The sequence below is a fragment of the Cupressus sempervirens genome, chromosome 9 (assembly GCF_028749045.1).
Source record: "Cupressus sempervirens isolate cs-2001-9-10 chromosome 9, ASM2874904v1, whole genome shotgun sequence".
Classification (NCBI taxonomy): Eukaryota; Viridiplantae; Streptophyta; class Pinopsida; order Cupressales; family Cupressaceae; genus Cupressus; species Cupressus sempervirens.
The window spans coordinates 526,847,408-526,991,586 of NC_143126.1; positions in this window are offsets into that span (position 1 = coordinate 526,847,408).

The window sequence follows — 144,179 nt, forward strand, 5'->3', positions numbered from 1 at the left end:
AATGCCAAAGAGGGGGTTGTTGGAGAAAATTGATTAATTGTGTATTATCTTTGATGTTATAGAAATGTCATATCATTATCAGTCAGTATATACCAAGCTCACTCAAGAAATGAAGATAGTTTTATGTGTCTACCAAGTGTTCCTGTGTTTGCCTAGTTCAGAAAGTAGTGTCTACCGAGTTCACTTAGGTGTAAAAGGAAAAGATGCAGAAAGTGAGTGTTAACTAAGCTCACTCGGTTAATGAAGTAAAGTTGCATGGAACCAATGCTAACCAAGATTACTCAGCTACCAAAGGATTTTTGCAAGTTTATAGTGTTAACCAAGCTTCTATTGGTTAACGAAGGAAATCATTTATGAGTTAGTTTCTACTGAGTTAGGTCAGCTAACAAAAGATTTTCTTATTTTGACATAATAAGATTAATTGATTTATCTATTGATTCCAGCCAACTAAGGTGATGAATATTAATTATTCTAAGTTGTATTTGAGCTAACTTGACAAAGTGGAAGATATAAGTATAAGATCAAGTTGTGATTTCAAAGTGTGTGAGAAAGTATGAAGATATTATTGAAGATTTAATGATGGGAAGAGAAAGCAAATTTGAAGGATAAGCAGAATATCCTTCTGGAGTAGCAAAGCTATATTTGATCAAATTTGTAATCAAAAAATTAGTTGCATTCAAATTAGGTCATCTCATTGTTACTCTCTAACCATTATAGTAGTGATCTAAATCTCTTCACAGAGTTGGCTTAATAGCTATTTCCAAATCCTCTAACAAGGTGGCAGTTCTATTGAATTGTCTCAAGACCTCTAACAAGGCCACTCCTAACAGGGTGATTAAATCCTCTAACAAGGTCACACCTAACAATGTATTTTGTAACCTTTAACAGGGTTGGCTCCTAATAGGGCTCACTTTAGAAGAGTGAAAATAGTAACTAGTTGCAATTGATGGTTTTTCCCAAGTTGGGTTTCCACGTTAAATCCTAGTGTCAAATGTGTTTGTGCTATTTTGTTTTATGTGTTTACAACTAAGTTAAAGTAGTGGTAATCATATATAACATCTAAAGTTTATATGTTAAGCATTTACCAAGAATAATTAGTTCTTACCAAGTTACAACATTTCATGTGTGTTTGTTGAGCATAGCAGTATTCAATTCTCTAAGTTTTATTTTACTAACATCTAAGGGATCTAGGATATAATTTTCTAGTAAGTGATTCACCCCTCCCCTCTTAGTTACTCCCCTTATATTTCCAACACTATTTTACTAGGCAATTCTGATTCCAATAACCACTACTTGACCTAAGTGTCCAATGAAAAAAAACCATAATCTATATTAATTACACTAATATAATTCCTAAGTATTGACTCAAACTAGTTACATTAAACCTATTAGTTAAGTTTAATTTAATTATAAGTCTTCACAATTTAATTTAATTAAAATTACCTTTTAGCTAATGTACAAGGGAATTAAATGTATTTGATTTAATAAGATATATCCTCATTTTAGTTTATTGAATTTAATTATTCAATTAATTAAGATTATGCATTTATGAGGTCATATTCAATTTTATTAAATTAAATATACTCTCCAAATTCTCTCTTCAGTTTAGAAATGGAAACTCTAAGTGAACTGAAATTGGAAATGGAATTAATATAATTAAATCTCCATGCCACTCAAAATTGAATCAATTAACTCTCCATGACACTCAGAATTGAATCAGTTAACCCTCCATGACAATGAAAATTGAATTAGCTGACTCCATCTGCATAAGGAAGTTTCTACTCTAACTGAATCTCATTTCCAATCTCAACCATCCATCTAAATTGATCTTAACCATTGATTGATTTTGGAATTCTATTTAAGAAGCCTTAAATTCCTCATTAAGGAGGTTGAATTGATTTTGCATTGAACTTATGCTAAAATACTCATTTTCTCATACATTCATAGCTTGTCATCTTTCTTGCATTACAATATCATTCTTGTTTTAAAATGCATCCATTTAGAATAATATGCTCTTTTTATTCTTAGCTTAATATATGTATCTCATATAGATTAATTTTCATATCTCATTTATATTAATCTTCCATTCTCACATAGGTTAAATCCTTCATTCTAGATGTTTGGTTGCTAGCTTCTCATTCTAAGAGCAATAGTATAATCAATCTAGTTAGAAGGCAACAGATCGAACTATTGGACATCTCGAAGGAACAATCCCATGTTTATTCTGGGATGATCTCTTAGATAATGATCATGTTGAAGTGTGTGTGAAGATTGAGGCTCACATTTCCTACATACATTTTTGGCGCCCACCATGGGGCTGAGAAATCAAGTTTTTGGCCTCACTTGTTCCTTTTTTCTACATATTTTGATATTTTTTCACTATCATCTATACAGTACTCCAGTCTCTCACGCAAAAAATATCATTCTTTCATGAAGAAACTGAGATTTTTCTCCCTTTACTTCACTTCCTCACATGAAAATGTATATAATTGTGTGGTTTCTTGCACAATACACACCATTTTCTTGTGTGGGCTTGTGTAGGATTTTTCACATAATTCAACATCAATAATTACAAAGTGTAATTTTTTAGATTCATTTTTTATCATCATGATGATTTAACTAATGGTTATTTTTGAAGCATTTTTCACTTTCAGTTTCTAATTTTCAACAACTTAAAAGTAGTTTGCAGGACTCTTGTCAAAGAAACCTTATTACCAACTCTTGAAACATTATTGACCATTTGATTGTAAGATGTTTTTTAGAGACACACATTTCAAAGAATTAGTTCAAACCCACTAAAATGTTGTGTTTTCTTTACTACTTTCTTACACATAGTTTAATAAGGCTTGTGAACTTCATAAGGTTCTTGACAAAGGAATAAGGAGTATGCTCTTTACTACTTGGAAGTGATGCCCAAGAGTAAATTAGAAACCTAGAAACCTTTGAAAGATGGAACTCAAGGGAGGCAAGAAAGTTAGTGGTTCTCTTGTATGAGTCTTTTCTATGAAGTGATGATGACTTCCTTTTAGGAAATCAAAATCTTGAGAAAGGACAAGTTAGGATTGATAAGCTAACTCGGTGATGAATATGTTTTGTGTGTTTGGGTAAGGTGACAAGGTAGAGAAGTATGCTCTTTCCCCTTGAGGGAAATCAAAAATTTGGACACTTAGATATGAACCACCAGTCTAAGTCAACCTTTACAGGGTCTTTTGGAGTGATCCAACCTCTAGGAATGATCAAAGTGAGCACACTCCTTTCGCTGGAGATTCCAAATCACTATAATCAATAAGCTTTGTTTAGCCAAAGACTCCAAAGTAATGTTAATTTCCTTTTCTTCATTCTTTTATCATGTATCAAGAAGAGGCTCTATCTATTGCACTGGTTGGTACCAACCCCAGTCTTGCTATTCAAGTGTGGGAACTTTCATATATTGGTGTGGGCTATTAGCCTCAACTTTTTTCATGAAGCCATTAGGGGTTAATGTGAATGGAAGCCAAGTAAAAACCTCTTAGTTAGTTGCTACTTGGTTCACCTCTGAAAGGGGCATAATCTTTGTGCAAGGAGGGGGAAGAATCTCTCCTATATATACTCACCATAGGCATGTACTTGGACATTGGAAGGTGGTATACATGCTTGATCCCTTTCACAAGGGTGTTCATTCAACATATATGTTATTCAGTTCTTGGAGTATGCCAAAATCATGAGCACCTTCTAGTGGGGTGACATGGTTGTGTGAGGTGAATGCATGCACATAAGTTGTGAGACAAAGGTTTTTCTTCCTCTACTATTTTTTGTTATAGGGATAAAGTGTGTCTTTTTCAGGTCTTTAAACTTGTCCAAATCTATCAAAAAAATAAAAGGTCAAGACTCCCTCGTCCCTCTGAGTTACTTTGCCCTCAATTTGATTATTTGCGACTATTGCTTGCTTCCTATGTTTGAGAACAATTGTCTATTTGGAAACCAAAATGATGTCAAAAAATTAAAAACTATGTTGATATATGTCTAAAAATTGTAAACACAATCAAACTTTTGTTCAGAACTATCAAAAGCATTGAAATTCTCTTGAAATTTAGTCAAAAACTGTTGGTCTAGTCCTTTCCTCATGCCTAGTTCTACAAATTTTTGCATGAGAAAACTCCCTGTCATCACTTCTGCAAATGGCTTTGTGCAAGTCCTTGCATGACTCTCTAAGAATCTCTGCATGAGATTTTTCCAAACACTGTTTGCTAATGCCAAAACTCTATCTTTTTGTCAAACTATCCAATCCTTGCACAGCTTTGTGTGAGTCCTCATGCGAGAAAACATGTTCAAATTTTTTGTTCTGAATCTCTTTCTATTTCATTGTACTTTCTTGTGCGATTCCCTATGAATCCTTACATGGGATCTTGTCCTAAAACTATCAAACTATTTATGTTAGAGTTATTTGCACTCCAAGTTTGATTTGTGTCTAAAAGATTTTATCACTTCTTTGTCTGCAAATAGTGACTTCTAGCTTAAATTGACAACTTGTGAACTATGTATGAGCTAGTCTCCTCACTCTGCTATCTTATTTTGTCCTTTTGTGTTTGTCATACTTTCTGTCATGATAGTCATAACTCTTGGCTACTATTTTAGCCATTACTTAGATGACTTGTACCTAAGTGTACAACACTCTTATCTCACTTTGAGGCTACATTCTAGTGAGGTCCTTGTCTAAGATTTTTCTTTTTGTCATTGTCTATGACTATGGCAATAAGGAGTGAACACGTGTTTCATCCTCATAGACTTAGATGAGGTAGAGCTAGGGGTTGTAATCATGGTAGAGGCCACTTCTCATCTTATACATAGTCTATATCCAATACATCTAGTGAGGAGTCTTCATGATCTCCTTCACTAGTTAGATCCCCTCGTGTTCAAAGAACATTTTGCATAAACTTACAACAAACTAAGAACCTCTTGTATCAAGAGGATCCTGAAACTAGAAAAAGTCATACATCTCCAAACAACATAGCTTAATTCTTACTTAGATGACCTTTTCAACCAACACACACTAAAACTTATCACATTCCTAAAATGGTTGATCAAGACCCAGAAAATAAAGAATATAGTGGAGAACAAGATCACCACAGGAATGAAAGACACAAGGAGTCTTTTACTGATGAGAATGATCAAAATAGAGAGATACTTCTTGAAGATGTCAAATCGTGCTATAAGGATAAAAACTTCCAAAAAGTCATGGAAATATTTCTTAACTAAGAGAAAGAGAAATACTTTCTCAAACTTGCTCAAGAGGGAGCCAAGCTACCTCATCACTTTAATGTCAAAACAATTATTACACCTAAAGAAGAAACTGAGACATCTAAGTTCCAAAAACAATTGAAGATCATGCAAGAATATTTAGCCCAAATGATGTGTGATAAGGACAAACCTACAAAAAAATACACCTTAGACACTCTTTGTCTATTTCCTTTTGATAAGAGTATAGGCATTCCTCCTTTTTCAAGAGGAGTTGAGTTACCTAAGTATGATAAGTATTTCATAACTTTTGATCCCCAAGATCATTTGTGAGAATTCGGTGCCTTGTCTATCAAATTTATGCATAATCAAACATATCTCATGAATCTATTTCCACAAAATAGTTTTCATGGTTGCCTACTGGTAACAAAACATTTGATGAGATTGCTAACCTATTTGTCCAATAGTACTCCCACAACATACAACACCTAGTTAAATTACGAGACTTGTGTAACCTTAAATAGAAATTTGGGGAACCTTTCCTCACATTCCTTCAAAGATGGAGACAAATTTAATCAAATATTCATGAAAGATCCCCAAAATGAAAAAACTTGACATCTTCACTGATAATCTTTTACCTGAATTGGGTATAAATTTCAACTTCAAGGTACCCACACCTTCAAAGACATGGTCACACAAGATATCTAAATAGAAGAATTCATGGTCAAAAAGGGTGAAATAACCCTTCAAAAGGAGACTAAACAAGGATCAACTTCTAGCAAAGATAAGACCAAGTATGTGAACAAGAACCGAGAGGTTGTGCATGATGGAGTCATTGACAACATTACTCCTAAACCTACTAAGGAAAATTTCAATCTTACAGACAATCTCAAAGCATCTTAAAACATTGATAAACCTCCTACTAACAACAAGACATTTGGAAACAAAATAAAGAATTCATCTTGGGTTACATGGCAAAAATGAGAATATACACCTCTAGATGAACCTTTAGATGTGGTCTATGATACCTTGCTACGAAACAAGCTCATTACTCCACTGGATAATTCTCGTCCTTATGATCCACAACCATGATTGCCATGGTGGAATGAAATTTCATTTTTTGAATACCACCAAAACAAAGGTCATAAAACTAGAAATTGCATTAACCTGCATCACAAAGTTCAAGACTTAATTGACAATGGTGACATTGTTGTGGATGGACATAACCAGAACTCAGATCACGAGGCTTTCAAGGAACCATTCCCATCTTATGAAAATGAGAAAACTCAAAATAGAAATATCATATCAAGGTCAACTATACATACTCTAATGATGATGATGTAATCAACATGGTTGAACCTATAAATTTTCAATATTGTGACATTATTACCATTAAGGGAAAACAAGATAACACAAAACCTAATACACCTTTTATCTTAAGGGGCCCTACGTCCAATACATTTGACAATGAACCATCACAATCTTATGCCAATGTTGTTATGCATTCTCATGCCAAGTTAGTACTCAAAAGCCTTGTGCCTTTTTCTCCTAATCTAGAACAACACAAAGACAAACCTCTTGTTGGTCCATCTGGCAAAGAAACAAAATTTACAACAATGTTTGTGGCTACTAGCTACAGTATCCTTGATCTATTGCAATGAAAAAATACTCAAATGACAATCTTTGAATTTCTCAAAATCTCACCTTCTCATAGGAAAATTCTTGACAAAGCCCTCACTGAGGAAAATGTACCTCAAGATCTTGATCTTGATAGGTTCCAATCTATGGTAGGTCATCTAACCTCATCTTACTATATGTCCTTCTCTAACGAGGACAAAAATTCACTAAGTCATCTGCATAACCAACCACTACACACTAAAGTCATGATACACTATAAATGTGTCCATCATGTGCTCATTGACAATGGATTTAGTTTAAACATTGTCACTACTACTCTGCTTAGATAGTTGGGCTATTTTGAAGAGTCCATTGATCCTTGTCGCAAGATAACTATCAAGGCATATGACAAATTCGAGTGTAAATCTTTAGTTCTTATTGTGTTTCCTTTCTAAGTTGGTCCTATAGAAAGGGATGTCACTTGTCAAGTCCTCGACATTCTATTAGCATACAACATCCTAGTGGGAAGACCATGGATACATGAAATGTGATTTGTGCCCTCAACTTACCATCAATGTGTAAAGTTACCTACCTATTGGCAAGTTCCATATCTACAAATACTAGCTATACTTGTAACATGATAAAATCTACTAATTTGTACTTTCCAATAGGGAATCTATAGACCATCATGATAATAGGCTTAAACAAATTGAGCAGTCACTCAAGCTGAAAGAAACTGGAATGGGTGAATATCACATAGAACCACTTCTATCTTCGACATATTTTCCTGAATCTCCCCATCATTATGGGAGAGCATTTGAAATGAAGAGGCATTTTGTGATGACACGTAAAAAAAAATACAATGGTATCTTTGTTAAAGCTATTGTGCCTCTTGAGGAGGAAGATGAAAATAGAGCCATTGCTACATGGATATACAAAGAAGAAAATTCAGTTCACCTCATAGAATAGTCTCATGAAATTACTTCTGAAAAGTATGGTCTAGGTCTAAAACTCATGAAATGCTTTGGCTACAAGGGGAATGATCTAATTGGATACAACAAAAATGGTCTAGTTGATCCTATCAAAGTGATAGCTAGAAGGTCTAAAGATACATCTAGTCTAGGCTTCAAGAAGATTCCCTTCCATCTAGGGATTAACAAATTTATACCAAAACTTGAGAGTTCATCTAAACATGAGTCACAAGTTGAGTTATATAACCATGAGGATGAGGTTGATGATGAGGATCCTTATCTTTATCCAATTCTTGATGATCTTGCTAAATTATTTGTAGAACCAAAACAATTTTTACCATGTGTCAGTACTATAGATGGTGATAGTGATTCTTCTGATAACACTACTGATTCTCTCCATATCCAACAAGAACAAGGAGAGTCCAATTATGCTTTAGCCATTGAGTACCTTTGTAAAAATCTAGATGATGAAGTAGAAATCATCCCTATCATTGTTGGGGAATTCTACAATCTATCCCCATCTAGCACATATTCTCAAGAGTATGAATTTGACTCTCTCTCTCTTAGATGCAACTATAGACAAAGATATAGATCAAGTTCATTTCTATGAAAAGTAGCTCAAAGTAGGTGAATCATCTAGGGTTAGGTTGAATGAGTCTCATTAAACTAGTGCCATTGATTCTTTGATTAATAATGTTAGCACTCAAAGGCATTCGAACAAACTTGTGGATGAAGCCACTCTAGGTCTCGAATTTCTTATCCAAGCATTTGATGATTATACTATGAATGCAATCGAACCTGCCACATCTCTTTGACTCACCTATCTTGAGCTTATAGACTAGAATTCCAATTCATCTAATGAATTCCCTACATTCTAGAATGACTATGCCCTTTCTTGCTACTTAAACATTGTTGAACCCGTAACGTCTTCTACTAGCAAACAAAGTGTCAACATGACTGAAGCTGACATCAAATATCTCAGTCACACAATGAAAAAGAAAAGAAATAGAAGGTCTGATGGTGAAAAACACATTGTGGTTGTATCAAAACCAAAAATAGTAAAAATAAAAGACATATCCAAAGGTGAAAACCTCTTTGAGGCACCTATAGATGAGATATTTGATGCACGTCTTAGTCATTTTTAGGAAAGATCATCAATATTGATAGAATCAACATAGTTAATCAATTTGGGAAAAAAGGAACATCCTCACATGATACATCTAGAATAGTCACTATCTCCATAAGAAAAAGGGGAACTCATTGCCTTCTTCTAAGAGAAATAGATAAATTTTGTTTGGACATACTCAAGCATGCCAAGCTTGGATCTTGATCTCATAATGCACCATCTATCTATTGTCCCAAGAGTTAAACTAGTCAAACAAAAAATTAGAAAAATGCATCCTCATGTTGCATTACTAGTCAATGCTAAATTGGAAAAGCTATTGAAAGTTGGTTTCATCCATGCTTTTGATTACACTGAATGGAAATCAAACATTGTTCTAGTCTCCGAGCATGACAAATCTATTAGAGTCTAAACAAATTTCCAAGATCTAAACTTAGCATGTCCCAAGGATGTCTTTCCACTCCCTAAAATTGATATGACAATAGGATATGAAATGTACTCACACATGGAAAAAATTTCTGGTTATAATCAGATCAAAATTTCACCAAAAGATTAGGAAAAAACTGCTCTAACTTGTGCCTGGGGAACCTTATATTGGAACATAATTCCATTTGGTCTAAAAAATGTTGGCACAACATATCAAAGGGTAGTTACTAAAATTTTCCATGATATGATGCATAAAACCATAGAGGACTATGTTGATGATAACTTGGTTAAGAGTACAAAACACAATGCTCACCCTCGAGATTTGGGACCCATCCTAGATTGTATGGAGAAATTCATTCTAAGATTTAACCCCAAGAAATGTGCATTTGGTGTAATGTTTAGGAAACTACTTATCTCCATAAAAGGAGTTGAGGTTGATCTAGAGAAAGTTTAACAATCATGGACATGCCTCCACCCCATAATATCAATTAGATGAGAGGCTTACAAGGAGGACTTCAATTCTTTTGTAGATTCATCTCACAGCTTACGAATAGATCACAATCTTTTACCAAGAGTCAACATAAAGGTGTGAAATGTAATTGGATCCAAGGTTGCTATTATAGTCTAACATAGATAAATCAATACCTTTTTGATCCACTAATCTTGATGCCTCTTATCTATGGGAAGCCTCTTATTCTATACATCTCAACAATAGAGTCATCCCTTGGTATTTTTCTAGCTTAAGAAGACAATGATAACAAGGAAAGAGCTATTTACTATTTGAGTGTCATATTGATTTCTTATGAAATGAATTATAGCATCATTGAGAAGGCTTTCTTCGTAGTAATCTTTTCTTCCCAAAAGTTGAGACACTACATGCTCGCTCATACTACATGATTGGTTGCTAAAATTGATCCACTAAAATACTTACATAGCAAGGTAGTTCTAATAGGAAGGCTAGCTAAGTGGGTCATGATCTTAAGCAAGTTTGATATTCAATATGTTGAAAGAAAGGATATCAAAGGACAAGTGATCATTGATTAATTAGTAGAAGCACTAATGCAAATTTTTCTTCCACTAAACATTGACTTCCCTAATGAATCAATTCTAATTCTCACACACTAAACTTGGGTGATGTTCTTTGACAATTCCTTCACATAGCATGGATTCGATGTTGGGCTCTTATTCATAACACCATAGAGGTATTCACTGTCTAAGGCATACAAGATTTTGTTTCCTTATACAATCAAAATTGCAGAATACAAAGCCCTAATTAATGGCATGAAGATTGCAATTGAATAGAGAATGGATGACTTAAATATCTTTGGTGATTCACATCTCATAATCAACCAGGTCCATGATTTGTATCAGATCAAAGATGATAAATTTATCCCTTATAAATGCATGGTGGATGACATGAAGAAATACTTTTCTCATATCACTTTCCAAAAAGTTCCTTGAACGGACAACAAAGCGGTCAATGCAATGGCTACTCTTGCTTCCATTTTATAGATGCTAAAGAATGATCTTCAACATGAGTTCTTGGTGGAAAGGTTACTCTACCCCTCCTATAATTCCCCCAAATCTTGGATGATCTATTCTATTGTATGAAATGACTCATCCTAGTACCACCATATATACTCTTATCTACATGACCAAACCATCCTGAACAATCTAACCCAGAATTAAGAATGTCACCTTATCTACAATGCTTCATAGTATGTTATTATTGTTCATGACTTGTTTAGGAGAGGTCTTGATGGAACACTCCTTAGGTTTCTAGAACTTGATGAGTCCAAAGGTATATTAATCGATGTACATGAGGGCATTTATGGATCTAACTCTAACAACTTGACACTAGCTCATAAACTTATTAGAGCTAGTTACTATTGGCCAAATATGGAGAAAGAGCCAATCAAATATGCCAAGTCCTACAAAAAAATCTAGCTCAATGGAAATTTGATTCATGCTCTAGCTAGGGAGATAATTCCATCTATCACACTATCTCCATTACAATAATGGGCCTTTGATCTTGTGGGTCAGCTTCACCTGTCTTCTTCAAATGGACACAAGTTCATTATTACAGCTATAGACTGCCTCATTAAGTAGATAGATGAAATCCCTCTCTCAATAGAAAATGGAAAAATTGTATCTTTTTTCATCATGAATTACATCATATATTCCTCCATCATCATTGACAATGGAGGACAATTTTTAAAAAAAGATCTCAAGGAGTTGTGCAAAAAGTTTAGAATCACACAACATTGGTCTTCTATTTATTACCTCTAGGGTAATGGTCAAGTGGAAGCATCCAACAAGTTGATCCTTAAGATCTTGCATCACACAATTAACAAATTTGGAAGGGACTAGCACCTTCAGATTAATCCAGCTTTATGGGCTTATAGAACAAGTATCAAAACTCCAAAGGGTACAACACCCTTTGCTCTAGTATATGAAGCAGATGTTGTACTTCCCATTGAGGTTGAGATTCCTACTTTGAGAATCTCCATGAAGTGGCTCATTAATAATGGTGACTATAAAATATCTCAGCTTCAAGAGGTGGAATTTTTAGATGAATGTTGACAAGTGGCATGTAGTCATCTTCAAGCTTATCAGTAGCATACATTTAGAAGCTAAAATAAGAAAGTTAAACCATGTGACTTCCAACTGGGTGATCTCATTCTAAGGGAAAACCCTAAGAATTATCAAAAATGGGTACAAAAAGAGAAGTTCAAACCCATCTAGGTTGGTCCATACATAGTTACTGTAGTGTTTGAATCTGGTGCTTACCAACTTTCTATAGCTGAGGGAGAGGCGCTCAAGGAGCCCATCAACACTCTCCATCAGAAGCAATTTCATAGCTGATTTGATTCCAAAAGCTCTCTATACATAGTTAAAAGTCCTATAAAAAATAATTATCTTGGTCAAAACCTAGCAATAGTAACCTTGGTAATACCTACTATCACTAGTGTCACTTTTGATATTCCTCTCAAAAAAGATCTCTTTCACGACAATCACTAGTTGTTCTAACTATGTCTACCTATTATCGCTAGTGTCACTTTTGAGATTCCTCTCAGGGAAGATCTCTTTCATGATAGTCACCAATTTTTCTAACTACGTCTTCCTACTATTGGTAGTGTCAACTTTGTAATTCCTCTTACAAAAAATCTCTCATAACAATCACCAGTTGTTCTAACTACATCTGTGTCACTTTTGAGATTCCTCTTACAAAAATCTCTTGTGATAATCACCAATTGTTCTAACTACATTTTTCCTATTTTTGCTCATGTCACTTTTGAGATTCCTCTTATAGAAAATCTCTCGTGTCAATCACTAGTTGTTCTAACTATGTCTTCCTACTATCACTTGTGTCACTTTTGAGATTCCTCTTACAGAAAATCTCTCATGTCAATCACTAGTTGTTCTAACTATGTTTGCCTACTATTTCTCATGTCACTTTTGAGATTCCTCTCATGGAAGATCTCTCTCGCGTCAACCACCATTTGTCCTAACTATGTACTGAAGATTCCTCTTTGACTTCAGTCACCAGTTGTTCTAACTACATCTATCTGTTATTATGACCCTACTAAAGAGATTTCTTTCATATATGTTCTAAACATTAGCACTTGATATCAATCCTATAACACAAAAAAAATGAACTCAAAATGATAAAATTTTTTGGGATATGTTGAGCTTTTCTTTTCTTGTTTTTCTTTTGTTTTATCATTTCCCTTTGAGTAACTCAATGATGTCTCTTTTGACTAGAGAAGCAAGGACTAGGGGCATGATCTTTTCTTTGATTTTTGTTTTTTGGTTTAGTTCCAATGATCTAAAGCATTGATGTAGGAGCATTTTGCATGGGAAAAAATAAAATTTTAAAAATGGAGAAGAGAGAAAGTGATGAAAATAGAAAGAAAACTAATAATAAAAGGATAAAAGAGAAATTCCTATTTTTAAGGTGTATAGGTGGTGTAAATAGAAAAATAAATTAAAATGGTTGTCATTTCATTTATCGAGGTGTGTAGAAGTTTGTGAAAATTTTATTAAATCATGCATTTAATATTTGTTGGGCCACATGGTGGTGCTTAGTTGTATTTGGATGGGAATTGAATATTTGTTGAAGGTAGTTGCATTTACCTTTTATCCCACATTGGTTGTGTTTGTAACATCTTGGGTGGTAAGTGTCTATTTAAGCAAGGCATATGAGCATTTCTAATTAAGCTTCAAGGTGTGAAAGCTTCAAGATGTGATCTCTTCTTAGTAGAAACTCGGAGAGGAGGAAGAAATGGAGTGAGTTTTCTTGAGTCTGTGGACAAAACATCGAATGTGAGGTAGTTTATAGCAGGATTGTGGTGAAGTTGTGAGTGTGTGAATAGAGTGTCGAATGTGAGGCAGTTTACACTTGAATCTTGGATATAGTTGGAGAAGAGCTAGTGGCTATGGTTTAGAAACAAGGAGGTTGCTTGGTGGCTTGCAAGTACAAGTTGACATCTTGGAGGTTTCTACCAAAGTGTGGATCTAGACTAGCTTGGGTTTAGATTGGATCTTGAGGGATCTTGCAGAACTATTATTGTAATTGCTTTATATTTGTTCATAACTAAGAAGGCCTTACAACCTAACATATTGCATGTAACCATTATTTTATGAATAAAGAGTTGTAATTTGGTATCAAATCTTTGATTGTTATTGTGTTTTCACTGTGTGGTTATTTACTGGGGGCTAGGACATCTCCTTTGGTGATTCTCCTACCTTTCATTTTGTCAGATGGTATTAGAGTGAAGGTTGTTCCTGAGAGTGTAGATAGATTGTCAAAGTTGAGGCAGTTTGCACTAGGACCTTAGGAGGACATGCAGATTGATTGATAGATGTAAAGATGGAAGGTTGATCTTGTTGAGGCATGATCGTAGAGAGTTTGTAGATTACAAATCTGTGGTCTTCGACTTGTGAAGTAGTTCCTAATTTTTCATGTGAGGTGGCAGGTTACAATCTAACTTGCAAACAATTTGAAGTTGTCACAAGGAGTGTGGGAAGGATTTTTTGCAAATGGTTTACAAAGATCTTGGGAGATGGCTCTAAGAGGATTGAACCCTAAGATGATTGCAAATCTCCATGATATAGTGGAAAGGAGGATTAATGAGACAATAGCTTGGGTGGATGCTACTTTTTCTAGAAGAGTTGAGAAATAGAATAAGGAAGTTCTATGCTATTGGAGCTAGAGTCTACCGATCTGAAAGAGAGTTGTTTCGCTAGTTAAGAGACTTGTTCAAGAAACAAGATGGCATAACAAGGTCGAGGTGGAAGAGGTTGGTTTTGTTGATCAATTTGTGGAGTCTAATATAGAACCTATAGAGAAATTGGAGGTTGTTGCTAAAGATATTCCTAACCTTGTTTATGTTGGGATGGAGGTTGGTTTTCATGATTAGTTGGTTGAGCCTAACATGAAGATTGTGGAGCACTCAATCATGGATGAGTCAGTTGCTTGGTGACTTGTATGTTGTAGAGCATATTTTTGTGAGCAATAAGACTACTAGTGTTGTCATTTTGGAATGTGTTGATGGAGATCTACATGTTGCTACTAATGTGGGGTTTGTTTCCGTTGGTGTGGATTCACTAGTTGTTGATGCAGATGAGGTTTTTTTGATGAAGTATTATGTTCATTTTTTTCTTGGGAGTGAGCATGATGATTGGATGGTTGAGATTCTATTTTTTGACAAAGTGATGTACATGTGGATAATTTTCATGTTGGTTTTCTTGTCCCTATTGGAGTGGAAGCCTTTGGTTAACATGAAGATGGTTGTAGATCTTTCTTTTGGCATCAAAGTGTAGGACACACTTTTCTTTTCTACCTGGGGAGTCTGATGCAAGAGCATCTTGCATGGGAAAATTTATTAATAAAAAAAATTGGAAGAGAGAGAAAGTGATGAAATAGAAAGAAAAATAATTTAAAAAGGAGAAAAGAGAAATTTCTATTTTTGAGGTGCATAGGCAGTGTAAATAGAAAAATAAATAAATAAGGTTTTCATTCCATTTATTGAGGTGTGTAGAAGTTTGTGGACATTTTATTAAATCACACATTTAATATTTGTTGGGCCAAATGGTGGTGCTTAGTTCAATTTGGGTGGGAATTAAATATTTGTTGAAGGTAGTTGCATCTACCTTTTATCCCACATTGGTTGTGTTTGTAACATCTTGAGTGGTAAGTGCCTATTTAAGCAAGGCATATGAGCATTTCTAATTAAGCTTCAAGGTGTGAACTCTTCTTAGTAGAAGTTTGGAGAGAAGGAGGAAGTAGAGGAGCAAGTTTTCCTGAGTCTATGGAAAGAGTGCCAAATGTGAGGCAATTTACAGTAGGATTGTGGTGAAGTTATGAGTGTGCGAACAAAGCACTGAATGTGAGGTAGTTTACACTTGAATCTTGGATATAGTTGGAGAAGAGCTACTGGCTGTGGTTTAGAAACAAGGAGGTTTCTTGGTAGCTTGCAAGCACAAGTTGAGATCTTGGATGTTTCTACTCGAGTGTGGATCTAGACTAGCTTGGGTTTGGATTAGATCTTGAGGGATCTTGCAGAATTGTTATTGTAATTGCTTTGTATTTTTCCATAACCAAGAAGACCTTACAGCCCGACACATTGCATGTAACCATTATTCTATGAATGAAGAGTTGTAATTTGGTATTAGATCTTGCATTGTTATTGTTTTTTCGTTGTGTGGTTATTTTCTAGGGGTTAGGACATCTCCTTTGGAGATTCTCCTGCCTTGCATTGCATCAAGCATCCATATAAAAGGGGTGTCCACTATAAGAGCCTCTATCTCATATTGGATGGCCATGTGTACCTCGACTCCTTTTATATGGATAACTTAGTGAGGTTGGTTCTTTTCCTTGCTTGTTTGAGCGAACTCTTTATGCTACTGTAACTATGGATACTCATCCTACTAAGTGAACATATTGGTCACTATGAGTATACTTAGCACACTTTTGTGTTAGGTTATGAATGCAAGGGTCATTGTGGACAAAATACTTACTAATTACTTAGCATAAGAAGGATCTCTCATATGTTTGGTGTGTCTGTATGCAAGAAACATTATGGTCATCCTAGCATTTATGCTCTGATACTTATATTAGCTTGCTACATTAAAAGGGATAAATATTCTAGTCATTCTAGCTTCTTGTGCCTTGAATACTTATATTTAATCTTGAAAAAACTAGAACATATGTCATATTCATATTCCCATGATTGCAATGTTAGTGGAAATTGTACAGCATTTGAGATTTTAGCTAAACACTCAGTGATGATAATTTTCAAAGCTTGCTAACCAGACTTAGGATTGTATCTAACATAGGGCTACATTGCACAAGCACATGGTTTGATCACTAATTTACTTGCATCCTTTGTGATGAGGGATTTTTGGTTTCTTCAAAGTATCACCTTTTTTTCATGATTGCACAAGTCTTTGGTTTTTTGGTTTGGCCTCTCAATCTTCAAGGGATACCTATCACCATTAGAAGAATGGAACATTGCATGAGATGTTAGTTCATTCACATTTTGCATTTCATACATAATTTCATGATTCATCTCATCTATACTACATTCATACATCATATCACATCTATACTTATACTCAGCATAAACATCTCATGTACAATAAACTATAAAGAGAGAAAGATGACACATGTGAAGATGCTCAAATCAAAAATCTCATATGTGTGTGTGTGTGTGTGTGTGCGCACACAATCCATTGTATACATTGCTACAAAATTACATGCTAGTCGAGTATTGTCTATCTCAAAATGATACAAAATGGTTGTGGCACACCAATCGATACATAGCCAGAGCAAAATTAGAAGAAAGTAAGCTAACTCTCTCCTTCCTCCTCACCTCCAGCTAGTAGAGGAGGAGGAGGCATATCTGGTCTTGCTAGAGGCCATGCACCTCTTGACTCTTGAGCATACTAGGAAAGTTGGGGCACTTGCTCTACCTCATCAGGCACTACTACAACATATGTTGCATAATAGTATGTCACTCTCACTAACTATAGCCAAATCTCATCCTATTGCTTCTTTGATCTATGAGCCTCTTGCTCTAACTTCTCTCATAATCTGTAGATCTCTCAATCCCACTCTACTATCTATGTGTCTCACACTACAAGCTATATATGTAGCACTCCTAGCTGTCATTGTGCTATCCTCACACATTCTCAAGATCTCCTCAAGGCCTTCTAGGTCTGTGCCAAGATATCTCTACCTGTTGGATCTATAGTAGGCTGATCCTACATCTCCTCATTGCCTAGCCCCTATTCAGCCTACTTGGCTAGTTGCTTTACCTCTATGTGTAGCCTCTGGGTGTCTCCTCTAATTACTCCTAGTGGTCCCATCTCACCTCAAGGATGCTTATGTCCTATCCCATTTCCATCAGCATATGGATCTAATACCATTTGCAGAGGAGGAATTAGAATGTCCTCTGCCTAGCTCTCTCTTGCTATGGCTGATGTAGTGGTGGTTGGGGTGCCTACATTGGCTATATGGGTAAAAACATCCCCACTGGGTCTATAAATAAAGGGAAGGGATGACTCAAAAAGTGTGCCTAGTATGCTAGATTCATCCCCCCATTAGCTATAGCTAGCATATATTCCCACTGTGTCACCACTATGGACTGCACATCAATCATCAGATGACCCTAGTCTAATCTCACTAACCACCCATGATCCATATTTGTAGCGAGTCATGCATATGAGTAGTACTCCTGGGAAATGTCCTGTGGCTGACCATACTATCACTAGAATTGTGTCAATGGGAATCTCTCTATAACCTACATAGAGTGACCAATCAGTGGTTGAGAAGTAAACATATATTCTAGCTCTATGGGTGTTTCATCCCACACCTCTGTCTCCCTCCATGGTCTCCACACCACTGCTACCGGGTCATCTAACTGACCTCTCCACTGCTCAATTTTTCTCAAAGCTTCTTGGGTCAACTGGCCTCAATATCTACATATATATGGCTCCATAAGTTGTCTCTCATTTGAAAAAATGGGTCTCATCATGGGAAAATGCTCCCATGCCCACACTTGAAGAATATAGACACTAACAACAATGCTCCTCCTCTCATGATATATGATCTTTTCCATCTCATGAAACATATGAGTGAGCATGCACTGACCCCATCCATATCACTCAAGTACTTCTAGCAACAACTACAACATCCATCCCCATCCACACTCTAAACCATGCTGACCTTTGTCATGCATAAGAAAGTAGCTAATTAATATGCCCAATACTGATGGAAAACTATGAGTGGGTCCGTATGTATGTAATAGCTCATCCCATGTAAAGGCTCTACCCATGATGAGGTCCTCCTCGAATATGGCCCTCAGTGCCTCTATACCTATCTGTGGTACTATGTCATATACAAGTTGTGACCCATAGAATGGTATGCAAAGAATCTTGTAAATGTTCTCTAGAGTGATATTCATCTCTTCCTATGGTAGATGGAAGGTGTTCGTCTCCAAATAGAAATGGTCAACCAATGTAGTCAAAAGGCCATGATTCACCAACAATGTGGGAATCTGACAAAGATATGACAATCCAAGAGCATCAATATGTCAACATCATCTAACTATCATAACAAGGCTCCATAAGGTAGGTAATGCGATCTAAATCCAATATTAAGAAAGCTAACTTGCATGTATGAAATCAACAAGCAAATGATCAGCCCTAGATAGGAAAAAATGATAAATGAAAAAGAAAAATATCAAATAGAAAATTAATTTTCAAACATTAAAATTTATAATTTACACCAGATCTTTGTGTGAGAATTCATGTTCTCGTGCAAGCTTGCACATATTCACATGAGGAAACACTTTCTCACAAAAGAAAGGAAAAAGAAACTAGAAAAATAAGAAGTTAGTTTAGGGTTTCTCATGCAAGAGATGGGTATCTTTTGTTCAAAGAAACCCACAAAACCTGGTGAAGAAGTACTGGCTTGGTACTTCTTCACACAAAAAGAGATTGTAGCCATGTGAGGAACAACATCCTCATGTGAGAACTGACACAACAAATTGAAAAATACCCTAAAAACATGCTAAAATTACTCAAAACATGAAAAAATTCAATGCAAAGCAAGATTATCAATGACTCACTAGAGGCCCATAGTCTGTCGGTAGGCTATGTCACCCAAAGCACTTGAATCAATACATACGCATGGGGACTACCATCTTTCTCCTCAGAGCCCTCTTCTTCACAACCGAAAAAGGCACAAATGAATTGAAAATGACCCTTTGGGCCCTTATATAGGTTTTGACCTAATTTTTCAAAGTGCTCCGATTGGCGTGAAAATCACCTTCTTAGCTAATTTGTCTACTCTGAAACCATTTTTAGGATTGAATTCAAAATCTAACACACTTAAATAGCTCAAAATCACATTTTGAAATTTTGGAATCGACGCGATCGAATGCTTGTGTAGTCCATTTTTTTGATATTTTGTGAATCTTGGAATCTTTTCAAATCATAATTTCTTCAAATTTACCAAAATTTCTCGAAAAAATCAACTTTGATCAAATTTGGTCAACTTTGGTCGAACTTGGTCTTTTGGACATCACAATCACTTTGAATTGACTCCAAGTTTTCTTCGGATCCTTTTGATATATTTTATCATCTTCCAAACCTTGGATTTCTTCATTATCTCTCAATATATTTCTCTACATAATTATTCTAGTGTGTCATCTTTTGATTTCACTCCCAAAGGGGGCAAGATGATTGCATCATTGAATCTTTTCAAAACTAGCTTCAACTCAATCTGAATCTTACGTCCTAATCACTCGAGGCATCTTGTTCCCCTCTATCTGGCATCAATGTCATCTATCTCATCTTTTGATTATCTAATCGATCTTATAAAAATTCTTGTCAGAGTTCAATAGATAGGTATTAGGATAGTTTAACCCTAACTCCTAAGGTTCAAGCCTTGTTCTAGGGATGATTCTATGACTCATGATAAGTCTTGTTGTCTCTTTCATGGACCACTATTTAGGTGTTCTATCTTGAGTTTGGGAGATTAAGCTCCCTTCTAGAGATAATTCATAATTCTTGTTGAGCTTTAAGCTTCATTATGGAGATAATCCTAACTCTTGCTGAGAATTAAGCTTTGTTATGGAGATGATTCTAAATTCTTGTTTTCAATCACTATTTAATGGATAGGTATTGAGATAGTCTAACCCTAACTCCTGAGGATCAAGCCTCATTCTGGGGATAATTCTATGAATCATGATTAATCTTGTCATATTCTAATAGATAGGTATTGGGACAGTCTAACCCTGACTCTTGAGAATTGAGTCTCATTCTGGGAATAATTCTATGAAGTTTGACAATCTTTGTTCTATCAATTCTTGATATCTAGTGTTGGAATTTAAAAGTAGGAAATTTTACTTTTGAGAGAGGGGGGGGGTGAATCAAAAGTAACTAACTTTAACCTTTTCAAAATTTTTTAGCTAAAAACATTCAAATGCATCTGATTCATCTAGTAAACATGAAAGTAAAGACATGCATGGAAACATATAACACAAGAATTTGGTAACCTAGAAACCCTCCAAAATGAGAAGGTAAAACTAGGGTGGGGTTGACACCCACAAAGTATCACTACAACAATATGTAACTATTTAATGTTCCAAAGTTTGACCACTTCCAATGGTCTGCCCTATGAAAGGCCTATCCTATTAAAGACTTTACACCCTATTAAAAGTGACCTAGTTAGAGGATTTACAAACACTCACTTGGAATGTTACCTTGTTAAAGGATTTAGAAACTTGTTTAAAGGCTTACAACATGGCTATTAAACCAACCTATCATCATAGGATTTTTATTCCTAATACAATTTCTAGAGAGTATTAGAAAGTCTTGACCTAATGACCTGCAATCCTTAATTGTTGATTCCAAATCCTCATTTTGCTCTGCCTATTCTGATCCTTGCTTTATCTGATATGTTTCTTCCTAAAGTTTTGATACTCTGTTCTTGATCAACTAAATTTTTCAATGTTTTTCTATTCTTTCTAAGTCTTTAGACCCCTCTGTACTTCACTATAATTCACCCATACACTTCTCACATCCGCACATACAATGGGGTTTTTTCCTCATTTTAAAGGCTTTGAAGACTTAGGGTTAGTTATGAATCTACGATCAATATTCATTCTCCTTTTCTCACTCAATTCTTTCACTTTTCCTATTGGTTTCATGCCTTCTCCATTTTTCTTATTGGTTGTATGTTGATTACATAGGTAATGCAAAAGATTTGATCTTATCTTCAAGATCCTTTGAGATTCATCCTATGTCTGCTCAAAAATGGTTTACATCTGAGTTTTTGAAGATACAAACTCATATGTTGATTCTATGTTACTCGGCACTTACTAGTTATTGATGCTCGACACATATAGGAATTCTTTCTCACATGACTCCTATAGAAATTTTGTTTCACTCGACATCTATACTTTGCTTGGAACCTATAGTGACTTGGAATCTATAGTGACTTGGCATCACTTATCACTCAGCACTTGAACTTCGCTCGGCACCTATTGAATTCTCTAGCTTGGCACACACTGTAGCTCAGCTTTTGTATTATACTTGACATCATCTTGAGAATTGGTAAGTGTGTTGAAACTCAAATGTCAAAACCAATCTAAGACGAACAATCTCCCCCTTTGACATAAGTGGCAAAAACACTTAACTAAACATTATGAATCTGATCTCTATGAGTATACTACAAAATCTATTTGGCATATGTATAAAACTTCAAAAACTTATTCAAAATTCTATATACCTCAAAAATTTGTAACTCCCCCTAAGCTGATGTGTCAATTTTGTAACCAAAATTCCATTCCTGCAACCAAAGACTCTTGTACTGATTTGTCTCATGTTGATGTGTCTGATACTCATTGCCTTTGTTTTTATGTACCCTATTTATGATCTATTTGTACTTTGTTTTTTGCTCTATATCAGCTCCCCCTTTCACACATCTTCTTGCAGTTTTTGCATCCTTTTGGCTTTATTCCCTTATTACTTCCTTCAAAGAATGTATTATCTCCCCACTCTTATTGTATCTCTAAAAATTTAATTTCTCCCCCATAATGCTTATCTCCCTCTTTTTATAGTTATGTCAAAGGGCCCCGAGAATGAATAGAATATTTAGCCAAAAAAGTTTTATTTACCTCCATTATCATCTTTAGAGAAGCATCCCAATTGTATAAGGCATTTTTCAATGATTTGTGTTGGATGGTTGTCTCTGCTACAAAATGTACAAGGCCTTCTAAGGTAGGAAGATTGGGGTCTTTCTTTAGAACATTTTTTACATAGGCCATTTCCTTATGTAGAACTTCTAAATGTGGGCTAATAGCAGATTGAATTTGGATCAATTTGGCCTTGACATTGGCCTCTTCTATTTTCAATATAGCTAACTCCTTTTGTGTATGAAGTGTTGTTACAAAATGCTTCTCACTTTGAGTTGGATTTTTAGGTAGTTGTGTGCTATAAATCTTAAGATTTTTTTCAAAGCTTAGTATCCTTTGGCTAGTTTCTTGTGTGAAAAATGATTAGTCACACAATTTGGAGTACAATGAGAATATGTTCTCAAGTACTGTTTTCACTTTTGCAACTTTCTTAGCCAATTCAACTTGTCAAAGTGATATTTCACTAGATATTTATCATTAACTTTCATTTGAAACTTCTTTTCAGACCACTCTAATAATTTAACATTTGTATTAAGGTCTTCATTTTGTACCTAGTCCACTATGTTGGACAATTGCTCCATGATGGGCTTGGTTTCATTAGGTACAAGCAAGTTGAATGCATCAAGGAATATGTCTTTGATTTCAACAAGTGCTTGCTTCTGTCTATACTCATTTCTGAGTATCTCCTACTTCTTTCTTCTCTCTAGTACCTCTTGCACTTCATTTATCTATGCTAAGTTCATTGTCTTGGAGTCATAACTAGGTATGACTATTTCCTCATCAAGTGTAGGGTCTCCATAGTGAAGTACCCTTGCTACCTTGGTGGAGATCAAGCTTGGTGCTACGATCTACAGTGGTACTGCATCAATGCTTGGCTATTTGTTCAGAGTCCCCATAGTAGGCAAGTTTACTAGTGTCTATATTGCCTCTTGCTCTCTCTCCTTATGGTTTTTTTCCTCTTCCTTCTCTTCTTCTCTACTGCCTTGATCAATAATCATGATTTGAGGGGTGCACCTTGGCTTTGTGCTATAGGAACACCTTGTCCTGTTTGTTCCTTTGTTGGCTCCTTAGCAGTTGTATCTTGTACTTCTTGCTCTTTTGGTTGATCTATTGTAGCTAAGGGAGGTTGTGAGAGTGGTTCTTGTGTGTTCACCTTCTTCCTAGTGATCTCTTCTACAACATTTTTTAATTCTTCCACACTCACCAAAATAGGTCTTGTGCACAATTTTGATTGCAATGTGGTATGCTGAAGGATCTTTTTGAGATCCTCTATAGTTAATGGGTTAATGTTCTGACCTAAAGTGTCAAGAACATCCTTTATGATTACTATTTCTACAAGTGTTGTATGAGGACTTGGTGGTGGTGATTAGGTGTCTTGGACACTCTGTTCTAGCTACTACTCTTCAGTTGTTGCCTCTTCACCTTGTGTCTTCTCCACTATTTCCTCTTCTTTTTCTTTCTCTCCTTTCTCATATTTCTCATTTTCCTCTTCTTCTTCATCATTTCTTCCCTCAAAGGGATCTTCCTGCCCTTCCTTGATAGTTGTTAATCCTTAAATCAATTTCCACATTTGTGTAGACTTTTGCACAACATCTTCAATTTGATTTTGCAAAATTTTGAAGGCTATGTATTTAGGTTCAAATTTCCTCCCATGTTTCTTGTTAGCCTTTCTTATTTGACCTTTAGTTAGGGAAATCATTACATGAGCCAATGCAAACTCCCATATTTCCTTCTCCATTTTAAGGCAGTAATGTCACTTATTCTCTACAATGGAGCTTAGCTCCTTAGGCATTGAATTGTCTAGTTCAAGTGGGGTGGTCTTGAACTTAGCCATCATAGTATAGATGGACTCTTCCACTATGTTTTTTTGTTCCCTTGACAACTTATTAAAATCAATGGTCTTCAAACTAGTTAAATCTACATTGTCTCTAATGTTATTACAAACATTTTCTAATTTAGACTTGGTAGAATGCCTTACCAATATGAATTGATCATTACCAAACTCTTTCTTTTCTTCATCTAATTTAGGAGGTGCAACATACTTTCTTCTTTTCTTTTTCTCTACAGGCCCTCCTTTCTCTATGACCTTTTTCTTCCCCTATTCTTTTGCCACTTGAGTTGTTGCATGGGTGTCTACCCTTGTAGTTGGCTTGGTTGGGTTGGGCTTTGTTGCTTTCTTCTTCCCCTTGGGTTGTGCAACTGGTTGTTTTTGTGCCTTTCTTTTCTTTGGCTCTGGCTTTGGTGCTTCTTTCTCAACACCTTCCTCCTCTGTTGCATCCTCCCCCATACCTTGGGTTAAAGAAACTATTTCCTATCCTTGTTCCTCTTCATCATCCTTGGCTTATTCATCTTCTTCTTCTCCTTCTACAATGCCCTCACCAAAGTTGGCCTTTAACTTCTTTACAAGTTTATCCTTCTTCTTTAGTGTGGAGGTAGTCTTTAACTCCATATCTGCCTTTGATCTAACCACATCATAGGTTCCAAAATGTGGTGCACTTTTTTCTACTTCCTCAACTAGTAGTGCAATTATAGCTACTAATGCCTCATCTATATTTATTTCATAGCCAAGAGGTCTTAACCATCTAACTCTTTGTATGGCAGCTTGTATATAGGTGTAGTCAATATCTACAAGAAAGTATACATCATTTACATGTTTCTCTACTAAGGAAACCGGTATTCTTATCCTTTGCTTCATGGTTTTCATGAAGTCTTCAAATAGCTAGTCATTAGGGTCCTAAAATTAGCTCCCATCTATTCTATGTATTCATTAACTTGAGCTATGATTGACCTATTTTCTTTCCAGACTACTTTACCAAAGGAAGGAAACTCATTCTGCACCTAAAAGAATATGCAAATAAAAATAGCACCAAACTTGCATTGAGCTCCCTTGGTTCTTCTTATAATTGCTAAATTCTAATTAATTTGTTGTAGTTTCAATTTTGCAAGATCATAAGTATGATCCTTTTTCACCAATTTGTAATGTAAAGCACACTATTAAGTCTATTGGATTGGTAGAACTTATTTGTAATGGCTCTAATAGAAAAATCAACAAGAGGGTATTGAATGGTATCTATTGTCATTCCTCTCTTGTTCCATTTGGCACTAGTGTTCTTCTCAATTGCCTCCTTAGAATCACTCCTAAGGGTCTTTGGCCGATCTAGGGTTGGGTACCCTATTACTCTATGTACAACTCTTTTTGTAATTTTCACTAGACCATCCTCCAACCATAAGCTTCCATCATGTATTATGTTAAGCACTATCCTTATCCATTTAGTTTTAAAAACTGTAGGGAATTCTAGGGCTCGTGTCAAACCCTTCTTCTCAACAATCTGATACTCTTCCTTCAACACTCCATTTTTACACAATCTCTCATAGGCTTCCCTCATTTCCATGTCTCCTATGGCTCCAATTTTGCAATTGTAACATCTTCTAACATACTGAACCATAACTACCTTAGGGGCTATGATATATAGGACTCTGACTAGGTCATTTTTATATGCTACCTCTGGAATTGGCTGAAAATCTAGTTTATTTCACTTCATTGGACACTAGCTAGACCTCAAATAGTTCTTTCTCCTATCTTTTCCTAGAGCTAGAAGCCATTTGTATGGTTTAGGGTTTGAACACAAAGAAAATGAGAAACTGTGCAACTCAACACAAATGTAAATACCTCAAATTTGATGAAATCATGTTGAGTCACTGTTGAAATTGGCTTAAGCATTGTATTCTCTACTTTGAAGTCATTCTACACTCCTTTTCATCTTTTCTTTTCATTTGCAATGAAGAAAAATGATTCAAAAAGTGATAATATACCCTATTTTCATTGCATTTAATGCTTAGTGCATTTACAGTTGTCCACTCAACTTCTTAAGGATTTATGCATTCCTTGGCTTCCATTGGCTTTTCATCACTTGGCATCCATAGGAGTATCCTTCACTTGGCTTCGACTCAGCATCCATTACCAACTCAGCTACTACTAATCATTTGGCTTCTACTATTTTTGACAATCAACTCAGCTTGTACTAGAATTTTACTCAACATCTTAGGGCAACTCGACAACACTTATAAAATCTTGAAATTTTAACTTTTGCATCTTTATTCATGATGATCTCTTCCTTTTAGTACTTTCTTATTTAGGAACTGATGTATGATAAAGCTTTGTAAATTAGTCCCACATGCCTTCCTTTTGCTTAGTTTGATGAAGTATGACCACTTGACCTATTAGGTGAAGTGATCACTTCATTTGTTGTGTTACTTCCATCTTTCTTCTTCCATGCCGTATTCATTTCTCCTCTAATGTGTTCAACATCTACCTTCTCTTTACCTTTGTTGTTCTTTGAGTTGGGTGCCTTTGACCTTGTTAGGCAATTCCTGCTGATATGACTAGTCTTCAAGCAGCTGAAACATGTGGTTTGACTCAACCATCTACTGTAGTTTGCACTGAAATGTGTCCTTGTGCAATTTTTAGGAATGTGTCCATATTCCTAATAGTAATGATAGTTATACCTAGTATTTTAGTCCCAATTGTAGTGATGTCTATGGTTATTTTCCCTTGTTAGCTGATTAGGTGTCCACATAGGCATTGATCTACACTCAAAAGCTCTATGTCCATACTTCTTGCAATTGTAGCAGTGACCTTCAAATCTTGGTGTTCTAGTTGTCTTAGTCCTGCAGTTATAGTCCTATAGTTATGTGCTTGATGTCCTTGCTTGTTGCACTTATGACAGTGACTCACATTCTTAGGTTTGGCATGCTGATGGGCATTCTTGCTCCTACATAAATTAGAGGTATGTCCTTTTTTACCATAGAAATGACAAGTAGGTTTAGTGTTCTTACCTTTGTTACTCCTTTCTTTTGCAGTCTTGGATGACTCTCATTGTTTAGTGTTGGTGTATCCTAGTCCTGAAGTATCATTGCTAGCCCTTGGTGATTTCAATAACTGCTCAAAGTACTTGATGGCCTTATTAGGTTTGTTGGACTCTCTAAAATTTTCTTCTCTCTTTTTATGTCATTTTGCATCTTCAGTGTAGAGATCTCAATGTCCTTGACATTCAGTTCATGATGTGCATTCATCATCTAACTTAGGGTGTCTAGCTGCATGTTTGAAATTCTTACAAGCTCAATTGACTTTTCTTCTAGTCTATTGGCAAGATTTCTTTTGTCTTCTTCTAGCATGGCCTTATCTTCAATGGCTCTTTTCTTCTATTCAATTACCTCACAAAGCATCATGGCTTGTGATTTCTTGTTCAAGCTTGAGTGTTCTGATTTCTTCTACTTGAGCTCTATTCTTCTCCATTAGGTCTACTATTGCTGCATCAAACTCTTTGGAATCTCCATTTTTAAATAGTTTTGAGGTGTCAATCTCCTTGTATTATGTATCATTCTCAACTATGGAAATCTTTCTTCTTCTCTTTAAGGATTTGCTCAGTTCTCTAGCTTCTTCCAAAGCATGTAAAGAAAGTTGTATATCAATTGCCTAATTCTCTATGATCTTCCCAAGTTTGTGTAGACTTCCATTTTTAGATATTTTCTCCAATTTGTAAGGCTCCTTCTTGTGAGAACTAGGCTCTGATAAAAATTGTTGGAATTTACAAGTGGGAAGATTTACTTCTGGGGGGGGTTGTTAATCAAAAGTAACTAACTTTAACCTTTCAAAACCTTTTAACTAAAAACATTTACATGCATCTAATTCATCTAGTAAACATGAAAGTAAAGACATGCATGGAAATAGATAACACAAGAATTTGGTAACCCTGAAACCCTCTAAAATGAGAAGGTAAAACTGGAGTGGGGTTGACACCCATAAAGTATCACTACAATAATATGTAACTATTTAAGGTTACAAAGTTTGACCACTTCCAATGGTCTACCCTATGAAAGGCCTATCTTGTTAAAGACTTTACACCCTATTAAAAGTGACCTGGTTAGAGGATTTACAAACACTTACTTGGAATGTTACCCTGTTAAAGGATTTAGCACCTTGTTTAAAGGCTTACAACATGGCTATTAAACCAACCTATAATCATAGGATTTTCATTCCTAATACAATTGCTAGAGAGAATTAGAAAGTCTTGACCTGATGACTTGCAATCCTTAATTGTTGATTCTAGATCCTCGTTCTACTCTATCTGTTCTAATCCTTGCTTGACATGATATATTTCTTCCCAAAGTTTTGATACTTTGTTCTTGATCAATTAAATTTTGCAATATTTTTCTATTCTTTCTAAGTCTTTACACCCCTCTATACTTCACTATAATTCACCCATACACTTCTCACATCCGCACATACAATGGGGTTTTGTCCTCCTTTTAAAAGCTTTGAAGACTTAGGGTTAGGTATGAATCTATGATCAATATTCATTCTCCTTTTTAGGCTCATTTCTTTCACTTTTCCTATTGGTTGCATGCCTTCTCCATTTTTCTTATTGGTTGCATGATGATTACATAGGTAATGCAAAAGATTTGATCTTATCTTCAAGATCCTTCAAGATTCATCCTGTCTGCTCAAAAATGATTTACATCTAAGTTTGTGAAGATACAAACTCATATGTTGATTCTATGTTACTCGACACTTACTTTTTTTTGATGCTCGACACATATAGGAATTCTATCTCACTCAGCTCCTATAGAAAAAAAACTTTGATCGACATCTATGCTTTTCTCAGCACCTATAGTGACTCAACATCTATAGTGACTCGACATCACTTATCACTCGGCACTTGAACTTCACTCGACACCTAAAGTTCACTCATCACCTATTGAATTCTCTAGCTCATCGCACACTATAGCTCAAATCCTGTATTATACTCGACATCATCTTGAGAATTGGTTAAGTGTGTTGACACTCAAATGTCAAAACCAATCTGAGACCAACATCTAGGTGTTCTATCTGGATCCCCTAAGGTTAAGCTTCATTCTGGAGATAACCTTAAAAGCTTATTGATCTTGGTATCTAGGTGTTCTATCTGGATCCCCTAAGGTTAAGCTTTGTTCTAGAGATAACCTTAAAAAGCTTATTAATTGGTCTTTGTAACGTCAATTTTAGAATCAATCTCATTTCTTGAGATATGCTTCATACTTCTAATTTCTTTGAATCGAACGTGTTGCTTACACATTCATTCAAAGAGGGGAAAATTTAATACCCCAAAATTGTCACATTTCCATGCTAAATCAATTATGCTCTATTTGATCAATCCTCAGTCCTATTTTACTAGGCAATTCTGATTCTGATAATCACTACTTGATCTAAGTGTCAAATGTGGAAAAACCCTAATTAGTATTAATTACACTTCTTATTTAATTCCTAAGTATTGACTCAAATTAGCTACATTAAACATATTAATTGAGTTTAATTTATTTATAAGTCTTCATACTTTAATTAAATTAAAATTACCTTTTAGCTAATGTACAAGGGAATTAAATGTATTTGATTTAATAAGATATATCCTCATTTTAATTTATTGAATTTAATTATTCAATTAATTAAGATTATGCATTTATGAGGTCATATTCAATTTTATTAAATTAAATATACTCTCCAAATTCTCTCTTTATTTCAAGAATGGAAACTCTGAGTGAACTGGAATTGGAAATGAAATTAATTTAGTTAACTCTCCATGATACTCAGAATTGAATCAGTTAACTCTCTGTGACACTCAAAATTGAATCTGATAACTCCATCTGCACAAGGAAGTTTCCACTCTAATTGAATCTCATTTCCAATCTCAGCTGCCCATCTAAATTGGTCTTAACCATTGATCAATTTTGGAATTCTATTTAAGAAGCCTTCAATTCCTAATTAAGGAGGTTGAATTCATTTGGCATTGAACTAATGTTGAAATGCTCATTTTCTCATACATCCATAGCTTGTCATCTTTCTTGCATTACAATATCATTCTACCTTTAAAATGCATCCATTTAGAATAATATGCTCTTTTAATTCTTAGCTTAATATATGTATCTCATATAGATTAATTTGCATATCTTATTTAGATTAATCTTGCATTCTCATATAGGTTAAATCCTTCATTCTAGATGTTTGGTTGCTATTTTCTCATTCTAAGAGCAATAGCATAACCAATCTAGTTAAAAGGAAACCGGTCGAACTATTGGACATCTTAGATGAACAATCCCATATTTATTCTAGGATGATATATCAGATAATGATCATGTTGAAGTGTGTGTGAAGATCGAGGCCCAAATTTCCCACATACAAGTGGTAGATTTGAGTGGTTTGTGACTCTTGTGCATGTGGATTCCCCAGAAATTAGAGCTATGTTGTCCATTGGTTTAGTATGTCTTCTAATGTGTTGTGTTAACTCTTGTAAAGTAGTTGGAATTGATGTGTCTTAGTATGGATGAGTTGCTTGTGTGACCCCTTGGACAAAGTCACTGATTGGTGTCCTTTGTTTGGCCTTGAGTGCCTCTTGTAGTTTAGTGTGGAGCCTGATCAGTCCCCAAGTGGGAGATTGTTAGATTGTGGTGACCGATCAAGAAAGTACTGTACATAAATTTTTGGGCCGTGGCCGACATGGTAGCCGACATATTATGGCCGACATGTTAAATCCCTAAAGTGGTTTAATACTTGTATAAAAGGGTTTAGGGTTAGGTATTTTATTATTTTGTGATGTGAAATTGGTTCTTGCGGTGGTATTGAGTTGTAAGGGATTACAGATTGCAATCAGGTTGTAATCACTGGATTGTAATAAGATCGGACTTGCTGTTTGGTGGACGTAGCCCAGGGATTGGGTGAACCACATTAAATCTTGGTGCCTTGTGTTCATTTCTATGTGATCTATTATTTTCTGTTATTGGTTATATTTGCATGTAGTTTTTATTTATGTCTGTGGTTTAACCTAACAAGTGGTATTAGAGCCTAGTTGTCTTTCAGTTATCCTCTGCAAGAAATTCTCACAGTTAAGTGGGAGCGATTGCAGATGAGGGTAAGCTGAGGGTTGACAGGATTAATGGGCAGAACTTCTAGTTATGGAAGATGCAAATGGAAGACTATCTATATCAGAAGGATTTATGGAAGCCGTTGGAAGGAAAAGCCAAGAATCAGGGAACTATGTCAAAGGCTAAATGGGATCTTTTGGACAGAAAGGCACTCAGAAGCATTCGGTTATGCTTGGCACCATCGGTGGCATTTTAATATTACAAAAGCAAAGACGACAAAAGATTTGATGAAAACCCTAGCGACATTGTATGAAAAGCCCTTCGCTTCAAACAAGGTATTTGTCATGAAACATTTACTTAATATGAAAATGGCAGAAGGTGGATCTGTTGCAGATCATTTAAATGAGTTTAATACTATTACTATTTAGTTATCTTATGTGGGTATCAATTTTGATGAAGAAATTAGGGCTCTCTTGATTTTGTGTTCTTTGCCTGAAAGCTAGAATGGCTTGGTAATGGCGGTGAGTAATTCTGTTCCTGGATCTAGTACCCTAAAATATGATGATGTGATGGGTGTTGTTTTGAGTGAGGAAACTCATAGGAAATTCTCAGGTGGATCTACATCAGGAAGTGCTTTGAATGCACAAAGCAGGGGCAGAACGACTGAAAGAGGAAGTAACTCTGGAAATCGTGGGAAATCAAGAGGAAAGTCAAAGGGGAGGAGGTCTCAATTGAGAGGACCAAATGATTGTTGGTACTATGGGAAACCAGGGCACAAAAAGAAAGATTATTGGAATCAAAAGAAAAATGAAGGAGATAAATCAGATGGAGACAAGGAGGCAAATGTGGTAAGTAACAAATCTGAAGAGGATGTTTTGCTTCTATCTTTAGAAAGTGTTGATGATTCATGGGTTTTAGATTCTGGTGCTTCATTTCATGCTACACCTCATAGAGGTTATTTCATTGATTATGTCCAAGGGGATTTTGGGCTTGTTTATTTGGGGGATAATGAACCCTGTCAAATTTTTGGAAAGGGAAAAATTAAGATTAAGTTGCAGAATGGGAATCATTGGCTACTACATGAGGTAAGACATATTCCAAAACTAAGTAGGAATTTAATTTTAGCAAGGCAACTCAATGATGAGGGTTGTATAGTTACTTTTAATGATAAAAATTGGAAGGTTTCAAAAGGTTCTCTTATAGTAGCAAAAGGTGTGAAAGTAGGCACCTTATATCTTTGTACAGGTCATATTGTTCCTTCTACTTTGATTATTTCAGAGAAAAATGAATGCTCAGGAACAATTGCTGCAGTTGAGCAGGGAGAACAAATAGTTGTTGTAGATTCTGATACAATGCTATGGCACAATAGACTTGGGCACATGAGTGAGAAAGGTATGAAAGTACTTCATTCAAAGAAAGTTTTACCAGGTCTAAAATGTGTGAATATGGATTTCTATGAAAGTTGTGTGTATGGAAAACAAAAGAGAGTGAGTTTTGTAAAGACTGGGAAGGAAAACAAAAAGGAGAAATTAGAGCTTGTGCATATAGATGTATGGGGACCAGCTCAGGTATCTTCCCTTGGTGGCTCTCATTATTATGTTACATTTATTGATGATGCAGCTAGAAAATTATGGGTTTATTTCCTTAGACAAAAATCTGATGTATTTCAAACTTTTAAGAAATGGAAATGCTTGGTTGAAAATGAGACTGGTAAGAAATTAAAATGTCTCAGATCTGATAATGGTGGTGAGTATTGCAGTCATGAATTTGAAGATTATTACTCCACTAATGGTATTTTGTTCAACTTGTGGGGAAGTCAATGATGTTTTCATTTATTTTTGAACCCCAATTTCATGCTTGGTGTGCTTAGTTTATATTCTTGGATCACAGGCTTCTAGGAGTAAGCCTAGTCTTTGGGGGGGATGTTGTAGTGCCTCTCCCATTTGATTCTTATAAGTCATCTAGAAGGATTCAATTTTGGTTCTCATTCTCTATTAGTGATCTCATTAGGATCAGTGAGTGGTCTACACCCTGGGGGTGATTTGATTATGATATTGTATTAGTAGGTTGATTATGCTTATGCCCAGTTTATGAGATTTTGATGTATTAGACACTTTTGTTATAGTTTGTGCAAGTGGGGACCTAGATTTATATGGTATCATGATGTTATGTGAGTACCCTTAAGATGTGAACAATGACTACATTGTGTATTATTTGGTCTACTATAGCTAACTTGGCTCCTGCAACAATGTTTATTCATGTGTTTGACCATGTCAACTTATATGCGTTTGGTGTCATTTATGTTGAGTAATTATTATTACTTACATTATTAAATGATTAAATTAATTAGAAAATGAGTTATCCACATTGGATTTATGGATCATGGTGCTATGAATATTTATCTAGTCTCTTTCAGTAAATTTATACAAATAGATTAATTAATGATTATTTAAATGGTATTAATTAAATGCTTTAAATTATATTATTTACATACTTTTTGCTTCAGCTATGATATATTGTGCATCTACACTTGATTGTGTTTGTTTATTATGGAAGATTTATATCCTCAATAGTGCCACATGGAGTTAGTGATCAGACCTTACATGTTGAGCCAATATCCTCCTTGTATGGGTGATGTATATTAATTATTTTAACCCTCTGGTATTTGGTAAATACAGATTCATTATGCATATGTGTCTAGACCCATGAGCATGTCTATGCATTTATGAATCCCCAATGGTCATAAATTTTTTTTAATTAAATGTTGAATTAATGGGTTGGATTTTATTTTATTGATTTTATTGTTGTCTAATTTATCTTAGTTGAATTCCAAGCAATTGGAATTGCTTGACTTAGTTTGGTAAAAGAGGTCAATTAGATATTAAGTAATTTTAATAACCTAATTTATAAGTCACTTTGGAAAAGTGCTTATATTGGCAAAAACATGAACTTTATTGTTCCCTTTTACTTTTTTATTTCATGCTTTGGAGAAAAAATTGCAAAAACCTTCTCCATGAAATTTTCTTCATTTTCTTATTAGGAGAGATTGGCTTGGTAGATTTTTGCGAGGTCAAACTCATTGGATTTTTAGTGAGGAAAGTTTTCTATGTTGAACGTTGCAATGTACTTGCAGGCCCATTATTTTTATATGGCTTCATTTCTAGTTTTATCCCTCTTGGTTGTGAGGTAGGACCTACTCATTTTTATGGTTTTAATCTATTTTAGCATTCATTTCTTGTTTCTATTTGATTTAAGGATGAGAACTAGTGTTCCCCTCTATTTTCATGCTTTGATTTGATCTAGTTGGGTAGGTGTGATGGTTTTACAGTTTCGACATGTGGGTTCGTGAGTTTTTCTATTGTTATGCTATTGGATTTCCATGAAGTGTCTAGATCCATGATTTTATTTGAAAAGTACAATTTTGGGTAGATTTAGACCAATGGGTTTTAATTTTGTCAATTTATTTCATGTTTATTTTTTGGGTGTTTTAGACATCATCTCATTTTGCATGTCATTTGGTCTTCGTCCACTTGTTTGTTTGGCTTAATTAGAGGTGTGATCTTGTAGCCTTTGCCTCAACAATTAGGATAGTGGAATCAAAATGGTTATAGGACATTCTAGGGTATTTTTTTTCATGATCTAAAGTCATGTCTTCATGTTGATTTTGTGGATGTGTCTTTTGCTAGATTTTTTGGATTGTAAATTTAAGCCAATTTTAAAAAAATTATTTGAACCTTGGTGTCATAACTATATTTTATAGTTAAGGTTTTAGTTTTTTTGTTATCTGAAAAGTTTGAATTTTGGGCTTTTTATTCTTGCCTCATTTTGCATGCCATCCATAGTTTGTTGGAGTTTTGGCATTGTCATCTTGGATTATGGAAATGGATTGTATTCCATGTTTACTTTCAAGTCCTTCTTTTATTTCATAAACATTGGGATTTGTGTTGAATCGATACTCTTGAATTTAGGCCAGTTGAGTGACTTCATGATACTTGGTGATTTGTTTCCTTATTGGGATTTGAGCTAAATATGTACTCCCAGATATAGGTCGGTTGAGTGAGTTCATTATACTTATGTGATTATCATATCCAACCCTTTCTTTGTTATTGTGATTATATTCATGAAGTTGGTTGTGCCCACACACAAGCACATGCACGTGCATATGACATGATCTTGCGAAACCTAAACTGCTAGATATAGGTCAATTGAGAGATTAGCATTTGGGGTTGGCTTGGGAACTTTCATTGCCTACATATACTCATTGTATGATGAGCATGTGTATGTAGGGTAGATGTGTGGAGAGGCTTCTCTCGTATACCCCAAGTCCAGAAGTGGTCTGATAAGGTAACATGAAGAGGTTCTAAGAAGTGATAATTGTAATCACCAAAAAATGGTCTAGTAAACTATAAGTCCCCATTCTTCATTTTTAAAATTCCTTAATAATAGACCAAATCTCTTTTATCTATCATCTTTAATCAAATCTTGATTTAGTTAAAAATAATTTATATTTGATTAGCTTATCCCAAGTTCTTACTTAATTAAAAGAATTGTGTCCCCTTTTAGCTAAATAAAAGATCCCAAAGTTCCACTTATCCTAACTATACACATAAAAATGATTATTCTTATTTTTAAAATAAAAAGAAAAGCATTTTTGTCTACACATGTGAGGGCACACTTTTCAAGGTGGGTGGAATCTCCTTTCTCCTCCGCACATCTTTTGTCTCTTAAACACTACCATTCATCTTGCCTCTTTAGATTATTGTACACGAAAGTTAACTTGAGATTGATTCTACAACTTTGGATGTTGCCTCTTAGTCCCTACTGTCCATTTCTCTCTAAAAGGAGACTTTCTCCTTACTCTCTCATATCTAATGCTTGCACTCTAATTTTATGCTATCATTTTGTTCACTTTCACTATTGAGTGCATTTTCACTTACTTCTCTTTACTTACATTTTATCTTACTTTAATTCTTAGCTTAGATTTCTACTATTCATTATCTTAGCTCACATTGTCTAATTAGGGGCTTTGTAACTCTTTCATGCTTGTTATTTTAATCTTTCACTTTTATCTCTTAGCTTAAATGTTGCATTTTACATTGCATACTTGTGATTCTTGGATATTGGCACTCTTTCTTCTACTTCTTGAATCTTCTATTCTATAGTACATCTTTCAAGGGTTTCTTAACTAGGTTCATTTGATAGCCACCAAATCATTTTAAATCCTTTCATGTCATAGATAGGAATCTATACATCGCCTCTTGGGATGTTCTTTATTATGGGTTCTCTCAAGTACAATGGTCTATAGAAGTGTGGCATATTTTGTACACACAATAATCATAAATAAATAAATGGGTAATGAAACTTAATGATAAGATAAGAGAACACCTATACAGCTAGCTTGCAGGTCCAAGGGTGTGTGCATATACGGTTAGCCTGTGGGTATGAGGGCATGGTTTGTGGCCTCTTGATTAAATTTTAGATACTGCACATACTAGCTTGGGCTTTAGGATGTCAAGTGACCTACACTCCACTAGAGTCCCTACATAGTTATCATACAATGGGTCTATCTAGTGACTTGATGTACTACATTGTCCTCATGATCGTATAAATGTTGGTATCAGACTTGATTAGTGTGTATTAGCCATGGGTGATTATCTTATGTGATTGTGTCAGGGTCATTATCTTCATCAATACAATGCGAGTGTTCCTACATATACCACATGGTTGGGAGGCATAGCTACCTATACCACTATTGGGGGATTGGAGTACAAAGATAGTCTACTTCTAGTCTTAAGGCCAAAGTTGATGTTTACTTGGAACTTTGGTGTATATGGAGTATGTTTCCTTGTTATTTATGTCTTACCTTGGATGAATTGATATCATGTTCTAGATGATTCTTAGTATGTTTTCTTGTTATCATGATGTTGGATATTATTTATTACTTGATGTTTCTCAACACTGCTATGGTTTAGTGATGCAATTGATGAATTAACATGTTGGATGTTTCATGTGTCATTGATGGCATATATGATGGTTATTGGTAAGGTAGAAATCATAAGGCAACGCCAACTATCTTGTTAGAGAATTAAGATTTCATGCTCGGGAGTATGGTTAGGATCCTTGAGGTCTCATGATGCCATTAAGGTTGAGAGGAAACAATCACGATTGATTTAGTTTGGTTGCATCTTATGCTTGTACTTTCCCTTCATTGTGATGTTGCTTGTACATGTTATTTTATGAGGATGTTCATTATCATGGATTAGAGTTGTATGATTTTATGTGAGGTATGTTGATCCTTCTTATGCTTATTGATTGTCTCAAGTGTTTTCTCCTTGATTTTGGTGATTCTGGTTTCCTCAGTGTGGAGTTTTCATCTTTTCTTTCTTTCTTTTATTCATATTTGTAGTTTTATTGACCTAATGTTGCCTGGGAAACACATTCTCTTATACAGCAAAGAAAATTATCGCAAAAGACATACATTAACTCACATGGTAGTAAAAAGTATTGTGCAAGACTCTTCTATCTCATATGATCCTGGTAAGACATCTCAAATGGCTCATGGGGAATTCTCTCATGGGAGCCAATCCTAGCTCACATGAGAATTCAAATTGTTTTGTTGCATGGAAAATAGTGAGTTTTTTCATGCACTTTGAGAAGATGCAATTTGTAGTTTGGGATACCCTTTTGGGATTTCTTGGTCTCTAGACCTAGGCAATTTGTGTAATGAACATTTGGGATGCTAATGTGATGACATCTCTCCATTATGGTGTTTTATCTTGGTAAATGAACATTATATGTCTAACTCATGTAGATGGTTGATGAATGTGTTAGTAAGTGATGAACGCTTGGGGATCTTTAGTGGTTTGGATAGTTGTCTTCTATTGTGATATCTTATATGATTTTAGTTGCATGTATCTATGTTTTATCTTTAAAAAAAATGTGTTTCTTTGTTTATCCTTATTTCCAAGGATCTTTGGGCAGGGCATTAAAAACCCCTTTGAACATGGACTAATCCTTAAATGTATAAAATTAATCTAAGATTCAACATTATGTAGATGCAAAATAGAGTTTACCACTACTCAAATCCAAACAAGAACAACTTTGCAGACCATCACACATGACAATGTATGCTTTCAGAAAAGACATTGTGATGAAAAGCTTGATTGAGAAGTAAAATAAAATCAAAATTGCACTATTTCATAGTTCTTGATTAATGAAGTGGGCATATATATATATATATATATATATATATATATATATATATATATATATATATATATATATATATATATATATATATATATATATATATATATATAATAGATAAACCAAACTCACCCATAGAGAACTATGGGAATGGAAGATTGCCAAAATTCCTTTGTATAATAGACTTAGAAGGAGAATTTTGTTTTATAATATTGAAATTGTATAGTAATTTATATGAAAGTAGGCCTAAAAATCTAGATTTGGGAAAGTTATATGCTTCCTAATATTAAAATTACATAGTAATTTACACAAAAGAGGTCTAAAGAACAAAAATTAAGTGTATCAGAGATAAAATTTACAATATTGAAAGAAAAAAAATTACAAATAAATTAGAGTAATAGAGGAGCTGTGGGATTGGGTGATTGTCATTTTTTTTTTAATAATAGACTCATCAAGGAAATTGTGACTCCTAATATTGAAATTGTAAATATTTTGTACAAAAGAAAGAATGAAGAACAAGAATTAAGTACATTAGAGGAAAACTTTACCACATCAAAAGAACACAAGAAAAAATGCAGAATAACTCCTCCTAAATTGTAGTTATCTATGAAATAAACATTTCTCATGCTTGAAGGGTACAAGAAGTTTAAAGAGATGAAACCTTTGAGATCATAATGGAGCGATCAAGGGAAACTGTGAAGGAAAAATTCTAAAGCCAGGATGGAATTGTGAATGGAAATGAATTTAACCCCAGATGCAGATGCAATAACTAGACAAGGTTTAGAAAATGAGTATCAACACACTTGGAAACCCATTTACAAAGAGGTAAACTTGGCTAAGATTCAAGAGGATATCAAGGGAATTAATCTAGTCCTCATTTGTCATTGACACGCTGACATTCCCCATAGATAGGAATTCTAAGCTATTCAGATTTCTTATCCATAATGCAAACCTCATACTCTTCAATTCATTAGGAAAAGTCATTGAGAGACCACCACGTATCCATGATGAGAGATCTAGGTGCCACAAATTTGTAAGATAACCCAACTCTAGTAATACCTAAAAATGCAAATTTATTTATGCTGTGCAAGATAATGAAATAAAAATACTCAAAATTAAACATAAATGTATAATATGAGATTAAAAAATAATAAAATCTTCAATTTCAAATGCATTTAAAATAAAAATTGATATTGTGCTATTTGTTTGAAATAACACAAAATGTAGCAAATATTATTGATGTAATCCAAATTAGATATAAATGAATGGCCAAGATATTAATCTAATATAGGATCATTAACCCCACTCTACAAATGGAACATGCATGAGATACATCTAAAAGGAAATTGTCATTTGTTATTGTATCATCTTAAACTAGAAGCACTCCAATTTAATGAAGGTTTAACACCCATTTAATGTGATTCTATCATTTATTTTTATTTATCCTCTAGTTTTTCTCCATTTAAATAATTCATTTCAACTCATTTCACCTTTTATTAATTTAAAATAATATAAATTGGCTAGAGCTTTATTTTTCTAGATGTTGTGTCATCATTTATTAATTAATTTAAATTAATATTTAAAATTGGTCCTATCTTAGATAATATTTTATATCCCCTATAAATTAGTATTATGTGTCTCCTCTTATTTCCTAAATCAAGGTAGACCTTTATTAATTCAAATTAATAATCCTTCATTTACTTCCCTGAGGAATGTTACTATGACCAATTATTTATTACACCACTATAAGATGAGTCTTACTTCATTTTTAAGTTTGGGACATTGACCACTTTGAGATCTCTATAAAAGGGAGCCTTCTCATTTCATTTTCACATTATGTATTCACAAGATCAAGCACTCACATCCAAGCACTTAAGCATTCAAGTCTCTACGCATCATTCAAGTAATTCATCCATTAAAGATCAATGATTCAAGCATCAAGCCATTGAAGGAGTTTATCTAGCAAGATCTTTTCCAAGATCCTTTGTTGCATCTTCTACATTCATTCATCCTCATCTTCATGGTCCAAATCAATTGGGGAAGTGAGCACACTGTACTCAATTCAAGAAATCGTACTATTATAAGGTGAATTCATACAATTGGTTTACATTTTTGCAATTCAATTATTTTAATTCAAAGTTAAATCCTAAACTAGGGTTTTACCAAGGCAAACTCCCCATTGACAACATAAACCCTTTTTTTATTATAGGTTTTGCATCACAGATTAGCAAACAAGTTATGGATCATAGTGCCCTTTTTGACTATTTACGAAACTATGAAATTATAATCAACATCACACTCTTTTCATTAGGGGTGACTAGATCAACCTTGATACTTCATGGGCAACTATTTTGACCCCAATTAGGGAGGTCGACCCTAACATATCACCAAATGATTCCTAGATTTTGTTAGTAGTGTAGTTTTCAATTCCAAACATGAGAATCAACCTTTCTATAGGTTTTTTGATAACCCATTTTCAGGTTTGTATTTCATTGGTAAGTTTTTGTTCATTCTCGATTTCAATATACATTTCCATGACCTTACCTTTAACTCTTACATTCTTCATCTACTTAATTTATCTTCATAGCTCTTGCTACATTAAAGTTTCAAGGACTTTTGCATTATTTCTCGAACCCTATAACCATTAGATCTTTTTTGCTTTAGTGCCCCTTTATCACCTGGTTGATGCTAATCTTCTTGGATCTAATTACCTTAGAGTTGGGATTGAAAGAATCAATATCTTGAACTCCCTCTTTGAGTTGTGTAAGTGTGGTTATGTGATGAACTTAGGGTTTCATTTCCTTGATTCACATTTCCCCATTACCAATTGTGACCTAGCATTTGTCTATTGGACAAACATCACAACACATTTCCACCATTTGCCACAAGGCCCCAAACATTTTTCTTGGAATTTTTTTTTAGTAGAAAAATACTAAGACTAAAAGAAAATGGAGCTTGTCCAAAGAAAAAATAGAAATTTGGAGAATAATATAAAGGAGATAAAATGCTTTTTTTACAATTTCCAAAGATAATTCTATTGCCAAAAAAGCACATGCAAATATTAATCGTTGCCTTAGAAGGAAGGAATTCATAAAATCTATAATTTAATATACTAAGAACCCTAATGCTAAGTGTGAAAAATCATGCAGAAAAAATAATACTCCAAAACAATGCATACACATAAATTAGATGAATTAAATTTTTTTTTTGGTATAATCATTTTTAACACAAGAGCTCATCAAAACAAACTCCTATGGATAAAATAAAAACCAATTCCCTACACAACTTTTGGAAGAGATCTCTGTCCATTGGGATTTAATTAAGGATTTACCAAGAAATGAATGATAAAGCTTGTATAATCAAAACCAATTGTTCAACCATGTACAATCATACCCAACTGTTATTGTAATGTACTCAATACTTGTTCATGTATAATCACTCCAAACTCATACAATATCTTCTTCTAATGACTAACAATATATCATGGGTTTTAGCTAAGAATTTAGGTTCCAATCTAGGATATCATGATTTTTTAACTTGGATCTCGAAGATCCAAAAATAAAATAAAATAAAATAATACGATCTGCAATTCCAAGATCCGACTAAACAAACATAATTTGCTTTTATGTTTCCATTGTATCACTATGTTGTAATCTCACAATTTACTACTTTTAAGATAATCCCAATGCTCTATTGAGCATCCCAAAGAACACAATGAGAATGTGTTCATTATGGATTTCTCGACCTTTTATATGATTATCATTCTCCTCCTTTTCTTGTCAGCTGATCTTGCTTTCTCTTCTTGTACTTCTTTTAAGAGATGTTTTCTCATGCCCTTTTATATAATGTTTTTCCTCTATCCTTTTGGGTCATTTCTATGAATATACTGCTTTTGCTTCTTCTTCTTGACGACTTGAGTGATCTCATCATTTTACTCTTCTATTAGAGTGTTGTTTCTCCTACCTTTTATTGTGTTTGTAGAAGTGGTGGTGGTTATTATTGTTGTTTTCACATCTTTCGAGCTCTTTCTTTTACTGTTGATCTAGCACATCCATTATTTAATTACAATAACTACCATAATATTTCAACAGCGACTAAAAATGATCTTCCAGCTTTGAGCCAACATTATTTGATGAGATGCTACTATTTTTCTCCCAAATTGGCTACTTCTGAGGATGCAATCAATCACTTTTAGTTTACTTTTTAAACATCTGTCTCTCTCTCTCTCTCACACACACACACACACACACAAACTCACTCACTCACTCACTTTCATTAATTGATCTATAGTCAAAATAATCTACTTGGCTAGCAATCATTACTCAATTTTTTTAGCAGTTATTTGTCCAGCAGGTGACTTCATGTTTAATTATTTTGGTTGCTTATTTTTGTCAGACTGGTTTTAAAAGTAATTTTAAAATAAAAATGGTTTAAAGAAAAATTTAGAAACAAACAAAAGGAAGGAAAATAAATTGTGCTTTTCCCAATTAGCAATGGCTTCTTGTTTATTCTCATTTTTTGCTTAAAAAATAGGCGGAGATCCCATTTTCTCCTTGTCTCATGTAAAATATGCATGGGAACACTCTGATTAAGCAGAAATTAGAACTAACATGAGGCTAGAGGGAAAATTTGCCTCCAATAGAGTACATAAGCTATACGTGTAGCTATTGCAGGACCCAATTGCATCTTATTACTTCTGGTCATGTTTTTGTGCATAAGCTGCTCTGTTCAGACGCTAGAAGAGGGAGGACGACATTCTTTAGGCGGGAGAATATTATTTCTATGGAATTCGATTTATTTTGCAGTGTATTAAAGCAGGTTGCAAGGCTGCATAGAGCTAAGTATGCTCAAAACATCCCTCGTCTCACAGATCTCAAATCGCCGGCCAAGCGATTTTGGTAAATTCTGGGAAAAGCAACCTACTTTTTCCAGTTATCCTTCTAGTGGATTAATGTTTGCAGTTTGATGAACATTGGCAAAAGAAATATTAGGTTTTGGCTGTTGGTCTGGGAATTAAGATCCTAGGGTTTGGCGGTTGAATGAGGGAATTGAAACCCTAGGATTTGGCGGTTGAATCAGGGAATTGAAATCTCAGGGTTTGGTCGGAAATTTTTCCGGGAGTCAGCTGATCTTTAATATTTGGAATTCTGGATCGCTAAGAAATGAAGTGAATATATCAAATTCAGACCCCTTCCGAAGGTTTTTTTTTCACTTTCCGGTATTTCACTTTTGAATGGCGGGCCTTAGCTTCTGAAATGAAGAGAACTTGATTTGCGAAAAACTGAACTTGAAATTTGATCATGTTCTTTCTGCTTTTTCTGCTCTTGAAGACATCCCATCGTGGATCAAACGATGCGATCCAGCTAGAGAATTCCAGGGGCTTTAGATTCTTTCTGAAATTGGATACTGAATGGATGATCTGAATTTAAATTTGTAGTCGCTGAAAACTCACTTCTTCGGACAATCTAATGGTTCAAAATTGGTCCTTGGTTTACTGGTGAAGTTGAATGGCTCACAGAGAGCCCATCAGGGTCAAGTCGAGTGGCCGGGATCGTGCCTTGAGTGATTTTGATGGTGTGGATGTCCCTTAGTCCTTGGCTCTAAGCCGAAGAGGTTTCAAGAACAAGTGGGCCCGTATCAGGTTCTTAAAAAGTCAATGTGGTGGCCTTCGCTGGTTGGTAGCTCGTAGGCTTTGTGCCTTGCTCGGTTGCCTCGTAGGTCTGAACACTCCATCAAAAAAAAAAATTGGTCCTTTCTCAATTCAGATACAAGGTTCAAAAGATTTGACAATTATTCTAACTTGCGACCTGATGTATAACCCTGGCTTAGTTGAAAGTTTGTTGCTTATAAGATTTTATGATAAATGGTACATTGGAATTTTTACCGGTATTCAAAAAGAGATTGTCTTATAGCACCTCAAACTACATCATTTATTATATTTATTAATTAATAAAAAAATTTAAAAATAAATTTAGAGTTGAAAAGTAACAATTGTAATATATTTAATTAATTAATAATTATAAATTAAGACATTTTAAAAGAAAAATTCGACATAATTAATTAAAAAAGCTTCCAGAAGAAGTGACACTCATGCTTGTATATTAAGACGTATTTTAGTAACATCTTGATATGACATCACATGATTGATTTTTTTTAAAATTTAAAGAATACATTTCATCCAATCACTTATTACTACTATCCATTGTAACAACTTTGAAGTCCCACTTATTGGTAGAAAATTGTCGAACATATTAAGCATTAAACCAACAAGTGCTACAACAATTATTGGAAAGTGCTCAACTAGTGGCCCTTTTTTCTAGGGCTAGAAACTACAATAATTATTGGAAAGTGCTCAACTAGTGACCATTTTTCCTAGGGCTAGAAACTTTCAAAGAATAGGGTCCTTCCCCTACCTTTATCATTTTTTATTTTTTTTGTGATTCTTCTAAAAGTAAGCTTGGTCTTTGTAGGAAAAGTTGTACTTTCAATATACCTAGCATGTGAAAGTGTGCGTTGCATTGTGATTCAATCATCATTTTCAATTCTTCCCCCCAAAACTAGTTGATCAAGTTGGGTATATATATTCCAACTTTGTCTCAAACACTTTTGAGATTCATTGGGTTAATTTGTTTCTCTTTTATGCATTGTTTGGAAGAAGCAAGAATAGTAAATTATTTTCTTCTAGACTTTGGGATCTACATGTGAGATCTTTAAGCCTTAGATCCAAGCACATATAGTTTGTCAAGTCTTATCGATGTTATATTTGTTAGTTTTTATTAAATATTTTTCTTCCCCTTATTATTTTGAGAACTAACATAGCCAATTGTTTTTATATTGCTTGTTATTGATGTTACATTTTTTTTTGTTGGTCAATAGGTTATGTATTGGTTGGAAGTGTTTACCAAAAGCATCATGTCTCATACTAGTTTTGTTGTGTCGTTGCTAGTAAATAGAGACAAATTCTTTTTACATGTCTTAGTCTTTCTCCACATGCCTTCATTGTTATCTGAGATGTATAGTTTTTGTAGTATGGTAGTACATTTACTAATCAACTCACTCATGTTGTAATTTATAACTTGTAACAATGAGAATTTTCATTTCTTGTGATTTTCCTACCCTGCAATATATTACACAAAGTATATCTCACTATTGGTGTAACCATTGCACCGCATTTTGGGTACAAGTGCCAGTTTAAACCAAATTTTCTAGTTTTAAATGGGAATTGGTATTGATTGTGGCTTCTATTGTAGAACTCTCATTTTCCTTATTTCTTTGGTTGAGTTATTATTATCGAAGTCTTTTCCCATATTCACACAATATACATAGTCACTTTTGCACAACAAGAGGTAGTCAATAGTAATAACTAGCACCAAATCAATTTTTGGCTCAATGTTTTTCTCTCCTAGACCATATTTATTCACTTGTGAGATGGTGTTTAAGAAGCCCAAGTTTCTTTTTCCTTTTTGGGAAGGAGTAGTTTGGGTGTTTAAAATCTTTATATTTTCGAATGGGGAGACTCAATTACCTTTAAGAAACTAATCAAAATATAGTGACTTATAGGTAAATGTTAGAAGTTATATAAATTCAAAGGTGATACAATGTTCTTTTTGAAATTTTTAGAATTGGTTCTTGACATGACTTGAATTATGGTAGGGGGAATATTTAATTCAAATAGGCATTTTATTGGGATCTTTACAACATCTTGGAGTTCTTTGATGTCACCCTTCCTAATCACTACCATTATGTAATGAGTGACTCCTAATGGTTTGTCTCAAAAGGCTATATTCACGAGTTGGAGACATACTTTTTTAAATTAGTAGGTATCATGATGAGCATCTAGGTTTTTCTTGACAAAGGCATCAAAAATGTGTTTTTTTCAACTATGAAAAGAACATTAAGATCTATTCAATCCTTTTGCTCCACCTCAATGTATGAAGAGAGATTCAATTACTACAAGTTTCTTAATGATATAAGTGGATGGGATTTCTATTGGCTTTTTGGTAAATGCAAAATTTGGAGGTTGGTGGTTTTTTGATTGCTTAAGCCAAAAAAAACTTGGTGGTGGACAATGGTTCCAACAAATGATGAACTAGATTTTCTCTAGTTTGTTATGGTACAAGGTCAATTTGGTTGTTAGTTTGTTTAGTTACACTAGCTTGATGTTTCTATAAACTATCTAGATAAAAAGACAAAAAGAAATGCATTTTATTTTTAGTTATAACTTTGAAACAAGATTCTTTGTTGCTCCAAATCTATTGTTTGAATAGCCTCTAAACATTAAACTTATATAAAATGACAAGCCTTTTCATAAACCAATACAAAACTACTAAAAGATGTTACACTTTCTTTACATGACAAAACAAATGCATTTCAGACACTTTCTACAAATATTTATGAAAATTAAAAAATTCTTTAAAAACACCTAAAAAACTAGATATATTTTGAATAATAAAATTAGAACCTAATCTACATATAAATAATCTCTAACCGTTTTCCAAACTACTAAAAATGTACCACTATTATCAATCAACGATATTAAATTATTATCATCCACCCATTCAAAAAAAACACATAAAACCATTATAATTTTCCCTTATGAATAAGTTTCCATTAAAAAGCAAATATAGTTTTCAAAAATCTAATACATCAAATAATTGAAGCCAAATGGAAACTTATACATGAATATTATTTGGAAAAAACAAGATCTTATCTATAGCTGAGGGGTCTACATAAAGATGTGGTGGTCATTATCAACCCAACATTGGCTAAATTTTAATATATGAAAATGAGTTTATGTCCCTAGCAAAATAAAACACTTGGACCATTTCACAAAAATCAAAATACCCAACGGCTTAAAAATCAATTTATTAATATATTAGCTGATCTTTGGTAAGCTATGGCACCCTACCAACCCTCAAAATTTGACATTTTGTTAAGGAAGGCAAACATAAGAAATCCAAATCAATGTATTGTTCTCTACTGGTAATATAATATATCATATCATATCATCTCATGTCTTATTACAAAAAGCATTAGATGAATGGTAAGCAAGTAATGATTTCAAACCCAAATATTAATGTCGTGTGTCCCCAATTTGAACAAAGGTGTGGGCCATTGAAAGAGAAAACACATCCATTTATTTCAATCATGTGAAATGTGAAGGGAAGTTTGTAGGTCTAATGGAAGAAGGTGAAGAGAGAACGTACTTGGGGGCATAGAAAAGAGGAAGATGTGTTGACAATAGCCTAATTTTGCCTCCCTTGTCCCACACCATGGACACAAGGTTTTCCATGATTCCTCTGTTGGCATGCCCTGAGAAAAGTTTATGTGGAAAAGAGGGAGATGGGTTGTTAATCATTACTCAGGAAAATAATTTGTTTGTCTTGAGATCATTAGGGTTGTGTTGTTTCATTTGAATCTTTGTAGAAGAATTGAGTTTTGTTTTGTTCTTCATTTGTATGGGAGAATAATTTTGTTTTTTCAAAGTGTTTCAATCATTAATTTAGTTTGAAATGTATTATGCTATTTGTATTATAGAATTTTCAAATTTTCATAATAATATAGTAAATAATTATAATTTTAAAGTTTAATGAAATATATTATGCTATTTGTATTATAGAATTTTCATATTTTCATAATAATGTAGTAAATAATTATAATTTTAAAGTTTAATGAAATGAATTAGATTACATAAATATGGTATGTGTATTTATATTGTAGATTATAGGATTGTGAGGGAGTATGTGTGTAAATAAGTTGTTCTTTCAAAAAGTTATAATGAATAAGAGATCTAATTTATTAAAGTTGTGTAGAAATTATACGTGATCTATTGTATAGTCAAGATATAAATGTTGATGGTTGATATAATAAAGAAACAACATATTATCCTTATTAATTATTCAATTTTACTATAGTAAAAATTATTAATCAAATAATTGACAATATACAAAATTTTCAATTTTTTAGTAATGTTTTTTAAAAAAATTAAAATTTAATAGATAAAAAAATGATAAGAATTTGAATATATTTGTCTAATTTTTATAATGATTATTGATATTTTAATAAAAATGTACTTTAGAATGAATTGCATGTAAAATTTGTATAGAAGATAATTTTTTTCTATTAATAAACAAAACTCTTTTCAATTTTTGTTTATATCTATATGTATCTAATAAATTTTAGAATATATAAATTTATAATCAAAATTGAAATCTATTTGAAACATTTAGTAAGGAACTATCATTTTTTGAAAAAATATTTATATATTGAATCAAGTGCAAGACTTTGTAGTGAACATTTCGCGTCAATTTCTAAAGATTTATTTTTTTTGCAAAAAGTTTAGACACACTTTATTCTTTAAACAAATTTAATAAGATTTGAAATTATTTTAATTCTTATACAATTGTAGTCTTAACTTTATATTTACACTTTATAGTTTTTTAAAGTAATTAGTATATTAAGAATGATAAAAAAAATTATTTAATTTATTTTATATGCTTTACAATTATTTGATAAAGAATTGTTTCTTTTTATTAAAAAATTAAGATAATTTATTATTCAATTGTTATATTTGTTTTATTTATATTTAATTTATTTATCAATTATAAAATTTCTTAAAGAAATTTAAATAATTAGTGTATGAGATGATATTCTTTTCTATTTTTCTACTATCATAAAATATTTATATACAATCATATAATTGAAATACTAGATATTGTTTATTATCTTTTAATTTTTTAAATATACTTTAAATTTATTTGATTTTAATTGTTTGAATCATTATTACTTAAACTAGACAAAAAAATGTTTGATTAACTCTTCATTTAAGATAGTTATATATTCACTTACACTACAATTCTACGTAAATTGATCATTTTTCAATAGTAAACTATTTGAGATCTTGAATACTATCACTTAAATTCAAAATTTACTCATTTCTACATCCTTGCAAATATGATTTATGGTGGTGAAATTTATTCCATGTTGATTTTGTGAAAGACAAATTAAGGATTTATGTTTTCCTTGTTTAACATGACTTGGAGATAATTTTGAATGGTTCTAAATGCATATTATTTACATTATTATTATTTTATCTTAAGAGCTAATAGAACCTCTTTATTTCTAACAATACTAGGATGGGTAATCTCTTGAGAAGGCTTGATGCTTCACCCTTGTGAGCATCACCTAGATGCAATGAGTGCTAAGTGTTTCATTCATTTTGATGAGAGATGAGTTTTCTTAACCTATTACTCATGAAACATGGGCAAATTTGTTTGCCTAAAAAAATACAACATTGAATCATTATTGAAATATCACAACTTTTTTATTTGTCAACCTCTAATTAATAATGCTTATGGATGTAATATTTGATTATTGTAAAATTTATCTATTAGGATAATTACTTCTCATTAAAAAAACTTGTTCCCACTTCTCTTTCACAAACAACTTATTTTTTCTTAGTATTATGAGTGAATGTTCATATTTTTTTAGCAAGAATATATGATCAAAAAATGAAGACGGACATTTTTTTAAAGTTGTGAAATTTCTAAAGGTGGAGAAACTTACACCTAAGTGGGTAATTTATACCTAAAAGGCACACAATATACTAAGGAGGGGTAGGGGGTGAATCAATATATACCAATTTATAACTTAGTTGAACATTAATTATTATTAATTACTATAAGAATTTGCTTAAGATGATGAAAGAATATGCCACTTGATCTAGAAGCCCAATGAATAACACAAACATGAGAGACAAAATATATGATATGTTAATTGATTGTATTCAATAATGATAAATAATTGATAGTAGATATGCACAATGTAGATGTGTCTAAACATAAATGTAATGTGTGATAACTAGGAGATATGCAAAAGGCAAGTTGTCACTCACACTAGGTGACACCACATGTCCTTCAAAGGTGGATCATCCTCCATTATAAAGTGAAGTATGTATAAGAATGTGATAAGATCACTAAAGGTGATTTCCACACATAAAGTTGAAATGATATTACAACTATCACCACCTAAAGTGTAATTTTCCTACACCATGTGCTAAAATAACATGCAAACTCCTAACAACGAAGGGTTAATTCTTTTTAATGGATAGCAACTTTGTTTTTTTGAAATGGTTGGAGCTTTGGTAGGTAGGAATTTGGAAGGAGGAAATTCAGCAGTAGGGACTGACCCTAGTGGGACAGGGAATCAAAAAGTGAGGATCTTGATAGGAATTGCAAGGTCGGATATAGTTTGTGATGGAACCCTGGAAGAAGAAGACAAACTATTGGGTTCCTGTTCCACAAAAGGTGGGGATGGGGACGTTCTTTCCATTCCTTTGTCCAACTATCATGTTCACAAAAGGGACCCACTATAGGAAAGGGATTTCTCGGAGGGTGTGGATAAGAATGCAAATGTTTGTAGTGTAGAGGACTAAAAAAAGGAGAAGTTGGCAGTTGATCAACGCAAGTGATCTTCTTTGTTTGGGAGAAAACTTAGAGGAAAATATTCTTTTCCTCTGGTTACATCAAAATCCTACTAGGAAAAAGGTGAGTTTCAAATCTTTATATTGGATTCTATTGTTGATTTTTCTATCTTGACAATGGATTTTACTCTAATTGGAAAATTTCTGGGGCTAGGCTCGATATTGATGCATTGAGAAATATGATCAAAAGGAAATGGGCTCTCTGTGGTCAAGTGGAAATTGCACTTATGATGAATGGTTTCTTTTCCTTCCTTTTTACCTATAAGGAAGATTTAAACATGGTAGTATGTGGCAGAGCTTGGTCATTTGGTAATAGTACTCTAACGATTAAAAAATGGGGACCCAATATGGATCTGTCTGATGCCTTCTTCCTAACTACTTCAGTATGGGTTAGACCACCTAGCTCACCCCTTGAGTTCTGGCATGAAGAAATCTTCAAGGGGATAGCTAGATCTTTTGGTGAACTTGTTGCTATTGACAATGTTACGACTTCAAGATCAAAACTTCATTGTGCCAGAATCTATGTGAAAGTCGCTCATTTAAAGAACCTTCCCTAGAAGGTGGAATAGAATTCAAAACTTTGTAAAAGGATGCAAGATATAATCTTTGAAGATCTTCTAAATGCTTTTATTTTTTGTGAGAAATAGGGCCACTGGGAAAAGGTTATCCTTTGCAAAATAAAAATCAACCTAAGTTGGTAAATGTGGAAAAAAGAAAGAAACTAAGATCTAGAGAAGGCTATGGAAACCTAAAGCAATTCCTAAGAAGGTGATTGAAGGTAAAGATATCCTAGATAATCAAGATTTAGGAATGCAAATGCAAGTAGAGGAGACTTCAAGTGTGCAAGAAAAAGAGAAGGATGTAGATCCAATGAATCAGATAGTTATTTATCAAAAATAAGAGCTAGAATGGGAAGAATTAGAAGAATTAGATGAGACAGAGGAAGGAGAAATTCTTGAGGAAAGGAATTGTATTCTAGCTTTAGAGAATATTTAGGTTGTTGAATCTTAGATTCAAGTGTCTCCCCTTTTTCAAGAGATTATATACCTTAAGAATGTACTTGAATCTAAAGGAATGGATGTGATTTCAAATAAGAAAGAACCCAAATAGAAACAAAGTCAAAGAAAGAAAAAAGAGAAAAAAGGTAACATTTTATCTAAAGGAGTTGAGACTCGAAGTAGTAAATTGGAAATTTGCTATCCAAAAATGAAGTCAAATGTTTGTACTCTAAAGAAACCTAGAAGGAAAATGTCTAAAAAATTAGAGAAAGTGAAAGTTTATAGAATATTGTTGATGGGAAATGGGCAACTATTCTGGATTTTACCCCTAAAAAGTTATGATGAATATTGTTACTGGAATATGAGGGGGTTAAATAGTATTCATAAGTTAGATATTCTTCAAAATTTTGTTAGAGAGCACAAACTAGATAATTTAGTGCTTCAAGAAACCAAAATGGATAAAGAGGAACCTGAAAAGCTTAAATATTTTAATAACTACTATATTATGGCTAGTAGTTTAGAAGGAGCCTCAGGAGGAATGATGATAATGTGTAAGTACTCCTTGTTCTCAAGTACTTTGTTGAATGCTAATAAACTTTTTATGGTGGTTAAGATAAAGAGTCTTGCCCTGAATAATGAATGGTATATTGTGAATGTGTATGCACCTAACCTCAAGAGTGCTAGAAAAAAGGTTGTGGACTACTTTATCTAACATTAAGAATAATGAATACTATGGTAGATGGATATTTTTGGGGAATTTTAATGTTCCACTTTATGATCATGAAAAAAAAGGGGTAAATGCTAGTCAACTGGATGGTAGACTAGATTTTATGGATTTTATAAATAAGGAAGGATTAATGGATTTAGATCTTCTTGGGATTGATCTCACTTGGAGCAACATAAGGGTTGGTAATGACTGTATCCAAGCTCACCTGGATAGAGTTCTTATATCACCAGATTGGACTAAAGATTTTATGTGTAATCTAAAGGCTATCTAGAAGATTGGTTCGAACCATTTTCCTTTAATTTTTAGAGCTGCTCAGTTATTAAAAAAAAAATGAATTTTCCATTTAGATTTGAGAAAATGTGGATGTAGCATCCACAGTTTGAGGATCAATTGGCTAAATGGTGGAACATAAATATTGAAGGAATGACTCTATTTCAAGTGGCTTCTAAACTCAGAAATGTTAAAAAGAAAGTTAAAGTTTGGAACAAAATATTTTTTGGGAATATTTTTTATAGCAAATCCAAAATTAAAGATGATTTGCAAGCTATCCAAGATAGAATATAGTAGGAAGGGTACTCTATGGAATTGGTAATGGAAGAAAATGAGAAGATGGTGGAGTATCATGATATTGCTTCTAAAGAAGAGATTTATTGGACATAGAGATCTAGATCTATTTTGCTAGATGAAGGTGATAGAAATATGATTTTTTTTCATTTGTCAACTTTAAAACATAGAGCCAAAACTCAAATTTCAAGTCTTAATAAAGGAAGTACTAAGTTAACTGATGAAAAGGAAATTTTGAAGTAAATGTTTTCCTTTTTCTCTTCTTTGATGTCCTCAGATCCTGGAATTGATTTGACTAATCATGCTGAGTTGTTAGATGTTATTCCTACTTTGGTTTTTGAAGATTAAAATAGATTGTTGTGTGCTATTCCTAAGGAAGAGGAAATTTATAAAGTTTTTTTCTCCTTTGGAGGGCACAAGTCACCAAGGCTGGATGGTTTTCCTATGCTATTTTTTTTAGAAAGAATGGAATCTAGTTGGTAAATATGTATGTGATGTTATTAAATAATTCTATGGGGATAAAAGGATGTTGAAGGAAATTAATTCTACTTTCCTATGCCTTATTCCTAAGAAGACTGGTGTTGATTCCGTAGATCAGTTTAGGCCTATCGATCTTTGCAATTTGATTTATAAAATTATTTCTAAACTCCTAACTTTGAGATTGTTGCATATGCTTCCTTCTCTTATATCTGAGCAATAGAATGGCTTTATTCTTGGTAGACAAATCCTTAAATCTAGTATCTCTGTGCATGAGAATATTCATTCTTTATCTCTCTCTAATAATCAGGGGTTTATTATGAAAGTTGATATTGTTAAAACCTATGATAAAGTAGAATGGTCCTTTCTTCATAAGGTCTTATTATCTTTTGGTTTTAGTGTCAATGTGGTTAAGCTTATTATGCAAATGATCTTTACTACTATGGTTTTTGTTCTGGTTAATGGGTGTTCTTTTGCTTTCTTTAAACCGATAAGGGGATTGAGATAGGGAGATCCTTTATCTCCAATCATCTTCACTATAATAGCTGATTGCCTAGGTAGATATATTGGGAAATTAGTCTCTTTAGGGGAAATTAAAGGCTCAAGACCTTCTTCTCATCCTCTCATTTTTTCTCATGAACAATTTGTGGATGATACTATTTTTTAAGGTAAAGCTGAGGTTAGGGAGGCGAGGAACCTCAAAAAGGCCCTTAATCTCTATCCTTCTTCTTCTGGTTAATTGACTAATTGGAATACGAGCTCCTTGTATTTTATTAATACCCCTATTTCTAGAAAGGGTAAGATTGCTAATATCATTGGTTGTTCTATGGGGTCTTTTCCTTGTATTTACCTAGGTCTCCCTTTGGGACCTAATCCTTTAGATTCTTTTTGGAAGGATCTTTTTAAGAAATTCAACAAGAGATTGGTAGGTTGGAAAGGTAATTTGCTAAGTTAAGCTGGTAAAGTAACTCTTCTTAAGGCTTACCTCCAAAGTATCCCTACTTATGCTTTGAGTCTCTTCAGGATTTTGGCTAAATGTCTTGATATCATTGACAAAATCCAAAGGAATTTCTTTTGGTCTGGATCTAAGGAGAAGAAGAGAATGATTTTAATTGCTCGGGAGAGAATTCGTAAGTCTAAATTGGATGGTGGATTGGGCATCAGGTCTATCAGGAGTATGAATAAAGCTCTAGTTGCAAAGAAGGGTTAGAGATTTTATCATGACAATAAGGAGTGGAGTTCTATTTGGCAACATAAATGCCTCTTTGTTGCTCCTTCTTTACCTGATTTTCTTTCTTATCCTAATGTCCAGTGTCCTTCTACTATTTGGGGTGTTGTTTAGGGAGCCAAAAATATTTTAATCAAGGGATGCATCTGGAAAGTGGGCAATGGGCATAAGATCAAGTTTTGGGATGATGTGTGGCTTCTGGATCATCCTCTAATTGAGGTTTTTGAGGATAGAATACTTGTTGAAAGATGTAGACAAAGTTTTGGTATTTTAGTGGAGAATTATTGGATTAGTAATGAATGGGTCAATCTTGCTGAAAGTAATATGTTTTTTACCAGTATTCAGTTAATCTTGAACGGTTATAGACTTTATCCTCATATTGAAGATAAAATGGTATGGGGGACTAAACTAGGAGGTTGTTTTAAAGTCTCTTCTATTTTTAGAACTAAGGAAAAGGCAATTACTCCTTTATGGACTAAAGCTTGGATTAAAGGTCTTACTCCCAAAATTAACCGTGTTTTATAGATCTTGCTTCAAAACAAAATCTTAACTTTGGAAAATCTATAAAAAAGAGGGGTTTATGTGGTCAACAAATGTTGCCTATGCAAAAGGGAATATGAAGATATCAATTACCTTTTCTTAAATTGTAGGTAGAGTTAGAAAGTGTGGAGTTATATCCTTCTGTACTAGAACTTAGATTGGGTTCAACATAATAATATTGATCAATTTTTCCAGATGGACATGTCCTTCAAAGGATATTAATATCAGTTTTCTATGGAAAATTTCTCTACCCCATCTCTGGTGGGGAATCTAGAAAGAAAGAAATCATAGATTTTTTAGAGACAAATGAACTTCTGAGTGAGTTATTGATCATAATATTATCAAAGATATAAAGGAAAACTTCAATTCTCATAGAAAAGTGAGTGATGAAATCCAAATCAATAATCCTATAAAGACTAAAGACTATAAACTAAAATTGATGATCAAATGCAGAATGTTAAATGAGATTCTCCTCCTATGGGTTGGATTAAAGGTAATTTTGATGGTGTTGCTAAAGGTAATCCTAGTAAAGATGGTTTTGGAGGGGTTTTGATAGACCATACTAGTAGAATTGTTGATGTTATTGCTATTCATATAGGGATTTCTACTAGCCATAATGCCGAGGCTAAAACTACTTTTAATACTATGAGGTTGGCAGTAGATTCTGGTTATCAAAATCTTTAGTTGGAAGGAGATTCACTCGACATTATTAATATGCTTAATAACAAGAGCCCGATTACTTGGACTATTGAGGGAAGTATAATGGAAATAAAAAACCTTATTAATAAATTTGATAATGTTTTATTTTCTCATATTTTTTGGGAGGATAATTCAGTTGCTGATTGGATTGTCAACCAAATTGTCTATAGGGAAAGTAAGTTGAGGTGGCAAGTTGACCTATGCAAGGAAGTGGAGCTAACGGTGATAGTTAATTATGACAAGACACATGCTAGAGAAAGAAAGATTCCTAAGATTGGAAAAGTTATTAAGGGGAGTGATGGGTTTATGGAGGATAGTTTGAGTTTCCCAGTACTTTGGTGCTATTATGACCTATATTTGACATGTAAGTAAGGTTAATAGCTCCTTGGTAGTCAACAATTCTTTATTCTTTTTTTCTAGTTTTCATTTCTTAGGTGAATTGTAGAGGAAATTTTTTTTTTGAGATGGAAGGAGAACTTAGAAAGAAAGAACTAAGTAATTTCAAGGAATGAAAGGAAAATGCTTCTGTGTGGGAGATTTTGCAGAAGGGGAAAGTGATGACCTACATTGAGAGACTCCATGGATATAAACCTCACATTAAAGATGCCTTCTTCAAAAACTAGTTTGAAGAAAAGGTCATTTTGCATGGGGTCATGATGAACTTGACTAAAGAATTTATTTCTGAGCTTACAGGGCTTCCTGTGGAAGGGATACAATTTAGTAAGGAGACTAGTATCTCGGATGTGGCTTTTAAGAAATTCCCAAAGATAGAAGCTGAAGAGAAAAATTTGGAAAAAAATGGCAACTTCTATGATCTGAAAAAAATCAAGGTCATGTGGAGGAATGCGTTGTCATGTATCTGTGAGTATTTTATCCTTGATGGTAGGGCAAAGAGAGTCCATAAATTTTACTTTGTTTTCCTAAATCATTTTAGGCACAAAGATAAGATTTCCTTTCCATTTTATCTGAAGTATTCTCTACTTCAAAGCCTTTATGCTGATAGGGAGAAAGATTCTCATCCTATGCTTCATGTAGTTTTAATATTACTTATTGAAAACTTTTGTAAAAGTAAGGCCATTAAGCCCTCTCTAGTTTCAGAGAAGAGGAAAGGGTCTGACAATGAGCCTCATTCTATGAGAATTAATGTTAAAAGAGGAAGGTACTAGTGATAGCAAGAAGGTTTTCAAATGGGAGAGGAATAAGAAAATTGTGGAGGAAATCATAGAATCTAAGAATTCTGACAATGATGACAAGATGGAAGAACTTAGTTCCAACTTGGATGGATATTCAGGGAGTAAAGGGGTGTTGACTGGTAAAGATAATGTAGAGGGAAACAAGGATAGAATTGCTGACTCAAATGTTGGGTTAGAATCCCTTAGGGAGGATAAAGAGAAACAAAATGATCACCCTTCCCAACCGAGGAATGTCAGTGAGGAGAAAATGGAGGATACTAGTAAGGAAATTGAAGATAAAGACCTTGCCATTAAGGAAAATAGCCAAAGTAAAGAGGAAAATGAGGAGAGGGTGGAGAAGTAGGATATCAATATTGATATCCAGATCAATACAATTACTACAACTATTAACTATGATCTTTGGGTTGTTGTAGATGGCAGGGATGATTCTCAAGAAGCAAAAAAATCCTTTCTTCACACTGCTAAGCTTAAAGCAGAGGCTTCCCTTCAGGGTGATTCTTTGCTTTATAATGAAATTAAGGTTCTTATGTAATGCCCTGCCCGGAGATCCTTGGAACAAGGATTCAAAAAAATCTTGCCTTGATTTGAATCCTTGTTCCAAGGATCTCCAGGCCTGAAATCCTAAAGCCCTAAAAAATTGGCTAAGTCTGAATTTCTGAAGCCCTGAAATTTCCTAGAATCCATAACTTATCTCTGAGAGGTCTGAAACCTATCTCAAATGATTTGTCGCATATATTAAAATATATCTTAAGTATAAGAAATTTTATACTTAAACGATATATTTTAAACCCCAAGAGACTAAAACAGAAACATGAAAACTCGATTTCAAAAGAAATCGACAGAATTCAAAATGCAACACATAGGGTCAAAGAATGCCCAAAAGGGTATCCAAAACCACTCTCAAAAAGATCGGATCACGAAGAAAAGTGCCCGCTGATGGCACGCGTAGGTTTTTCACAAAAACTATGCGACACTTTTTACTAAGGGAGGGCGATACTTCTCCTTAAGGCGTGCGACACTCTTCCAGTGTCGGACGACATTTCTCAAAAAGGCGTGCGGCACTTTTCAAGTTCCTGCATTTTACCCCAGCTTGGTGTTTTTTTGATGAGTGGTTGTTTCTTGTGCCCTCATCTTGGTTATGGTGGTTATTGGTTGAGATTCGTTGGTTTCCAGGATTGTGTTGAAGTCTTTTGTTGCGATCTTTGTGATCCCTGTATGATGTTGTCATGTGCATTCATACTTTTAAAAAAAAATAAAAAAATCTTGGCTTGATTTGAATCCTTGTTCCAAGGATCTTCGGGCGAGGCATTACATCTTAAGAAGAAAATGGGGGTTATGCAGAAAGAGCTAGACTTTGAATGCACCATGAGAGCTCATATGGAAATACAAATTGGTAACATCCTTGAAAATCTCAAGGAATATGAGTTGGAGCTTCATAACTTAATTAAGGAAAGTGGTCAAAGAATAGAGTGGGTCACTTCTAGTCTATGTGATGGGGCCACCAGCTTGGGTAAGAAGAGTAACGAGGAGACAATGTCTCCTGGTAATGTTGGGATGGGGAGTCCAGGAGGACCTAGTAAGAGAACTAGGTAGAGAATGAGGAAAAAAGTCACTAAGGCTCTTGAGGCTCCTATTTTAGCTTTGACTGACATTATCTAGAGTACTACAAAAGTAGGTAAAGAGGTGGTAAACATCATCAAAGAGCTACTATAGGTGTTGGTTGTGGAGCTGGTGTGGTGGTTGCTAGTCCAAGCAGTTTTTTTCATTTTAACTTTTTGTTTTCCATCTTATTTAAAGCTCTAGGTTCCAAATCCATGTAAAACCAAACTTCTTTTTATGGTTTAAACTTTTGGTTTTAGGTCCCTATAAAACCTAGTTTCTTTGATTAAAACTTTAGGTTTTAGGTACTTGTAAAACCTGGTGGCACTTAATGTTTATCTTTAGTTTTTTGTAAAGGGTTTTGAGTCCCTTTAAAACTTGTTTTTACCTTAATCTAAAATATGCAAACTCTTAGGTTTCTAAAATGGAAACTAATATGCAATGCATTAGCCTAAGTAAGATTAATTTAAGTGTAAATATAATTATTGAATTACACCAACACCAAAACTACCACCCCCCACTCCCCACCCCCAACAAGTGTGACTTGGGGGAATGCACTTAAACTCACAATATTAGATTTCAATGCAAGATGAGTCCAGATTACTAGGCTCTTTTAGGTACCCATGTATAATATGAAAGTGTAAAAGGAATGAAATGAAATGTAATCTCTCATAATTTAATGGAGAAAACCCAATTGGATAAAACTCCCCCCACCTCCCCATAAAGAGAGTTTAATACATAAAATAAGATGAGAAAGGTGAAACCTCATGTGAAGAAAAAGTCCTCCCATAAGAGAGAATGGAGAAGTCAAATGACTCTCCTTGAAGAAAAGTCTCATGCCACCAACATAGATTGCAACTTAAGACTCTTACTCTTAGTGAAGGATTTGGAAAATATGTTTACAACCTACACTATTATAGGATATCATCTCAAATCAATAACCTTCTCTTGTATAATCTCTCCAATGAAGTGCATATAGACCTCGATGTCTTTGATCTATTTATGTTTGATTGTTCTCTTTGAAATTTTTACAACACTCTAATTATCACAATGAATGACTAAAGGTTCTATAAGGATGAAACTAAAATTATCATGATATGTTGACAATAAATAGCTTTTGTAGATCCATTGATAAGCCCTTGATAAATAGCCTTCGTTGAAGAGAGAGTAGTAGCATGATACTTCTTACTCTACCAACAAATGGGGCCTAAACCAAGATAAAAACTCTATCCTAAAGTAGATCTATGATCAAAATATGGGTTATTGTGTGTATGTGTCAACTAGATGAGGCTTTCAATAATATTTCTATATATTATAGCATCAATAAGTGGCATGGAATACTTAGCCTTAATCTTAAAAACTAAAATAAAGGGATTAGGTGTTGGAATTCCTTAGAATAACTGAGAGGGGGGGTGAATCAGTTATCCAAGGTCCAAATGTGCAATTAAAACTTTTCACAACTTAGTGAACCCATATCCATTAAACATTTTCATCATGCATGCATCCATTAGATTATGCAATCACTTAAACTTGTAAGTTATTGTCAAATCAATTTGTAAAAAAGTAAACATGAGACATAACATACTCAATAACACATTTGATGCAATACTTTAATGTGGAAACCCAATTTGGGAAAAACCACTAGTAACATGCTACCCATTCTCACTCTTTTGAAGTGATGCCCTATGAAAGGCCAACCTTGTTAAAGGTTACAATGCATACTATTAAATGTGACCTAGTTAAAGGGTTCTAATCACCCTACTCGGAGTGAGCCTTGTAAGAGGACTTTAGATCATTCACTTGGAATGTCACCCAGTTAAAGGATTTACAAATGACTATTAGGTCAACCTTAATCCAAAGGATTTACCCTAGAATGATACAATGATTAGAGTGTAACAATAAGGTTTGATCTGATAACCACTTACAACTTCATTTTTAGATTACAAATCTTTGTTTTAGTCCTCCATTCTACTTGGTTTTCACACTCTTTAGCTTTGATAGCTTGTTCACCCTTCAAGCATCCATAACCTTAAGCCTTCTTTTTTTGTTTGCCAATGTAGTCTCTAGTGTTAGGTCACTGAATGAAGCAAATATCCTAGACTCCTTGTCTTCCTTAGGTTCTCACACATCAACTCTTGCTTCTAACCAGCCATCTCTATAAATAGAAAGTTAAGATTTTTTTTGTTTATCCTCCATCATCTATTTTAGGGTTAGGTTAGGTTAGATTAGATTGGATTCAATGAATCTACCCCTCATTTCATTTCATTCCCTTATAGAAACTTCTTCTTCAATCCTCTTTGAATTAACCTCAAAATAATTTATCTTGAATTCTATGACACCAACTCATCAATCTTATCTTCCACACAGTTCACACAATCCAAGATAATAAACTTGTCAGCTCATATTCATCAAATTCTCAATCTTTCTCATTATATTGACACTCAACATTAGTTGGCTTCTGATGCTTGGCACATACTACATTGCTCGACATCCACTATCAAAACATTTAGCATGAACTAAAGTTTACTGGTGCTCGACATCAACTAAACTTTACTTAGTTTACATTGTTTCACTTAGCTTACCCTGAAATTAACTTTGCTTAGCTCTAACTAAATTTTTTGTTCGGCACCTATCGTCCACTTGATCAAGCTTGGCAAACAAACTTCATTTAACTTGTTCTTCTAAACTTACTTAGTGTAACCAACCTTTACAACCTTAAGTAGATTATCAATGCACTATAAAATCACTATCTTAACTGATTCTTGTACTCCTTTACATATCGTAACTCAAACTTTTCTCTAGGTGTTATTATTTCCTCATTTTATCAAATCCTCTTAATCAATCAAACAAATGACAGTACTTAAATCATATAAGCAATTGTCTTACCAGCAACTAGTAGGTTTGACATCAGTGATAAAACAATGATTGAAACACATTTATCATATTTATATCAATCTATTTTCAACAATCTCCCTCTTTGACATTGATGGCAAACCAAACTAACCGAACTTAATCAGTATGACCAATCAGAATACCAAAAAGAAAATAATTCCTGGTATTGAAATCTCTCCCTCTATCAACAACTTTCATCTGCTGAATAGGTTACAAAATTTTGTTCTGATCAATAGACAATCAAGTCATCCTTATGACTCCCTCTTGATCACTTCTTATATCTCCCTCAACATTATTTCCCTCTTACTAGGTAGATGTAATCAATAAGTACACTTGTACATTTTCTCTTTTATTTCAATTCCTTTATCTCTTACTTCAAAACCTTTATCTCTCTCTCTTTTTTAATTCATTTATCTCCCTCTTTGACAACAATGCCAAAGACATGTCATCTTAATATGAAAATATGAATATTTTTAGTTTTCCAACTCTTTGATTACTTCAGGTAGCTCCCTAAAGTAACAGGTTTGACATCAGTGACAAAACAATGATTGAAACACATTTATCATACTTATATCAATCTATTTTCAACAATCTCCCTCTTTCACATTGATGACAAACCAAACAGACCAAACTTAATTAGTATGACCATTCAGAATACCAAAAATAAAATAATACCTTGTATTGAAATCTCTCCCTCTATCAGTAACTTTCATCTTTTGAATAGGTTACAAAATTCCATTCTGATTAACAAACAATCAACTCATCTTGATCACTTCATATATCTCCCTCAAAATTATCTCCCTCTTACTAGGTAGATGTAATCAATAGGTACACTTTTGCACTTTCTCCTTTATTTCAATTCCTTTATCTCTTACTTCAAAACCTTTATCTCCCCTTTTGTTTTAATTCCTTTATCTCCCTCTTTGACAACAATGCCAAAGACATGTCATTTATGTAGATATGCATATTTTCGGTTTCTCCCTCTATCACCTTGCTTATGACTTATTTGTAGGTCCAACTCTTTGATTACATTAGATAGCTCCTAAAGTAAGATCCAAAACATCAATGTGTAACATATGTCAATCAGCTTATTTGATGTAGGGCATTCCCCATGCTTCTTAGATAGCCTTTGATAGGGGTATCACTCCTAGTTTACCTCTTAGATACTCATGAGTATCCTTAGGTAATGATTTTGCGATGATATCAACAATTTGTTCTTTTGTGTTGACGTATTCCATCTTTGCCTCTTTATCTTGAACTAATTATCTCAAGTAATGATACTTGATTGCAATGTTCTTAATCTTTGTATGCATCACAAGATTATTTGATATATTTATAGCACTTGTATTATCACAATAAAGTATCATGGGTTTAGTGATTTCCTCCATACCGTTGAGTAGTTGTTTGATCCATACAATTTTTGTACAATTCACCACTACAACAACATATTCTACTTCAGTAGTAGATTGAGAAATATAGTTTTGTTTCTTGCTAGTCCATGTAACTAGCCTTTTGCCTAAGAAAAATACTCCTCCACTGGTGCTCTTTCTATCATCAATATTTCTAGCCCAATTAGCATCAGTATAGGCTCTCAATTCAAATTTCTCATTTTTCTTGTAGTATAGACCATACTCCTCTATTCCTGTCAAATATCTCATTATTCTCTTTACTACCATTAAGTGATTCTCTCTAGGATTAGCAAAGAATCTTGCAACTATCCCTATAGATAATGCAATGTCATGTCTTCTACATACGACATATTGTAATTTGCAAATCATAGTCCTATATAATGTTTGATTCACCTCAAGTAAATCATCTTTCTTGGACAATTTATGTCCTATTAGCATAGGTGTACTTAGTGGCTTGGAATCTCCCAGTCCAAAAAAATTTAGTATCTCCTTAACATATTTTGACTAAGTAATGTATATACCATATTTCATCTGATGTACTTGCAAACCCACAAAGAAATTGATCTTTCCAAATGTAGACATCTCAAATTCTTATTTCATTTATTTTATAAAAGCATTTTATAAAGTATCTCAACCTCCAAATATGATATCATCAACAAAAAATTTAGATAACAAAATACCTTTGCCTTTCTTTATTTTCAAATACAGATTGTTGTTATCATCAACCTCTCAAATCCAATCTTCACAAGATAATTATGAAGTCTCTCATACCATGCTCTTGGTCCTTACTTCAAACCATAAAGAGCTTTGTATAGTTTACATACCATATTTTTGTTGTTAGCATCAAAAATCCTTCTGTCTATTCTATATAAACTTCTTCCTCCAATATACCATTCAGAAATGTAGACTTAACATTCATTTGATAATCTTTGAAACCTTTGTATGTAGAGTATGCAAGCAAAGTTCTTACTCCTTCCAATCTTGCAATAGGAACAAATGTTTCTCCATAGTCTATCCCTTCTTCTTGTGCATATCCTTTATAGACTAATCTTGCCTTATTCCTTGTGACTTCACCATTTTCATCTAACTTATCTTTGTATACCCACTTGGTACCAATCACATTTTTTTCTTCTAGTCTAGGAACTAGAGTCCATATCTTATTTTTCTCAATTTTTTCAATCTCTTCTTCCATGGCTTTACTCTAGTCCACATCTTCTAAGGCATCTTTCACTATTTTGGGTTCTTGTATGCTCAACAAACATGTATCATTTCTTAATTTGTTCCTTTTTGTTGGTCTAACACCTTTATCACCAATGATTTGTGCAGTAGAATGATGTTTGTTGACATATTTAGACAATCTTGGTTCTTTTTGTTTTCTTCACTTGGTCTCTCAACTTCTAAATCACTATGTACCTCTTCATTAGGTAGTTCAACATCTCTTTCATGTACACTAATCTGAGAATTAGAATGTGCCTCAACTTCATTCTATAACCTGACACCTAAATGTAGCTTGGTTCCTTAATACAACTTGATATTCATAATATGTGACTTAACAGTCATTGAAACTTATTGTTGGTTTGGAACTTGATTTACATCTTCTTTAGCAGGCACACCTTCATAAAAGTATACAAATGATTTGTATTCTTCTGGTTCCTTCATAGGTTCAACCTCATATACTTCTATATATTCATCAGATTTCACATTTACACTTTCCACAACTTTGTTAGTCTTAGTATTTAAACACTTATAAGCTTTACTTCTTATGGAATAACCAAGAAATATACCTTCCTCACTTTTTGCATCTAGTTTACCATTCCTGAAATCCTTAAGAATATAACACTTGCTTCCAAATACCTTAAAATATTTTACATTTGGTGAGTTCCATACCATAGTTCAAAAGGTGTTGAATGAGTACCTTTCTTGACTTGTACATGGTTCAAGGTATAGATAGTTGTACTTACAACTTCTCTTTAGTATTTCAAAGCAACATTTTTCTCCATCATGAGTGTCCTAGCATAGTCTATTTTTTGATTCCTCTATCATTAAAGAACATCTCAAACTCATTTGATGTAATTTCTCCTCCTTTTTTAGATCTCAAACATTTTAGACTTTTACCTATTTCTTTCTCAACTCTTGCTAAGTACCACTTCAATATTTGGAAAGCATTATATTTTTGTTTTAGAAACATAACTGTCATCATTCTAAAATAAGCATCAACAAGCAACATAATGTATTTATCTCCTTTGTATCTTTGTAGTTCATTTGGTCCCCACAAGTCAGTACTAACAATCTATAATATTCCTTGAGAGGTATGAGTCTTGCTCTTAAAACTTGACTTTGTCATTTTGACTATCTGACATTGTTTGCAAATTATATTGTTAGGATTTTTCAACTTAGGCAAACCTCCCACTCTTCTCATGTTATTGATACTAACCAAGTTATCAAAATTAACATGACATAACCTATTGTGCCATAGCGACACATCATCAAGTTCTACAACTAAACAAGTAGCATCCTCCATATCAACGTAGAATCAGAGATAACTTTAAGAAACCATTTGTGAGAAAAACATGTAAAATGTTGGCGAATTCAACACTAAATATGTAAGAAAAATTTCTAATTGAGGGCGATTTTTTCATTTGAGGCAACAAACAAAATTATTTTCTATTGGAAAAATTTTCCTTTTTGTATCAAAGTTTAATAATAATTGTGGCGAATTAATTTTATTTTGTTTTGATACGCAAATAAACGTAGGCAATTATTTTTTTGGTCATAAATATTTTCGTAATGTAAGAGGAAAATTAATTATTTCATTTAACACTAAATATTAATATAGTTGGATAATATGTCAATTTCCAAACAGATTGTTTATTTTTTGGTGAATTTATATAGTTACAAGTGGTCCATGACCTACATGCCAAGTGTACACTATATAGTGTACTTGTAGTGTGCCAATTCATTTAGATTCAATTAATATTGTACCCTTTTTATGGCCAATTTGGTCATCATCACCTTTAATGTTGTCATTTTATGGTGAAAGGAATTAATTTGGACCATTGATGCAATATATATCAAAGGCTTTAGCTCTATTTTAGGCCTAATTTTAAACAACATACCATAAAGTCTAAATCTTCCTAGAATTAGGACACGTGTCTCAAAGACTAAAACATAATGGAAAATGGTAGGTGATGCTTAAACCAAGGGAAAATATTATTTTATTTTAAGGGTGAAATAACATTGTCCAATAAGAAAACACTGGGGAAACACCGGTGAAAATTTCAAAATAATTGTGTTCTAAATGTAGATTACATTGGCGATTGGACTGGGATTTGGGACCAATTATGTGTAAACTAATAAGTGATTAGTCTTGGATTTTGAACCAAAATTTTTAATATCTCGGCAACATGGTTGACCCCATATGTAGGTTTTATTTGCCAAATTGTGACTTCCCAAAGAGATGAAATAGCTAGTTGGCAAATATTCGCCACTAAAAAATCACTACGTAGAATAGATTACTGCTAGTTTGATCACCTTTTCTAATTGGTTTTCCATCAGTATCATATGTCTTAGCAATTTTTTTCTCAAACTCAAATTTGCATCCCAAATTATTTAGTTGCGACACACTCAACAAGTTATAGTTAAGTCCTTTAACATAATAATCATTGTCACATAAAATATTTTTTGTGAGCTTGATAGAACCTTTTCCTTTTTTCAAACATGGTGCATCATTACGAAACCTTACACTATCTCCATCATAATAATTCAAGGTAATGAACTTACTTTTATCTCAATTCATGTGATGAGAACACCCCTATCAATAATCCATCTTTCATTCATGTTTACAAAAGAAACTAGTGCAAATAACTCTTCTTCATTAGATTCATCCATCATTGCAACATACACTACTTCATCATCATGATCTTTAGATCCATCTTTTGTTTTTGGTCTTCCTCACAATAGGTGTATAATAAGCATGCTCTAGGCTATGCTTAGGAATAGTGTATTCATTCAAAGGATTATTTTTCCCACTATGAGGTGCATTTAATCTTGTCAACCCAGGGACGTATACTTGAAATGTTCAGCATATTATGTGCACTAGGTCTCTTAATGAGTCATTATGCTTATGTTGCAAGAATGTAAAATGAAAGGAAAAGAACCTATACTATTGCTATAGGAAACTAACACACTTAACTCTTTATGAACACTGAAAATCCAATGAAATGCTAACATAAATTCCAACTCAATTCATCTACTATAACTGTTCTCATAGATGCTGTAGGAACATTCACAAAGTATGATGCTACAGGAAGGGACTTACAACTTCTACTTGCAATACTAGAAATTCTTGGAAATAAATCTATACTACTCTAATCTAATCCACCTCCCAAGTGGCCCCCATTGGTTGGCTTCTACTAATCTACTAACACAAGATAGAAGCCAAAAACTATTTCATTACATTTTAGAAATTCATTACATGGAAACAATACATAGAACTGTAAGAACAACTCATTGCAAAATTTAATAGTTTATTTTCATAAACTTTCTTCTTCTAACTGAACTAGCACACTTGGTCCAATCCCTATATATAGATGATTGATGCTTGTTTTGAAATAGAAAAGTAAACAACCTAGCTATAAATTTACAAGAGAGAAAGAAGGAAAATAACAGCTCAAGGCAGGAAGAAAAGATAATAGTTTGAGGCAAGAATAATAAAGTCTAAAAAATTGCTTGACATAATAATAAATGCAAAGAATGCAGTAAGTCTTCATAGCTCCTCCATACTTACAGCTGTGTCCTTTCATACCGTTATGATTTTTCTCCACCATGGCTAAACCTCAACGTTCTTTTCTCCTTGAATGCTATTGGTTGTCTTCAACATTCATCTTTGAATTCTTCCAATCATCTTCAGCTTCATTGCTAACATGTTAGTTATAATACAGAGATATTTGCAAATAAGCATTATCAAATTAAATTCAAATATAAGAACACACATTCTAATAATTATATGAAATACTACATCATATATATGATATTAGCAAAATATGACATACTATCTACCCATAGGTTAATCATTGGTTTAGGTAAACATAAGTTCACAAATGTCCTAATGAAAATGAAATAGAGTATTAACAAAGTGTTTAAAACTATCACGAAAGAGAGGCAATAATTAGCCTCATCATCTAACCCCTTGTAAATTGATGCTTGTCCTCAAGCATGGCATTTCCTAGTTAGTGACCTATACTCCCCCACTTTTGCCCTTCCTTTCCTACTGCTCTTGAAGGTATAATAGAATCCTCATGTTCTTTCCTAAACCTCCCTCCTATTTTCCTCCTATAGCTTGTCAAGTCTATTAGCATTTATATCATACAGGGGCCACATGAGCATTAGAGGTTGCATAGTGAGTGGGCACCATAGTTTTGGTCTAGCTTGTTTCCCTAACTCTAGATACTTTGGAGCTCGGTGAAGGGCAGCCTCGAAGTTGATGGGACTATGTGGCTCTGACCTTTTAAGTGGCTCAGATAATTTGGCCATCTACTTCTAACACCAGCCATGGCTCTCTAGAAAGAAAAGTAGGGTAAGTTCTCATAATCAGCATAGGCCTTGGTTCTAGTAGTGAAGATTCTATCCCTTACCGCCTTTTCTTATCCACATAAGTTAATCTGAACCAATCCCTAAGAACTTCTTCTGGTTTATTGCTCTCAACTCTTAATGGAAAGGGCTCTGTTCTTTCCTCATCTCTGTAATTATTTATTTACCTATCATAGTTTTCTTCATTAGACATCCAAGACATCAAAGCTCTTAAATGTATATCCCCTATATAGAGTAAAGGATTCCATTGGGTTTCTGAAGGGATAAAAAAATTATGCACATATAATTCACAAAGAAAATTCTACTACCAGGATAGTAGAGTCTGATATAAACCATAAAATTCTTGGGCCAATTTAAATTCTATATTTATATTCTTAAGGGTTAGCATAAGTTGGAATAAAAGAAATTGTTCTTTTAAACAAAGAGCATAAATCCATGGCGGCGGTCTACAGGCAAGTGCTTGATCAGTCAATTTGAGGGCATGATCCATCCTTTGTTTTTTATTTTCTAATTGCTCTTTCAAATGTATCATTTTTTCACTTAGAGACACTATGTCTTTCTTTATTATTTTCCTCTCCACTTCCCATAATGCCTTAGTAAACATATGTTGTCCAAACAACTACAAAAGGAGTTTCTACAAGGTAATGGAATTGTTGTCTTCTTCATGGTTTCTTTTCCTCTTTCTCTATTCCCTCCATAAATGTTCTACAAAATCAATAAGCCATGTTGATTTATAGGGAACATGGGTAGTGTTTGGATAAACTTGCTCAAGAACTATTTCATCTCTACAACTTGAAGTACCTGGTTGGCCTGTTGGGGTATCATTTAGATTTTCATTGACTTCAACCCTACATTCCTCATTAGGATTTTTAGGAATGTTTATAGTTTTAGGGTGAGGAGAAGAGTGATCAAGAACAATTTGTACAGGGGACTCTTTAGTAGATAGCTTGGATGAGGGGGATTCTTTAGAAATTTGTCCTCTCATTCTAGGACTTCTTACTGGGGTTTCTTCTAGTATCACAACCTTCTGCCTACCTCTTCCTTTTGGTGTCTCTACTATAGGAGTAACTACTATAGGAGCCTTCTTAGTTCTCTTTTTCCTTATGACTGTACGGTTTGGCTCTTCTTCTACCAAAACAAAGATTTCTTCTTGCAATTTATCATTTTCTCTTTGCTCAACTAGAGGTAGGTTTCTTAGTTTCTTGAATAGGTGATGGAACAATCTCTTGCACAATTTCTTGTACATTTGCTTGCACATTTTTGGCTTTAGCCTCTTGAGTGCTTTGCTCAGTAGGTTTATTAGTGGGAACTACATTCTCCTCACCAGGTTGTTCATGAAGGGCAGCTTGGGGTTGTAAGGTTTTAGCTTGGACAAATTCTACCCATGACATGGGAGAAACATCTCTAAGTGATATTTCTATGAGTAATTTAATTAGGGCATGATGGGTGACAGAATTGTCCTTTCCCTTTTGGGTTTCTTTAGCACTAATATAAAGCATATTGTACAAGAAATTGGGAACATTTACTGGATGATTATGCCTTATACAACTCAGAAATTTAAAATGATGTGCATGTAAATATGAAAAATCTTGCTTCGTATGTGAGGTACCTGATAATGTGCATGGCCAACTCATTGTATGGCAGCAAAAGAGACATTCTTTTGCAACCTTGCATGGTAATATCCATTTGAGGACTAGTTGGTATCACAAACTGAGCCCTAGTTGATCTTGCATCATGAGTATTGGGATAATGTTCTCCTATCACTAGTAACCCAGTTACTTCTGTAGCAACCACTGTTAAACCCCATAAAGAAGCTTCTCCTTAATCAAACGTCCTTGTGAATTCTGTGGCTACTTCTTCATCAAATATAGTCAAACTTAGGAAAGACCCTAACCAACCACACACATAATCTCCTCACTACCTCTACATCTAAGAGAAAAACAATATTCTCCATTGGTTCTCACTGCTACAATTGTCCACAAATTCAGGCTTCTTTTTTTGTTTTATAGACCCATTTTCACATTTTATTTGATAGGTAATTAATGTCATAACAATTTTTTATGAGCAATAATATGGCTTTAATGAGAGTAAATCATGGATGTGTGTGAAAATCATCCAAAAATAGGATTCAGATCACTTAAAATTTAAATACAAGTTACATCATAGCCTGACAATAAAATTATTCAAAAATAAGGGGTACGACACCTAGACATTTGTGTACATAAGGAAATATGAAGATTTGGAAAAATCTTTATTAATAAATAGGAATATCATTGGATTTTGGTAACCTTCCCTGCCCCCTATGAAATATGGACAAGTGTCCACACTTGTCACACTTTGTATGGGGTATGGAACTGGCATAATGCCACTATAATATAAAGAATGTAGTATTAAATATAATCAACAAAATCTATGTACTATAATTGAATAATAATTTGAAAATCTTATACCTATTAATTGATCTTCACACATACCAAAATGTGGAAAAAGTTACATCAATAGTGACAACATCCATTAGCAAACTTACAATGTTTATTAAAAGCATTAGAAAATGATGATGTGGAAAGTGGGCTGGTGGAAGGTAAAGAAATGAGATGCAATGAGAGAGTGAATGAAGAAATTTGGAACTTTATATAGGCATAAAGTTTTTATTATTATCATGCACAAAGAAATTAGTGTTGAAGAGCGGCTGGTGGAAGGTTAACACCTTCAGCTACAGGAAGAGTTACCTAGTATGTATTTGAATTTGGCCGCTAGAACTGCTGCAGGAAGTCTTCTTTTGTTTAGGGTCATTTATATAACTTGAGTCTATGACTATTGACTAATAATTTGAAAGGAACTGGATCAATGGTAGTTAATTGGGCAACTCTATTGTCAAAGACATGATTAATTTCATATGGATCTAGCCATCTTGTCTATAACTTTCCTAGCATTTCTTTAAATCTAGAATCATATAGTAGTGCATAGTGACCAACTTGAAATTGTTTATTGATAATGTCAAATTCATGCCATTGTTTTCTTTGTTTATGTATAATTTTAGTACGTACTAAAGTAGGTAGTGCATTTCATCCAAAGAGTTAAGATGTAGAAGATGTTCTCTTTATGCTACAGGAAGTGCAATATCTAACTCTAGTGCAGTTCTTAAAATTTTTATGTTCAAGTTCAATGGGGAGCATTGCTAATTTTCCATATAGAAGCTCAAATGGTGTGAATCCTATAGTAGTATTCCATGTTGTTTTGTAGGCCCAAACAACTTCTTGTAATCTACTTGTCCAATCCCTATGGTGTAAATGAACTGTTTTTGTTAGGATGTTCTCTAGCTCATGATTTGTGACTTCTACTTGCCCATTAGCTTGAGGGTGATAAGGATTGGATTTTTGGTGCCTGATGTTATATTGTTTCATCAGTTCTGAGATCAAATTTGAGGTAATTTATGCACCTTGGTTACTGACTAGCTCTTTGGGTACACGATACCAAGTAAAAATTTCTTCATACAGAAATTCTACAACTTTTTCATCATAAGCATGCTTCATGGCTTTGACATCAAACCATTTTTTCAGGTAATTAGTGCACACAAGGATATAGGATTTCCCATTGGATGGAGGATCAATTGGACCAATGAAGTCCATGCCCCATTTGTCAAATGGTGTTAATGTTATATGTGGGTTAAGAGGTATTTCATCTATTCTTGTTGGTCAACCCATCCTTTGACACTTATCACACTTTTGTGTATAGTTGGCTACATCTTTGTGGAGTGTAGGCCAATAATAACCAATTGTCAAGATTATTAAGGCTATTCTTTTTACTGCAAAGTATCCTCCACATGGTTCATTATGACATGCATGTAGAATGTCATATGTCTCATCCTCTCTCACAAATCTTCTAATAACTTGACTAGGTCCAATGTAAAACAAGAGATTATCTATCCAAAATAAATGGAAACTTTTCTCTACAAGAAACTTCTTTTCCTTGTAAGAAAAATGTGGTATTTTATCAGCTGCAATGTTTGCATACCATGGAGTTTGAATAGCAATATGAAATAAATATTCATCTAGAAATGCATCATCTATCAGAGCAGTGTCAATATCATCATGATGGATTCTTGATAAATAATCAGCTACAAAATTGGCTCTTCTAGGCTTATAAATGGTAGTTATATCAAATTCTTGCAACAACAGTAACCATCTTGCTACCCTACCTATTATAACAGGTTTGTTCATGAGATATTTAATTTCTGCATGATCAATATGAACAACTATGGGATAGCCAGTTATGCAATGCTAGAATTTTTTCAAGACATAAACTACTGCTAGCAATTCTTTTTTAGTCACTGTGTAGTTTAATTCTGGTCCATGAAGGCTCTTGCTAATATAATATATTGCATTTTCAAGATTTTGAGATTGTTGTCCTAGAATTGCACCTATGACATAGTCAAAAGCATTTGTATATATATGAAAATGTAAGTTCTAATTAGGGCCTTGTTAAAGTGGGGCTATAGTGAGAAGTTTCTTAGGCTGCAGGAAGGCTAGCTTCATTACATTTAGATGTCCAACTAAATTCAACTTCCTTTGTGAGTAATTTATAAAAATTACTAGCTATTTTGCTGAAATCTCTTATATAATGCCTATAATATCCAACATGACCTGGAAAAGATCTTACATCTTTCAATTTTGTAGGTATGGTGAATGTTTCAATTACCCCTATCATACCTGGATCCACTTGTATTCATGTAGCTGATTTGAAATAGCCAAGTACCATACCTTCTTGCATGAGCATGAAATATTTTTCAATATTAAGTGCCAAATTATGTTCTTGACACCTTACCAAAACCTTTTCAAGATTCATCATTGCTTCCTCAAAAGTGACTCCAAATGTTATGAAATCATCCATATATATTTCCATACAATCATGTGATATATCAGCAAAGATGCTAATAACAACTCGTTGGAACATTGCAGGAGCATTACATAGACCAAATGGAAAAATAGAGTATGAAAAAGTAGCCCATGGGCATGTAAATGCGGTTTTGTCTTGATCTTTAGGAGTAATACTGATTTGATTATAACCACTATACCCATCTAAAAAAGAGAAATACTTCTTTCCAGCTAGAGTGTCTAGAACTTGGTCTATAAATGGTAAAGGAAAGTGATTCTTTTTGGTGGGCTTGTTCAATTCTCTATAATCTACACAAATTCTCCATTTTCCTCCCTTTTTGGGTACTATGACCAGGGGTGACACCCATCTACTATCAGATATAGGATAAATAAAACTAGCATCAAACAATTTTTGCAATTTAGTTTTTACTATTTCTCTAAGGCTTGGATTTATCCTTCTCTGGGGCTAACAAAGTGGTAGACACCTTTCATTGATGTATATACTATGAGTGCACAATGTAGGACTCAACCCTTTCATATCATCATAGTCCCATGAAAAGGCCTTTTCATGTTGATGAGTCTAAAAAATGCCTTTATTTTGTTATGTTTAAGATACTTTATGATACTCTGTTTATCCTTGTTTTAACACTTAAAAGCTTATGTTTGATAAACCTTTGATGATTTATGGGGTAGAAAAACTATGTCATCCTTTGCCTAAATTATATCTAATATGCAGTATTTCATATAAATATCCAAATGTGCATTCTTATGCTTGAATTTAGTTTGATGGATGTTTATTTGCAAATATGTCTTATATCATAACTAACATTATGATAAGGATTAAAGGATGAGCGGAAGAATCCAGAAGTTGGTTGCTGACAAAATTCAAGGAGAAATGAGCATCAAGGAACAACAACGAAAAGGAAGTTATAACCACTCCAGGAAACATGGCAGCGAATAAGGAGTTTTTATGAGCCATTACCTTCTCTGCATTTACGTTGTAACAAGTGGATGCCGCGACTTCATTGCTCCCTCCTCAATTTTGTTATCCTTCCTTTTCGCTTTCAGTTGTTCTCCTATATTCTCTCCTGCAGACTTAACTTAGGATAGTTACTTTTCTGTTATGTAATAAAGAGTAGATTCCCTATATATGTCGAGATTGACTCCTGTGTGTGAAGTTTTTAGTTTTAGTTTTTGGTTTTGATAAGTTTTATTGAGTAAGAGAGAACACTGATTCACAGTTTGTTGCAGTTGTGTTTTACAATTCTGAATTATGTAATGATTGATTAATGAAATGAATTAGTTCTCTTTAGTTTCTATCCTGTGTTGGTAGATTAGAGAAGCCAACCAAGGGGGCCCACTTGGAAGGTGGATTAGATTAGGATAGAATAGATTTATTTTACTAAGCATTAGCAGTATTTTAAGTAAGACATAGCTAGTTGATTCCTTCCTGTAGCATCACACTTCATGAATGTTCCTGCAGAATCTGCGAGAACAGTCTAATGGATGAGTCAAGATGGAATCTCTGTTATCTTGTCATTGTGTTTTCAACATTCATAGATTCAATAGTTTCCTTTCTACAGTAGTAGTGTAGTTTCCTTCCTTTGCATTTTTACTTTCCTGTAGCACAAGCATAATGACTCATCAAGGTACCTAGTGCACATACTGTGCTGACCATTTCAAGTATACGTCCCTGGGTTGACAATCTAAATGCACCTCGTGGTAGGGGAAAAGTAGTCCTTAGCTTGAATAGATTATTCCTAAGCCAGGCCTAGCGCATGACTATGGAACACCTATTGTGAGGCGGTTCATTTTTGGTGCCGTTGTCGAGGATGGTGTCAAGCTAGGAGCATTTTTGAGTCATAGTTTTTAGATTAAGTTCTTTTTACCAGTGTGAAAATTTTAGTTGCATGCATCGAAGAGGAAGACAACGAGATGAATATGGCAGATTTCTTCCACAGGGATCTGTTAATTTGAATGAAGAAGTTGAGTTACCCTTTGAAGATGCAAGTCCTATTTTACCCACAGTATCATCATCAAGAGTTGAATCCCTAGATATATCTGGTCTCTAGCCCTTCACTGAAATATTGACCAATTTTCTTGATAACACTACCTCGAATCCACTAGTTGTTAATCACCCAGTGCCTAACCTTCCTTTTCAGTAGCAACCTCATAATCCAGTCGCACCAGTCATGGCACAACCCACTTTTCCATTTCCACTCCCAAGTCTCATAACCAATGCCAATCTCAAGAATATACCTCCTACTGCTCTTTCGAAGTTCTATGGCCTTGCAACTGAAGACCCTGATACCTTCTTGTTTGAGTTCGACATCCTTTGTCATAGTTTCGACTACAACACTGATACCCATAAGCTTAAATTATTTCCAGCCACATTGAAAGAATCAGCTTTATGATGGTTCATGGGCTTAGGAGCGAATGCAGCTATAAATTGGGATGAAATGTGCAAGCCTTGTTTTTGGAAAAATATAAATAATATTACAAAGCATCTAGCACAAGAGGAGATGATATATTTAGAATATCATAGAAGGAGGAAGAGACATTAGAAGACTATGTTTCTCAATTTTTATATAGACTACAAAAGAATCCTCAGCACACATTATTTGAAGATTCCAAAAACTAGTCTTTCAAGAGGAGTGAATGAAAACTATTTGGAAGCATTGGACCTGATGGCCGGTGGAGATATATATCAAGCTCAATGGGATGACCTCAAAAAGATATGTCAGAACTACTCAAGGTCAACCATGAAGAAAGGTCGAGGACCCCGTTCTATGGTTACAAAAGGAATTAGTCAAGGCATTTCAAAACTTGAAATATCCAATTTGTTGTCAGATTTCAAACAAGACATCAGTAATGATGTCGCTACACAGTTGGATACAATGACTGCAAAGAAGAAGCAAGTAGAGGCTGAGTTACAACTAGCTGAGTACTATCCTCATTGCCGAAAGCAAAAGAAGGATTGCCACTGTAAATTAGTTGCAAGCATGGAGAACCAACATCTTCCAACTAAATATGTAAAGATAGATGGGGATGATGAGAAAGTATTCTTTGTTGCTCAACACCGACCATGGGCTCAATGTCAAGGTATGCCTCAAGACCCCTTGTAAAATTCAAATTTATATGGTAATCAATGGCAAAACAGCAATACCCAAGGTCCTCCACAAAACTAACCCAATTGGAATAATGCTAGGCAAAATAACCCACAATAGTCTCAATGGTCTCAAAATTTCCAACAACCTTGGCCTAACCAGAAAAACCAATGACAACCACCCCAAGGGAATTGGCAATCTCCAAACCAATGGAAGGGATCTCAACAATAGCCTAACCAAAATATTGGTGTTCCACAATTACCCCCTCCAGCTCAACAACCTGCTTTAATGCCACCACCTGCAAATAGTGGACCTCAAAAGCAAACACAGCTACCTGCATAGCTTCAGCCAAATCCAAATAGCAAACTGCATCAGCAGTACCCTGCTTATGCCCTAGATGTCACAGATATACATTTCAGATCTGGAACGACCTTACCAGCACCAAGGCCACCTCTTATAACTGAAGTATAAAACTCTCCTGCAACATTAGAACCTTTGGTTGATGAACCTATTGACCCAACTAATGTTACCATACCAATACCAGATCAACCAGCAATAGAGCCTCCTTTTCCAAACCAACTAATACAAAAGGAACAAAGCAAGGAACAACCCTTTGACATTGTTAACCAGTTGAAGAATATGCATGTCCAAATACCTTTGTTTCAAGCTATTAAGGACATTCCTGCTTATGGAAAAGCTATAAGGGAAGCTTATCTAAAGAAACCTAGAAGGAAGAAGAAGGATCCTACCACAGTTCATGTTGTTGGACATTTAGCTGATATCATGTTAGGAAGAGTGATTACACCAAAATATTCTGACCCAGGGAGTCTAGTAGTAAGTGTTAGCATTAATGGTCAATTTGTTAAAAATGCCTTAATAGATTTGGGAGCTGCTATAAATGTGATGACTAAAGAAACCATGAAGAAGTTACAAATAGAAGGATTAAGGCCCACACCAACTATTCTGCAGCTTGCAGATAGTTCCACTGTCACTCCTGATGGAATCATAGAAAATATTGTTGTGACCTTAGATTCCCTAGAATATCCTATGGATTTCATGATTTTGTCCCCTAAAGTAAACCTATCTGGCTATCCTGTCATTCTAGGTAGACCATGGTTGGCCACAGCTGATGCAAACATAAATTGTAGATCAGGGAATATGACCATATCAAATGGCCAAGCAACCAAGCAATTTGATCTATATCCTCCTGCACAACCATTACCAGATTTGAGTATATCTTTTTGGCCAGATTTAGGAGATGAAGAAGAAGAGATAAATTCCATAGTACAACTTATGATGTTACATAGGCAATCTTTTCTAAAGTTGCAAGAAAAAGATTCAGTAATCTAGAGCATCCTTACCAACACCTGTGTGGTAGGAAAAGATGTGTCTGAAAGATCTGTATTAGAATTGATTGCATATGAGGAGTGTGATACAAGTTGTACTTTACTTAAGGAACCTGAAAATCTTTGTTCACTACTTCCCTGTAAAGTAGAAGGAAGCCCAATCTTTGAAATTTCTATGGTAGAATCCACTATTCCTATTGAATTGAGTAAAGGCCATACACTACACGTTAAACCCAAATTGACATCCGTACAGATGGAACGGTTCAACTAACCACAATTGATGATATGCCTTTCAAAATGTTGATCAACGGTCATGGACTTAAACTTTACAAATAGCCTCAAACAAAAGCCGAGTTCATGCAATAGTTCAAACAATCGGATCCAACAACAACTCAAGCATCTCTTCTTGTAGCCGAAGGTGAAAACCTTCCACCTGCTCTTCTTCAACATTAATTCTAATTTGCATGTCCATAATAATAAATTTATGTTTACATAAATTCCATTTTCTTTTCATGATATTTCTTTCCATTCATATCTTAATCTTCCATCCACCCACCTCACTCCATTTCTTAATCTTCCATCCACTCAATTTCTACATACTTACGTTCTTGTGTTTTCAATTAAATTTGCACATGTTAATGGATGCTGCCATTGACATTATTTCTGCCACCTTTTTTTTTTGGAGCATGTGACAATCCACTTGGCAGGTATAAACGTTTTCAAATTATTATTCATTTATAAGTTTGCAAATTTTGTTAATTATATCTAATACTGCATAGTCTTTATAATTATGGCGTATTCTAGTCCCTAACCCATACTAGTCTGACACATGAGGAAACTTGTCATAAAATTAGCAGGGGGCAAGGGAGTGTCGTACTATCCAATGAAATGCCTGATTAACTGTGATGATTTTTGAAAATCTTGGCATTACCCTTTATTAATGGGAACTTTTTTCCATAAGTATGCCATTTCAAGTGTTGTACTCCCACTTTCTTAATGAATTTTTCTTTGTTCATGCCAAATTTTTTTTGCTAAGCCATGATGTGACCTATTTTTTAAATTTTTGGCATTTGAACCATGTTTCTGGATGATTTCTGCGCAAATTCATGATTTAATTTTACCTAAAGTTTAATTATGGCACATAACAATTGGTTATGGAAATTAATGTTCCCAAAAAGAAGCGATGAAGTGTCTGAGAAATAACGCAGAGTTTTGAAGTTTACATTCAGAAAGGGAGAGGGAAATAGAGTAGCAGAAGTATCAAGAAATGGGAGGAGGTTTACAGAGAAAAGAGTCGATCGAGCACATTTTGTTGCTCTTTGATGTAGAAGCAGTAAGAAGATTCAATGCATGTGGGTGGTTAGGTTATTGTTTGAATTTAATAGCATATGATGAAGAAGCAGCTGTAGAATTCACCAAGACATTTGATGAAGGTGAAGCTTCTGTGTGGGGTTTGACAGTAATTGCAATAGAAGAATGAATTGCAGAAGTAATAGGGTTACCTCCTATTGGAGAGCATTATCCGAGCTCGCATGATGCTAGGTTAGCAAGGGCCCAGTTCACTACCCCGCATGACCCTCCATTGGATGTTACAAAGCAGGGGTGCAAGAGATTGTCTTTGCCGCCTCCATACCCTGACCTAGCAATGCATGTCATCAAGTATTTTACTTATGAAGGCAGATTTTCTCACTTACATGCACACCATTTTAAGTTTCTTAGTTGTATAAGGCACAATATTACCATGAATCTCCCAAATTTTTTGTATAATATGTTCTGTATTAGTGTGGAAGAGACTCAAAAAGGAAAAGATAATTCTGTCACTCACCATGCTTTGATTAAGTTGTTAATAGAAAGGTCTCTTAGGGACATATCCCCTTTGACATGGGATGACTTTGTGAAATTTAAAACCTTACAACTCCAAGTTGACCCTAGTGAACGGCAGGGTGAGGAAAACGTAGTTCCCAGTAGTGAGCCTGCAGAACAAAATATTGAGGGAGCTAAAACAGAAAATGCACAAGGGATTGAACCAGAATTTGCTTCCACTCAAGGGAATGTGCCTCCACCTGAACAGAAAATCCCTAAACCCACTACTAGTCAAGCTAAAAGGAAACGGAAGTCATCAGAAGAAACCATTGCTCAACAAAAACTTAGTCCTGCAATTCAGCAACAGAAGAAAACAAAGAAGGTTCCTGCAACAACTAATTCTGCAGCAGTGATACCGAAATAGAAAAGTAGGAAAAAGACAATAGTACAAGAAGAGACTCCTTTGCGGAGAAGCCCTAGAATGAGAGGGAAGATTTTCAAAAATCCTATATTGTCGAAAGCACCTGCTCCAGAGTCTCCTGTGCAGATAATTTTTGACCATTCTCCCCTTCACACTGAGATGACAAAAGCTTCTGGTAGTCCTCCTGCAGCATGTGAGCAAGAAATTAATGAAACCTTAATGGATTTATCAGGTGTTTCAAGCCATGAGAATGAAATAGTTCCTAAAAGTCATGATTTGAATACTGCCTTAGTCCCCTATAAGTCAACATGGATCAATAGTTTGGTGGAACATCTATGGCGGGAACGGAAAAAAAAAAGGATTATGAAAAGGATAACAGTGCCATCACCTTGCAAAAACTCCTTTTCTAATTATATGGACAACATTTATTTGTTGAAGCACTATGGAAAGAGGAGAAGAAAAGAATGAGAAAGATAATAACATCACAAAATGAGGAGATTGAAGAATTGAAAGAATAGCTAGAAAGACAGAAATAGCGCATGGAACATGCACTTAAATTAGCTGATCAAGCTCTTTCTTGCAGACCACCTCCTTGAGTATATACTTTTTTGTTTGGAAGAACAATATCTTTTGTTTCAGTTGATGTTAACCCTCAAAAATGTAAATGCAGAATTCAAAACCGCACAAGAGTTTTATGGGTTGTATCAAACCTTACCACCATGGTAGCAAAATCTATTGTGTGAGTTGTATATTCATAATTTTGTCATTCCTGCAGAAACTGAGTGGAATCCTTTGCTCTATATAGGAGATGTGCATTTGAAAGCTTTAATGTCATGGATGTCTAATGAGGCAAATTATGACAGACAACTGGTTAATTACAGAGATGAGAAGAGAACAAAACCTTTACCCTTAAGGGCAGAAAGTAAACAGCCAGAAGAAATGCTTCGAGACTGATTTACATTAATCTATGGGAAGAGTAATCTAGACATTAGAAAGAAGGTATTTGCTGCTAGAGCCAAAGTATATGTCGAATTCAAAACTTGCCCTACTTTGCATTCCAAAGAGCTATGACCAGAGTAAGAGGTAGATGGGCACGGTTACCTGATTCTCTCAAGAAATCAGAGCCACACAGTCCTATTAATTTGGAAGTAGCACTATATAGAGTTCTAAAATATTTAGAACTGGGAAAGAAACTAAGGCCAGAGCTATGGTGTCCTTTAACCATGCAACCTCCAATGCTTTTATGGCCCCTGTATGATATTAATGTTGGCAAACTTGATAAGTTGCAGGAAGACCATAGGTGAGAAGTATGGGAAAGGAACAGAGGATTCTATTACACCTTCAAGAGCAACAAAAAGGGAAAGACAGAAGTTGGGGAGCTCAAATCTTTGACAAAGAAGTGTAATGCTTGAGGACAAGCATTAGTTTAGCAGGGGGCAGATGATGAGTCTAAAAAATACCTTTATTTTGTTATGTTTAAGATACTTTATGATACTCCATTTATCCTTGTTTTAACACTTATAAGCTTATGTTTGATAAACCTTTGATGATTTATGGGGTAGAAAAACTATGTCATCCTTTGCCTAAATTATATCTAATATGTAGTATTTCATATAAATATCCAAATGTGCATTCTTATGCTTGAATTTAATTTGATGGATGTTTATTTGCAAATATGTCTTATATCATAACTAACCTGATGATAAGGATTAAAGGATGAGTGAAAGAATCCAGAAGTTGGTTGTCGATAACATTCAAGGAGAAACGAGTATCAAGGAACAACCACGAAAAGGAAGTTATAACCACTCTAGGAAACATGGCAGCGAATAAGGAGGAGTTTTTACGAGCCATTACCTTCTCTACATTTACGTTGTAACAAGTGGATGCCGCGAATTCATTGCTCCCTCCTCAATTCCGTTATCCTTCCTTTCCGCTTTTAGTTGTTCTCCTATATTCTCTCCTACGGACTTAACTTAGGATAGTTACTTTTCTGTTATGTAATAAAGAGTAGATTCCCTATATATGTTTGGATCAACTCCTGTGTGTGAATTTTTCAGTTTTAGTTTTTGGTTTTGATAAGTTTTATCGAGTAAGAGAGAACATTGATTCACAATTTGTTGCAGTTGTGTTTTACAATTCTGAATTATGTAATGATTGATTAATGAAATGAATTAGTTCTCTTTAGTATCTATCCTGCATTGGTAGATTAGAGAAGCCAACCAAGGGGGCCCACTTGGAAGGTGGATTAGATTAGGATAGAATAGATTCATTTTACTAAGCATTAGCAGTATTTTAAGTAAGACATAGCTAGTTGATTCCTTCCTCTAGCATCACACTTCATGAACGTTCCTGCAACATCTGCAAGAATAGTCTAATGGATGAGTCAAGATGGAATCTCTATTATCTTGTCATTGTGTTTTCAACATTCATAGATTCAGTAGTTTCCTTTCTACAGCAGTAGTGTAGTTTGCTTCCTTTGCATTTTTACTTTCCTGCAGCACAAGCATAATGACTCATCAAGGTATCTAGTGCACATACTGTGCTGAACATTTCAAGTATATGTCCATGGCTTGACAATCTAAATGCACCTCATGGTAGGGGAAAAGTAGTCCTTAGCTTGAATATATTATTCCTAAGCCAAGCCTAGCGCATGACTATGGAACACCTATTGTGAGGTAGTTCACATGTCTTTGAAGAAACTCTATCAATTGTTCCATCTATGTGGGTGTTAATATGGGATTAACATGGAGATTAAGACCTATAGACAGTTCAATAGTAGTGGTAGACTCTATCATAGCAGCTTTAGAGATTGTACTTGCTCCTAATTTACATGGTAAGAGTGGATAAAGAATGTCAGGTTCTTTGAGCAGAGTGCAACTCTCATCACATTCCTCATATGTGATTAATTCCAACATAGAACTTTTAGATACAATTTTTTCTACCACACAACTATTAGTAAGGATGCTCTGAATTATTGAATCTTCCTCCTATAGATTTAGAAAGGATTTTCTATGTAACATCATGAGCTATACTATAGAATTTAACTCTTCTTTTTCATCCCCTAAATTTGGCAAAATAGATGTGCTCAAATCTAGTAATGGTTGTGCTAGAGGATATAAATCAAATTTCTTTATTGCTTGGCCATTGGATATGGTCATATTCCCTAATCTACAACTTATATTTGCATCAGCTATAGCTAACCATGGTCGACCTAGGATGACAAGGTAACCAAATAAATTAACTTTGGGGGACAGAATCATGATGTCTACAAGATACTCTAGAGAATCTAAGGTTACAACTATGTTTTCTATCATCCCATCAAGGGTGACAGTAGAACTATCTACAAGTTGCAATATTGTTGGAGTAGCCCTTAATCCTATTAGTCTTAGAATGGTTTTGACATTTGAGTGCCAACACACTTAACCATTTTCTACATTGGAGCCGAGCACACTATGTATGTCAAGCCACAACATGAACCGAGTCAGGAAATCCAATAGGTGTCAAGTGATCTTCAGGTGTTGAGTGAAGATCAGGTGCTGAGTGAAGATCAAGTGCCGAATGACTTTAGGTGCTGAGCATGATACAAGTATCAAGTGATATTTGAGTGTCGAGTCACAAACAATGCCGAGCAATACAAAAATGCAACAGGAGTCGAGTAAGCTAAATTGTTATAAGTGTCGAGCATCTAGAATCTGTAAGTGTCGAGTAACATAGAATACACATATGAGTTTGTAACTTCACTAACTCAAATGTAAACCATTTTCATGGCTGATATATGATGAATCTCGAAGGATTAAAATAATAAGATCGAATCTTTTGTATTTCCTATGCAATCTACATGCAGCCAATAAGAAAAATGGAAAGGGCATGCAACCAATAATAAAAGTGCAAGGAATGAGCAGGATACAAAGATTCAATATGGATCATAGATCCACATCTAACCCTAAGTCTTTGAATGTCTTTATAAGGAAGGCTAAATCTCATTGTATATGAAAATGGACAAGGGTGTGTAAGGGAAACTATTTTTAGAGTGAAGAGTATTAGATCTCAGAGGATCAAGATCAGAGAAAGAAGATCAAGTGCCTGCATTCAACAATCAAAGGATTGTAAGTTATCAAGTTTATTATACCTAATACTCTCTAACAATTGTATTAGAAAAGAAAACCCTATGGTGATAGGTTAGCTTAACAACTATTTTGTAGATCCTTTAAATAGGTGATTAAATCCTTTAACAAGGTAACACTTCATGTAAAGTGCTTGTAAATCCTTTAACCAGGTCACTATTGATATAGTGTAAAGCCTTTAATAGGGCAGACCATCAGAAGTGGTTAAACATTATTGCTGTAGTAATTTTGTGGGTATCATCCCCACCCCAGTTTTACCTTCTTATTCCTAGAGGGTTTCTGGGTTACCAAAATTTCAAGTGTTATGTGGTGATGCACCTGTGTTTTTCATAATTTCTTAATGTTGATATGCATGCATGTTCATTTCAATATTATGTTATTAAGGGTTTGTGAAAAATAGGTTAAAAGCTAGTACTTTTGATTCACCCCCCCCCCCCCCCCCTCTCAGAAGCATTCTTTCCATTAAGATATTCCAACAATTGGTATCAGAGCATCAAGGTTCTCACAAGGAGAAGTCTAACAACTTGGAGAAAATGATCTAAATATGGAAGTATTCAAACTTGGGAAGATTATTGACAATCAAGTGATTGATGTGCAACTGGCTTTACACAAAGTAGAGGAAGCTAGGGAGGAACTAAGAAAATCCTTGAAAAGAAGGAAGGATATAGCCATACCTGAAAATGATATAAACTACAAGGAGATAGATACCACAAAACTATTTGTCAATGAAGACACTAAAGAATTTGATGTAGCAATAGCAAAACTGATGGAGAAAAACAAAGTTCAAGCAGAAGAGATAAGATCTCTCAAGATGGAACATGAATCACAGGCCATAATGTTATGTGAAATCAATGAACAAAAGAAAAGAGAAGTTGAGGATAGAGTCATGATGGAAGATGACAAAAGAAATCTTGCAAACAGACTTGAAGAAAAATCTACTGAATTAACAAGGATCTCAAACATGCAGATGGATACACTTGCCCAAATGATGAACCTTCATCATGAACTCAATATGAAAGATATTGAGATCTCTACTTTGAAGATGTAGAATGAAAAATTGGTGAATGAATTGAACAAATAAAAAGAGGTAGTAGAGAATCTAAATAAGTCAAGTGAAGCCATCAAGTACTTTGAATAGTTGATGAAATTTCCAAGATCGGCCCATGTTACATCAAGACTTGGATACAACAGCACTGAAGTAGGGGAATCATCAAAGAATGTTGAGAAAAAAGGTGACAAAGGTAAGGATTCTAAACCCACTTTTCATTACTATAATAAAAAGGGGCATGCTGCTAATGTTTGCAGGAGTAGAAGAATCAATCAGCCAAACACACCCAAAAGCAAGAGTTACTGTCACAAGTGCAACATGCAAGGACATATGACACAAGATTGCAGATCCAAAGTCACAAGGACACAAAGATTTGATGGACATTGTCATAATTGTAAGAAGTACAGACATAGAGCATTTGAATGCAGATCAAAGCCTATGTGGACATCAAATCAACCAGCAAAAACAAAAGTGAATGGAAGTCACTATCATTGGGACTATAACACTAGGTATAGCTATCATTATTGCCAAGAATATGGACATATCCCTAAAAATTGTATAAGAACACACTTCAGAGGAAATTATAGTAGGTGGCTAAGTCAAACCACTTGTTTTAGCTGCTTAAAAATTGGTCATATCAGCAGAAACTCTCCTACAAGGTCTAAAGCACCAAAAACTAAATCCAACAAAGGAAAAGAAAAGATTGATGTCAAGAAAATAAGAAGAAAAATGAATAAGGCTTGGAAGAACAAAGATGAGCGTGGCACATCAAGTGGAGGGATCACTTCATCCAATGGGTCAAGTGATCACACTTTATCAAACTAAGCATAAGAGAAGTGTATGGGAATGATATACAAAGTTACATCATACATCAGTCCAAAGACAAAGAAGTACTGAAAAGAAGAAATAAGCATGAAACAAGATGCCAAAACAAAAAAAAAAAATTATAAATGATGATGCCGAGCTGTCTTTGGATGCCGAATAAAACTCCAATACATGTCGAGTTCCTAACAGCGACCGAGTTGATGACTGATGCCAAGTTGAGTAACTCCTATGGAAGCCGAGTAAAGTGGAAATATAGTGCAAGCCAAGTAATGTTAAAATCCTTCAGAAGCTAAGTTGACAGTTGAACATTTAATGCAAAGGAAATAGGGTATATTATCGTGATTTCAATCATTTTTTCTCATCGCGATCAAGAAGCAAAGAAGAGAAAGAGAGCAGAGTGACTTCATAGTAGAGAATCTAGTATTCCAAGTAGTTTACAACCTCTTACAACACATTTTCATCAATCTTGAGGTATTTTCATTTGTGCCAAGCTATGCAATTTCATATTTTTGTGTAAAGGAAACCCTAGTTTACATAAATGGCTTCAAGTTCTAAGAAAACTTAGGACAAAGAATCATTTGAAGTCCAACTAGTATCTAATGAGGTTAGGCAGCCTGATTTTTGTCCCATTCCTAAAGTTGCATACAAGAACAATCTCGCCAGAGCCCTTTCTTGCATACCCCCAAACATTGTTATGGTTCAGGATGTAAGGAGATGCTATAATTGTAAGATAGGAGCCATAGGAGACATGTAAATAAGAGAAGCCTTTGCGAAGCTATGTGAGGATGGAGTCTTGAAAGATGAATACAAAATTGTTGAAAGGAAGGGTTTAACACGAGTTTTGAGTTTTCCCACCATATTTAAAATAGAATGGATCATACTTGTGTTGAGCAGAATTCATGATGGTAGTTTGTGGTTAGAAGATGTCCCTGTCAAGATCACAAAAAGAATCATTCATATGGTAACTAGATATCCTACCCTAGGTTGGTTCAAGACCTTGAGAAGTGAATCTAAGGAGGTTATTGAAAAGAACACAGGTGCTTAGTTGAACAAAAGAGGAATGATAATTCACACCATTTAGGATCCTCTAGTTGAGTTTTCCATTAGAGTTATTGCCCACAAATTCTATCAATCCAGTAGACTCAATAGTGTGCCATGTATTGTAGTAGATGTAGTTTACAAATTGGTGAAAAAGGATCATACTTATGATCTTGCAGAACTACAACTACAATGGATTAATGAAAACCTAGTAGCTATAAGAAGGACAAAGGATGCCCAATGCAAATTTGGTGCAATTTTGGTTTGTATATTCTTTTATGTTCAGAATGAATTTCCCTCTTTTGGAAAAGTTACATGGAGAAATGATGGAACTATCATATCCCAAATTAATGAATATATAGAACAAATGGGAGATAATTTTGATACCCTAATGACAAGCTATTTTGAGGATTTCAAGAAATCCATGAAGCAAAGGGTAAGAATACCAGTTTCCTTAGAGGAAAAAAATACTAATTATATATGTTTCTTAGTTGATATTGATTTTACCTATATCCATGCAGTAATTCCAAGGATAAGATGCCTAAGGCCATTTGGTTATGAGATCAACATAGATGAAGCATCTGTAGCAATAACTGCATTATTGGCAAAAGAGACAGATAAGAGTTCCCCACACTTTGGCACTTATGATGTAGTAAGGTCAAAGATAAATATGGAGTTAAAGACTACCTCCACATTGAAGAAGAAAGATAAATTGATGAAGAAAATTAAGAAGAAATTTGGTGAAGGAATAGAGGCTGAAGCAGAAGAAGATGATGATGATGATGATGATGATGAAGAGGATGAACAAGAGCAAGGCCAAATGGAATTAACTCAAGGCCTAGGTGAAGACAAGGAGGAAGGTGTTGAGGAAGAAGAAGCCAAGGAAGCACCAACTAAAGCCAAACCAAAGAAAAGAAAGGCATCAAAATAGCCTCCAACTTAGCCCAAACCAAAGAAAACTGCCATGCCATCACCACAAAAGCCAACAACCATAGCTACAACAAGGGCCTCCACACAAAAAGCTAAAGAGGAAGCTACAAAGAAGAAAATAATCAAGAAGACACAGGAAGAGCCAAGGAAAAGAATAAAATATGTGGCTCAACCTGATACTGATGAAGAAGATCAATCTGAAAAGGTAAGCCATTTTTCAGTTGATACATTATGTAAAAAGATTGGAAATGGAGACTTAAGCAACATAAATAAAGTTGATTTCAATAAGTTCACTATAGATGAACAAAATAGAATAAGAGAATCAGTTTATGGAATGATCGCACAGTTCAAGTATACTCCTCTTGAACTAGATGGACAACTGCCAAATGAACTATCTAAAATTGTAGAAGACAGATGGCATTTTTGTTTGAAAATGGAGAAGGAGATGAGAGAATCAACCCTAGCAAGCATACTACCTGATTTGACTAAGGAGAAAATAGAGAAAGTAGTCAAAAGGCATAATACTAGGTTTACACCTAAGTACAGGGCATTCTTCATTCTCCAAAACAAAACGAAAGAAATTGTACAAAGAACAACAAAATCATGGAAGAATTTGTACAAAAAGATTGAAGATTTTCTTGAAGAAGAATACAAGGAAGAAGCTACAGCTCAGCCAGAAGAAAGAAGAAAAAAGAGAGAAGAGAAGATAGAAGTAGAGAAAGGAGAAGAAGAAAAGAAGGAAGAAGAAAAGAAAGAAGAAGAAGAGAAGAAGGGAGAAGAAAAGAAAGATGGAGAGGAGAAAGAAACAAAGGAGGAGGAGACACAAAAGCAAGATGAAATGGTAACAGCTGAGCAAGAGCAGCAACAAGACCAGAGTGTGCAAGACACACAATTGCCACCCTCTAGCCCTCCTCATGTACCCATCACACCTGCCACAACTATAACTCTACAGGATGTTCTTGACACTTTTTCTCAGAACAACAATCCATTAATTGTAGAGGATCTCAAAAGCATCCTTGACCAATCCACACAACAAGAAAGATTATGTACAGATCCAATATTGGTTAGTGTGGATGAATTACAAAAACTAGTAGAAAACACAATTAGAGATAAGGTGAATCCACAAGAACCACCTTCCTTCATCTCTATAGCTACTAGTGGTCAACTTCAAATGCCAACAGTTGTTTTAGTAGGCATAGTTGACACCACAGTACAAAAGCCGAGTGAAGTAGGAGACAAAGAAGTAAAACAAATAGGATAGACTATTACATCTGATCCTACAACACAAACACAAGGTGCACTTCCTAAAATTACTATAATTGATGAAGGTAAATAGCAAGAGGAGAAAACAGAGGAAACCCCTAAAGAGTAGGAGGCAATACAAACATTGATAAATTTCCCTACCTCAGGGACTCCTTCACAACAACCACTTCAAATATCAGCACCAGGATCAAGTTCTACAAAATTTGCAAGAGTACTTCACTATGGAGATTCTGAATTAGATAAGGAAATAGTCATACCAAGTTATGACTCAAAAACAATAAGCATTGATCAAATCAATGAGGTGCAGGAAGCATTAAATAGAAGAAAGAGGCAAGAGATACTCAAGAAGGAGTATAAAAAAAAGAAAACACTGCATGAGATTAAAGAAATCTTTATGGATGCCTTTAGTATTTAGTCACCAGATGAGTCCAAGCATATAATGGAACAATTGACAGATATTGTTGACTAGGTGAAAAATGCAAACCAAGAGACAAATGGAAAATTTATGGAATGGTCTAAAAGAAAATTTCAAGGGAAAGTTAATGAGAAAATATCTAGTGAAATTGCACTTTCATAGGTTGAATTGGCAAAGGTAATAGACAAAGTGAAAAAGGTACTTGAGAATATATTCTCATTGTACAAAAAGTTGTGTGACTTTTCATACTTCACACAGGAGATAAGCCAAAAGATAATGAGCATGGAGAGGAATTTGAATATTTCAAGCATGTAGCTAGCAAAAGATCTAGCTCAAAGTGAGAAGCATTTTTCTCAAACGCTTCTCAATCAGAAAGAAATAGTTGTATTAATAGTAAAAGAGGCCACCATCAAGGAAAAACTGATACAGCTCCAATCCTCCATTATCCTACATTTGGAAGTACTCCATAAAGAATAGGTCTATGTTGAAGCTGTTCTCAAGAAATATTCTAATCTTTCTACTTTAGAAGGACTTATTCACCTTGCTACAAAGACTGCCATCTAGCACAAGTCATTGGAGATTGCTTTGCATAATTGGGATGTAGCTCTTAGGATGATTATGGAGGTAAACAACACATTTTTGGCCAAATATGGTCTTAACCCTTAAAACCCTTTGAAATAAGTGTCAAAAAGGGGGGGACAAGATGAATGGGGAAGACAAGACAAATGAGGGAGACAAAGAGACAAGTTAACAAGGGGAGACAAGATAAAAGGGGAGCATGATATATAGCATAAAATTTTGGTTACCAAGATAGCGTAGATTATGGCACAATCAACTCAGGGGGAGTTACAATAATTTTGAGGTATATATTGTAAGTTACAAAATTTTGATCAAGGTTTTAAAACCTCTGTATGTATACTGAGCAGATTAGTGAATGTACTCATAAGGTCAGTTAAGTGATTTTGTCACTCATGTCAAAGGGGGAGATTGTTAGTCTCATAGTGGTTTTGACATTTGAGTGCCAACACACTTAACCATTTTCTACATTGGAGCCGAGCACACTATGTATGCTGAGCCACAACATGAGCCAAGTCAGGAAATCCAATAGGTGTCGAGTGATCTTCAGGTGCCGAGTGAAGATCAAGTGTCGAATGACTTTAGGTGTCAAGCATGATACAATTACTGAATGATATTTGAGTGTCGAGTCACAGACGATGCTGAGCAATACAAAAATGCAACAGGAGACGAGTAAGCTAGATTGTTATAAGTGTCAAGCATCTAGAATCAGTAAGTGCCAAGTAACACATAATACACATATGAGTTTGTAACTTCACTAACTTAGATGTAAACCATTTTCATGGCTGACATATGACGAATCTTCGAAGGATTAAAATAATAAGATTGAATCTTTTGTATTTCCTATGCAATCTACATGCAGCCATTAAGAAAAATGGAGAAGGCATGCAACCAATAATAAAAGTGCAAGGAATGAGTGGGATACAGAGATTCAATATGGATCGTAGATCCACATCTAACCCTAAGTCTTCGAATGTCTTTATAAGGAAGACTAAATCTCATTGTATATGAAAATGGATGAGGGTGTGTAAGGGAAACTATTTTCAAAGTGAAGAGTATCAGATCTCAAAGGATCAAGATCAGAGAAAGAAGATCAAGTGCCTGCATTCAACAATCAAAGGATTGTAAGCTATCAGGTTGATTGTACCTAATACTCTCTAACAATTGTATTAGAAAAGAAAACCCTATGGTGATAGGTTAGCTTAATAGCTATTTTTTAGATCCTTTAAATAGGTGATTAAATCCTTTAAGAGGGTAACACTTCATGTAAAGTGTTTGTAAATCCTTTAACTAGGTCACTATTGATATAGTGTAAAGCCTTTAATAGGGTAGACCATCAAAAGTGGTTAAACATTATTACTGTAGTATTTTTGTGGGTATCATCCCCACCCTAGTTTTACCTTCTTATTCCAAGAGGGTTTTTGGGTTACCAAAATTTCAAGTGTTATGTAGTGATGCACATGTGTTTTTCATAATTTCTTAATGTTGATATGCATGCATGTTCATTTCAATATTATGTTATTAAGGGTTTGTGAAAAATAGGTTAAAAGCTAGTACTTCTGATTCACCCCCCCCCCCCCCCCCCCCCCCTCTCAGAAGCATTCTTTCCATTAAGATATTCCAACAAATCCTTCTATTTTCAACTTCTTCATAGTGTCTTTGGTCATGACATTTATATTAGCACAAAGATCTATTAAAGCATTTTTAATAGACTGACAATTTATACTCACATTCACTACTGGACTACCTAGATCAGAATATTTTGGTGTGATCAAATTTCCTAACATAATGTCAGCCAATTGTCCCACAATATGGACTATGGTGCAGTCCTTTTTCTTCCTTCCAGGCTTCTTCAGGTAGGCATCTCTAATAGCTTTTCCATAGATTGGAACATCTTTAATGGCTTAGAATAGGCGTATTTGGACATGCATGTTCTTCAATTGATCAACAATATCAAAAGGTTGTTCCTTTGTTTGTATAGGTTTATTTTGTATGAGCTTTTCTAGAAAAGGAGGTTCCACTACTAGTTGAGATTGGGTTGAAATGGTGACATTGGTTGGGTCAACTACTTTAGCGACTAACAATTTTGATGCTACAAGAGTATTCGGTATTTTAGTTATACGAGGTAGTTTAGGTGCTAGTAACATTGTACCAAATCTTAGATGTATATCTACAACACTCAGAGCATAAGCATGATATTGCTGAGCATCAACACCATACATGGGTTGCTATGGCTATTGGCTATTTGGGTTTGGCTAAGGTTGTGTAGGTAACTGTGTCTTCTTTTGAGGTCCAAGATTTGCAAATGGTGGCATTAGAGGAGTTTTTTGAACTGGAGGTGGTAATTGTGGAGTACTGGTATTTTGGTTAGGCCACTGTTGAGATCCTCTCCATTGGTTCCTAGACTGCCAATTCCCTTGGGGTTGTTGCCATTGGTTTTGCTAATTTTGCTAGTAGTTCTGTTGGTTTTGATATTGGTTAGGCCAAGATGGTTGGGAATTCTAGGGCCATTGGGTTTGCTGTATATTTTTTTGCCCATCATTATTCCAATTAGGTTGATATTGTGGAGGACCTTGGGTATTATACTTTTTCCATTTATTACCAAATGAATTTGAATTTTGCAAAGGGTCTTGAGGCATACCTTGATGTTGGGCCCATGGCTAGCATTGAGCAAGAAAAATAACTTGCTCATCATCTTCATCTATCTTGAGGTACTCAGTTGGAAGATGTTGGTTCTCCATGCTTGCAACCAATTTGCATTGGCAATCCTTCTTTTGTTTTTGGCAATGAGGGTAGTATTCAGCTAGTTGGAACATAGTTTCTGCATACTTCTTCTTTGTATTCATTATGTCAATGTGTGTAGCAACATCATTGATGATGTCCTGCTTGAAATCTAACAATAGGTGTGATATCTTGAGCTTTGAAATCCCTTGGTTGATTCCTTTAGTGACTATGGAATGGGGTCCTCGGCCTTCCTTCATGGTTGACCTTGAATAGTTTTGACAGATCTTCTTGAGGTCATCCCATGAAGCTTGATATATATCACCACTAACCATTAGGTCTAATGCTTCTAGATAGTTATCATTCACAACTCTTAGAAAGACTAGCTTTTGTGAATCCTTGGACAACACATGATGAGGGTTCTTCTGTAGTGTATATAAGAAATGTGAAACATAGTCTTCCAATGTTTCTTCCTCCTTCTATGGAACCTGATGCTTTGCAATACTCTTTATACTTATCTAGAAATAGAGTTTGCATTTCATCCCAAGTTCCTATTGCATTGAATCCTAAGCCCATGAACCATCGTAGAGTTGATTCTTTCAATGTTGCTAGAAATAATTTGAGCTTATGGGCATCAGTATTGTAGTCAAAACTATGACAAAGTATGTCAAATTCAAACAAGAAAGTATTAGGGTCTTCGATTGCAAGGCCATAGAACTTTGGAAGAGTAGTTGTAGGTATATTCTTGAGATTATCAGTATTTATGAAGCTTGGGAGAGGAAATGGAAACATAGGTTGTGCCATTACTGAACGTATTAGATTATGAGGTTGCTACTAAAAAGGAACATTGGGTACTATATTATTAACAACTGGTGGATTTAAAGCAATATTATCAAGGAAACTAGCCAAAATTTTAGTAAAAGGTTGAAGACCACTTGTATCTATAAGTTTTGCTCTTGAAGATGATGTTGTAGGAAAAACAGGGATTGCATCTTCAAAATGCAAGTCAACTTTTTCTTCTTCAATTTCTTCATTCAAATTAGTTAACTCTCGTGAAAGAAATCTACCATATTCATCTCATCATCTTCCTCTTTGGTGTACGTAATTGAACTCTTCACACTGGTGAAGGAAGCTTTAAAATGAGAAATTTCTATTAAAAAAACTTTATCTAATAACTATGACTCAAGAATACTCCTAGCTTGACACCATCCCCGACAATGGTGCCAAAAATGGTCTACCTCACAATAGGTGTATAATAATCAAGCTCTAGGCCATGCTTAGGGATATTGTATTCATTCAAAGGATTATTTTTCCCACTATGAGGTGCATTTAATCTTGTCAACCTAGGGACATATACTTGAAATGGTCGGCACAGTATGTGCACTAGGTCTCTTAATGAGTCATTATACTTATGTTGTAGGAAAGTAAAATGAAAGGAAAAGAACCTATACTATTATTGTAGGAAACTAACACACTTATACTATTATTGTAGGAAACTAACACACTTAATGCTTTACAAACACTGGAAATGCAATAAAATGCTAACATAAATTCCAACTCAGTTCATCTACTATAACTATTCTCATAGATGCTACAGGAAGGAACTTACAACTTCTACTTGCAATACTAGAAATGCTTGGAAATAAATCTATACTACTCTAATCTAATCCACCTCCCAAGTGGGCCCCCTTGGTTGGCTTCTACTTATCTACTAACATAGGATAGAAGCCAAAAACTATTTCATTACATTTCAAAAATTCATTACATGGAAACAATATATAGAACTATAAAAATAACTCACTGCAAATGTTAACAGTTGTTTTCATAAACTTTCTTCTTCTAACTAAACTAACACACTTGGTCTGATCCCTATATATAGAAGATCAATGCTTATTCCAAAATAGAAAATTAAACAACCTAGCTATAAATTTGCAGGAGAGAAAGAAGGAAAATAATAGCTCAATGTGGGAAGAAAAGATAACAACTTGAGGTGGGAATAATAAAGTCTAAACAACTACTCGACATATTAATAAATGTAGAGAATGCAGTAAGTCTTCATAGCTCCTCCATACTCATAACCATGTCCTTTGGTACCATTATGATTTTTCTCCACCGTGGCTAAACCTCAATGTTATTTTCTCCTTGAATTCTATTGGTTGTTTTCAATATTCATCTTTGAATTATTCCAATCATCTTCAGCTTCATTGCTAATAGGTTAGTTATAATGCAGAGAGAGTCAATAATTAGCCTCATCAGTTTCCTCTTCAACAATGTAGCAAGACTTCTTGCCTTTTTCCTTGTATTCTTTTTTGTCTTCATCTTTTCTACTTTTCTACTTGTCACCACCTCTATAATTCTTCTTCTCTGGGCATCTAGTAGCAATATGACCAAACTCATTGCAATTGAAACACATGATAGGTAACTTACCTTTATCTCCATGAAATCTCCTTGCCAAAAGTGCTTCAAGTTGATCTAGATCTTCCTCCTCTATATCACTTTCACTGGACACTTTTTTTTTTTCTTCTTCTTCTTCTTCTTATCAGGTTCCTTCACTGACAAATTAGCTTTGAAAGTAGATTAAATATTTTTAGATTTGTAATTATCAAAATTAGATAGCTCAAAAGTAGTGAAGCTACCTACCAAACCTTCAAGAGTTAGATCATTCCTTGGTATACATCTTAATTCTTGTATTGTAGAAACTCTAATAGCATAGATGGGCAACAATGTTCTAAAAACTTTTCCTAGTATAGTATCATCATCTGTTTTACCAGCAACTCATGTTATTACATTAACAACATATTTTATCCTAGAGCAATATTGACCAATATTCTCACCTTCTTGCATTCTCATATCATCAATACTTCTAAGACTTTCACCTTTGGCACTTAGAACATTTTTGTCACCTCCATAGATAGTGTGTAGAGCATCCCACATTTTTTGTGCACTATCACAACCTTTGATATCGTCAAACTTGGAAGAGCTTAGGTTAGAGGCAATCTCCAACATTGCCTAGTTGTGTTCTTTCTTCTTTTTTAGATCTTCAATAGTTAGGGCTCCAATAGGATCAACGTGCTCAATAGTAATGGTAGATTGTTCATGATCTCCAAGACCTCCTAGGTGTAGCTTTATCAGACTTTTCCATATAGGGAAGTTATCTCTATTAAACTTGGGTACTCTCTTTTGAACATCTTGATCTTTGTGCTTCTAGTACTTTAAACTAGTCCTCTTAAGCAGATGGCTCTGATACCAATTATTGGAATTCTTTAGAATAAATGAGGGGAGGGTGAATTAGTTAGCCAAGGTCCAAATGTATAATTAAAACTTTTCATATCTTAGTGAACCTATATCCATAAAACATTTTCATCATGCATGTATCCATTAGATTATGCAATCACTTAAACTTGTAGGTTATTATTAAAGCAATTTGTAGGAATGTAAACATGAAACATAACAAATTCAATAACACATTTGACATAATGATTTAACATGGAAACCTAATTTGGAAAAAACCACCAATAACATGTTACCCATTCTCACTTTTCTCAAATGATTCCCTATGAAAGGCCAACCCTATTACAAGTTATAATGTACATTGTTAAATGTGACCCAATTAAAGGATTTCAATCACCCTGTTAGGAGTGAGCCTTGTTGGAGGACTTTAGATCATTCACTTGGAATGCCAACTAGTTAAAGGATTTACAAATGACTACTAGGACAACCTTAATCCAAAGGATTTACCTAGATTGATACAATGATTAGAGAGTAATAGTAAGGCTTGATCTAATAACAACTTACAATTTCATTTGTAGATTATAGATCTCTATTTTAGTCCTCCATTCTGCTTGGTGTTCACACTCTTCAACTCCAATAACTTGTTCACCCTTCAAGCATCCATACCCTTAAGCTTTCTTTGTTTGTTTTCTAGTGTAGTATGTTCTCTTAGGTCACTGAATGAAGCAAATACCCTAGACTCCTTATCTTCCTTAGGTTCTCACACATCAACTCTTTCTTCTAACTAGCCATCTCTATAAATAGAGAATTAAGATATTTTTTTGTTCATCATCCATTATCTTTTTAGGATTAAGTTAGATCAGGTAGTATTCAATGAATCTACCCCTTATTTCATTTCATTTCCTTCTAGAAAATTCTTCTTCAATCCTCTTTGAATTTATCTCAAAATGGTTTATCTTAAATTTTGTGCCACCAACTCATCAATCTTATCTTCCACATGGTTTGCACAATCCAAGAAAACAAACTTATCAACTCAGATTCATTGAATTTTCAATATTTCTCACAATGCTAACACTTGGCATTAACTAGGATGCTCGACACATACTATGTTTCTCGACATCCACTGTCAAAACACTCAGCATGAACTAAAGTTTACTGGTGCTTGACATCGACTAAACTTAACTCAACTTACACCTTTTCACTCAGCTTACACTAAAATTGACTTTTCTTGGCTCCAACTGATTTTATGCTCAACTTGCACTAACTTTTCTCGACACCTACTATCCACTTGGTCAAGCTTGGCAAACAAGCTTCATTTAACTTATTCTTCTAAACTTACTTAGTGTAACCAACCTTTGCAACCTTAAGTAGATTATCAATGCACTATAATATCACTATCTTAACTAATTCTTGTACTCCTTTACATATCATAACTCAACCTTTTCTCTAGGTGCTATTGTTACCTCATTTGATCAAATCCTCTTCATCAATCAAACAAATGATAGTACTTAAATCATATAAGCAATTATCTTACCAGCAACTGCAAGGTTTGACATTAGTGACAAAACAATGATTGAAACACATTTATCATACTTATATCAATCTATTTTTAACATTAGGTACATGATTTTAAGCACTCGTGTAAAAATGAGAAAGTAAGTAAAGATCATACTAGGGCTTAGAAAGTGTGATCGTTGGTGATGACTATGTGATCTCAATTCTATGAAAGCATGTTACAATCCTAACTATTATTCAAGAGGAAAATATGATCACTAACAATAATGCAAACAAGGCTAGGCAAATTCTCCCCAAGATATTCAATACAAGAGAAAGAGGGGCTTCCAAGCATAACTCTCAATAAGTCCTTGATTTTATTAGAAAAGACCCTAAGGTGGATGAAGGAATGCCAATACAAAAGCCAAAATCTTATTGAGGAAGTATGCTAGAAAGTTCTCTTTCATTCAATGTAAAAAAAATTATGATAAATATAGATTTCAAATGCATACAAAGATCCTAATAGAGATCTAAAGGTAGATATATGCTAAAAGAAAAATAAATGATACAGTACTTAGCTAAAAGTGCATAGTGGAAGATTTTTTTTCTTAATTACTCATAGATACAAACCTTTTCAAAACATATGATCATAGATCTTGGAATGAAATAATGAAAGAAGTGAAACCCATAAATCTCCCTAAAATATGACATTAAAGGACTAGGTTAACCTAAGAATACATCCTACATCCAAGTTGACATAGTCCAATGATTTGAAATTGATGACTCTAGAAAGCTCTCGAATTGTAAGTTCCAGATTAATTTGTGCATTCTTAATGTGTTCATTAATGGCTCTTTTGTGGGGTTTTAATTCAATTATATCACCTCTACTTTTATTTTCTTTTGAGGCTCAAAGGTAACCATGACACTATCTAGATTAGGTTGTGAACTAGAGGACTCATCAACATGATTGGAATCAAATTTTGTTCTCTTCTAATGATGTTTTTGGAATGGAATGAAATACAAATGCTACAAATATGGATGAGAGGTTCCGAAATGATTAATGTGATCCAAGTATAATGATAATGAAATTGGTTCCAAGAACTCCCTAAAGGTGACAACTTTCAAAAAATAGGTGTGGACTTCTACAACCTAAGAATGGTCATGTGCAAGAAAGTACAAGACTATGATGATGGTCTAAAAATGATTTCTAAGGATTAAAGATGAGATAAATGAAAGATATAAGGATGGGTTCCCTAAGGACCTAAGGATAACTTGGTGTCAAAAATTAAGTGATTAGTGTGCCTAATTTAGTTTTGGATGAATTTGAATCTCAACCTGGGATAGACTTATGATATTTGGAAGGCAAGGATAGTCATTGTAAACCAACCTTTAAAACAAGGTGTAAAGGATAATAATGATGGGGTTAGATACCATAGACACTATTTAGTCAAAGGAATGAATATAGGGATGGATATATTCTTAATATGTAGGATGAAAAACTCAAAACATGGTGACACCTAATTGGGATGATTGGATTGTTTTTATATATTGAATTAAGAATTGATTCAGATAGTGTTTGACTAATGCACTCAAAAGCCATTGGAGTCAAATATTTTATACATTAGAAAAATTAATTATATTCTTAAAATAAAAATGATTTATCAAAAAATAGATTAGTCATTTATAAAGAATCAACCTTAATGACCAAATTTTAACATGGGCATATTGCAAAAAAATGTTGAAAAAGGATTCTTACATTTGTATGAGGTGCTTAGAGAGCCCATTCAATTTTTTTAAGGGACACTAACCAAAAGAAATGACTCCTTAAGATACCTAAGAAATACTTCTCATTTCTAATTTAACATAGATTAAATATGTTTTTTTATACTCTAAAGAAAGAATACATACATGTTTAGGGTGAAAATTTTAGTTTTGGAAAGTAAATTGCAATGTTTGTAGAGAAACGTTCATTAAACAAAATTGTCCTTGAGAATTCAATAGTAAATTTTGTTCATTCTAGGATGCAAATTGAATTTTTTTATCACATTTTTCATTTTAAATGCATGAAATGAAAGGTTTGATTCGAGTTGATTCTTTTAACCAAATTTTGTAAACCCAAAAAGTAAATGTGAGGTGTTATTTGGCATACAATGTCAATTTTAATATAATATAATGTTATTTGGCATACAATGTTAATTATATATTATAATATAATGTGCACTCTCATAACCAAATCCTATAATCTAACATACTCCATAGTCACAAAAAAATATAACTCATCAGATTGTGATCTCGTGGACCATAAAGTGATTCCACAAGATATCAAAAAATAAATTAAAAAACCAAAAATTAGTAACTAATAGTATGTGATATAAAACTAAAAGATATACCTGCACATTCCTACCAAGTCAAACAATGATCTTGTTAGGTCTAACCACAAACCTATGCACACATTTTTTTAGATATTAACAGATTATCAATTTTGGTTAAAGGCTTACAAACAAAAGTATTTCCATGGGATCAACCCAAGATCCTTCCAACTTAGATCAGGGGGGGGCTCTAAAGGCAGGAATGTGTTCCCATATACATTTCCCGTTATCCTATTCAATGTCCAAATGATCCCATTGAAGGATGTTTTTGATGTTGTGTTGACTTTTACCTCCAAATAATTGGTGCCCAAACCTACAAGTTAGTCTTCAATCCTTTAAAAACCAATAAGACTTAAAAATTAAAGAAACAACAAAAACAATAGTTTGGAGTTAGCTTGTAAGCTTTAAAAATGACAATAAGAATAATAGAGTGACTCATTGAAGTGGGTCCCACAAGGCATACCAAAATGTAAGCAATAATAATATGTAAAGGGGGATATGAATAAAGAGAAATACTCACAAACAAGTTATTACTACACTTTAGATATGACCAAAGAAAACTGAGCTTAAAAACAAATAAATACAAGCCTTGAACCCCATCACGAAAGACTCCTTTGTTGAAGTGATGGTCTTTAACAAAGGGATGCATTCTCAAAGTGTTCTCCAAATTGAATGGATACATTTTTAGAGTGATTTTATCATAGTAAGGGTATGATGGAGGATTTTTGCTCTCAAAATAGCATTATAACTTTTCATCAAAGGTGGATGATTTGCTAAGAAATAGGAGATGGAATGGATAGTAAAGATGTAAAGGTGAGGAAGGGTAAAAATGCATTTGGATGAGATCACATGGATTCTAATTTCTCAAATGGCTTTCATTGTGATAGGTTTCACAAAAAGAGAAGCTTGGAAAGACAAGGGAATTTGACCATTATGGAGAGTGCAAGAGGGCAAAAACGTGTAAGAGATGTGTAAGGGATGTGCAAGTGTATTTAAGGTTGATATTAATGCACTTGGTTGGAAAGTGAGAGGATATCACTTGAGGGTTGACTTGGGTTATGCTAGGATTTCTTGATCATCATGATTAAGTTTTTGCAAATGATTAGGGTAGGACTAGGTTTTGATTAAGATGTGATTAGAGTGTACGTGATAGTTTATGGATAGTGCAAATGAGTAAATTAGTTAATTATGGTTAATTAAATAATTAAATGAGATTATTATCTATGAATGGGTTTAGTTGAATCTGAGCCAAGGATCAAGGGTTTGGTCAAGGGTTGGACTAGGGATAAAGTTAGTAACCATATACTCTAATTGATTAAGTATGAATTATTTAAACAAAAGGGGGCCTTGGGATTAAATTAAATAGGTTATTTATTTATTAAATTTAATAGAAGAATAGGAATTTAATTAATTATTAGACTATGGGTTGTGAATTAAATAATTAAGTGAATTATAGTTAATCAATTGAATTACTTAACTAGGGGGGTAGCATAAAATAATTTAAAATTAGATATTTAATTAATAATGCCCTAGAAGAGAGATAAATAGGATTACTAATTTGTGCAATATTATGTAGGTGTCTACATTTTTATATTCAAATTATCTGAAATACATGCTCTTAATCATTTAAAAAATATTTTCTACCTTAAACAAGTTCCATTCAAGAAAAGGAAGGTCTCCTTTGATCCAACCTCTCATACTAGTTCTAAATATTTGATTCCATGACCCATAAATTGTTAATCCTCCATGTTGATACTCCCCACTCTTCTCCATCTAAGTTTACAATTCATGAAATTTCAAATAATTTTTCTAGTCAATCTTGCATGTACCTAAGAAAAAAATTAAGTCTAAGAAGGAAACAAAAAATCTTGGGAGGCTGACTAGAAATTGGATTGTGCTAGTATTTTCACCCCTAAATGTTTAAGGTTGAAACTATTAATCCAAATCATATGATTGATAAAGAAAACAATATTTAGAAGGAATATTTTTCATTCCTCAAATTATGTTCATTGATGATTAAAAATTCTATAAAGATGCTATAAGTTATATTGGTGGATATCTTCCTTGTAAACCTCATTTGGTGATCATGATTCAAAAAGTCATTCCATATTTCTCAAGTCTCTATTTGAAAAACCCATAGTGATTTAAAATATTCTATTAATTTTCTTTAAGGAGAACTTAGACTTACAAAATAATATTCTCAATTTATTCTTGTGATAACACCAAACCCTCAGAATAGAGTGCATTGAGTGAAAACAAAAATCTCAAGGTTGGTAATGATCATATTAGAGGAAAGGTTAATGGCAAGAGCCTACAACATAGTGGTGAATTGTGACCTCTTATCTGGGAGGTATTGGGTTTGAATCTACTCAAGGCTAATAAATAATGATAATTTATGACAACACATAATAATTCATCTTGGCTTCAGCCTCTTATTGATAAAAAAAAAAATTAGAGGAAAGGTTCTTTCGATAACCAAATATAGAGGAGAAATAAAATCATCTAAAATATTACATAGCATGGATAAAAATATGATTATGTCTTCTTCTTTGCAACCTATTTTTTGTAGCATATTGATTGGTGTTTGTTTATTTTATTCTAAACCTACTATTCATTCACTTGTTTTTATTTGACACGCCTCATAGGATACCTTTATGTCAGTAAATAGTTGGTCAACTATAAAAAGGTTTGAATTATTTCAAAATTCCACCTAACCTTTTGTACAACTAGAAATAGTGAGCAGTGTTGATGAATGTAGATCACTCACAAATCTCTTTTTGTTGTGGTATTGTAAATTAGGAATGCCCCCAAACATTACCATCAAACTAAATTAGATCAGCACAATCCAAAAAGGTTGAAGAGATGATAATACAAGATCTATATTCATGGATAAGGATTTGGGGTGAATTTCTTTAGTGATAAAGTGTGTATGATATGTAAATGTGTGAAAAGAATTAATGTTATTGTTAGAATGATTTAGAATAATTGGGGGGGTTGAATTGATCATCCAAGGTCTTGATGTACAAATAAAACTTTTAGTTACTTTGAATACTTTAGACCTACACATTCTATAGCTTGGTCTCTATAGTAAACAACTAGCAACATAAACTTGCAGTCCACTAGCCAAATAATTATCAAACTTGTTGAATGTAAAACATTATCAATAAAACATCTCAAATGACATCCACACAAGTATGACACCTAGATTTAATGTTGAAGCCCAATTTCAAAAAAAGCACTAGTAACATGTCACCAAATTTTCACTCTTATGAAGTTAGCTCTATTAGGACCCAACCCTATTAAAGGTTATAAAATACATTGTTAAATGTGATTTTGTTAGATGATTTAATCACCCTATTAGGAGTGGCCTTGTTAGAGGATTTTAGAATATTCTATTAGAATGCCACCTTAATTTAAGGATTTACATATGATTGTTAGGTCAACCTTCATTAAAGGATTTCAATACTAATACGATGGTTAGAAAGTAACATCATATTTTATCTAACAAATACAACTCACTTTGCAAATATAGATCATAATTTAGCTCACATGTTGATCTACTAGTTGTCTTCCATTGTCATCTATGTCTTTGATCTTCTTGGCACTCCTTCAAGTAATCACACTTCAACTCTTCACAACTCTTCTTAGCCTCCTGCTCAAGTTTGCCAATAAATGACAGCATCAATTGCTCCAACCTTACTAGCTTAGCCCTTGTACCTCCTTAAATAGGCAATTCTAATCTTTTTCCACTTAAACATAACCATAGATCTTAGGGTTTGTCAGATTCATCAAATCCTTCCAACATTTTGTCTCCTCTTTAATCTTCTAGAAACTTCTCCAAACCTTTCCTTAAATTATTGCATTGGAACTCTCAAACATGGTTTTCCTTGAATTAAATGTTCCAGGTCATCCACCCTTATCTTCCACATGCTTTACATATTCCAATAAATCAACTATGTCAGTTGGAAATCATGATTTCCTCTTATTTTGTCAAATGTTGTCCCTCGAACAACATTGTGTTCTAACACTTGGTCATCACTGGGTTACTAAGTTGCTACTAACTTTTCTAGCTCACCACATATACTATCACTCTTTCAATACTAATGCTTGATTGACACTATCTTTGCTTGGCTTGTATGAGGGCACAATCAACACTAGCATTGCTCAGAATAAACTTCAAGTTCCTTATTCTTTTGCTCTTTTTCTAGGTCAAGCCTATGCATTGGCTTATTCTTTTATCACTTCTTCTAGGCTTCAATACAATTTCCTTCTTCACTTGTAGCATGATTAAAAAATCACTTTATCTTGTCAAAGTCTAACTAATCAAGTACCCATTGTAGTTCCTTTCATAACTCAACCTTTCCTCTACATTCTTTTGTTATGTCCTTCTCAAATATTCTTTATCAATCATCTTGATATACCACTCAAATCATATAGAAAACTATCTTATCGTTAAGGTTTGACATAATGACAACATAAAAATTATCTCAATTATAATTTCCAACAATCTCCCTCTTTGCCATTCATGGTAACACCTCTAATTACCATACAATCCAAAACATGTACTGTCGTGAGCATCTCCCTTTGTGTAGTAGATATTCATTTATACCCTAATTAGTTTCATTTTGATTATCATCTCTATATCCAACAATCTCTTTTAGTTTCATACCGAGTCTCATCCATGTAGCTTTGATATGAAACACATAAGCTCCCTCTATCATATCAGATCATAAAATTAATTAGCTTCCTCTATATTGTTGGCAACACCTTACAAACATTTTCCCTCTTTCTTATTACTCCATGGTAACTAGCATATACTCTTCCTCTTTGACAACAATGTCAAAGATACTTCATTTGTCTCATATATCTTCATTATATAGATATCTTCATGTGAGTACATTTAAATCTAATTCACCATCTGTCATTTGGTCTATGATTGATACAACATTCTTTTATTCCTATGTTTAGTACTTTAGGTAGCTCCTAAAGTATGACTTTTTGCATCAACTTGTAAGATATTCTAATTAACTCATTTGATGTAGAGCTCCATCTTAGCTAAAGTAGCCTTAGCTAGGGGAATCACCCCTAATTTTCCTCGTAGATATTCATGAGCATCCTTAGGTAAAGGCTTACTGAAAATATCAGCTATTTTCTCCTTAGTGTTTACATACTCCAATCTCACTTCTAATTCTTGAACTAGCTCTCTCAAGTAATGATACTTGATAACAATATGCTTGTTCTTTGTGTGAATTATAGGGTTCTTTGATATATTTATAGTACTTGTGTTGTCACAATAGATAACAAATGGACCAGTGATCTCTTCCTTCATACCTTTCAATAATTACTTGATCCATACAATATTTGAACAATTTACTACTACTACCACATACTCAACTTCAGTTGTTGATTATGAAATACAATTCTATTTATTGATTGTCCATGAAATTAGTCTCTTTTCTAGAAAGAAAGCTCCACCACCTGTACTCTTTATGTCACCAATATTGTTTTCTCAGTCATAATTACTGTATACTTTTAGTTAAAACTTTTCATTCTTCTTGTAATATAAGCCATAGTCTTATGTTCCTTTCAAATATCTCAATATCCTTTTCATTGTTAGCATATGATTCTCCTTAGGGTTTGCAAGAAATATTGCAAGAATCCCAACTATAAGGGCAATATTAGGTCTTTTGCAAACAACATATTGTACTTTCCCAATCATTGATGTATATAATATCTTATTCACATTAGTTGAATCATCATTCTTAGATAGCTTATGTCCTATAGCCATAGGTGTGCTCATTGGTCTTGAATGTTTTGTTCTAAAGGTTTTCAATATCCCCTTAATGTATTTTTATTGAGTAATATAAATACCTAGCTTCATCCAATATACTTGTAAACTAACAAAAAAATGTATCTCACCAAACATAGACAATTCAAATTTCTACTTCATCTCATTCGCAAATACTTTGCAATGCATCTTTTCCTCCAAATATGATATCATCAACAAAAATATTAGATAGCAATATCTCATTGTTACCTCCAGTCTTCAAGTACAAATTTTTGTTATCATTAGTTCTTGCAAATTCAATCCTTACCAAATAATTATGTAGCCTTTCATACTATGCTCTAGGATCTTTTTTCAATATATCCATATAGAACTTTATGTAGTTTACATGCCATATTCTTGTTGGGATCTACTAATCCTTCTAGTTGTTCTATGTAAACCTCTTCTTGAAGTATTTCATTTAGAAATGTAGATTTGACATCCATTTGGTACACTTTAAATCCTTTGTAAGTAGAATAGGCAAGTAGCGTTCTGACTCCTTCCAATCTTACAACTACAAAAAATGTTTCACTATTACTGTGCATATCCTTTGCATACCAGTCTAACCTTGTTCCCTGTGACTTCTCCTTTTGCATTTATCTTTTTTATGAATACCTAGTTAGTTCCAATAACATTCTTGTCTTTTGGTCTAGGTAACAGTGTGCAAGTTTTCTTTTTCCCTATTTGTTCAATTTCTTCATTCATTACTTGAATCCAATCTTCATTCCCTAGAGAATATTTTATTGAGTTAGGTTCAACCTTAGATAGTAAATATGTATTCCTTCTAATTCTTTTTCTTATCATAACTCCCGAGTTTTTTTCTCCAATGATTTTTTCAGGTGCATGGTGTTTTCTCACATATCTTGCTAGTATAGGTTCTTTCCTTCTTTCTTCTTGCACAGGTTCATCTTGAAAATTGATTTCAAGTTCATTTTGTATCTCTTCTTTTGGTTTTGGTTCATATTTTTCTTTCTCAACATTGTCTTCCTAATTTTTTACATCTACTACATGTATCTCTACATCATTTTGGTGATGCTCAACAACTACAAATTGTTTCTTGGTAGCCTGCTGCTGCAACTCAACATTCATTATTCATTATTTATCACTAGCTTTATTCTCTTTCTCACGTGACATGTAGGAAAAACCTTCATTCACATAAATGAATGTTTTTTAATCTTCAAGTTTTTTCTTTCATTCAACTTCATTCTTTTCTGCATATTCATCAACTTTCACACTTGCACTTTCCAAAACTTTGTCAGTGTTAGAGTTTAAACACTTATAAGCTTTTCTCTTAGTGTAATATCTTAGGAATATTCCTTCATCACTTATAGCCTCAAGTTTTCCATTTCTATTATCTTTCAATATATAATATTTTCTTCCAAAAAATTTAAAATACTTCACATTAGGTGCATATCTAGTATTTATGTGATACATTCTTCTCCATCATCAGTGTTCTAGCATAGTCCATGATTGATTTATTTCTCCTTTCAACAATTCCATTTTGGGGAGGAATCCTAGATACTAACATCTACCTTTTGATTCCTCTATCATTGTAGAATATATTGAATTCATTAGACATAAACTCTCCTCCTCTCTCAGATCTCAAGCACTTCAGACTCTTAACTATTTCCTTTTCAACTCTGGTCAAATACCACTTAAACAACTGAAAAGCATTAGATTTTTCTTTAAGAAACATTATAGTCATTATTCTAGAATAGCCATCAACAAATAGAATAAAATATTTGTCTCCATAGTAGCTTTGTACACAAATAGGTCCACAAAGGTCAGTATGAACCAATTCCAAAATTTCATTAGATGAATAGGTCTTGCTCTTGAAACTAGAATTTGTCATTTTTTCTAGTTGACATTGTTTACACATAACATTATCAAGTTTCTTTAATCCTATTAATTCTTTTACTCTTTTCATCTTACTAATTCTTACCAATTCACATGAAATAACCTCTTATGCCATAACCATATATCTTCATTTTGTGCAAACAAATATGTCTCATTAGATAAATCTAGATTGAACAAGTTACTTTTTGTTTGACCACCACTTACAATTAGTTCACCAATATCATCAAATATCTTGGCCTTCCTATGATGGAATTGAACTCTGTATCCTGATTTGTCCAACTATGAAACACTCAACAAGTTATAGTTAAGTCCTTCAACCCAATAAACATTTTCACACTTGATCTTGTCAGTCAATTGTATTGATCATTTATCTTTCACAAGATATGGTGCACCATTACCAAACTTAACACAAATGCCTTTGTATGGTTCCATGATTCCAAACTTACTTTTATCACTAGTCATGTGATGTGACAACCACTATCAATTATCCACCTATCACCTTTAATCACGTACAAATTAATGTAGTTTTCTCATCTTCATTAGAATCTTCTTTCATAGAAACATAGACAACTTCTTCATCATTACTATCAAACTCATTATCAATTTCTTCTTTAGCAATGTAACAAGATTTCTTACCTTTGCTTTGTATTTCTTGTTTCTCCTATTGTCTCAGTCATCTCTTCTTCTTTTTTACTTGCTTTCCCTCCTCTCATCCTTGTCTTCTTTGGTAGGATCTTTTAGCAATATGACCAACTTTGTTACATGAAATACATATTATAGGAAGTTTACCTTTGTATTTTCCTTTTCCTCTTGAAATTCTCCTTGTACTCAATGCTTCAAGCTCATCAAGATCATCATCAAAAGCATCATTTCACTAGTCATACATTTTTGTTTTCCTTTCTTACTAATAACCAATTGTGATTTCAAAGCAGATTCAACAGAAGTAGGAGGTAAATTATCAAAATTTGACATCTCAAAACTAGTAAGCCTACCAATTACACCTTCTAAGGTTAGGTTGTTACCAAGGGTACATCTCAATTCTTATATTGTAGAAAATTTAATAACATAGACAGGAAGTAGAGTTCTCAATACCTTGTTGATCACTGTTTCATCATCAATCTTCCCATTTTCTCCTCTTATAGCATTTACCACCTCTTTGATTTTTTCACACCATTGAACAATATTTTCACCTTCCATCATTCTCATTTCATCGAATTTACTTCTCAAGTTTTTAGATTTATCTCTCAAAACATTTGTGTCTCCTCCATAGATTGTCTGCAATGTATCCCACATTTTCTTTGCAATAGTGCAGTCATTTATGTTATCAAACTTGGTATAGATAAGGGCTGATGAAATCTCCATCATAGCTTGGTTCTACTCTTTCTTCTCATTCATCTATTGATATGTTAGATAAATTGTTGTTATTTCCACATATACATTTTCTATATAGTATATTACACCATTTATAGTTCCTACTAGATGCAACTTCATCAAACTCTATCATGCAGGGAAGTTCTCTTTGTTCAACTTTGGCACCTCCTTTTTGTACATCTTGATCTTTAGCTCTAGGTAACTTTAAGATTTTCTTTATAAGAACCAATTCTCTAAGATCAATTGTTAGAATGATTTACAATAACTGGGAGGGGGGGGAGGTGATTCAATTATCTAAGGTCTTGATGTACCAATAAAACTTTTAATCACTTCAAATACTTATGATCTACACATTCAATAACTCAGTCTCTATAGTAAACAATCAACAACATAAACTTGCAATCCACTATCATAATAGTTCTTGGAGAATGTAAAACATTATTAGTAAAACATCTCAAATGATATCCACACAAGTATGACACTAGGATTTAACATGGAAACCCAATTTGGGGAAAACCACTAGTAACACGTCACCAAATTTTCACTCTTCTAAATTGAGCTCTGTTAGGAGCCAACCCTATAAAAGGTTACAAAACACATTGTTAAAGGTGACCCTATTAGAGGATTTGATCATCCTATTAGGAGTGGCCTTGTTAGAGGACTTTAGAATATTCCATTAGAATGCCACCTTGATTAAAGGATTTCAATACTGATACAATGGTTTGAAAGTAACAACAAATTTGATATGACAAATACAACTCATTTTGCAAATACAGATTACAATTTGGCTCACACGCTAATCCATTGACTATCCTCCATTGCCATCTATGTCTCTGATCTTCTTGGTGCTCCTTCAAGAAAACACACTTCAAATCTTCACAACTCTTCTCAACCTCCTGCTCAAGTTCACCAATCAATAGCATCAACAACTGCTCCAAGCTTACTAGCTTAGCCCTTGTACCTCCTTAAATAGGTAATTTTGATCTTTTGTCACCTAAACATCACCATAGATCCTAGGGTTTGGTCAAATTCATTAAATCCTTCCAACATTTTGTCTCCTCTTTTCTTCAAAACTTAGGGGAGTGTAATTGAAAGTAGGGGTATAAATCACAAGTTGCGAGGATCAAACAAAATAGACATTTTGACCTCAAAATCACAAATATGGGGTCTAATAGGCCCTAGAGCCTCAAATTATGAGTGCTAACTTGTTAGGATGGTATAACTTTATAGAAAAAACTATGCAAAAATTGAAGAGTATAATGAAATACAACCTCCATTTACATAAGCACAATGTTTTGAATCAAATAAACGAAAAATGTTTAGAAAAAGAATACAAGATAACAAGTTTTTATTTTATTTTTAAAAACCATTTATGATGCAATGTATTCAAATTCCCTTATAATTTAAAACATAAGTGTTTTACATATTTCTATCTTTTTATCTAGTATCTACAACTTCTCTATATTCCAACTAACTTGTAACTACTTTATAATATTTTCCCATAATTTAAAGTTCACTTTTTGAGTCATGAAATGGTATAAAATATAATTTCCTAAATATTTCTCGTACACAAATAGAACACAAAAGGAAACTTTATGGTGTTGATAAAAAATAATTACATTCTTTAGAATTTTGATCTTTTAAGTGTTGCCATTAATTTTTATCCCTTAAGTTTAGACCTTCAAAACTCTCTTCATGTTAGTAATCCATCTAAATCCTATTATAACTTAATGAGGAAGACATGATAATATGTGATAAAAAATCACTATTTTTTCCACTTCAAATATGTTAATGACAAGCTTGGAAATTTTACACTTCTTTAACTTGGGCTTTTAATTCCTCCTTACTCTTCTCTTTAAAATATTGTTCGTAGCTTTTTGAGTCCACAGGAGAATCATCTAGCTTACCAAATTTGAATGTTTCTAACTTAAATTTCTTTTTTAAAGCTTATGTTTAAGATATCATCTAACTAAACAGTTTTCACATTAAGAACAATATTTGTTCTCTTTACACACACCTTAGATGCACATTTTTGCATAGTAAATGATCTATTAATGTGAGACTCCTTTATTCATCAGTGCAAAAATTCTTTATACAACTAAGCATTTTTTTGTAGTTCCAATTTCCTTGAAAAAAAAATTCTACTATAGAAAATAACATCAAATTACTCGAACTAACGCACATCAACACCAACTAGAATCTACATAAATTCATTACCATTAGACCTTAGAGTGGTCCTATATTGTTAACAAATTTAGACTTATTCACACCAATGTCATTTCCAATAATGATCAATGAATCCTTAGCTTTATCTAGGACAATGTGAAATGGCAACTTTGGCTTTAGTAGTTTCCCTAATTAGCCACCATGTGATGCATACCAATGTTATTGCCAATTATGATCAATGAATCCTTGGCTTTATCTAGGACAATGTGAAATAACAACTTTGGCTCTAGTAGTTTCCCTAGTTAGCCACTATCTAAGATTGTTATAGAATAAAAAATATTATATTTTTATTGTTGGTTTAAAATATACAAACTTTTTAAACTCACAATTTGTTATATTATCATTTTCCCCTTTGATCTTGCAAAACACTTAGTAAACTAGCTTCTTGCATGTTTTATTGGATTTCCATTATACAAGTGTTCAAAATCATAACCTTTATCTAACATTTTTACCATATTTTTACTATTTATATTTATCAACTACAATATTGCTAACAAATTTAGTTGCCCTTGTGTAATGGATGTGCTTCCTTATACTTGCAACAAGAGGCATTAGTGGCCTAGTATAATACCTCAACTATTTTGCTAGTAAAAGTCCACAAAATGACCATATAATGCATTTCAAACTGAAAGCTACTGAGGTTAATAAAAATCAAAGGATGCCATAATTAGAATTTATCATGAATCAAAGCAAGTCTCAATCACAACAAGATCTTTCTACATTTCAGAACTAACTTCGACCATGAGAGAGGAATATCACAGCTTGAGATTATCCTTAACTTTTTCATGATAAACAAATTCATCCTTAGAAATATCAATCAATTGACAATATCAATGTTGTTAACGTGACATTTGTGAAAGGATGGAGAAATAGCTATGTACACAAAATTGAGATAAGTGTTTGCTTCCATAATTTATATAACATATATGGGAGTTGTTCTACGTTCGCTTCAAAGCTTTTAATCAACCATTTGCCATTACGTTCCACTTTATGATGTCCCTTCTTAAATTTCTACCAAATGACTCGCATATCTCGTCTTTGCTTTAATGTTTGGTGTGTATGTTTATTAGTCCAATCTTAGCTACAATATCCGGCAAAAATCTTCTATTTTTAATGGATATTAATTTTCTAGTTATTTATTTTTATTCAAAGAATCAATATTTGATGAGATGTGCAAAACTAAGTTATAAAATGCAATAGGATAACCTTTATTTGTATGAAGTTATTTCACTTAAGATCAATCGATCAATATTTTGAAATCATGTTATATGGATTTATAAGCTTGTAGAAAGAAAATTTAAACAGTGAATTATATTGATGTAAAATTATTAAATACTTTTGTAAACATCTAATTAATCATAAAATCAAAACTTGTTTACTATAATAAAATAAAAATTATTAAAACAAATAATGTAAGAACCTATAATATATTGATAAATTGTGACTCACTCATGTGGGAGGTCTTGAGTTTAAATGTACTTGAGTGAATCATAAAGTTATAGGATGTAGAAAGTAAATTTAAACCAATCAACCATATTCATGTTAAACATTTTAATACTTTTAGTAGGAAATAATAAATATGAAATTTATAAAGTGAAATCATAAGATGTACTATTATAACCTATTTGTATAACGTGTTCTCTACTCATGATCTATATCATACAATTTTGCTATAAATCTTTAATTTCAATATCCATATCATACCCACAACATAAAGTCGCTGTCTAAACCTAATCAGGAGTATATTTAAATCTATTACTTGTCTTCATCTAAAATTCTTAAATATATATTTGTCAATTATATTTTAAACTATTTGCAATCATCACATTCAATGATCTTGGGTGATCTAGCTTTTGTCATAAACTAAAAATGATTCCTAGGAACAAACGTGATGCCAAAGAGGTCCCTATGAAAACACCAACAACAAAGATGTTCCTAGGAATTAATAAAATCATTGGAAAGATATCTCAAGATATTAATTTTTTTAAAAACAAAAGCATGTATATTATTTGGCCTTTTATGATTTATTGGGGCTTGGTTAGGTGTTGGTGCTAAGAGTAAATCCAATGGCTAAAGAGGTGTGACGAACTAATCAAAATAGTTTAGCATGTACTTTATTGCGACTTCTATTTTATAATAAATATATTTGAATAGGTAAGGGGTCATCTACCAATTTACATTTTATTGAGGTTTTAAAAGTATATTTAATAAATCGATTTGTGCATATCTAATAAACACATAATGCGAAGAAAATTAAAAGGCGATATGTATTGGTAAAATACAAAAGAGGTTATTAAGAACATCTATGAAGCTAAATATTGAATTAGATTTTCTTAAAATTTTGAAAAGTATTTTCAAATAATCAAATTGTCTTCTTTTATATGATTGAAAACTTAGGTTCTTCTCTATTTTAAAATTTTTTTTATAAGTGATCAACCAAAGCCTAGAATATTTATTATTCATTTTTTTTATTGTTAAGATTAATTATTATTATGTGTTAATTTTGAGTAGATTCAAACCCAAGACCTCCACAATTATAAGCTCGTAATTTACTAATGCATTGTAGGCTCTTGCCTATTCTTCCCTCATTTGTTGTTGCATTGTTTCCTTTTTATTATTTAATGAATAGGCCTTTCCATTAGATACATAACTAAAAATACACTAAATTCACAAAAAAAATATAAAAATTTGAGGGTCATAAAGTCACCCCATGATCTAGTCACACGAAAAGAGCTCAAAAAGATTAACAAAAACTTGAAAACATGGCCCTTAGGTCAAATAAACAAAAAACCACATTAAGTGGTTAAGACAGCTCCTACAGAAGGTAGAGGATCAAGGTGATATCTTTTACCCCATACTTAGTGGGGTCCAAATATCCAACAAATCATCTTCCAAATTTAATGGTCATATTTGACAAAGCTTAAATAGATATCTTACTTTCTAATAATCCTTGTAAATTATTTAAATGAACACAAAACTTTTTCAAAACTCCTTAAAGATATCTTTGACCAAATTTCAATATTGCATCAAACACTCTCAAAGGATAACTAACAATAAACTTCACACAACTAATATAAAATTAATTTCTAGGATTCTCAATAAGGAATGATACTTTATTTTGTAATACCTCGCTAAGGAACCCTTAGAATAATACCTAGATAACTAATTCAATGCACCCTTCCCCTCCCCCCCCCCCCCCACACCCTCGCCCTTACCCAATTGTATTGATAGAATTTTCTTTCTAACAATTGGTATCAAAGTATCAAGTCCTTGAAGAGAAAGATTAATAGGTTTGGGAGGTCATTGGAAAAATAATTTAGAAAAGAAAGTCCTAAGTTTGATGGAGTTAACTATGATAGGTGAAAGGAGAAGACGAAGACTCATTTTCTATGTGTGGGTCCTAGATATTGGCTTTTGACAAAGAATGACAAAGCAATTATGGAAGAAAGAAAGCTTGAGGAATGCAGTGAAGTAGAAAGAGATATGTTAATGTGTGATATGCGATCCAGAGAAGCATTACTAATAGCTCTTCCTAAAAATTAATGCAGTTAGGGAAGATATTTAGTAACATTTCAAGAATTTTGGAAGGCTTTGGAAAATAATTTTGAAGGAGATAAGCATGCTAAAAGAGCAAGACTATAAAATTGGATATGTTTGTTTCAAGATGCTAAAATGATGGAAGATGAATTTGTGAGGAGCTATATTGGTAGGATATCTGAGATTGTTAAAGGAATTAAGTCTCATGAAGTATCTAAAGACAAAGATGGGTTGTATGGAAGATTCTAAAAACTTTAACACCGCCATTTAAACAAATAGCACAAATTATTGAACTTTGGATACCCTACACTAAGAAGTTCATGAGGGAGACTTTTTTGGGAAGATTGGAAGCAACAAAATTGAGTTTGAGGCAATTTGAAGAATTGACCAAAGTAGAGACCACTTTTAATGCATTGAGTGTTCATCTTGTTTTATAAGAAGTGCAAGAACCAATGGAGACTATGCTAGAATTAGTAGATCTAGATGTGAAGAGGACAAAAAGAGTGAAGAAGAAACATCTATGCTTGTAAGAAGAGTACCATATGGTAAGAAAAAACTTAAATGTTGGACTTGTAATGAGCTTGGTCATTTTGCTTCTAAGTGTCCTGAAAGAGAGAAAAATTATAAAATAAATTTCAAGCCTAGACCTAGAGATTGTTTGTATGTAAATGAAGATGATGAGTCTAGGGAAAGTGTTCAAAGTGAAAGTGATGATGAGTTAGGTTGTATGGCTATAAAAGAAGAGGATTCTAAAATTAAAGTTAGAGAAGAAAAAGACCTATTTTCTCAAGTTGAAAAGAAATCTGACTAGATTAAAGATAGTGGATGTTCACATCATATGACTAGAGATATGAATAAGTTTTTTAAGTTCAGAAATCATAATGGAGGAATTGTTAGAGTTGGTAAACATGCAACTTTTTTTTAGAATATATAGTCCACCAATATAACTAAGAGGGGAGGTGAATCAATTATCCAACTATTATCACAATTATAAACCTTAATAAAACTTAACCATGTGAACAATATAATCAGAAACCACAAAAAGATACTCATGCACAATAACACAAAATATGTTAACTAGGAAAATCCTTGATCAAAGGGAAAACCCTAGTGGGGATAGTACCCAGAAGATGATGTACTAATATAAATATTCCTTGTTAGAGGATGGACCCTATTAGGAGTCTATAATAACATTCAGTACATATCAGTCCCTATTATGAGACTTTGAAAACATGTTAGGAGATTCCAACCCTATTAGGAGTTTTGTTGACCCTATTAGGAGTTGTGGAAGGTAGATGGACCCACTGTCCAAATAGCTTCAGGGGAAAGATCAATTAGCCAACTATCCAAATAATCTATGTATTATTCCTTGCAGAATAATAGAATTGTGCTATACTACTCCTTCATCTTCCTCTTTCTTATCAACTAGACCTCTACTCCTTCTTGTACACTAGAAATGTAAACCACTCTAAAATATTCTATCTAAGTGATTCCATAAGTTGGAGTGCTTGAATGGCAGCCAAAAGCTTCATATCCATGGACTGCAAAGGAGTGTTTCAAGTAATATGAATAGCTCTTAGTTGAGTCTTTGAGACACAAACCTTGCTAGTAAACCATGCAATGGTAGGTTCTTAAGACAACAGAAAGAATGAAAATGTCCAAAAGAACTCCCAATCATGCAATGCTAGAATGAGCTAAGCTATAATGACATGTAGAATGCAACTAGATTAATCGAATGAAAATATTTTAAAAGCCAAGCTAGTTAAACAATGTGATTTAAGTTACTACAAAATGAACTAAGCTGCTATGCAAGATGAATCTAAGCTAATATGCAATGGTGATGACATAATTTAGACAAGAAGTTGAAGTTCTCCACAAGCTCTAACAAGATTGATCAATAAATCTGCAACATAACAATACTCAAGAATGTGGATCCTTTGAGAAGGGGAGCGATCTTTCTTTAAAAGGTGTATAGATGGTCAAGATAAGAATAAGGGATGGATGATCAGTGGTGGGGGTCAATTTTGGCATGATCCATGTGTTAAGGAAAATCAACTAATGAAAAGGAGTTGAATTTTCGTGTGAGACAAAAGCCTTTTCTTTTAATTTGTAAATAGAAAAAGGACCTTATGTCTACACATTGAGTGGGTTAGAAGAATGGGGTCTTTTATTTAATTAAAAAGGGACATGCTCTTTTAATAGTCAAACTATAGGTTATAATCAAATTAATTTATTTTTAGCAATTTGGTCTAGGTAAATGATTAATTAATTTAGCCAAAATACTAAGAAGGGGGATAATTGTCTAGATGAGCATTTTTAGGTGATTAAATTTGCTCATCTTTGACTAATGTGTGATAGATATGGGAACACATGACATCAAAGAATACAGAAGTCAAGTAGGCAACAATAGACATTGTAATAGTGATAGTACTGAACATTAGGAAAGAGATGTTATCATAACTCAAGAAGAGTACTAACATCAAGAAAAGTAGATAGATCAAGATCAAATGAAAAGATCAAACATATGCTCCTAAGAAATAGATAGTTGTAGGAAGTGATGATAGAGTATTTATGCCCCCTTGGGATCTAAATTGAAATGAGGTAAAGGGAATGCATAAATGATCTAGATATGAGAAAATTGAGGTATAGCAAAGTCCATGATGATAGATATTAGATTAGAACCAGAGAGTGACCATAAAGTCATGATAGAATGCCCCAATTTGACCAAAGTTGACCACGAAGGATGTAAATTAGGTCAAATCAAGTAGAAAGATAATTTAGAAGTGAAATATGTGAATTGAAGTAGATATGAAGTGTAGAAATGGAGAAGATATTGAGAAATGAAGATGCCCTAGCGAGGATTCAAAGATTAGACCTCGAAAGGTTGGCTAAATGTCTAAAAGAAGGTAGAATTTTGAAATGCAATTTTGACTATCAAAATGAACTCAAATTTTGATTTCAATCCCTAAAATGGATCCAAGATGTCAAAATTATCTAAGGGTGCAATTTCCACATAATTCCAAGGAATTTGAAAAATGAGTCAAAATGAGGTCAAAGGGCTACATAAGGGGTCCAAGGGTCATTTTCAATTCTTTTTTTTTTTGTGGTTTTGAGATCTTTTGAGAAATATGGAGAGAGACTATGGCTTTAGTAGATTTTCTAACCTATAGACACCATTTCAAGCATAGTCGATTGCACAACTGGCCACCCGAGTACAAGGTCATGGTAAGTCATTAATTTTTTTCACTTTTGGGCTTATTTAGTATGTTTTTATTGCATTTATAGGGGATTTGAAAAAAAATATCACATGACACTTTAAAATTATTGCATGGATACTTTTGGAAGTATCACACAATACTTTTGTCAAACACAAAGTATTGCACACCTTTAAAAGTTATATCGTATCAGCTATACCCAAATCTTGTATTACATGGTGTGAAATATTTCCCAAACAAAAAGTATTTCTTGGGTATTATAAGAAGTATCACATGATACTCAATCAACATAAAGTATCATCTACATATAGTGAAAAGATTCATATAGTCTATTTTTTGAGTTTTTTTTGTGCATGTTTTAGTACTATTTTATGTCATTTTTCTTGGTTGATGATGTTCATAGGAGATCCTAATATTTTTTATGTTCGTTTGACTCAATTTTTGCAAAAAAAAATTCTTGGGCTTCATATCAAAGCACCCAAATTGGTGGGGTTGCACATCCTTCAGCATCTAGGTGATGATGAGAATGTTGCCATAGCAAGCATGGGGTTCAAGTGGGTGACACACATGCCCCATATACAGGTAAATCATAGATTATTAGGTGCTTTAACTGAGCAGTGGCACAACAAGCACAACACTTGCCACCTGTTGATTGGTCAGGCTACCATCACTTTGGAGGATGTATATCGCATCCTATGTGTTCCATGCTATGGAGATCCAGTGAATTTTATGTTTGGTAGCTCCTTTGGTGTTAAGTTTCCAATATCCATATGAGATGTATTGACATGAATTCTTCATGTCACGGGTTTATTCCGATCAAACCCCAACAAAGGGGAAACTTATAGTTTAATAGATATTTCAAGATATGAGCATCTTGGATCATGATTTGAACTTTGAGAGGCTCATAGATGAGTATGGGGATGAGTATTCCTTACCTTACCTTTTTGGCTCATTGGTTACTCAGGCTCTGGTCACTAATAGGGGCCAGAAGGGCTTCCCAATAGGATAGGGTAAACTGGTAGCATATATTATTGGGCAGCCCCAAAGGATGGAATGGGGACCCATGATTCTTTCAGATATGTATTGGAAGTTTCATGAAATAAACTACCAGGAGGGGCAGACATGACTATTTGGTAAAGTGATGGCCTAGCTATGGGTGTGGGAGCATATTGTTGTGATTTGACTATGGGTGTACCTAGGAGAGTCTAATGACCCCTTCATGTTAGGTTTACAGGGTTCATTCCATAGAGTCACAATGAAGATGTGAATTACTACCAAAATCTCTTTTATGAGCTCACTTCTTTTGTCTGGCAACCATATCATGAGTTCCATAGATGGTCTAATGCATGGGAGCTTGAGTATATGTACTATATTTGGCCACTAGTTGGGAGACATTCAAAGATAGTGGAGTGCTTTGTAATTAGCTGAGTATGGCACTAGTTTGGCTAGTGGCAAGGGATCTCAGTAGAGACTACCACTTATGCATGTTTTCATGAGGAGAAGGCATAGGGTTGGCTACCCTTTTTTATTATTAGGCCACCTTAATGGATACAGTAGCTTTGATGCAGGAGCCTTGGGACTACCGCCCAGATGTAGTAGATGTGAAAGAAAACCCAATGAATATGTATGAGAAGTAGAGGCATCCTTTCCATAGATTAACACAATTAGATTCCACACCCATGGTAGCACACTAGGGGGGAGATGGAGGAGACAATGTTAGAGGTGGAGGAAGCGGTGGTAGACACATGGAGGTCAAGAGAAATTCCCAATATGGTGGCAGGAGATAGACAAAGGCCTGAGCTGTGAGAGAAGAGGAGGAGGAGGAGGAGGAGCCTCCACCGAGACATAAGAGAGTGGGGTGAGCGGAGGCATAGGAGGAGTAGCCTACTAGAGGAGGTGTAGAGAAAGATGATCAAGATGCCAAGATTTGAGCCTTTGAGGCAGAGCTACAGGGGTCGAGGATGACCATTGTTTGAAATATAATAGGGAAGTAAACTCTAAGAGGGGGTGTGAATCAACACTTAAAAATTTCAACCTTAAAATCATTCACCACACATCCATCTCACAATCTATGTATATAAACTGAAATAACAAATTAAGCATATACATCCATAGCATGAAAGTAAAATATTCAACACATGTATGACACAAGATATTTGGTTACCTAGAAACCCTCCAAGAAGAAGGTAACACCCACAAATCTTCACTACTACAATAATAAAGTGTATCCAATGAAGGTTACAATTTTGATCATGAAACATGATCTAATGTATGAAAGGTCTACTCTATTAGATGCTTATAGAATTGTTAGATCTTACCCTGTTAAAGAATTTCAACACCATATTAGAAGTGTGCCTAGTAAAAGGACCTTAACTTAAAATCAAGTAAGCACCCAGTTAAAGGATTTACAAAAACCTGTAAAGGCTATTCTATTAGATATTCAACTAGTTCACCTATTAGAATGTCTCAACAATGATCCTTTGGTTAGCACTCTGTTGCTTGATGTTACATCACCTCTATACTGATGTGTGCTTGATCCTTCCTAATTAGATGTATCTTTGTTTTCTTCTAATTCCCTTCCTCTATTCTCCTCTAACTAATTCTACAATGTAACTTAAATCATAACACCTTAATCACCATGAATGTTCTATTTGCACATGCAAACTCTCTTCCATTCTCCTTAAGCATTCATAAAAAATTTAGGGTTTGTCCTCCTTAAGAAGACCTGGGTGACTTATGGTTAGGTATTAATCAATGATAGTGATTCACCCATATTGCTTCTTAAACCTTCCCTTTTTTTGATTGGATGCATGTAATGCGCTAGGATTCATAATTCAAATTCATCCTTATCATCAAATATCATAAAACAATCCTTAAGTTGGTGCAAAAATGGTTTACATAGAAGTTTGTACCATTATAAACATCTATGTCAAAATTGGGTAACTTAACACTTGAAGTCCCTGATGCTTGGCATCAACTACAACTTTAATGTTTTTCTAGTTGTTGGGATCTTAGCTTTCCTCTTCTTTTTCTTAGGTGCTTCATTGGCTTCTTCTTCCTTGGCACCTTCTTCCATGGCACCTTCTTCCATTTCTACTTATTTTGCTTGGTCTTCTCCTTGATCTTGAGTTAAGGCCAATGGTGCTTGAATAGGTATATCTTATCCTTCATCATCATCATCATCTTCTTCTTCTTCACAATCTACTCCACCAAATTTCTACTTTATCTTTTTGACAATTTTGTTCTTCTTTCTAATGATTGAGGTAGTCTTCAAAACCATTTTTATCTTAGATTTTTCCACATCATAGTTTCCAAAGGTAGTATCCTTAGCATCTAAATCTTCTACAAGTAATGTTGTTATTGTTGTAGAGGCTTCATCAACATTGATCTCATAGCCTAGTGGTCCTAACCACCTTACCCTTGGAATAACAACTTGAACATATGTAAAATTAGTGTCAACTAGAAAGAAAACATCATTGAAATTTTTCTCAACTAGTGAAACTATTATCCTCAGTCTCTTCTTCATTGATTGCTTGAATTCTTAAAAGTACCTGGTCATAACTAACTCAAAATTGTTTCCTAGTTGCTCAATAAATTTACCTATCTGTACTACAATAGATCTGTTTGTTTTCCATGCAAATTTACCAAATGTGAGGAATTTATTCTATCCATAAAATATTATACCTACAAGAGTTGAACCAAATTTACATTGTGCACTTTTGTTCTTTCTTATTGCTCCCAAATTTTTTGAAAACTATTGCATCTACAACTCGGCAAGGTCATAGGTATCATCCTTCTTGACTATCTTATAGCCCATGTCAATAGCAATACATGGTACACTATTGAGCCTATTGGATTGATAGAATTTATGTGCTATTATCCTCACTACAAAAGCAATTAGGGGATCTATGATTGTGTCAATTGTCATGCCTCTTTTGTTCCACACTGCCCATCTATTCTTCTTAACGACCTCTTTAGATTCACTCCTCATGGTTTTAGGTTGGTCAAGTGTTGAATTCCTATTTATTCTATGTACAATTTTATTTGTGATTCTCACTAGTCTATTATCCAACCATATAGAATTATCATGAATTCTACTCAAAACTAGCTTTATACATTCATTCTTGAAAATATTGGGGAAATCTAGGGCACGAGTTAACCCTTTTGATTCTACAATTTTGAATTCATCTCTCAACACTCTATTTTCACATGATTTCCCAAAGGTTTCCCTAATCTCCATGTCTCCTATTCTATTCACCTTTCATGTGTAGCAATATCTTACGTCTTGAATCATCAAAACTTGAGCTGTTATCATAGACAACACACCACATGGACCTTGTTTATAAGCAATATTAGGAATGTCTCTAAAATTAGGTTGTTTGATCTCATTACTTATCAATTACACATTTAAAACTTCTTTATCCTCTTTAACCTTAGGATCTAAAGAAATAAAAGCCATTCTGTAAACTAGGGTTTGCAAAAATTCAAATTACATAGCTCGACACATGATAAATACCTTTGAAAATATTTTGTGATGGTCTCAAGTGACTATCAAATCATGCTTTAAAATGTTTGGAATGATCTTTTCAATTCACCTTTCACTCTTCATGCTCTCTTTCAAATTTGAATGATGTCAAATGAGTAGAAATTGATCATATAGACCTTAAAACCTCACATTTAATGTTTAGTGCTTACACAACTCTAAGCTCAGCTTCAATAGAGATTGTGCCTCACTCAACTTCCATGAAGTTTCCTTTTTACTTGGCAACCACTTTAAGGTTAGTCAACACTATCACCTTGTGATAGCTTGGCATTAACTAACATTTCACCCAGTGACCATAGTGAACTTTTCATGCTTGACAGTAACATGAAAACTAACAAACTTAAAGATCTCTTCTAGATTTTTAACAACACCTTGCATCTTTTTTCATGAAAATATAATCTATTCAAAACTAATTCCTTGGAACTGATGTATAATATATCTTTTAAATATCAGTCCCACCATACCTCTTGATTTATTAATTGGAGGAGGTGTGATCACCTGACCCACTAGGTGAAGTGATTCCATCTGAATTTGATGTACTACAACCTTCATTCCTCTTTCATGTCTTGTTCATCTCATCTTTGACATTCTAAACATTTACCTTTACTTTACCTTTATTGACCTCATTGCTTGGTGCCTTTGACCTTGTTGGATAATTCTTGCTTCTATGACCAGTCTTCAAATAGATAAAACATGTGGTTTGACTCAACCATCTTTTGTAGTCACTTTTGAAATGTGTTCTTATGCAATTTTCAGCAACATGTCCATATTCTTGACAATAGTGACAACTATACCTAGTATTATAATCCCAATTATAAGAGTTTTCATTGTGCTTTACTTTTTTCTATTTTTTTGATGACCATTTATGCTTGGATCTACACTCATATACTTTACGTCCATACTTTTGACAGTTATATCAGTATCCTTAAAATATTTGTGTGCTTATGGTCTTGGTTCTGCATTCACATGTCTGATGTCCTTGTTTATTGCATTTGTGGAAATGACCCATGAACTATAGCTTAGGATTCTAATTTTCAGTCTTACCCCTTATTAAATCCTCTATGTTTCCCTTATCCTCTTCCTTGCTTACATAAGTTTCTTCCACAACCTCCCTTTGCATCTGAGCTCCCAATGTAAACTCACCATCCCCCCCAACATTTGCTTGACAATTATTTTCCCTCATTTTTTCCATCATGAAATTTTCTATATCTGCTATATCTTTTTTCCATTGGGATTCCTTCACCCCTTTCTACATCTTCAAGTTTTTGTCATCTCACTTGCCCTTCTAAAAAAAAATTCTTCCAACTTTTCCTTATTGTGTCCTTCTTGTTTGCATTCTTCTGATTCATGTTCCTCACACAAACAAAACTCACACACTTTTAACCCTTCCTCTATTGAAACCAATTGTCTCCATACAACCCCCTCTGCATAGATTTCAATCATTTCTGGGATTGGGTGACAATCTCTCCACAATATGGAAATCCTAGGGAACATTTGTAGAGTTACCTTATCCACCATTTTTACTACTTTGGTATAAGTTCCTAGTTTATTACCTATCATTTTGTAGCATTGTTCCTGCCAATACTCCTAAGGAAATTTTCTAGGTCCTATCCATATTGGGATTTCTCTTATGGTCTCCTTGGTTGGGTCAAAATTATTTACCCATTTTTTCTAGTAGAATCCATATCCATCCATGAAATAAGGACTATTATTCATTATCCAGTCTCTATCTTGTGCAATATCAACTGTAACCATGCAAAACCCATTTTCCAGAGTTTTAAACTCTTTCACTTCACCCCATTTCTTATCACACCAATCCTTTGTCTTTTTTATTTCTAACCCTAGCCCTTCCCATTTGAGAAATAGAGCATTTGTTTCCAAAAACTCACCTTTTGCCTTAATCGTGCTCCCATCCTAACCAGTCTTCTACACCGTGTAGCATTTCCATTTCTGATCTCTCGTTATTTCTTGCTCTTGGTTTTCCACCACTTGCGGTCTTCTTAGTTCAGTGGATATATTTTCAAAATCCACTTTCCTGCCTAAATTCATTGATGTAAGTCTCTGCACCAGGTGCATCCCTCCACCATTCCTGTTTAGCTTGGTGTTCACCTTGTGCCATTTCTCTTCCCTATTTTGGTCCACCCTCCTCCATTGATGACTATCTCTAAGACTTACATAACTATTCTGCCATCTTCCATTCTTATTTCCCCGATAAAAGCTCCCTTCATGCTGCCTAAAAGGTTCCCATCCTCTTCTTCCTCCAACAGACCATCCAACATTTCCCATCCTATTTCGAAAACCTCTCTAGTTTCCTAACTGCCATTGCTTCTCCATTCGAGCTTTCCTATAATATTTGTTATGTTTACACACACTTTAGATGCACATTTTTTCTTAGTAAATGATCTATTAATGTGAGACTCCTTTATTCATTGGTGCAAGGATTCTTTATACAACTAAGCATTTTTTTGTAATTCCAATTTTCTTGACAAATAAATATCTACAATAGAAAATAACATCAAATTACTTGAACTAATGTATATCAACACCAACTAGAATCTACATAAATTCATTACCATTAGCCCTTAGAGTGGTCCTATATTGTTAACCAATTAAGACTTACTCATACCAATGTCATTTCCAATTATGATCAACGAATCCTTAGCTTTATCTAGGACAATGTGAAATGGCAACTTTGGCTCTATTTGTTTCCCTAATTAGCCACCATGTGATGCATACCAATGTCATTGTCAATTATGATCAATGAATCCTTAGCTTTATATAGGACAACATGAAATAACAACTTTGGCTCTAGTAGTTTCCCTAGTTAGCCACTCCCTAAGATTGTTATAGAATAAAAAATATTATATTTTTATTGTTGGTTTAAAATATGCAGACTTTTTAAACTCACAATTTTTTATATTATCATTTTCTACATTGATTTTGCAAAACACTCAGTAAACTAGCTTCTTGCATGTTTTATCGGATTTCCCTTATACAAGTGTCCAAAACCATAGCCTTTATCTTACATTTTTTTCCCTATTATTATTATTTATATTTATCAACTACAAAATTGCTAAGAAATTTAGTTGCCCTTATGTAATGGATGTGCTTCCTTATACTTGCAACAAGAGGCATTAGTAGCCTAGTATAATACCTCAACTATTTTGCTGGTAAAAGTGCACAAAATGACCATATGATGCATTTCAAACTGAAAGCTTCAGAGGTTAATAAAAATCAAAGGATTCCATAATTAAAATTTATCATGAATATAGTTCCCTATAACTTTTTTTTAAATATATGAAATTGTGCGATGCGATCAGATATATTTAAAAAAAAGTTATAGGATTCCAAAATGCAAGTCTCAATCACAACAATATCCTTCCGCTTTTCAAAACCAACTTCGATCATAGCTTGATATCATCCTTAACTTTTTCATGATAAACAAATCCATCCTTAGAAATATCAATGCTATTAACATGACATAAGTGTTTGCTTCCATAATTTATATAACATATCTCGGAGTTGTTCTACGTTTGCTTCAAAGCTTTTAATCGACTATTTGCCATTACGTTCCATTGCATGATGTCCCGTCTTAAATTTCTATCAAATGACTCGCATATCTTCTCTTTTCTTTAATGTTTGGTGTGTATGTTTATTAGTCCAATCTTAGCTACAATATCCGGCAAATTCTTCTATTTTTAATGGATATCAATTTTTTGTTATTTAGTTTAATTCACAAGAATCAATATTTGATGAGATTTGCAAAATTAAGTTATAAAATGCAATAGGATAACTTTTATTTGTATAAAGCTACTTCCACTTAAGATCAATCGATCAATATTTTGAAATCATGTTATATGGATTTATAAGCTTGTAGAAAGAAAATTTAAACAGCTAATTATATTGATGTAAAATTATTAAATACTTATGTAAACATCTAATTAATCATAAAATCAAAACTTGCTTAATATAATAAAATAAAAATGATTAAAACAAATAACGTAAAAGCCTCTAATATAATGGTAAATTGTGACTCACTCATGTGGGAGGTCTTGAATTCAAATGTACTTGAGTGAATCATAAAGTTATAGGATGTAGAAAGTAAATTTAAACCAATCAATCATATTCATGTAAAACATTTTAATACTTTTAGTGGAAAATAATAAATATGAAATTTATAAAGTGAACTCATAAGATGTACTATTATAACCTATTTGTATAACTTGTTCTCTACTCATGATCTATATCATACAATTTTACTATAAATCTTTAATTTCAATATCCATATCATAACCACAACATAAAGTCGTTGTCTAAACCTAATGGCGAGTATATTTAAATCAATTACTTATCTTCATCTAAAATTCTTAAATATATATTTTTCAATTATATTTTAAACTATTTGCAATCATCACATTCAATGATCTTCGGTGATCTAGCTTTTGTCATAAACTAAAAATGATTCCTAGGAACAAACGTGATGCCAAAGAGGTCCCTATGAAAACACCAACAACAAAGATGTTCCTAGGAATTAATAAAATCATTGGAAAGATATCTCAAGATATTTTAATTTTTTTAAAACAAAAGCATGTATATTATTTGACCTTTTATGATTTATTGGGGCTTGGTTAGGTGTTGGTGCTAAGAGTAAATCCAATGGCTAAAGAGGTGTGAGGAACTAATCAAAATAGTTTAGCATATAGTTTATTGCTACTTCTATTTTATAATAAATATATTTGAATAGGTAAGGGATCATCTACCAATTTACATTTTATTGAGGTTTTCAAAGTATATTTAATAAATCAATTTGTGCATATCTAATAAACACATAATGGGAAGAAAATTCAAAGGCAATATGTATTGGTAAAATACAAAAGAGGTTATTAAGAACATCTATGAAGCTAAATATTCAATTAGATTTTCTTAAAATTTTGTAAAGTATTTTCAAGTAATCAAATTATCTTCTTTTATATGATTGAAAACTTAGGTTCTTCTCTATTTTAATTTTTTTTTATAAGTGATCAACCAAAGCCTAGAATATTTATTATTCATTTTTTTATTGTTAAGATTAATTATCATTATGTGTTAATTTTGAGTAGATTCAAACCCAAGACCTCCACAATTATAAGCTCATAATTTACTGATGCATTGTAGGCTCTTACCTATTCTTCCCTGATTTGTTGTTGCATTGTTTCCTTTTTATTATTTAATGAATAGGCCTTTCCATTAGATACATAACTAAAAATACACTAAATTCACAAAAAAAAATATAAAATTTTGAGGGTCATAAAGTCACCCCATGATCTAGTCACACGAAAAGAGCTCAAAAAGATTAACAAAAACTTGAAAACATGGCCCTTAGGTCAAATAAACAAAAAACCACATTAAGTGGTTAAGACAGTTCCTATAGAAGGTAGAGGATCAAGGTGATATCTTTTACCCCATACTTAGTGGGGTCCAAATATCCAACAAATCATCATCCAAATTCAGTGGTCATATTTGACAAAGCTTAAATAGATATCTTACTTTCTAATAATCCTTGTAAATTATTTAAATGAACACAAAAAAATTTCAAAACTCCTTAAAGATATCTTTGACCAAAATTCAATATTGCATCAAACACTCTCAAAGGATAACTAACAATAAACTTCACACAACTAATATAAAATTAATTTCTAGGATTCTCAATAAGGAATGATACTTTATTTTGTAATACCTCGCCTAGGAACCCTTGGAATAAGGTCAATTATGCACTTAATAATTTCTTTTTTTGAAACATAAAGATGCAATACTATCTATAAGAGAAATAAAAACTAATCACATAAGCAATAAAAATAATAATGATAAATTATAGGTAGAAGACTTGTTAGCATGAATGTTGATGATATTCCTTTGGGCGAGTATCCTAAGCATTGCTAGAGTACATGGGAGATTGTTAGTATGATTGACATATTGCATTCATGATTGTGTTTGTCATTGATGTCAACATAGCAGTATTTCTGTGAACACTAAAAAAGTAGTTGACAGAGATTGAGGTTGTACAAATGAACTTTTGATGGTCAATTCAAGAGTGGTTAAGGACCTAATCTACACTATGTCCTATTGACGTGGTTCAGTGGACATGAAGAAAGAAAAATATATGTAGAAGATATGTTTGATTTATAGATAGTAGTATACAAACATACTTCCTTAGAAGCGGTTTCTGATGAATGGATTGTATCTCCCAAATGAGATAGAATCATGATATGCAAGGTTAGACAGTGGTGAAGATAGTCTGATTATGACTTTAGCTAGTGCACAAGGTATGAGGTCACATGTGTGAGAATTTATAAAGGTTGTGAGCTCATATTGTTCTCTAATTGTAATATAATTAATTATCTTAATATGGTCCTATTATAATTAATTTGGGAAAGCCTCAAGGCTGACTCAAGATATTTTTTTGAGCACATAGTATAAAGGAAGTTTATTTTCCTTTTGGTGAAATGTAAATTTTTGAAGACATATGTAAAGTATTTGGTACATGTAAGTAATCAATCCAAGGGATTATTAGATGTAGAATTAATGATCTTGTATAAAGATTAGAAGAAGAAGAGAAGTCTAGTTGACGAGACAGAGGAATAGGAAGTACAAGTATAGTTCATTTCTATTATTATGCAAGGAATAACATAGATATCATTTGGACACTGCATTCAATGGTCTTTCCCTTGAATCTATTTGGATAATGGGTCCATATGCCTTCTACAACTCCTAGCAGGGTTGGCACAACTCCTAACAAGATTGGAATCTCCTAATATTGATTCAAAGTCTCCTAAAAGGGACTGGTGTGTATTGAATATATTTATTAACTTCTATCAAGGTCTATCCTCTAACAAGGAACATTTATATTAGTACATCATTTTGTGGATACCATCCCCATCAGGATTTTCCCTTTGATCAAGGGTTTCCCTAGTTAACATATATGGTGTTATTGTATATGAGTATATTGTTGTGGTTGTTAATTGTATTGCTCATATGGTTAAGGACTAATAGGGTTGATAATTGTTATAATACCTGGATAACTAATTCAATGCCCCCCCCCCCCCCCCAGTTGTATTGATAGACTTTCCTTTCTAACAATTGGTATCAAAGTATCAGGTCCTTGAAGAGAAAGATTAATAGGTTTGGGAGATCACTGGAAAAACACTTTAGAAAATAAAGTCCTAAGTTTGATGGAGTTAACTATGACAGGTGAAAGGAGAAGAAGAAGACTCATTTTCTATGTGTGGGTCCTAGATATTGGCTTTTGACAAAGAATGAAAAAGTAATTGTGGAAGAAAGCAAGCTTGAGGAATGCAATGAAGTAGAAAGAGATATGTTTATATGTAATATGCGAGCTAGAGAAGCATTACTCATAGCTCTTCCTAAAAATTAATGCAGTTAGGGAAGATATTTAGTAACATTTCAAGAAATTTGGAAGGCTTTGGAAAATACTTTTGAAGGAGATAAGCATGCTAAAAGAGTAAGACTATAAAATTGGATATGTTTGTTTCAAGATGCTAAAATGATGGAAGATGAATCTATGAGGAGCTATATTGGTAGGATATCTAAGATTGTTGAAGGAATTAAGTCTCATGAAGTATATAAAGAGAAATATGGGTTGTATGGAAGATTCTAAAAACTTTGACACCGCCATTTAAACAAATAGCTCAAGTGATTGAACTTTGGATACCCTGAACTAAGAAGTTCACGAGGGAGACTTTTTCGAGAAGATTGGAAGCAAAAAAATCAAGTTTGAGGCCATTTGAAGAATTGACCAAAATAGAGACAACTTTTAATGCATTGAGTGTTCATCTTGTTTTATAAGAAGTGCAAGAACCAATGGAGACTATGCTAGAAGTAGTGGATCCAGTTTTGAGGAGGACAAAAAGAGTGAAGAAGGAACATCTATGCTTGTAAGAAGAGTACTGTGTGGTAAGAGAAAACTTTAATGTTGGACTTGTAATGAGCTTGGTCATTATGCTTCTAAGTGTCCTAAAAGAGAGAAAATTTATAAAATAAATTTCAAGCCTAGACCTAGAGATTGTTTGTATGCAAATGAAGATGATGAGTCTAAGGAAAGTGTTCAAAGTGAAAGTGATGATGAGTTAGGTTTTATGGCTATAAAAGAAGAGGATTCTAAAATTAAAGTTAGAGAAGAAAAAGACCTAGTTTCTCAAGTTGAAAAGAAATCTGACTAGATTAAAGATAGTGGATGTTCACATCATATGACTAGAGATATGAATAAGTTTTTTAAGTTCAAAAATCATGATGGAGGAATTGTTAGAGTTGGTAAAAATGCAACTTGTTGTTAGAGTATATAGTCCACCAATATAACTGAGAGGGGAGGTGAATCAGTTATCCAACTATTATCACAATTATAAACCTTAATAAAACTTAACCATGTGAACAATATAATTAGAAACCACAAAAAGATACTCATGTACAATAACACAAAATATGTTAACTAGGGAAACCATTCATCAGAGGGAAAACCCCAGTTAGGATAGTACCCAGAAGATGATGTACTAATATAAATATTCCTTGTTAGAGGATGGACCCTATTAGGAGTCTATAATAACATTCAGTACATATCAGTCCCTATTAGGAGACTTTGAAAACATGTTAGGAGATTCCAACCCTATTAGGAGTTTTGTTGACCCTGTTAGGAGTTGTGGAAGGTAGATGGACCCACTGTCCAAACAGCTTCAAGGGCAAGATCAATTAGCCAACTATCCAAATGATCTATGTATTATTCCTTGTAGAATAATAGAATTGTACTATACTACTCCTTCATCTTCCTCTTTCTTGTCAACTAGACCTCTGCTCCTTCTTGTACACTAGAAATGTACACCACTCTAAAATATTCTATCCAATTGATTCCATAAGTTGGAGTGCTTGAATGGCAGCCAAGAGCTTCATATCCATGGACTGCAAAGGAGTGTTTCAAGTAATATGAATAGCTCTTAGTTGAGTCTTTGAGACACAAACCTTGCTAGTAAACCATGCAATGGGAGGCTCTTAAGACAAGAGAAAGAATGAAAAAGTCACAAAGAACTCTCAATCATGCAATGCTAGAATGAGCTAAGCTATAATGACATGCAGAATGTAACTAGATTAAGCGAATGAAAATATTACAAAAGCCAAGCTAGTTAAACAATGTGATTTAAGTTACTAAAAAATGAACTAAGCTGCTATGTAAGATGAATTTAAGCTAATATGCAATGGTGATGACATAATTTAGACAAGAAGTAGAAGTTCTCCACAAGCTATAAGAAGATTGATCAATAAATCTACAACATAACAATACTCAAGAATGTAGATCCTTTGAGAAGGGGAGCAATCTTTCTTTAAAAGGTGTATAGATGGAAGAGATAAGAAAAAGGGATGGATGATCAATGGTGGGGGTTAATTTTGGCATGATCCATGTGTTAGGGAAAATCAACTAATGAAAAGGAGTTGAATTTTCATGTGAGACAAAAGCCTTTTCTTTTAATTTGTAAATAGAAAAAGGACTTTATGTCTGCACATTGAGTGGGTTAGAAGAATGGGGTCTTTTATTTAATTAAAAAGGGACATGTTCTTTTAATAGTCAAACTATAGGTTATAATCAAATTAATTGATTTTTAGCAATTTGGTCTAGGTAAATGATTAATTAATTTAGCAAAAATACTAAGAAGGGGGATAATAATATAGATGACCATTTTTAGGTGATTAAATTTCCCCTCTTTGATTAATGTGTGATAAATATGGGAACACATGACATCAAAGAATACAGAAGTCAAGTAGGCAACAATAGACATTGTAATAGTGATAGTACTAAACATTAGGAAAGAGATGTTATCATAACTCAAGAAGAGTACTAACATCAAGAAAAGTAGATAGATCAAGATCAAATGAAAAGATCAAACATATGCTCCTAAGAAATAGATAGTTGTAGGAAGTTATGATAGAGTATTTCTACCCCCTTGGGATCTAAATTGAAATGAGGTAAAGGGAATGCATAAATGTGTATATGCTTAAAATCGTCCCTAAACATTATATTAATTAATTTTAATATTTCCCATGACATTGTAATTAATTATATTGGTCACATTCCTCTACTTATTTAATTAAATTATTTTAATTAAATGAGTTCATTCTCTTAAGTATTTAAATCTAATTTAAATACTTCTAGCCTTAATGTGTTAAATTAATTTAACACATGATCCTCCATGTTTCCCCATTTTTAAATAAATTTTATTTATTTAAATCCTCACATCCTATTAATTCCTCTAAACCCATGATTAAAGTAAATTTTATTTTATTTAGTCTTAAGCCTAACCTAGAGCCTAGCCTATAACCATCATTTTCATCCTCTTAAGCCTACTTCTTCTCTAATCCCACTTAATCATTCCTAATCATCTCCCCAATCCCCCTCATTAGCCCAAGAGTGTGCTCACACATGTGTGAGATGGCCCTACACACTCCCCTTTGCACTCTTGTCTCCCTCTCTTCTTCTCAAGTTTTCTCATACATGTGTGAGCAAATTTTTAAATTTTGACCATTTGCATGGCTTGCATGTCACCTTATGTGGCATCTACATGGATGCCACCTCACACAACCCTCCCTCAAGCCTATAAATAGAGGGCTTGTCTCAAGCATTTGCATCTCCCATTAGTGCATTGTTACCATGTTGGTTTGAGAATTGAGCTTGCATCCATAGTTTGAGCTTTCATGGTAGTTTGAGCTTGCATTGGTAGAGTTTTTATGGTGATTTTGTAGGTACATACTAACCATTTGGTAGCTGGTTTAGCTTTGCATTTGCATGGTTTAGCTAGTTTTCCTTTGCATTTACATTTCCTTTGCATTTACTTGTTAATTTAGCTTGCATATCTAGTTACTTTCTTTGTCGCATTTCATATTTTCACCATTGAATGCCTTCAAGTATGGCTTTCTCCATAGCCATTTCTTGAGGTGTTCTTCATTTCATTGCAGCTTAGGTTCATATTTCATTATTACTCATATTTGCACATTCACTCAAGAGATTCACTCCATTGTTGTGTTTGGGAGAGCACACCAAACATACCCTCCATCTTAACACACCAACAAGGCCTCTCATGGGTGTCTTTGTTGAGTTGTAGAGGTGGTTGGAAGATTTGATTTGTTGGTTGCTTTGAGTTGCAAAACTCAAGCAAGCATTAGTTAGTTAATGGCCTTTTATTTTGTTAAATCTTTGTTGCATATTTGAGGTCTTTAACTAATGTTTGCTTGTTGATTCATGCTCTCAATAGGTCACATTTTCTAGCACACAAAATGAGCTAGATATGAAAAAATTGAGATATAGCAAAGTTCATGATGATAGATATTAGATTAGAACTAGAGAGTGACCATAAAGTCATGATAGAATGCCTCAATTTGACCAAAGTTGACCACAAAGGATGTAAATTAGGTCAAATCAAGTAGAAAGATAGTTTAGAAGTGAAATATCTGAATTGAAGTAGATATGAAGTGTATAAATGGAGAAGATATGGAGAAATGAAGATGCCCCAGCGAGGATTCGAAGATTAGACCTCGAAAGGTTGGCTAAATGTCTAAAAGAAGGTAGAATTTTGAAATGCAATTTTGACTATCAAGATGAACTCAAATTTTGATTTCAATCCCTAAAATGGATCCAAGATGTCAAAATTATCTAAGGGTGCAATTTCCACATAATTCCAAGGAGTTTGAAAAATGAGTCAAAATGAGGTCAAAGGGCTACATAAGGGGTCCAAGGGTCATTTTAAATTCATTTTTCTTTTGTGGTTTTGAGATCTTTTAAGAAATATGGAGAGATAATATGGCTTTAGCAGATGTTCTGACCTATAGACACCATTTCGAGCATAGTCGATTGCACAACTGGCCACCCGAGTGCAAGGTCATGGTAAGTCATTAATTTTTTTCACTTTTGGGCTTATTTAGCATGTTCTTATTGAATTTATAGGGGATTTGAAAAAAAATATCACATGATACTTTAAAAGTATTGCATGGATACTTTGGGAAGTATCACACAATACTTCTATCAAACACAAGGTATTGCACGCCTTTAAAAATTATATCATATCAGCTTTACCCAAATCTTGTATTACATGGTATGAAATATTTCCCAAAAAAAAAGTATTGCTTAGGTATTATAAGAAGTATCACATGATATTTAATCAACATAAAGTATCATCTAAATATAGTGAAAAGAGTCATATAGTCTATTTTTTGAGTTTTTTTTGTGCATGCTTTAGTACTATTTTATGTCATTTTTCTTGGTTGATGATGTTCATAGGAGATCCTAATGTTTTTTATGTTCATTTGACTTAGTTTTTGCAAAAACAAATTCTTGGGCTTCATATCAAAGCACCCAAAGTGGTGGGGTTGCACATTCTTCAACATCTAGGTGATGATGAGAATGTTGCCATAGCAAGCATGGGGTTCAAGTGGGTGACACACATGCCCCATATATAGGTAAATCATAGATTATTAGGTGCTTTAACTGAGCGGTGGCACAACAAGCACAACACTTTCTAGCTGTTGATTGGTCAGGCTACCATCACTTTGGAGGATTTATATCACATCCTATGTGTTCCATGCTATGGAGATCTAGTGAATTTAATGTTTGGTAGCTCCTTTGGTGTTAAGTTTCCAATATCCATATGAGATGTATTGACGTGAATTTTCCATGTCATGGGTTTATTATGATCAAACCCCAACAAAGGGGAAACTTGCAGTTTAATAGATATTTCAAGATATGAACATCTTGGATCATGATTTGAAATTTGAGAGGCTCATAGATGAGTATGGGGATGAGTATTCCTTACCTTACCTTTTGTTCTCATTGGTTTCTTAGGCTCTGGTCACTAATAGGGGCCAAAAGGGCTTCCCACTAGGATAGGGTAAATAGGTAGCATATATTCTTGGGCAGCCCCAAAGATGGCATGGGGACCCATGATTCTTGCAGATATGTATTGGAAGCTTCATGAAATAAACAACTAGGAGGGACAAACATGGTTATTTGGTACAATGATGGCCTAGATAGGGGCGTGGGAGCATATTGTTCTGATTTGATCGTGGGTGCACCTAGGATAGTCTAGCGACCCCTTCATGTTAGGTTTATAAGGTTCATTCCATAGAGTCACAACGAAGATGCGAATTACTACCAAAATCTCTTTTATGAGCTCACTTTTTTTGTCTGGCAACCATATCATGAGTTCCATAGATGGTTTAATGCATGGGAGCTTGAGTATATGTACTATATTTGGCCATTGGTTGGGAGACATTCAAAGATAGTGGAGTGCTTTGTAATTAGCTGAGTATGGCACAAGTTTGGATAGTGGCAAGGGATCTCAGTAGAGACTACCACTTATGCATATTTTCATGAGGAGGAGACATAGGGTTGGCTACTCTTTTTTTATTATTAGGCCACCTTGAGAGATACAGTAGCTTTGATGTAGGAGCGTTGGGACTACCGCCCAGATGTGGAAAATGTGAAAGAAAACCCAATGAATATGTATGAGATGTAGAGGCATCCTTTCCCTAGATTAACACAATTAGATGCCACACCCATGGTAGCACACTAGGGGGGAGATGGAGCAGAAAATGGTAGAGGTGGAGGAAGGGGTGGTAGACACATGGAGGTCAAGATAAATTCCCCATATGGTGGCAGGAGATAGACATAGGCCTGAGCTGCGAGAGAAGAGGAGGAGGAGGAGGAGGAGGAGCCTCCACTAAGACACAATAGAGTGGGGTGAGTGGAGGCATAGTAGGAGTAGCCTACCAGAGGATGTGTAGAGAAAGATGATCAAGATGCCAAGATTTGAGCCTTTGAGGTAGAGCTATAGGGGTTGAGGATGACCATTGATGGAAATACAATATAGAAGTAAACTCTAAGAGGGGGGTGAATCAACACTTAAAAATTTCAACCTTAAAATCATTCACCACACATCCATCTCACAATCTATGTATATAAACTGAAATAACAAATTAAGCATATACGTCCATAGCATGAAAGTAAAATATTCAACACATGTATTACACAAGATATTTGGTTACCCAGAAACCCTACAAGAAGAAGGTAAAACTAGGGTGGGGTTAACACCCACAAATCTTCACTACTACAATAATAAAGTGTATCCAATGAAGGTTACAATTTTGATCATGAAACATGATCTACCCTATGAAAGGTCTACTCTATTAGATGCTTACAAGATTGTTAGATCTTACCCTATTAAAGAATTTCAACACCATATTAGAAGTGTGCCTAGTAAAAGGACCTTAACTTACAATGAAGTAAGCACCCAGTTAGAAAATGTACAACAACCTGTAAAGGCTATTCTGTTAAGATATTTAACTAGTTCACCTATTAGAATGTCTCAGCAATGATCCTTTGGTTAGCACTTTGTTGGTTGATGTTAGATCACCTCTATACTGATGTGTGCTTGATCCTTCCTAATTAGATGTATCTTTGTTGTCTTCTAATTCCCTTCCTCTATTCTCCTCTAACTAATTCTACAATGTAACTTATATCATAACACCTTAATCACCATGAATGCTCTATTTGCACATGCAAACTCTCTTCCATTCTCCTTAAGCATTCATAAAAAATTTAGGGTTTTTCCTCCTTAAGAAGACCTAGGTGACTTATGGTTAGGTATTAATCAATGATAGTGATTTGCCCATAATTCTGCTTAAACCTTCCCTTTTTTTGATTGGATGCATGTAATGCATTAGGATTCGTAATTCAGATTCATCCTTATCATCAAAGATCATAAAACAATCCTTAAGTCAGTGCAAAAATGGTTTACATAGAAGTTTGTACCATTATAAACATCCATGTCAAAACTGGGTAACTCAACACTTGAAGTCACTAATGCTTGGCATCGACTACAACTTCAATGTTTTTCTAGTTGTTGGGGTCTTAGTTTTCCTCTTCTTTTTCTTAGGTGCTTCATTGGCTTCTTCTTCCTTGGCACCTTCTTCCATTTCTACTTATTTTTCTTGGTCTTCTCCTTGATCTTGAGTTAAGGCCAATGATGCTTGAATAGGTATATCTTATCCTTGATCATCATCATCATCTTCTTCTTCTTGATCATCTACTCCACCAAATTTCTACTTTATCTTTTTGACAATTTTGTTCTTCTTTCTAATGACTAAGGTAGTCTTCAAAACCATTTTTATCGTAGATTTTTCCACATCATAGTTTCCAAAGGTAGTATCCTTAGCATCTACATCTTTTGCAAGTAATGTTGTTATTGTTGCAAAGGCTTCATCAACATTGATCTCATAGCCTAGTGGTCCTAACCACCTTACCCTTGGAATAACAACTTGAAAATATGTAAAATTAGTGTCAACTAGAAAGAAAATATCATTGAAATGTTTCTCAACTAGTGAAACTATTATCCTCAGTCTCTTCTTCATTGATTGCTTGAATTCTTCAAAGTAGCTCGTCATAACTAACTCAAAATTATTTCCTAGTTGCTCAATAAATTTACCTATCTGCACTACAATAGATCTATTTTTTTTCCATGCGACTTTAACAAATGTGAGGAATGTATTCTATACATAAAATAATATACATACAAGAGTTGAACCAAATTTATATTGTGCACTTTTGGTCTTCCTTATTGCTCCCAAATTTTATGCAAACTATTGCATCTACAACTCGGCAAGGTCATAGGTATCATCCTTCTTAACTATCTTATAGCCCATGCCAATAGCAATACATGGTACACTATTAAGCCTATTGGATTGATAGAATTTATGTGCTATTATCCTCACTACAAAAGCAATTAGGGGATCTATGATTATGTCAATTGTCATGCCTCTTTTGTTCCACACTGCCCCTGTACTCTTCTTAACGACCTCTTTAGATTCACTCTTCATGTTTTAGGTCAGTCAAGTGTTCAATTCCCAGTTACTCTATGTACAACATTCTTTGTGATTTTCATTGGTCCATTATCCAACCATATATAATTATCATGAATTCTACTCAAAACTAACTTTATCCATTCATTCTTGAAAATATTGGGGAAATCTAGGGCACGAGTTAACCCTTTTGATTCTACAATTTTGAATTCATCTCTCAACACTCTATTTTCACATGATTTCCCAAAGGTTTCCCTAATCTCCATCTCTCCTATTCTATTCACCTTTCATGTGTAACAACATCTTACGTCTTGAATCATAAAAACTTGAGGTGTTATCATAGACAATGCACCACATGGACCTTGTTTATAAGCAATATCAAGAATGTCTCTAAAATTAGGTTGTTTTATCTCATTACTTATCAATTACACATTCAAAAATTATTTATCCTCTTTAACCTTAGGATCTGAAAAAATAGAAGCCATTCTATAAACTAGGGTTTGCAAAAATTCAAATTGCATAGCTTGGCACATGATAAATACCTTTGAAAATATTTTGTGATGGTGTCAAGTGACTATAAAATCATGCTTGAAAATGTTTGGAGTGATCTTTTCAATTCACCTTTCACTCTTCATGCTCTCTTTCAAATTTGAATGATGTCAAATGAGTAGAAATTGATCATATAGACCTTAAAACCTCACATTTAATGCTTAGTGCTTACACAACTCTAAGCTTAGGTTCAATAGAGATTGCACCTCACTTGACTTCCATGAAGTTCCCTTTTTACTTGGAAACCACTTTAAGGTTAGTCAACACTATCACCTTGTGATAGCTTGGCATTAACTAACATTTCACTCAGTGACCATAATGAACTTTTCATGCTTCACAGTAACATGAAAACTAACAAACTTAAAGATCTCTTCTAGATTTTTAACAACACCTTGCATCTTTCTTCATGAAAATATAATCTATTCAAAACTAATTCCTTGGAACTGATGTATAATATATCTTTTAAATATCAGTCCCACCATACCTCTTGATTGCTTAATTTGAGGAGGTGTGATCACCTGACCCATTAGGTGAAGTGATCCCATCTGAACTTGATGTACTACAACCTTCATTTCTCTTTCATGTCTTGTTCATCTCATCTCTGACATTCTCAACATCTACCTTTCCTTTACCTTTATTGACCTCACTGGTTGGTGCCTTTGACGTTGTTGGATAATTCTTGCTTCTGTGACCAGTCTTCAAATAGATTAAACACGTGGTTTGACTCAACCATCTTTTGTAGTCACTTTTTAAATGTGTTCTTATGAAATTTTGAGCAACATGTCCATATTCTTGACAATAGTGACAACTATACCTAGTATTATAATCCCAATTATAAGAGTTTTCGTTGTGCTTTACCTTTGTCTATTTTTTTGATGACCATTTATGCTTGGATCCACACTCATATACTTTATGTCCATACTTTTGATAGTTATAGCAGTATCCTTAAAATCTTTGTGTGCTTATGGTCTTGGTTTTATAGTAGATATCTACTATATCTACTATATCTACTATATCTACTATATCTACTATAGTAGATATTTTCTATATCTACTATATCTTTTTTCCATTGGGATTCCTTCACCCCTTTCTACATCTTCAAGTTTTTTTCCATCTCACTTGCCCTTCTAAAAAAAAATTCTTCCAGCTTTTCCTTATCATGTCCTTCTTGCTTACATTCTTCTAATTCATGTTCCTCACACAAACAAAACTCACACACCTTTAACCCTTCCTCTATTGAAACCGGTTGTCTCCATACAACCCCCTCCACATAGATTTCAATCATTTCTGGGATTGGGTGACAATCTCTCCACAATATGGAAATCCTAGGGAACATTTGTAGGGTTACCTTATCCACCATTTTTACTACTTTGATATAAGTTCCTAGTTTATTACCTATCATTCTGTAGCATTGTTCCTACCAATACTCCTGAGGAAATTTTCTAAGTCCTATCCATATTGGGATATCTCTTATGGTCTCCTTGGTTGGGTCAAAATTATTTACCCATTTTTTCAAGTAGAATCCATATCCATCCATGAAATAAGGACTATTATTCATTATCCAATCTCTATCCTATGCAATATCAACTGTAACCATGCAAAACCCATTTTCCAGAGTTTTAAACTCTTTCACTTCACCCCATTTCTTATCACACCAATCCTTTATCTTTTCTATTTCTAACCCTAGCCCTTCCCATTTGAGAAATAGAGCATTTGTTTCCAAAAACTCACCTTTTGCCTTAATCGTGCTCCCATCCTAAAAAATCTTCTCCACCGTGTAGCATTTCCATTGCTAATCTCTCATTATTTCTTGCTCTTGGTTTTCCACCACTTGTGGTCTTCTTAGTTCAGTTGATATATTTTCAAAATCCACTTTCCTGCCTAAATTCATTGATGTAAGTCTCTGCACCAGGTGCATCCCTCCACCATTCCTATTTAGCTTGGTGTTCACCTTGTGCCATTTCTCTTCCCTATTCTGGTCCACCCTCCTCCATTGATGATTATCTCTAAGACTTACATAACTATTCTTCCATCTTCCATTCTTATTTCCCCAATAAAACCTCCCTTCATGCTGCCTAAAAGGTTACCATCCTCTTCTTCCTCCAACATACCATCCAACATTTCCCATCCTATTTCGAAAACCTCTCTAGTTTCCCAACTGTCATTGCTTCTCCATTCGAGCTTTCCTACAATATTTTTTCTCTTTACACACAATTTAGATGCACATTTTTTCTTAGTAAATGATCTATTAATGTGAGACTCCTTTATTCATTGGTGCAAGGATTCTTTATACAACAAAGAATTATTTTTTAATTCCAATTTTCTCGACAAATAAATATCTACAATAGAAAATAACATCAAATTACTTGAACTAATGTACATCAACACCAACTAGAATCTACATAAATTCATTACCATTAGACCTTAGAGTGGTCCTATATTGTTAACCAATTTAGACTTACTCATACCAATGTCATTTCCAATTGTGATCAATGAATCCTTAGCTTTATCTAGGATAATGTGAAATGGCAACTTTGGCTCTAGTAGTTTCCCTAATTAGCCACCATGTGATGCATACCAATGTCATTGTCAGTTATGATCAATCAATCCTTAGCTTTATATAGGACAACATGAAATAACAAGTTTGGCTCTAGTAGTTTCCCTGTTTAGCCACTCCCTAAGATTGTTATAGAATAAAAAATATTATATTTTTATTGTTGGTTTAAAATATGCAAACTTTTTAAACTCACAATTTGTTATATTATCATTTTCTACATTGATTTTGCAAAACACTTAGTAAACTAGCTTCTTGCATGTTTTATCAGATCTCCCTTATACAAGTGTCCAAAACCATAGCCTTTATCTTACATTTTTTTCATATTATTATTATTTATATTTATCAACTACAAAATTGCTAACAAATTTAGTTGCCCTTGTGTAATGGATGTGCTTCCTTATACTTGCAACAAGAGGCATTAATAGCCTAGTATAATACCTCAACTATTTTGCTGGTAAAAGTGCACAAAATGACCATATGATGCATTTCAAACTGAAAGCTTCAGAGGTTAATAAAAATCAAAGGATTCCATAATTATAATTTATCATGAGTCAAAGCAAGTCTCAATCACAACAATATCCTTCCACTTTTCAAAACCAACTTCGCTCATGAGAGAGGAACATCACAGCTTGAGATCATCCTTAACTTTTTCATGATAAACAAATCCATCCTTAGAAATAGCAATGCTATTAACATGACATTTGTGAAAGGATGGAGAAATAGCTATGTATTTTCCTTACACACAATCGAGATAAGTGTTTGCTTCCATAATTTATATAACATATCTCGGAGTTGTTCTACGTTCGCTTCAAAGCTTTCTATAAGTGCTTTTAACCAACCATTTGTCACCACGTTCCATTGCATGATGTCCCTTCTTAAATTTCTATCAAATGACTCGCATATCTTCTCTTTTCTTTAATGTTTGGTGTGTATGTCTATTAGTCCAATCTTAGCTACAATATCCGGCAAAATTCTTCTATTTTTAATGGATATCAATTTTTTGTTATTTAGTTTAATTCACAAGAATCAATATTTGATGAGATTTGCAAAATTAAGTTATAAAATGCAATAGGATAACTTTTATTTGTATGAAGCTACTTCCACTTAAGATCAATCGATCAATATTTTGAAATCATGTTATATGGATTTATAAGCTTGTAGAAAGAAAATTTAAACAGCTAATTATATTGATGTAAAATTATTAAATACTTATGTAAACATCTAATTAATCATAAAATCAAAACTTGTTTAATATAATAAAATAAAAATGATTAAAACAAATAACGTAAAAGCCTCTAATATAATGGTAAATTGTGACTCACTCATGTGGGAGGTCTTGAATTCAAATGTACTTGAGTGAATCATAAAGTTATAGGATGTAGAAAGTAAATTTAAACCAATCAATCATATTCATGTAAAACATTTTAATACTTTTAGTGGAAAATAATAAATATGAAATTTATAAAGTGAACTCATAAGATGTACTATTATAAACTATATTTTTATAACGTGTTCTCTACTCATGATCTCTATCATACAATTTTGTTATAAATCTTTAATTTCAATATCCATATCATACCCACAACATAAAGTCATTGTCTAAACCTAATGGCGAGTATATTCAAATCAATTACTTATCTTCATCTAAAATTCTTAAATATATATTTGTCAATTATATTTTAAACTATTTGCAATCATCACATTCAATGATCTTGGGTGATGTAGCTTTCATCATAAACTAAAAATGATTCCTAGGAACAAACGTGATGCCAAAGAGGTCCCTATGAAAACACCAACAACAAAGATATTCCTAGAATTAATAAAATCATTGGAAGGATATCTCAAGACATTTTGATTTTTTTAAAATAAAAGCATCTATATTATTTGGCCTTTTATGATTTATTGAGGCTTGGTTAGGTGTTGGTGCTAAGAGTAAATCCAATGGCTAAAGAGGTGTGAGGAACTAATCAAAAT